The sequence below is a fragment of the Rosa chinensis genome, chromosome 2 (assembly GCF_002994745.2).
Source record: "Rosa chinensis cultivar Old Blush chromosome 2, RchiOBHm-V2, whole genome shotgun sequence".
NCBI lineage: Eukaryota > Viridiplantae > Streptophyta > Magnoliopsida > Rosales > Rosaceae > Rosa > Rosa chinensis.
Genome location: NC_037089.1, coordinates 55,379,549 through 55,496,608, shown reverse-complemented (window position 1 = coordinate 55,496,608; position 117,060 = coordinate 55,379,549). Strand labels below are relative to the sequence as shown.

Below are 117,060 nucleotides of genomic sequence, written 5' to 3'. Positions count from 1 at the left end.
ATCATGTGTTGGATGAGTAGAGATGAGACGACTGATTTAAAAAATCTGTCGTCTGACTAACTCAGACGACAGCAAAAACTCATGTGTCGTCTGATGAGTGTCGTGTGATTGACTTATTCTTGTAGTGTATCCAAGTCGACAATTTTGTATAACCACAGATTACTACATATATAATGGTGTTTTCATCTAGTATGCAAGTTTGCGTTCAGGATTTCAAGAACTGTTTATATCTGGAACTACATGTCACAGGTAAGTCATTACCACTCTCACGTATATGTATTTACTTAACCACTATCAAATCTGTAAGTACTCAATTTGAAATTTTTCATGCATTTAATTGCCTAGCTTAGCTATCCTCCTATGTGAGACTCACCCAATAGTACCAACCTACCTACATTTCATTCTTGTTTATTGTCGTCTGTTATAAAGGTTGCCTCTAGCTACTTTTCTTTTGAAGAAGCATATCTAGCTTGTTCTTAGCATAATCTGTTAAAGTGCTTACAGTAAGGTCAGCAAATTTCGTTGCATATGAAAACTGCATTCTGACCAAACAATTCTTAGGTTCGCCACTTTGCCCTAGCGACTTGTGGGTAACGAATCATCACCTTCCCCAAAGCCAAGTATGCATGCATGCCGAAGAAATTTGATCTGCAAATTTTCTTTTTTCCGTGTCTATCAACAACCAAACCAAGTAATTATGAAAATTGTTAAGTGGTCTCTGCCAGAAGTTTTGGTAACTAGATTAGCACACTCCAGTGAATTAAGTGATAGCTAGAGACCTGCAGAAAATGCATTACCTTTAATGAAAACAATCCTTATTGTTTAAATCAATATCTGAATTAGCATCCATTTTGTGGCAAAAGACATTCTACACTCGATCATCATTAAGAGATAAAATCGATGGGTACTGAGTTGGAGTCAGAGGATCTTTTGGTAGGGTGGACTTTTGAACGTACAACCTGATCAGTCATGGCAAAGAGGAGAATAAATTCCCATTAATCCATTATCAACTAATACAAAAGTTTATGGAAAGTTATTAAAGTTAAAGCAAGCTGAAACCAAGGGAACCCTTTCACTCTTTCATACCTAACGTCTGTGCCCATAAATTAAAGGATTGTAAATGCACAATTTAAGAGTGTCTAAGAATATCAAGAAGAAAAAAGGAAGGTGATAGCGAAATAATGGAAGGTTTAGGAGACTTGTGCAATATGGTCATGATATATGATCATGATTTTTGTGACTGAAGTGCAAACTCAGTACCCTGTGACTGAAGTGCAAACTCAGTACCCTTTCTGCATGATTAAATGCACGCTCAAATGTGCAGGTTCTAAAACCAGCCCCAATCTGTGCTGCAGCATGCTTGAAAGATTGCAAGAAGTCGCTGTCGAAGCCTCTCTACTACTGCAGCCTTAATTGGTTGCGCAATTTCCATGTGCACCAGCCTCAGCTCTGCTATATATATGTGTTACCTACCTATATGCATATCAAAATGTTGACAATAGGTTTTCACATCAGGAGTTAGCTACTACTAATCTAGTCTCCACAGGCCTTTCCAAATTCTAAATGGTATCAGATAAGGCTAGTTGCTACTAATTTTTCCGTAAGTATTGTAATGTAAAGGTGTGCGAGACTATGTCACGGTGAAATTGCTCAACTGGTTCACGACATAGGTCACAAAATTTGCAGCTTCACCAACATATAATGTGACCATACGGTATAGAATCATTAAGTTCCAAATAGTAGTTTAACATGACTTCATCTGCTAGTAAACTAATTGACTGCACAACAGTTTAAGTACTTTGAATGGCCAGAAGCCCAGAACCATGACAGAGGTATATTGTGGCAAATGAGATTTCCGCCACACGAAACTTTCCCTTTGCCTTTATCTGCTTGTATTGGAAGTTAACTTCAGTGAATCAGTGTTCAACTGCAACTTTCTGACCTTGCTCCCATAACCTTAGTATGATAAATTTGAAGAAGCTAGTTCAGAGCAGGTTATTGTGGCAAAGCCTCTTATTGTTGTTTTAACTCCAGCCTATCTGTTTTAAGTAGTCCTACTTGATTGTAAAGAAAACGAGTTCGATAGAACTGTTCATTGTTTCAAAGAATTCTTTGTGCAACATGTTTCGCTGATTCACAGTACGTAGCTACAATGTTAAAGTTGTTCTACAAAGAACAAGAAAGTCCTATTTATATATAGGGCCTGAAAGTGCACTTACTATTGCAGGAACCTTTGTTTGAGCCCAAAAGTAATTTTGGTAAAATCCTTTAGTGGGTTTGAGCTAGTGGGCCGATACCTGCGGCCCAAAAATGGGACTATACGGATTTGGGATGTGGTGTTGCTCATCCCGTGCTTCATAAGAAAGTATCGTCCTTAATTGAGCAATTAATACGTGAGTATCCTAATGCTCGCATCCAGCGATCGTATCAAGGATTTTCACAGAGGCAATTAGTCTTTGCCTACATTCTAGCGACGACAGAGGAGGATAATTATTAATTATCGCTTACGATAATATCAAAACTATTAAGAGTTTTGATTTGATTCAAGGCCAATAACTGTGGCCTAAAATATAGTATTTCATTCCTCTTAGGGAAGTGAATCTGCAGTAGCCTATATATAGAGGCTAAACACGATACAGATAGCTCTCTCTCTTTCAGCAATCAATCCTAGCGATTACAAAGCCTCCCCGGAGCAAACCCTCAACCTTGTTGAAACCCGGTGACCGCCCGCCAGTCCTAGTCTCCCCGCGAGCCGACTGTCAGCCTCACCAGAACAACCCGGCGACCGTACTTCCAGTCCCAGTCTCCCCAGGAGCCGACTGCGAGCACAACCGCCACTGTTACTTCCAGCGAAGCAAGGGTAACGCCCTCGCAACCCAGTGAAGCTAAGGTCACGCTTTAGCAAATCCGTGCTTCTCTCAACTTCCCAGTGATTGCTCTGCTTAGTCTACGACACTAGGTATCGATTCGGTGAACGCAAAGAGACCACAACCAAAGCCCTTACCCGCGTAAGGCAAAGAAGTCCTTTTGCGAAAGGCAAGAAAAGAACCCTGTGACGAGGTTGGTGCTCTCCTCGTCCACAGCGCTTGAAGAAGAAGTCAGGTCACGGGACTACCCCAACGACTGCACCCCGCGGTGCTGGCACGCCTGCGCAACCACTCACCCAAAAGAGACTGTTTGCACACCAGCTGGTTTTGGAGCCAAACAACCTTATCACTGCCTCAGTAAAGCCACATCTGGTCCCATTATGATACTCAGATTCATTCTTTCATTCTGCTTGCATAACTAAACTGGACAATCATCACCAGAAGACAGCCCTTGAACTATCAAAAACCTTTTCTTTTAGATCCATTTTTTTTTCATTAGATTCAGTACAGTGAATGTGTAATGGATAAGGCAAGTTGGAGTAGCACAACATACCAAGATCAGATCACACATACAACACATTCATATAATAAAGACCAATGAAACACCAAAATATTATCATCACAGAGTTTTATATTTCATCAATCAAAGTAATTTACGTACATAAAGATGATCGAACAAGAAAAAATGTGGATTTTTTTTTTCTTGAAATCAACAACAAAAGTTGATCTTTGGATCTTTTACTATCTAAGAAGGAGGATTGAAGCCACCACCAAGATTGATCAATACTTCAAAAGACGTTCATAGCTTGAATAGTCGTTTCTTGGCTTTTTGATGAGACTAGAACACTTGGCACTTCTCTTCAGCTTCATAACTTCAATATTTTTCAGCTCTAGACAGTTGTGATACTCTTTTCTCACTTTTTTCGTCAGTTTGCTGTCTTTGGTGGAACCACTTCTTCTATTGCTTGATGAAGAAGGCGGAAGCTTGTCCAAAACCCTAACTTGCCGGCTTTGTTTCCTGGCAGCTTCTTTCTGATACAGCCTCTTCAATCTTTCTCCCACTTGTTTCTCATCCTCTTCCACTCTCTTCAACTTGGTCTGGTACAATTCCGACCACTTGAAACTCACTTTCTTGATCTTCATCTTTTGTATCACCTCATCTGTGGCTTTGACACCGAGCTCTCTCTCAAAAATCTTCTTCCAGAGCTTATCAGTGATCGGAGTCAGGTCTGTATTTTTGGTGCTCTTCTCGATGTGAATCAACTGGTCTTTGGAGCAGTGGGGTAAGACCTGATCGAGAAACTTGAAGTCTAGGTACCCAACATCCCCGAAAGAGTCTAGATTGTCTATTGCGATGGAGACCCAACGATCATCGAGACGTATCAACTTTCCTTTCTCCATTGTGACGATTGTTTTGCCAGTGAAGTGAGTGAGGGCCTTGGTTTCCTTTCCGCCTTATTTATAGGAAAATGAGGTCCGATTGATTTCCTTTTCCTTGAGGGACAAGGTTCATTAAAGAGTAGTGATCAAGTAACTATCCTTTTCCTTATAGGAGAAGGTTTCTATCCCAACTAAGTGAATTTGCTGTAAAAGATGCGGGCCTAGAATAAAAATAAGTAACTTGGGTCAGCACTCTCAAACCAGATAACAAAGCTTGACAACATAAAATTTGCAAATGTCTAGCTGGTAAATGGAAACTCAAATTAATGAGAGTAAATAGATACATCAATCCAAAATATGGGATAACCGATAATGGAACTCCACATTACTGACATATATATATATGGTTAGTAGTATTCTTTGTATAGGGACCAGAGTTGCTACACTGTTGTATATTCTTTCCCTGATTCTGCACTTGTTAATTTATTGACGACTATGATTTACGTACTAAGAGTCCAAGATCACTTTGTAAATCAATACTCTCAGGCTGTGTTTGTTTCACCGGACTATCACTCCCTACCTTAATTTCTACAAGAGTCCTGGACTCCTTTAACTTGGGTTATGCTATAATAAGCCATGAATCATGTTTGGCACTGTCTAGGACTAAGGAGCAGCAAGAAAGAACACAGAAGCAACTAATGAATCATATGCACAATCATCCATGAATCATATGCACAATCCTCACAATTCACAACAAAATTGGGTTTGTTTCAACAATAGAAGCAAGCAAATCAAACACAAATTGCAAAACCCTCTTCCATACCTGGAATTGAATTGGTTCTATCTCAAACTCTTCAATTCTTGCAGCCAATTTCTGGGCAAAACTCTTCAATTCTTCCTCCGGTTGCAAAACCCTCTTCAAACGTTCTGGGCATTCTCAATTTCTCTTGAAACCATCTAACCATTCCAATTCCTAATCAAATTCGCAAGACGGCCTTTGCTGGAACTCGTCCTTTGCTAGAAATCTGAATCGCAAGACGGAGGTCAATTTCTAGTGTTTCAGCAACTCGTCCTTTGCTGGAAACCAACAAAGCATTGGTACCTCCATGAAATTGCAGATAGAGAGAGAGAGAGAGAGAGAGAGAGAGCAACATCGAAGAACTAGAAACCCAGACAATGATAAGAAATAAAGAATTGATGACAAGAAATTGAAAACCCAAAAGATCCAGATGCTCAGATGGAGAAGAATTGCAAGTAAAGAGGTGAGAATGACGAGGCGAGGTTGAAGCGAAGAAGGAAGCTTCCACAGTCCGATGAGTTTTGGTGTCACTCTGGAAGAAGGGGTTGACTCCGTTTTTGGGACTCTATAGTCTCATTTAAATGAGTCCTGGGTCACACCAAACAAGGGATAATCCTTGTTATATTAGATAAGCCCATCCAATCCCATGTAACAAACATCACCTCAAGTTAATGGCTGACATCAATAAATCCAATATATGCAGTGAAAACTTGTCGATGTTTTTGATATGATCCTTATATGCTCATAGCATGCTTTGCTTAGTGCAGCCATCGGATGTCTTTTCCCCGATCTGATCTTGCGAGTATTCGTTTATGTGCTTAAAAAAGTTCCATGAGATAATTGGTATAGAGAGTAGATTTGGTGCTGTTAAAGGCCTATATGCAGGAGGATTACCTCGAACAAAATGTCAGTGACTGCAGTGCATGTTGTCAATGGCATTCTTAAGGCTATACTGTTAGAACCAATCAACATATGCATGTACAAACGGTATATAATACGAATATATATAAACAAATATATAACAACAAATTAACGAAATTTAAATCAACTAGTTTCGAACATAAATCAAATTTACTAACTTGATCATATAGAGGCCTGCAATGCAGTGACCTAAGACAGAAATTTGCCCCCACTTGTGCTGTAGTTTTAGAACGTCTATCTAGAGGATACAACTATCTGGTCAAGTTCTTGCACAAGAACTTGACCCTGGCGAATTTTACTTTATGCTTCTCTCAGAAACGATTTAGAAGGAAGAAGAAGAAGAAGAAGAGGAGTTTTCGATGATGAATGACGACCTTGAGTCGTCCATATATAGAAGCCAAAGCGAACAGTTGCATCGACAGTTTCATCATTATTTGATTTCATCCAATTGCAACTGTTCGATTTTATCTGAATAATTGAATAAAAAATCCAAAAATAAAATCAGATTTAGTCAAGAGAGCCCAAGAGCCCCGAGGCCTAAGGCCCCATCTTTGACTTTTATATAAATGTTATTCATTCGGGAATCTCAATAGGAAAAAGCCACCAAAGCCCACTTCTAGACTTTATCATCCATTTACTTGTTTGGAATGATGTGGGGTCTTATAAATGCCATAACCCTCAAAAAAATTTTCCATGTGGGACCACAAGTTCCAACATATACATGAAATGGCACTTTGAACAAAATGTCAATGGCACTTCTCAAGGCTATATATGCAGGTATGATTTAAATTATTTTTGTGTTAGGTCTTGCTTTTGCTACTCTTGCAAAATAGTTTCATTTATCCTGCAAAAATCCCGAATTCCTCAATGGCCGGACCTGTAATTGAAGGCAAACAGTCAAATCCTGAGAAGGCAATGGTGCCATCCTCACAAGTCATCCATCATCACTACACCACCCAACAAGACAACTCTGTGTTCCCAACAAGTGTTGTCTTGAATGAATCCAACTACACCATATGGGCTCCTTTCATGTCGATGCGCATTGGAGCACGAGGGAAGGTCGGTTATCTGACCGGAGTGAAAGCTGAACCCACCATAAATTCTGCAGAGTATGAAGCTTGGGCCACAGACAATGAAAAGGTGAAAAGTTGGCTCATTAACTCCATGGAGTCCTCTCTTATGAACCGGTATATTCATCTCCCTACTGCAAAAGATATTTGGGAAGCTGTAGAGAAAACTTTTTATGATGATTCTGATGAAACCCGGATCTTTGAATTGAACAAGAAGTGTTTTGAAGCAAAGCAAAATGGACGGCCTATTCCTACCTACTATAATGAGTTAGTGGCGATGTTCCAGGAGATTGATCAAAGGGTGGCCTCTCAGAATGATAATGTTGCAGCTGTAGTTCAAGAGACCTCAGCGATGTCCCGGATGCGTGTTCACATGTTTTTGAGTGAACTTGACCTAGAGTATGATCAGGTGTGTGGAGAAATCATGCGCAAGGAACCTAAATTCTCTTTGGAGCAGAGTTAGGCTTACATTCGCAAGGTGCAATCAGAGAAACAGGCTATGGGGCATTCGATACCTACAGAATCCTTTGTTATGGCTGTCAACGCAAACCAGGTCCTCCTCCAGGCTTCTCACATCGTCCTTTAGGTAAACCAAATCCATATGCAAATAGAAAGTGCATTGTGTGTGGGGAACTAGGTCATAGCAAAGAGCGGTGCGATGAAGTGATTGGTCACCCTGATTGGTAGGACTTCACCAAGAAACCACGACAGAATCTGGGCAAGGCCGTCATTGCTACTACAGAGGAAAAGCGTCTAGACAATGCCTCCGCTAATGTAGCGCAATCAGGTATGAAGGGTAAGGTTACTTTGAATAATACATGGATAATTGATACAGGTGCATCTGATCATATGACCAATGACCCTAATCTTGTGAAAAACCTTAGACATTCCCCTCAGGTTGTTGTCTCTATTGCTGATGGTACTCCAACTCCGGTCACCGGAGAAGGTTCTATTGTTTTATCTGATACATTAACCCTTGAATCTGTCTTAGTTGTACCATCACTAGCTTATAATCTCCTGTCTGTTAGTCAACTTATTTTAGCTCTTGCATGTATTATGACCTTATATCCATCTTTCTGTGTGTTTCAGGACATTCTGACTCAGCGGATCCTTGGTTATGGTGTTAGAAGGGGGAAATTGTACTACCTGGATCTGACAGAGACTGGAGAGAACCAGAAGCATCTTTTGGGGCACACTAATCAGATCACTGGGGTAGAGAATGCATAGGAAGCTGTATGGTTATGGCCTCGCCGTTTAGGTCATCTATCTTTTAGTTATCTTAAGAAGCTACAACCTCATTTGTTTTCTGTTGTCAGTGATTTGGATTTCCATTGTGACATTTGTGAACTAGCCAAGAGCCACTGTGTTTCCTATTCACCAAGTCTTAATAAAAGTCCTGTTCCTTTTATGAAAATTCACTCTGATGTCTGGGGTCCTGCGAAAATTCCTTCTCTTTCTGGAGCTCGATATTATGTAACGTTTATTGATGATTGTACTCGCATGACATGGGTATCATTACTGAAGAATAAGAGTGATGTATTTGGGATGTTTACCGAATTTCACAAAATGGTGGCAACTCAGTATCAAAAATCCATTAGAGTGTTTCAGTCTGACAATGGTGGAGAGTTTGTGAATGGCCCTATGATTGAGTTTTGCCGGTCACATGGAATTCGTCATCAAACCTCTAATTCTTATACTCCTCAACAGAATGGTTTAGCAGAATGGAAGAACAGGCAATTGATGGAAGTTGTTCGTGCTTCCTTGTTTGGCATTAATGTACCTCGGTCCTATTAGGGAGAAGCAGTAAAATCAGCAACATATCTTATCAACCGTACTCCTTCACGGGTGATTGAGTTTCAGAATCCTTATCAGAAGCTTCATACACTTTTGATCATCCCTTCTATGCCTAATTTGGAGCCCTGGGTGTTTGGATGCACAGCCTATGTTCATATTCCCAAGCCTCAATGCAGCAAGCTTGATCCCCATGCCCGTAAGTGTATCTTTGTTGGTTATGCCGACTTCCAGAAGGGTTATCGATGTTATGATCCTCTTACTGGCACTATACATGTCTCTCTTGATGTTGCTTTTCGTGAATCCGAGCCTTACTACTCAGGGGGAGCTTCTCAGTCTTCCCTTCAGGGGGAGAGAGGTTGTAAAGGGAATCCTCATTCTCGTTCTATTATTGTTTTTTATGTCTTTGAAGACTTGGAAAATTTGGAGGATAGATTTGAAGGTAGAAATTCGGAAATAGAAAATGCAGTTGCCGAACAGAGTATTGTAAATTCTGAAATAGACAATGCGACTGCCGAACAGAGCATTGTAAATTCTGAAATAGACAATGCGACTGCTGAACGAAGTGTTGCGAATTCTGAAACAGAAAATGCGACTGCCGAACAGAATGCGACTACCGAACGAAGTGTCGCGAATTCCGAAATAGAAAATGTAACTGTCGAACAGAGTGTTGTGAATTCCGAGACAGAAGAGACAACTTTTTTGCATAGTTTGAATCAAAATCAAGACATATTTGAAGCTCACACACAAGATATTTCCCCTTCTGCATCACCAACTGAAGATTCCGGTCAGAATGATCCACCTCAGGTACCCCTAAACTGTAATGAGTCTTCTGGGTTAGAAAGTGTCGAACCTAGGAAATCACAAAGGGTTACCAAGGGAATTCTTAAGAAACAATATGAACCAGATATCAAAGCCAAAGCTAAATACCCTATAGCTAATTTTATGTCTAACCATAGGATTTCTGGGTCACATGCACTTGTTGTTGATCAATTATCTACTGTATCTATTCCTAGTAATGTGCAGGATGCATTGACGGATCCAAAATGGACAAAGGCGATGAATGAAGAATTGGAAGCTCTTCAAAAGAATGCAACATGGGAGCTAGTACCTATGCCGGTTGGAAAGAAGACTGTAGGATGTCGTTGGGTATTTACTATGAAGCTTAATGCAGATGGAACTATCGGCCCCGTTCACATGGTCACCTACTGACCAAATATCATTTGGTCAGTCACCGTTCGATTGAGATCAGACGGTTGATAGCTCTCATCTCAGATTTCATCACTTAGCTGTCAACCGTCCGATGTCAATCCAACGGTGACTGACCAAATAATATTTGGTCAGTAGATGACCAGGTGATCATGTTGCTGGAACTATTAATAGATACAAGGCGAGGTTGGTTGCCAAAGGATATACACAACGCTATGGGATTGACTATGAGGAGACTTTTGCACCTGTGGGAAAGATTAATACTGTCTGGATTCTAATCTCACTTGCAGCAAACAAAGATTGGCCCTTGCACCAGTTTGATGTGAAGAATGCATTTCTTAATGGGAATTTGGAAGAAGAAGTGTACATGGATGTGCCCCCAGGTGTTAAGAATTACCCAAGTGATGTTGGCAAGGTGTGTAAATTGAAGAAGTCTTTGTATGGCCTAAAGCAGTCTCCAAGAGCTTGGTTTGGAAGATTTTCAAAGTCCATGAAAGCCTTTGGATACAGACAGAGCAATTCTGACCATACCTTGTTCATCAAGCGCAAGAGTACTGATAAGATTACAGCTCTTATTGTGTATGTTGATGACATGATTGTTACAGGGGATGATCCGAAAGAGATAAATGAATTACAAAAGTATTTGTCAAAGGAGTTTGAAATGAAGGATCTGGGACAACTGAAGTATTTTTTGGGTATTAAAGTTGCAAGGTCTAAGAAGGGGATTTCACTTTCACAGAGGAAATATGTTCTTGATTTACTTGTTGAAACCGGGATGCTGGACTGCAGACCCATCGAGACACCCATTGAGATGAATCACGGACTTGTTATCTATCCTGATCAAGTTCCAATTGATAAAGGGAGGTATCAACGTCTTGTAGGAAGGTTGATTTATCTTTCACATACTATAGACCTGATATTGCTTATGTTGTAAGTGTTGTTAGTCAATTTATGCATTGTCCTAGTGAAGAGCATATGGATGCAGTCTTTCGTATTTTGAAGTACTTAAAGATGGCGCCAGATAAAGGGTTACTATTTCAGAAAAAAGATGAATTGGAAGTTGTTGGGTGCATAGATGCAGATTAGGCTGGTGATAAAACTGACAGACGTTCTACATCTGGGTACTTCACTTTTGTTGGAGGGAACCTTGTCACTTGGCGTAGCAAAAAGCAGAAAGTTGTTGCCAGATCAAGTGCAGAAGCTGAGTTCCGAGGTATGGCACACGGAGTCTGTGAATTGTTGTGGATTCGTAATGTCTTGAAAGACCTGGGATACAAGCTTAAAAAGCCTATGGATTTGCATTGTGATAATACAGCTGCCATTGAGATTGCACATAATCCAGTTCAGCATGATAGAACAAAGCATGTGGAGGTTGACCGTCATTTTATTAAAGAAAATCTTGACAGAAAGGTTATTCGCTTTCCATTTGTAAACTCAGAGGAGCAATTAGCTTATGTTCTTACTAAAGGAGTGTCCAGGAAGGTATTTGACAGCTCAGTTGACAAGTTGGGCATGATAAATATCTATGCACCAACTTGAGGGGGAGTGTAGAATCGCTGTAAATCTGTATGTAATTAGGATTTTATTTAATTAGGATATCCTGTAATTATGGAAAGATTGTTTCCTATTAGAGTTAAACTACTCCTTTGTACTTGTATATATACCCTCATTAATTGTGGGATGAATAGAATAATCAAATTAACCCTGAATTGAAGTATTCTTTTCTACTATGCTTTTATGTGAGGCATTCAAATGATTGGAATCACGGTCACCACTCTTCAATTCTTAGTGTCCGTGATTGGTTTGGCAAGGGATCTCTTCTAGGTAATGCTATGATGCTGGAGGGCTAAAGTTTTTCATTCACGTACTTTCACATTGCAATATCACTGAATGTGTTTCAGGGTCTTTTTAAAGGGTTTTCTAGGGGTACAAAGTACAACTTTGATACCAATAAAATTAGATTAAGAAAAATAATATCACTCTAATTTGATGGGGACCATGCAAAGGGGTGAAAAATGAAAAGAAAAAAAATTAAATTAAGAGACCAAAAGAAATAACTACAAGTCATATGGGTCAATAATTAACATCAACCCGACCCAAACCACCATGTGTAACGTGCTCCTGGATCATGTTATAATTTCCCTTCCAGTACTCTATATAAGGAGCTCTCAACACAGGGTCTAAACCTTGGTTGGTTGAACCAGCCACATATATCTTGTGTGTTCTTTGTTTATTACGAAAGAAAACTTTATATGAAGCGATCACACGAATGCAATTCACTTTCATTTTACTCTTAGCTAGCTGATAGTACGTTCCATATGAGAGGACGATTGTCATTTACCCCGTGCACCTATGAGACTAAGTTAAACTTCCTCATCGTTTTAATGGTACTAATTAATTAGCTTGCTAATACTTATTTACTACTAACTTTCTCTACACGTGCTGTTATATAAATTTCAAAGTTTGAGTCCCTCTTTCCCTACGCTAATATCAAAAATACACTAGATGGCACACAACTGACACGTGGAATGCCGTGAATATAATTGCAGTGAAGTGGGATATATTAAACTGCCTGGAGGATAGTAGGATTGACTGAAAATTATGTAATGTGTAATTACCATATATATTTAGATTACAAAATTTACTATCGAAGTGATTTCAATTAATCCCGTATGGTAGCCTAAAAAAGAGTAGAGTAATTAATTTTCTTATAATACTATAGACCTTATAGATAAGACAATTATATACGTAGTTCTACATTGTTTCCTCCTTCCTTCTTCAAGAAAATGACATGGTAATGTTCGTAATTAGGGGTGAATGAAATGGAAAGCGTCCAAAGCTTGACGACTACGAAGCATCCACCAAAGCAAACAGAGACTTGTGTCCAAAGCTTGACGACTATGAATAAAATTTCTTGTGTTGAAATTTCAAAGAACACGAACGTACAATGAACCTTATTTGCTAGCTGTGATCGATAAACTATGCATTATTTGCTATGTAGTGAAAAATAAGCGCATGCAGGATTGACCCATTAAGATAGGAGGACAAAGTCAAAGTAAATGTTTAGTAATGAAGCTCGATCTTGACCGTCTATATAGTTAACCATGTGAATGGACGGCATCTAACATATTTGATGACAACATAGGGAAGAGTCCTGACTCTTCAACATTGTTGAAATATAATGACATGAAGACTTCCCTTAATCGATAAGCTTCCCATTTCCGATGGGTATAAAAAAGAGGCTATGCCTCATATCTGCAATATCATCCCAACGTCCCCAGCAATTTCATACATTCTATCATCACATAATCTCTGTGCTATTCACTAAAAATGGTAAGTCTATGAGTCTCCATGTTGTCCTCACCTGTGAGAATTCACGTTGTATTCTCAGGGAACTTCTTGTTAATGAGTTTTCTTTTGAGATTTTTATGGGAGGGGCCAACACGAAGATATAAGTATTAGTTATCTTAATATATATACATTGTTAGAATTACCTTGAAGATAGAGTTTTTGGGGTCATTGTTGACTTGTTGTCTAATAGAACGTGATCCACTATTTGCTCTGTATAATGATGCATCTGTGAAGTGGAGCACTTTTTTTTTCCTCCTTTTGGAGTATCGTTGACTAAATTCATATAGTAAAAAAGGCATCTCATAAGGTACACATTAAGACTAATCACAAATAAATAGGGTTACCGGGGATTTATTTAGCTAATTAACTAGTAGTATAAACGCTTTCATTTTGATTTTAATATTGGACTGACAAATTTCTACTTGTTTGCTGGTTTCTGCATTTGGTGTGGGAGCAGGCGCCTTCACTAACTATTGAGGTATGGTTCTTCATCTTGTCTTAGTCTTGTTTCTATGGGAAAAAAGTCTATATATGCTTCAATATTCACTCCAAACTATTAACAGTTTAATTTCTTCTTCAGAAAGAATTTGCTCAAACCTCAGAAAGAGTGAAGTCTGTGGATCTGCATCCAACTGAGCCATGGTACGTAAACACCTATCTGGCCATCTACAGGCAATTCTGTTATGTGATCGATCTTCTGCATCGATCTCCGAAACTTTGATTTTCAAACCTGTGTTTGTCACTGCTGGTTCCTTTTATACTTTAGTGTCGAAAATCAATTTATATTTCCCACTACATATAACCGAAGCATACTGCTTGATAAATTCTATGCAGGATGCTAGCAAGTTTGTATTCAGGAACTATTTGTATCTGGAACTACCAATCACAGGTAAATCCATCTTGCACTTCATTTATTTAACCCAATTTGGATTCTCACGCTTTTATTTATTCTGTCACATGGACTAACTTAATGTAACTGCACAGACCCTGGAGAAGTCCATCAAAGTCACTGAGTCACCAGGTACATAACAGCATTTTGTTTTAGTTAAGTTGCTTTCATTTCTTCTTAGTGGCATGCTGCATTTCTCTCAATGAAAGATCTCTTAATTTTATCATTTGTTTATGTGCTTACAGTCAGATCAGTAAAGTTTGTAGCTCGCAAACACTGGATTATAACTGGGGCTGATGACAAGTTCATTCGCGTATACAACTACAATACCATGGAAAAGATCAAAGAGTATGAAGCACATACTGATTATATCAGGAGTGTCACTGTCCATCCAACTCTACCATATCTACTGTCATGTTCTGATGACAAGGTTATAAAGCTTTGGGACTGGGAGAAGGACTGGGAATGCACTCAGGTCTTTGAGGGGCATTCCCACTATGTGATGCAAGTGGCTTTCAATCCGAAAGACACCAATAGTTTTGCTAGTGCGTCTCTCGATGGAACCATTAAGGTATTGTTGTTGCAAGGCTTATCTTGTTGCAAACTAGTTTATCAAGTACTGCATCTTTGGTCTCAATACCTGTTTACCTGTCACTTACACTTTTACAATGTCTCTTTTCGTAGACATGGAACATTGGCTCATCTGCCCCAAATTTTACATTACAAGGCCACTCAAAAGGAGTGAATTGTGTTGATTATTTCGTTCACAGCGATAAGACTTACCTGTTAAGTGGTTCTGATGACTTCACTGCCAAGGTTTGTGACCTAATTGATAATCTTTTTTTCAGTATCAGCCTTCGATTTGGCTAAACACGAAGTTGTTCTACTGTGTGTCTGTAAGCCCCCCTAAGCTGATTATCTTTTGATAAATTAAATAATAACAGGTATGGGACTATGAAACTACAAGTTGTGTGCAAACTCTAGAAGGTCATGAGAACAATGTAACAACTGTGAGTGTACATCCTGAGCTTCCCATAATAATTACAACTTCTGAGGATGGGACTGTTCATATATGGAATGCAACCACATTTAGGTAAATACTTTTCTATTCAAAATGCTTACATTGCAAAAATTCTATAGTTGTATTATCATATAGTGAAAGCTTTGTGATGCTTGGCTGATTTCGTAAACAATTCTCATTGCTTCACAGTCTAGAGCACAAACTGAACTATGGTCTTGAAAGAGTTTGGGCCATTGGACACAAGAAAGGATCATACAAGTAAGTTTCTTTCTTCTTTCTGTGGGTTTTTGATTTAGGGTTTAGACTATGAAATAGAGGGACTTTTAAGGAGCTGTTTAATATAGAAAACAAGTTAATTAATATGACAGGATTGGCTTAATCGCTTTATTTGTTGCTCTTAGCTTCTCAGAATTTGCTATAAGTGGCTTATTGTTTTATCAGTATATATAAGTCTACATAAATTGAGTAGTTGCTTCTTCAATTCTGCTTACAGGGTTGCATTTGGTTTTGACAATGGAACCACTATAGTCAAAATGAATGCTTCTGCTTGACATTTTGTGGACCTCCAAGCATCATGAGAAGCAAAGTAATGAAATAAAAGACCTCATATGCTGTAATTTATACCGTCGGCTCTGAAGAAATTTAAAGTGAGGTTGTAATGTTGTATGGTATCTATGTAACCCTACTGAAGGAATATTCCTATGTGGCCAATAGAAGTTTCCTTGCAAGGAATATTTATATGTAATTTGGTTGTGCATGCTTTGTAATACTTCCCAGCAGGAACTATCTCCCTGAAGACTAGTTGTACTGTTTCTGCTATTTCTGTTTTATATAAAAGGAATGAACTTTGTTTCTGTTGTGGCATAACTTCCCAAAAGGAAAATTGTAAGGATTAGTGGAAACTGGAAACATTCTAATGCTGGATCATGTGTCCATTTAACAATTCATACTGGTGAAATTGGTAGATTCAGTAAAATGAGTCCATTCATGAACTGCAAATTGCCATGGTGAAAAGTAGTCTTGAATCCATGCATGAGTTGGGATTCAAAGATCTGATGACTAAGGTGGAGTCTTAAATCCAAAATAATTCAGATCAGTACTATTTGAGACAGAAAACAACAGATGGAAAACATTGATCTAATTAACTACTATTAATATAGCTTCATCCATAGGGTCCAGTCATCTTTCTGTAACATTGGTCCAGTTTGCGTTCAGGATTTCAAGAACTGTTTGTATCTGGAACTACATGTCACAAGTAAGTCATTATGTAAGTATGTTGAACAATTACCATTCAACACATGTCTTTCCCAAGGCTACTAGGAAATCAAAAGTTGCAAAGCACTAGGAGAGTATTTCTCCTACTTGTTCGGAGGCTCAAAGGAAATAAAAGAAGATCCCTAATCTTGGAGTCCGGAATATCATGGAGAGGAAATCAAGGAAGATAACTCTCACTGATCTTGAGATGAAGGTGTCTTTTAATCCATATCATTTTGCATGATTCTAAATTGATATGCATTGCTTTTAATTGATTTGAAAATCTCATTTGATTTACAATGCTTTCAAAATGCATATCCGATTGAGATATTGATCATGGTTAGAAAAGATTTGATTGCATATTCAAAACAGTTTAAAACCTTTCCATGTTTATCTTATTCGGTGATTAAGAAGAGATTTGATCAAGGGGGAGTCTTGCTCCTCTATATAAGGTTTTAAAACTGATTTATGAGGGGGGATTTTTCTGACACAAAAATTGTTCTTCTTTGAACTGCACATGTTTGTTCAAACCGTTTACTGAAAAACTCTCATTGCTTGTTTCATGTATTCTCTTGCATAAACTATCGCTTTCATAATTCACTCTCAAAGATCAGTGAGACAATAGAGTGCAAGGAAGATTGAAGATTTATTTGCTAAAATGTTGTGTTGATCTAGTTAGGAGTTAGAACAGTTGTAAAACAAGTTAGCAGTTGGCTAATTGAAAGTGTTTGTTATGAACAGCACTACTTGTATACTGTAAACTCTACTGCTTCATATTGGATTGATTTTTCGTGTTGGCTATGTGAAAAGCCATGCAGTGAAGTTTCCTCAGTAGGGAGGTTTACACTGCATTAGCAATTCCTGTGTACTTCTTGATAAGACCATTACATTATCAAAGCAATTCTATCAAACATATTGCACTAGTGTTCTATTTGGTACTTTCATTTGGTATCAGAGCGGGTTCTAGAAATTTCTAGTGATCCCAGGGAAAATGGAACATTCGCGTGATAGGGCTGCTGGAAGATCTGTCAATAGTCCTCCCTAGTTTGATGGGGGTTGTGGAAAGTACACACAATGGAAGATTTACATGAAATCTTATCTATTTGCACAAGATGAGCATGTTTGGAACATTGTTGAAAATGGCTGGAAAACTCCGATGGTTTCTAGCAAAGGTGAAGGCTCCTCCACAAGTTTCCCAAAACCAAGGAAAGACTAGACAGAAGAAGAGGTGTGAAATCTTCAAGCGGATTTCAAAGCCAAGAATAGCATCTTCACAGCTCAATCTAAACGAGAAAAACTGAGGATCAGTCATTGTGATACTGCTAAGCAAGCTTGGGATCTGCTTCAAACAACCTATGAAGGTAATAAAAAGGTACGGGCTCAAAAGTTGCAAAGTCTGATTTATGAGTTTGAAACTATGGCTATGGGGGATGATGAGATAGTAGATGACTTTCATGGTAGAATTCTGAAAATTGATGGTCAGTGTCGTAGCTTGGGAACACCATTTGATGATGACAAACTTGTCAAGAAAATACTAAGGGCCTTGCCTGAAAAATTTCATTCCAAAGTTACTAGTATTGAGGACTCTTTTGACATTGATGTATATCCACTTGACGAGCTTATCGGAAATCTCAAAACTTATAAGATGAGACTGGAGCCTGAGAAGAAAAATAAGGGTGTGGCTTTCAAGGCAGTTAAAGGAGTAGAAGAGGAAGAGGAGACACTAGATCTTGCCCTATTGACAAAGGAATTTAAAAGATTTCTCAAAAACAAGAACTCATCCAGAAATCCTAATACTCATATGAAAAACTTTTATAATGGCAATAGCAGCAATGACTACAATGGGAAGAGCGGGAAAGGAAGCTTTAAGGGAACTCACTCAGGAAAAACTAAGTGTTATGAGTGTGGTGGCTATGGTCATATCTCTACTGATTGTGGTAATAGGAAAAATGGAAATAGCAACAACAAATCTCTTCTCTCGACCTGGAGTGATGATGAGTCTCAGGAAGTAGAAAATATGGCTTTTGTGTCATCACTTGAACCTGATTCATATAGTGACGAGGCTTTCTCTGATGATGAAACAAATGTCCGCTGCAGAAAACTCTACAAAGCTTCAAAGGCAACTCTGCTTAGAAACTTGAGTTTGGAAAAAGAAGTTGAATTTTTGAGAACTGAAAAAGAAAAAGTGGAGCGCTTATTGGAAACCTCACAGTCTGCATGGAAACTGGAGAAAAGCAAACATGTGAGTGAATTAGCAGACCTACAAGGTGACCAGGAGTCTTTGACATGGAAGGCTGAAAAGACTGAGTGTCTCAACAGGATCAAAATGCTAGAACTGGATGTTAAAGGACAACAAGCATTGAACCTGGAACTGTTGGCTAAAAATGAGTCTTTGCAAGATGAGTTAAAATTGACTCAAGAAAGGTTCACCAAGTTCGATGTCAGCTCTAGTTCCATGTCTAAATTGCTCAGATCAGGAAAAGCTTCTCATGACACTTGTGGGTTAGGATACACTGGAGAGAATTCCAAAAATACTAAGTTTGTAAGAGCATCAAGACCATCTGTGGAAAAGAAAGAAGCCTCCATTGATGATCATGTCACAATTATGAAGAATCAGAAGAAGGTCAACCAACACCAAACTATCAGGTTAAACTTGACCAAGAGTCCCCCCCCTGGTCAAAACAGGTACGCAAACTCTAGAACTTTTATTCCTACTTGTCATCACTGTGGTAAGATAGGTCATATCAGACCTAGGTGTAATGAAAGGTTTTCAAACTCATAGTTTTCTCAAGAAAAATGTATTGTTGAATCCCTACAATGTGAGCTTAAAGAACAAAAGGAACTCATTAACAGACTAGCTGAAATGGTCTCTAAGAAAAACTTTCAAACTGAAAGAAGAAAAGATGTCTGGACCAAGAAAAATGAAAGTAAATGTCTTTTGTCTTATGCTAATGAAATTGATGATACATGTCTTTTCGCTTGTGCAAGAAAAGCTCAACAAAGTTCTCACATTGAAGCAACTTGTTTGGTAGCCTTGATTGCATTAGCAGACAAGCGATGAGATTTTTTTTGGTATGTTGACAGTGGCTGCTCTAGACACATGATTGGAGACAAAACCTGGTTTGCTTCCTTTGAGGATGAAAACACAACTGGATCAGTCACTTTTGGAGATGGAAGGAAAGCAAATATTCTAGCTCGAGGCACAGTAAACAATCCAGGTATACCTAATCTTAAAAATATTTTATTTGTTGAAGGCTTAACTGCTAATCTGATCAGTGTCAGCTATTTGGCTGATGACTATGAAGATGTGTGGTTTAATAAACAGAGATGTTTGGTCTTAAATCAGAAAGGAGTAGGTATCATGGGAGGTAAGAGATCTTTTGATAACTATTATCATATTCGAGCTAATGAATCTTCTAGCTTGCAGTCCTGTCTGTCTGTAAGATCCACAGAGGTGACCCTTAAACTTTGGCACAGAAGGATGAGACATGTAAACTATCAGGACTTCCAGAAGTTATCTTCCAAGCAATGTGTCAGAGGTCTACCTAATTTAAAAGGCAAAACTGACAAGATATGTGGGGATTGCAAGATTGGAAAGCAAACCAAGGCACCTCACAAGGTGGTGAATTTTCCAACAACCACAAAGGTATTGGAGCTATTACACATGGATCTCATGGGACCAGCTCAATCTGAAAGTATTGGAGGTAAGAGCTATATGCTAGTAGTTGTGGATGATTTCTCAAGATACACATGGGTAAATTTCTTAAAAGACAAGACCAAAACATTTGAGTCTTTTAAAAATTTAAGTCAAAAATTGATCATTGAAAAGCAGTCATCCAATACTAACATAGTGAGAGTAAGGTCAGATAATGGTACTGAATTTAAAAATGCTGCTTTTTCTAACTATTTTCATGATCTTGGTGTGTCACATGAGTTCTCAGCTCCAATCACTCTACAACAGAATGACATTGTGGAAAGGAAAAATAGGGTACTGCTGGACATGGCTCAAGTTATGTTACATGCTGCAAGTTTAAGCACAAACTTTTGGGTTGAAGCTATCAGCACTGCATGCTATACAATAAATATAGTCTTCTTCAGACCAGGTACTGATCAAACAGCTTATGAGCTGTGGAAAGGTAAGAAGCCAAATGTTGGACACTTTCATGTTTTTGGTAGTCCTTGCTACATTTTACGAGATAGAGAGCACCTTGGTAAATTTGATGCTAGAAGTGATGATGGTGTTTTCTTCGGATATTCTATGAATAGTAGGGCTTATAGGGTTTATAACAAAAGAACTCGAGTTGTTATGGAATCTATTAATGTCTCTATTGATGATCAATGTATGAAACAGGAAGAATCTTTTGCAGATGCAGCATCCACCTCTTCCTCAGTTCCTCTCATATCAAGCAATGAACTTCCAGCTGGTAAAGAGGAGCTCACTTATAGTATTTTTGAACCAGCTCCAACAATGAGAAGAGGTTTCAAGCAAGTTTAGAAAGATCATTCCAGTCAGGACATTATTGGCAATGTAACTGATGGATTGACAACCAGAAGGCAAGCTGCAACTTAGGCCATCTCCAGCTATGAGGGGCTAAAATAGCCCCCGGGCTAAATTTTAGCCCCCCATAATCACTATTCATATGAATAGTAAGGGCTATAATTTCTACCATCTCCAACCCTTAGGGCTATAATTTTAAATGCCCTATTATTTTATTGTTTTTCATTATGTATTTCTAATATATAGTATTTTATAACTATGCTACTATTTCCACTTATATAATTATTTTTTTTATCAAATATTATTAATTTTTTAGATAAGATTTTATCGTGCCACGTGTCATGTTGTAAGTAATTATTCAGATTCTTGATTAGATTTGTTTGTGTGTTTATCCCGATGTCATCTTGTCAAAATTTTCAGATTGGATTTTACGTGCCACGTATAAAGATATAATTCATTTTCGAGATTTAGCTTAGCTGACATCAGTCATGCAATTGTTAGCCATTCAAATAATCATAATGGGTTTTTTTGTGTACACCGTGGTCCCCACACAGCACAAGCCCAAGGGCTAAAGAAGGGGCCATATATAACCCAGCCCATAGCCCTTTTAGCCCCCCAAACTCATTTTTGTAATAGCATGCCCCTCAATTGGAGATGGTTTTCACAATATTTTGGGCTATATCAACCCCATGGCCCTCAATTGGAGATGGCCTTAGGTAAGTCAAGATGAGGTAAGTCGAGGAAATGCATTATTATGCTTTATCACTAAAAACCTACTTAGTATGAATGTCATATCTCATTTTGGTTTCGTGTCTTTGATTGAACCAAAAAATGTGAAGGAAGGCTTGTTGGATGATCACTGGATTAGTGTTATGCAGGAAGAACTTAATCAATTCACTAGAAATGATGTGTGGTACTTGGTACCTCGACCTAGTAATTGCAATGTCATAGGAACCAAGTCGATCTTTAGAAACAAAAATGATGAAAAGGGAAATGTGGTTAGAAATAAGGCTAGGCTAGTAGCTCAGGGGTACTCACAGGTCGAGGGTCTTGATTTTGATGAAATTTTTGCTCCTGTTGCATGATTAGAGTCTGTGAGATTACTTTTTTCTGTGGCCTGTCATCTCAGGTTCAAACTGTTCCAAATGGATGTCAAAACTGCATTTCTCAATGGCATTTTACAAGAAGAAGTATATGTGGAACAACCTCAGGGTTTTAAAGATCCACATCATTCTGACCATGTGTACAGGCTCAAGAAAGCCTTGTATGGACTGAAGTAGGCTCCACGAGCCTGGTATGAAAGGCTTTCCAGTCATCTTGTGGAAAAGGGTACACGAGAGGATCAATTAATAGAACCTTATTTGTAAAACACGTGAAAAATGATCTTATCATTCTTCAGGTGTATGTTGATGACATTGTTTTTGGTTCTACATCTAAATATATTATCAATGAATTTCAATCAGTCATGGAAAGTGAATTTGAAATGAGCATGTGTGGTGAGCTAACCTTTTTCCTTGGATTGCAAGTAAAGCAACTTGATGCATGTATCTTTCTCTCTCAAACCAAATATGTTGAGAATCTCATCAAAAAATTTGGCCTTGAATCCAAGAAAGTGGTTAACAATCCCATGAGCACCACTACGAAGCTGAGGGAAAATCCGAATGGGAAATCAATTGATTCCACACTCTATAGAAGCATGCTTGGAAGCTTGTTATATCTCACTACCAGTCGACCTGATATTTCCTACAGTGTGGGAGTGTGTGCTTGATTTCAATCAAATCTCAAAGAATCACCCTTGGAAGCTGTCAAAATAATTATCCGATATATTTCAGGTACAATTAACTATGGTATTTTCTATACCTTTGACACTAATGTGGAAATTGCAGGGTACTCTGATGCTGACTGGGAAGGGAACTTGAAGGATAGAAAAAGCACCTCTGGGGAATGCTTCTTCATTGGCAACAATCTGGTTGCTTGGTATAGTAAGAAACAGAATTGTATCTCCCTATCTACTGTTGAGGCTGAGTATGTTGCAGTTGGGAGCTGCTGCACGCAAATGCTTTGGATGAAACAAATGCTCCATGACTACAGTATTCCCCAAGGTAAGTTGTCTATCTTCTATGACAACACAAGTGCTATTAACATCACAAAAAATCCTGTTCAACACTCTAGAACAAAGCACATTGATCTTCGATATCACTTTATTAGGGATCTAGTTGAGCATAATATACTTAAGTTAAGCTTTGTGCCCACTGAAAGTCATTTAGCTGATCTGTTCACAAAGCCACTCGACACTGCAAGGTTTGAATGATTAAGAAATGCTCTGGGGATATGTTCTAAGTATTGAGGCACTATAATGTATGTCCACTGTTGAAAGAGAAAATTGTGATCTTAGTGTACTTTGACCATTGTCCTTAGTGAATTGCCCATATCTTCAGTTAAGTGTCCATTGTTATCATGTCTTATTTTGGAAAAATAATTGTGTGCTCATGTTTAGTCACTTAATCTAGTAACTTTGTTATGCACTTCACTTATAGCTTTATGTGGTGGCATGTTTCTTGTTACTTGTCAAGAGAGAATCAGTAAAGTAGGAGAACTGCTTAAAATGCTCAGATGGTGCATTCCCTCTTCTCAAAGTAATCAGGTCCTAGTTGTGGTGAACTTTCTAGGATTTGTAAGAAACGAGAATGGATCACTTTATCCCCCCACTCAAAGTAATCAGGCCCTGGTTGTGGTGAACTTTCCAAGGTTTGCAAGAAATGACTTGGTTGGTGACCTATGTACGTCTAATGTGAAAATACGAACAACTCGAGACACTCTCCATGGAGCATCCTTGTTATGCTTAGTACCCTAAGATCAGCTGGTCTGGGAGCTACTGGGATGTGTCTTGCTACATGAGTTTGTGTTGTTACAAAGTAAAGTAGTCTATGACTCATCTACATTAATTTATTAGGAACAATGTTTCCTATCTCCCCTAGGAGATCTTCTGAGCCCGGTTCATATGTCAAGTTCTCCTCCTTCACTTCTCCTCTCTTTCACTAAACCTGTTTCTAAGCCCCATGTACTACTTATACTCACTTTTGTCACAGGTTTACTCCTTAAGGTCTAATAATGAGTACCAATTCTATTTGTTGATAGAATACATCATGATTGGTGTTATGCAATATGTTTCTTTCACTAAGTGATTTATGCTCTCTATGCTTCAACTATGCTATCTTTTCTCCTATCAATATGACCACTACATTCATTGCTTAGATACTTAGCAGGGGAATATATTGTGTGTTATATAATTGCATATTACGGGAATCTATGTTTCTCTTGATCTCTCTCTCTCTCTTTGACTACCATCTGGTTGAATTTCCTTTTCTTACTGGTTAAGCATAAGTTGAGGGGGAGAAGTTATTTGCATGCGTGTATCTCGGCATCATAACTTGTAATAATTTCTCTCCTTCTTGAAGATGCTATCTTCAACTGGCCTGTCTCTTCGATTTCTCAAACCCTACTTGTTCGATATAAATACTATCTATCATATCTCTCTCGGATTTCACTCTGGTTTGTCTACATGTGCAGGTTTTTCCCCTTCTTCTTCTCTCAACATGGTTCGCACCAATGGCGTAGCCAAAAATCTTAATTAGGAGGGTCAGAATTTAAATAATAATACTAAACAAACACGCTTTTGTTTTATGACATTTCTTCAAAAAGGCTTTCATAATTTTAAAGACAATTTGCTGTTTCACCGAGAAGGAGAAGAAGAATTCTTCGAGAAAAAAAAATGCAAGAGAAAACGGTGTAGAGAGAACAAACAGGACACAAAATCATAGTGTATACACCTAAATTTATATAGATATAGAACTAAATGATTATTCATTAATTAATTACCTAAACTATTGTGGTATGAATAAAGTGTGTGTGTATATATAGGATTATAGGACTAATTAAATATATTAAAAACCTAGACTATCATGGAATCCGTCAAAACTTGTGGGTGAATGAGCCAAAGCATTTAAAAATAATTTTTTGTTTTTATGTCAGAACTCAGAAGGGTCAAACATGGTATTAAATATAATATATGTATGCAATTGTGTATATATCAGTCAATCATGCTCTAATTTCAAAAACTGAGAAGGGTCATTTGACCCTTCTCGCCCTACTGTAGCTACGTCACTGGTTCGCACTAAGATCACCCAATGCATTGGTGGCCACCGGCTTCTTTCTCCTCCCGAGGAGGGCCCCAGGCTGCTGCCAGAGCCAGGGTCCTACATCCTGGCATGCATTGCGAACGGAGCCGAAGTCCTCCTCCTTCCTCTCGTCCATCTTCTCATCTTCCTACTGAAGCATCTTCCTCTGCCTTGCCTCCTACGGTCTCTCTGAACAGTCTTCGTGACACCATTCTGGTGGCTGAATGGTGGATCACTTGCCTCACTAATGACATGGATGATATGCACTCCCTCCTAGTCTACACTCACCACACTCTGACCAACCTCCTCAAGGAAGTCCGGAACATGCAGCGCCACCCTCCAGGGTTTGGTGCTCCTGGTCCGTCCGCTGACATCAAGGAGGAAGATGCACCGGAGACCAGCACTACTTCCATGGATAGTGAGGAATTTCAGGACATCGTGACCAAGCTGATAGAGGATTTTGACGTGCCTTCCCAGTCAAAGGGGGAGAAGTAAAAAATTTCATTTCTTTTTAGTTTTTCTTTTCTGCATTTTAACTTTTGATGAACAATATTTATTTACTTTGGTTTTGGTTTGTAACTGCATAAGCACATATTATTTGGATGCTTATTTTGATTATTAGGTATTTATATTAGTTGTATTTCTATTAGTGGCTTGGATCTGGAAAAGGATGGAAACTGATTCCTTAATCTAAGTAGCACCTTGTTGTTCATGATTAGTGGCTATATGTGAAATCTAACATGCAGGAGTACAAAGATGAAAAAGTCATGTGTTGAATGGGAATGCCCAAAGGGGGAGATTGTAAGTATGTTGGACAATTACCATTCAACACATGTCTTTCCCAAGGCTACTAGCACTACTAGGATAAAGTTCATAGACATCAGTTCACAACTGATGTTAAAAAAAAAAATCCGATGTCTTAGTGGGCGATGTTAAAGATCGCCAAAACTAAGACATCGGTTCATAACCGATGTCTAGTTTGCAACGAGACATCGGTTTATGGTTCAAAATCGATGTAAAAATGTTAATGTGATCACCATTTTGGTGTGTTTAGGTATTGTCAAACCTTCATATTTTGACATTAGATGCTTAATGAAATATAGGTCTAACAACAAAATTATCCATTTTAACATCATTATTGATTTAGAAACGATGTCTGATAATATTTTACACATCGGTTCCTGAAGAAGAACGATGTCCAATCCTATGTTGGACATCGGTTCCTTGGTCGATATCGATGTCCATATTAATAATTGACATCGGTTTTTGTTGTCGAACTGATGTATTTTCTCTTTGTTGACATCAGTTCTTGTTTAATAACTGATGTATTTTCTATTCTTTGACATCGGTTTTTGTTCTCAAATTGATGTACATTCTCTTTTCTGACATCAGTTTTTATTTAGTAACTGATGTACATTCTCTTTTCTGACATCAGTTCTTGTTTAGTAACTGATGTATTTTCTCTTACTTGACATAGGTTTTCGTTTTTAATCTGATGTAATATCTCTTTTCTGACATCAGTTCTGTCATTTTAAAACAAGTATTTGGCACTAGAAAGCTGATCCACAAATAACATGAAATTCAAATGTAATTTAAATACTAGTAACATTTGCCCGCGCTTTGCTGCGGGAATTACTATTATATGTTACTGGGATAACATTACATAGCAGCATGTTTCTGTTGTACACCTTCATTAAAGGATGATTAAAACATGTTACACGAATTTCTCAGTGGAATCAATAACTTCAAATCAAACTTGGTATGTATCGTCTAATAAAGCAATAGATAAAAGACAATAATGAGAACCGTTTGATGGATGTTGGCTTGAAAATTAGCGGTTTGCCTTGTTGTTATAGAAAGACATGAGCTGCTACTCGGAGAGGTAAGTTGTGTTACTCCTCCCACTGACTATTTTCCAACACAACAATTCCGAAACTATAAACATCTGCTTTATCAGTCAGATAACCTCGCATTGCATATTCATGTGCCATATATCCTCTGCCAAGTCATACAGTCAAATATGATCTAGTGTAAACGTACGCATAGTAATAATACTACAAATCTGATAGAAATTGGGTTTTTCTTTTCTTCATTGAATGATTAAAATGCAACACAGTTGAAATAACAAAGCTGCATTAAGGGTAGAGAAACCTTCCATTTGTTCCAAAGTATAAGAAAATAAAGAAAAGCATAGAGGCTCACAGAGTTCCAGCAATCCGGGTGCTTATGTGGGTATAGAATCTTTGCAGACTCTAAGCATGAACCAAACAAGTTTAGGTATAAGAAAATTATAGACGAGAAACACTTACCAAACAGAGCACGATCAATGCTATTATTTTCCAAGTACTAATAGACAAGCAACAAGTCATTTCCTTCAATACAACATCCATAAAGCTTGACAAGGTAAGGGTGTTGCAGAGCAGAAATCATGCCAATCTCATTCACAAATTCATGATTCCCTTGCTTTGATTTGGCAGAAAGCTTCTTAACAGCAATTGCAGTGTCATCTGATAGAAGGCCATGCATCTATCAAACATAGTCAAAGTTCAACCCCTTCGTAATCCAACAAGAAAATTTTGCTTTTAACAATAAACAGAAATTACTGGTACCTTGTAAACAGGACCAAAACCACCTTCTCCAATCTTATTTGATATGTCAAAGTTGTTAGTGGCAACTTTGATTTGCCTCAAGGTAAATTTGCCTCACTATATATATGTGAGGTCCTGGACATATATATAGTGAGGCAAATTTAGTCAAATATGATTAGTAACTCAAATAAGGCAAAGCCTTCATTCCCAGTGAATAATTCAATAGCGGATGCGTATTAATAGAGTAGCAAACATATGATAAAAGAGGTCCTGGACATATACCTCTAAGGCGTAAGCAAGTGAATTCTCATCAATGATAAAAGCCAATGCTTCGGAGTTCTCATCTAGTGAAGCAAGCAATGCTTTTGCCTTACTTATTTGATGGAGATCGAACATTGTTCTTCTATCACTAAATAATCATCACAAATATCAGTAAAACATCAAACAGTCCCTAATGTAGAGATAAGTGTGTTAAAAAGAAAAGAAAAAAAACATGTACGAATTTTCTTTGTCATAAGAGGGTAGCTTGGAGTTCAAAGCTCACAATTAGATAGGTGATGCTCTTTACTTCAAAAGACACTTTCCTATCAGATCTATCCCTTTCTCGGTTTTGACGCTCTCTATCTCTAAACACATCATCCATATGCAGAACTACCAAATTAGTTAAAACACTGCACAAAAGTTTAATTATAAACTATAGTGAAGTTAGGAGTTTGTGAATACTATATATCTTGGTCCAGAAGTGAATATGAGGTAGGAAATATTGATTTTCCAAAAGCACAATCAAAAAGACTGTGCATGTTTTAAAAAGCTGGAAATTTTCAGTAGACATGTACAGTTCAACGATCATAAGTCAATAACGCAAACACCACAAACACATTAGTTGTATATCAAAATCAGGTAAATAATAATATGGAGTCTATACCTGAATAACACATTTGCTGATGAAAAAAACTCCTCAGACCAAAAGCGAATAATCCAAAACAAATCAAGCACTGACTCAACGCAAGCTGCACCATGAAGCAGTCACAAAATGAAAAACCACAAATTAACTCAACCCTACGATCAGATATCGGAGAAGATGATGAAGAGTCAGCCCTCTGACCCGAAATTAAAGAAGGAAAAGCAGACCTGAATTTACCCCCAAATCTTTGCTGTTCAAAGAAAATCTCAATTCAACAGCACCAAATACCCATCAGCCTCCTCTTCATCTATATCCACAGGTACCACACTACTAATGGATCAGCCACAATGCGTCGTACAACCTGTGAAGTTAGCCTGATGATTAACACATTGAACACAAAAATTTACAATCTACACTATGAAGGTCACTTTCCAATTTCAATTTCAACTTGTTTCAGTAAAACCTAAATCATGAAAACTCGCTGAGGATTATCACTATCTTCTTCAATAGAACTTACAAATGTATCATGGCCATCGTTGAGCTGAAAAGTCGAGGTGGAATTGGGCCCGAGAGCTGATTGTTCCCAAAATGACTGTATTTGAAAAAGATCAGAGGAAAAATATGGACAGAACAAATACAAGGTAAAGAAAACTAGTCAGCTAAGAATTATAACTACTGTTGACATACAAGCGTCTCGCCTTAAGTAACTTATCGAGACCAAGTGTAGTCCCATTAGAGACTGGGATGGATCCCTGAAGCTTGTTGTCAGATAGGTCTATAAAAGTAAGATCGGCCAGATTACCAATGGAAGGCGGAATTGGCCCACTGAAACTATTGTTTTTCAGAGATCTGCAGTAGAAAACAAATGAAGATTGCCATACTTTGCATATTAGCCAAAAAAAAAAAGCACTAGGGAATAGGAAGACCAAACATCTTACAGGTAAGATGGCTTCGTTAGAGATCCTATAGCATCTGGAATAGGACCAAAGAAACTGCAACCAACCAGGTTTCTGATGTGCAAACAAGAAAGCAAGTTAGTTAGATAGGCAATTGCATAAGAAACCAACGAGTGGTGAAACCAGTAATTTTCATTTACAAGTGTACTAGTTTCGTCAATTTTCCAATTAAAGCTCGAAGTTGTCCTGTCAGGCCCTTGTTGAAAGATAAATTCCTATATGAAACATGACCAGAAATGAGTTCCACAAGACTAATTAACATGTATATTAACCATAATTTTAATGCATCAGCTAATTGGGACTGAAATGTAGTAAACAGAATTCTAGTAATGATGATAAATTCTTCAAAGAAGCGAGCGCTTATGAAACATTGAGCACTGAACCGTGTTCCTGGAATTTGGTCTCACATATTATAGTTATTAAGCCCCAGATATAACTAATGTAAGATGCCAATTGATATAACTAATGTAAGATGCCAATTGATATAACTAATGTAAGATGCCAATTGAAAATAGAACACCTACAGAATTTGTAGCTCAGATAACAACTCGATATCAGTGGGTAGCCGGCCTTTCAAACCCATGTCTGCCAACACTCTGCAATTAAAGAAACGAAATATCCTCATAAAATATGAAGCAAGTAACTTCCAGGAGCACTAAAAAGGCTTTGCCTTATTTGAGTTACTGATCATATTTGACTAGATTACTGATCATATTTGACTAGACCACACAAGCTTCATCCAAAAACATCTGCAATCAGTAAAACATCTGCAACCACTATCTTCTTCAATAGAACATACAAACAAGATCGAACCTTTGTGACTTGTCTAGAACTAAATAATTGCAGCCAGTTGCTTACAGTTCAACAATCACAGATAACAAAACCTACACATGTCAAACCCAAATACCCATAGTTTTAAACTCAAAAACCCAGTTAAAAGATTCAAACTTTATCATGAAAAACATAAACACAAACCATTATCAAATCCCATAACACTTCACCCTCAAAACCCAGATAAAAAACCAAACTTTCTTCAATTAGAAAGTAGAGATACATTTTCTTTAGCTAACCTTCCACATGGGCCTCTCCATGTTCGAACTCTCCCACAACTAATTGCTTATCTAAAAAAAATGAAAACCAAATTCAACTCTTTAAAACCGAAACCAAGATGACCCTCCACTATAGTATCTGGAATAATTTTTAAGATCGATGAATTAGCAGAAATTTTTACCTCAATTACAGCTAGAGCTCTAAAGAGGACCACAGTATGGGACTAGAGAAAAGCACAGATGAGAAACAGGAGGAGAGAGAAAGTGAATTTGGAGGACTCTCTTTCTTTTGTCACCGATCTCCGACCATCAGGGTACACTCCCTGGAGCCACCATCTTCTTTGCCTTTCTCCGATGAGTCAATGCTAGGCTGCACGTCCTCTGGCCCCACACAGCTCCGTCCAGTCCACCTCCGAGCTGACCACAAAGAAATCTATTTATTTTCTAGGGTTTTGTGGTTTGGGTCGATTAAGACGGGGAGAGAGTGAGAGAGAGAGTCGTTTTCTATTTTGTTTCGATCAAGAGAGAGAGAGAGGAGGAGAGGGATAGAGAAATAGAGCTTCGGGGAAAAGCAGAGCAAATGAGTGAGGTAAAGTGGGAAACGGACCAACTCTAATTTTGTTCCCGCTTGCACGAAAATTTTTAACTTAGGTTTTCCGCGTTTTTTTTTTATTTTTGAACTAAATTTTAGATATCAGTCAACAGTAAAAACTGATGTTAATTATACTAATAGAAATCGATTTTTCAGAAACCGATGTTAAAATAATTTTTTATATCGCGTGAAATCTTAACCGATTTAAATGACGTGATGTCTATTAGCATATTTCTAGTAGTGTAGGTGTACATACCACCTATATTACATACCGCCAAGCATAAGCAACGACCTCTTAGGTGGGCCCCGTGACATGGCTAGTCTTACGACATGCATCCGGTAGTCCGACACCCGAGCTACCTCGCTATGGTGGAGGTCGGCCGGTACCTCGTAGGGAGGCCACCCTCCCATGCTCTCCAAGACGCTTCAAGAGAAGCAATATGTATGTTGTATCCCACATTGGAAATATAGAATAGAGTGGGACTTCCCTTAGCTATAAATGACAGGACCCGCCCCGGATTTCACCCTGAAATCCGAAGTGGACCTGCGGGGCCCACCTTAGAAGAAATTTCAATACTCGAAAATATAAGACCAGCCCCGCTGGTTAAGAAAACTCAGACTAGTCCCCGCTAGTCAAAAAAAGTATAAGTAGGGGAAGATGATAGCCATACGAGTGAGCCTCCCAGGCTAAAATACTCCCATAACTCCCGTAATATACCCTTACGCCACTAAGTGTAGCGATAGGATACCGGGCTACAGAATTACTGTCACACAGACAGTAACCTGCGCCACAAAGGCAGAGGGCTACGGTGATCCCATCACCGCGCCACAAAGGCGGAAATCAATGCTAGCAATGATAAGTCACCCACAGTATGGCACAGGGAAACATAACCAAAAATCCAGTAAATCCAAAATACATAAGGCTTCCCCCATCTCTCGTAAAAGAATTTCCAACGACGTGTCCCACACGCCAAAAGTATCTCCAAATCAATAGCAAAAAGGCGAGAAATAATAATAAATCGTAATCCCCGTAAACTGAAACAAAACCAATTCTAAAATCATCATCAAGGCATTCCTAATGCCAAAATCGAAAGTCGATAAATAAATAGGAAAGATCAATAAGTCAACGGCGTGTCCCACACGCCAAAATATTCTCGGGTCAATAATGAATAAGCAAGGATGTTCAATAATGAACTAATATTTCATTTTGGAAAATACCATGGAAAATACTTTGTTGAAAAACAACATAATTCAAAGTTTCGAATCCGGGCATGACAAAATTAATATCCAAAAAAACACAACCGGAATAATTCATAATCACTTCATGAAACTCATCAATGAAAGTAATTCCTCGTGATAAATCAAAATCAGGAATCCGAAAACAATTATATGCTCAAAATGTAATATGATAAATAACTAGAGCATGACTTTAAGAAATAAATGCATGCATCATTATTTAAAAACAAAAGTCCACTCACAGTACTATTCAGACGATCACGTATACGAGTTCCTTCATCGATCAAAAGCTCGGTACCTCGTCCTGTACACAATTATTCGTACATAAATAATTACCGGACGGAAAATCATTTTACTATAATCAATAATTAAATCTCAAAACCCATAACCTCAACTTCTCCAATCCTCTTCCACATCCAACCAAACTTCACCAACACTGCCCACCCGTCGATTTCAGACTATATAACAACTATGGAGGAAATCCGACAATCGAATTCACGATTAACATTAACCGAAATCCAAATCTTTAGAAATTTATAACTAATTCAAAACTCCACCAATCCTCACCAAACTTCATATATATAAGTTCTATGATAATTATAACATTTAACCAGCCAGAAATTGAAATTAAAAAGCTACCCTAGCCGCCGCTACCGCCGCCCACAGTGGCGGCGCGGCCGCTACTGCCACCAACTCCAATGGCCACCAAAATTTGGCAGTAGCACCTTCTCAACACACCCATTAATTCTTTCAACTGTGACCAAGTTAGAAAATGAGCAGAAGTACCTCAACAATTAAGGGGAAGGTTGAACCCGAATCGTGAACAGTAACCTCCAACTTCAAACCGTCGATTCTTCCTCCACGCTTCAAATCTCGGCAAAATCTTCGGGGAGCATCATCTACATCCCAAGGTGCTTCCAAAAACCTAACTTGGTCGTCTTGGGTGGCCGGAATCGGAAGATATCAGCTGTTGCAGGGAGGCGATTTCCAGCTCGAGCTATGCGGCTTCTCGGCCTTGCAGCTCCCTCCACAGTTCGTTTTTCACCCCGATGTCTTCAGAGAAATTATAGACGACGTCAAGGTGAGAAAAATTTCTTTTGGAATCAAGTTTATTGGAGGCCTGTGGAGGAAGATATGGTCGGACAAAGAAGACCCCAGAAAGCTCGGTAAGTTTCTAGAAAAATGTCGAAACTTACCACAGTACTTTCCCTATATATAGAAAGTTACCATGAACATTAATTTTAGTATTTTGGCCATAACTTTTGCATACGAACTCCGATTTTTATGTACCACATATGCACACGTTCGGTTTAACGTCCTCTACGACTTTTATGAAGAGCATTTTCTCAAATTTTGACCCGAACAAAAAGTCAACTTTTTGGGCCACTAAAAGTATCGAAACAAAGTAAAAAGTAAAAGTAATTGTCGTTTACCGTCCAAATGACTAGCAAACAGGTAAATTGAGGTACAGGACGTAACAATAAAGGGATGTCCTCCCCTTCTTAGAGAGGATGGATCCATGATCCTCACACTTGTATCACTACAAAGGTCATTTGACCTCACTCATAGTAAAATCTCTAAGTGGATGTAGGGATGGCAATGGGGTGGGTTGGGGATGAGGATCACAATACCATCCCCATCCCCGGGGTCATTTTCTACCCCCATCCCCGCCCCAATCCCCAATAAAAATATATTGGGGATTCCCCGTCCCCATCCCCATTGGGGACTAAACCTCCAAACCCGCCCCAAATCCCCAATAAGAATTTAATAAATAAAATAATTTTTTCTCATATTGCTTTTTATAAAATCAAAATCTACAACAAATAAATTTAAAATATGATTAAATTCATAAATCATAATTCAGTGAGTGCAAAAGTCAAAACACTATTAAAGTAAAAGGGTAACCATTAAAGTAAAATAGTAAATGTATATATTTGTGATTTATATTATAAAAATAAATTAATATATATAAGTTAAATATATGTATATATTATTGGGGCGGGTTTGGGGATGGGGATCACAATACCATCCCCGCCCCATCCCCAATCTTAGATAGCGGGGATTGGGGATCCTCATCCCCATTCCCCATTTGTCCCCGAATTCTCCCCCCATTAGGGGCGGATATCCAATGGAGCTCCGCCCCGCTGGGGATTTTTACCATCCCTAAGTGGATGTAGCCTTGCCTCAAGGGCAAGGTGAACCACTATACATGCTTGTGTGTGTGTGTGTGTGTGTGTGTGTGTGTGTGTGTGTGTGTGTGTGTGTGTGTGTGTCTCTCTCTCTCTCTCTCTCTCTCTCTCTCTCTCTCTCTCCCTTCCATGATCCATGCTTAGTTCCCGTTCCGTATTCTATCACAGAAACATTGGCGCTAGAAGGAAGGTCCCTAAGTTAGGGTATGGACCTCCGACCTTGAGCAAGGGTCATGGACGGGAATCACCAATCATGTAGGCACAAGACACCTCTGACCTGAATGGTCATGTACGAGTACATAAGCTTCCGCGTACAGGGGGGTACATGCAGGACACCCGTACCCTTACTTCTACAACCAAGGTCCACTTTCAAAAGTTCCCGACCGGGACTCTTTGAGAATACCCCGCTCTTGGTCCTCTTCCAATATCCTCATCACTACCTTGGTCAATGAACCATCTATCCGGCACTTTGGATACCCGCACCGTCCGGGACCTCTTTGATTTCTAATCCTCCGGAAGGTCATAAACATCTCGGTGACGGTCACCGTTGCAAATAGCCAAGCTTCTCAACTCGTCCGCGTACCAGTGACCAATCCCGGAGACCGATGCATTTGCCTCTTCACCGCCATCACCCATCCATATATACATGCAACATCTTCCATTCTCGGTGACTTACCAGAATGAAACCAAATTTGAATCCTGGTAACCTCTCTACCTCTCTGTGACCCAACTTGAATGCTTCCAGCACCCCAACTTCCTGGTGCCTCTTTCGAGCAGCGATGATCTTCCGGCGACCCACCACTCGGTCTCGATCTCGGCACTGGTATCAATCTCAGAAGCATCTCTCGGTGACTCACCGGTAACTCCATCACCCCACAGCTAGCTCCCGCCCTGTAACTAACCACGAGTCAGCGGAACAACCATCCCGGCATCAATTTTGCCACTCTGCATCAGTACTTTGTGAGTCTTCAGCGTGGTGGTTTCACCGGTACTTCGCTTAATGCATACTCAGCGGTATCCAAAAAAAAAAAAAATCTTCTCTGGGCACCCATACGTGCTTGAGAAACCATCTCCATGGCCGGGGCTTTTGCTCGACAGGCAAGACCCGGATCCTGTCTGGACCTTGGCCGGCATCGTCAGTTCCCGAACTCAATTACAATTCCGGTACCACTAGCAACACAACTACCTCTGTCTCCGATACCCCCTGCCCTCACCGGTACTACCAGCTGCCCTTATCGGTACCCTTTGCTCCCGGTGCTCTGTCCTGGTCTTGCTCACCCGTCTTGCAGCATTTGAAACTCATGAATCTTGTATTCAATTATGAAAAGTACCGTTCACAAAAAAAAGGGAAATTTTTGGCACCCGAGTATCTACTATGGACACCCAGCCCAAACACCATAAAATTTCTCGCTTCAGCTACGTGAAGATCGGTCTCGCTCGACCTCTAGTCATCACCCTCACCCTTGCCGACTTGAACTGGGTACCTGCAGCTCTTTCCTAGATTCATACCCAGAAGAAGCGTTTCCTACTGATGGCTCCGTCATCCCGGTGTCTCACCTCATCCCACTGCGGTTTCATCTTTTCGGTGACGATCACCAATAGCCCCCCTCACTTCCTGGTCAAACACTGACCGACAAGCATGCTCCGGGTACATACGAAACACCTGCATCAGATTTTCGCAGCTAGGGGCGGAACCAGGATTTGACATCCCGGGGGGGTCCAGACTATATTAGTATATAATATTAAAATTTCGCAAAAAATTAATGTTTTGTATATTTCCCTTATAGAAGATGTTCATCTTCAAATCAAGCAAGATTCTCTTTTATACATCTCCAAAACTCATATAAATATTACAAATGTTCATGTGAAGAAAGTAATAGCTTATTCATCAATTACTTTACATTTTCTTGATAGATTAATTACTTACTATTTTTCAAATAAAACAAATCAATTACTTTACTTATTCAGACATAACGACCAATCAATTTAATAATTATGTTTCTTAATATAATTAATTTATTATTCAAATTGATTGGTTATAGAAGTTTTTGGGGGATCTAATACTTAAATTAAGCCTATTTTTAATATTAATAAGGTAAATAAGTAACTAAAATTGAAGTATACCAAAAAATCTGGGGCCGATTAATAGGTCCGCCACTGTTCGCAGCTCCAACCATGAACGAGCTCCGGGTACATACGGCTTCAACTGAACTGCTATCTCACCGGCCTCGTGCACCCACAACTAAGTATTCATATACACGCTTAATTATAAGTTCAATGGATGCTTAATTATAAGTTCAGTGGATGCATGAGTTTTCTAACGAAATATCCGGCATCTGTCTTCACACATGTGTATACTTCGAGCACACACACATGCTTCAGCAACACCTGTCCACAATTAGCTACATGCATGGGTTATTAGTTTTCAAATAGACACCTCACCATAGCACGCAGTGGACTATGCTTTGCATGAACTTATGACTTTGTAAGTCATGCACGATTACCACCTTCAGGGCACGTGTTTGTCAAAGATTAATTATGGCAAAACTCATACACGCATGGCCACTAACCGGTATACATGTCAAGTGTCAACCATGCCTATTCATTTACATATATGGCACCATCAATCTATACATTAGCTTGCCTATCTTCTTTTCCAAGTGAAAGTTATGTAGAAAAAGCATGTTCCCCTTTTTCCATGGTTTACAAACATTGCAATCGTGATGAACATATGTCTACCTCCTAGGCTAGAATATGATAACATTCCCCACACCTTTTAAAGGGGACGCACTACATGTTATTCTAACATCAAAATCACATATGCCTATTGGTTTCATTCTTAAATGACTTTACTATGTTTGTCTGCCAGTTTGAATTTCAAAAATGTACACGCAATTAAGGTCATCAACCATTGCATACTTCATTCAGTTGGTACATATATTCAAATTCTCCTCTATTCTATCAAAATAGCATACTTATTTGCTAACAGCCCTATATTCATGCTTTCACCTCCATTACTATATACTTATATTCAATCATGTGTTCAATTACATAAGCATGTCTCATGATCACAAAATTAATTAGTCTTCACCAAATTCACACATGCTCACGCTTGTGAAATTCAAACATTGGTTGTCTATTAAATGTCATGTAGTTATAATTACGCTATGTTTCAACATGATTACACAAGGTCTCAACTACATATATTTAGTCAATCTAATTATATGAACAAAGTTGCTAATCCCTTATCTTATACTAAAGACTCATATAAAGGAGCATCGCTTCCATCAACGAAATATTGAAGTACTCATTCAAAACAATGGAGCGTCATGCTTGGACAACTCCAACATGATTTGGTATTTGGGTTAATCCCAATTCTCACCTCCTCCAATTAGCACAAGGTAAGTTCTCATTTACACTTTTCAATTGGTTTCCATGCTTCAAATAATGATTTCTATAATCTAAGCATGCCTACGATATTTGATAATTTTGATATCATATCTATTATGCTTATGTATTAATGTCATACGTTAATTTAATTGCAATCCAATTAAATTGCTACATATGTACATGTGACACACTAAAATAAATGCAACATGCATCTCATAAATCCTCGCCCCGAGCGCGGTACCCCCAAGGGGTAAGCCAAGATCATATCCTTGCATAAATCCTCTCTAATCAGGCGAGGTACCCCAACGGGGTTACATCATTCTACTCGGGGCCATGCCACCGGGTACCGAAGGCCAACGCCGCCGGATACCCCAACAGGGTTACGATGCTCAAAGCCATCATTCTACTCTGGGCCATGCGGCACTTAAAATACCCTCCCCGAGCGAGGTACCCCAACGGGGTCATGAGGCACAAGCCCTCATTATACCCGGGGCCATGTCACCGGATACCCCAACGGGGTTACGATGCTCACAGCCATCATTCTACCCAGGGCCATGCCACCTGGTACCGGGGCCCAAGGCCAACGGGGTTACATCATTCTACCCGGGGCCACGCCACCGGGTAAAGGAGACCTACCGGCCCTCATTCAACCCCATTGGGTTAAGGAGGCTCAAGCCCTCATCAATCCCACCGGGATCACGGGCTCCCTCACCTCATCAGGTACATGAGGTATCGGGCCTATCTACTCTACTAGGTATACGAGTCAGCCCAACCCTCATCGGGTATCAAAGGCCCAAGGCCATAAATACCTTATCGGGTACGAGACTCCATAGCTCTCAATCCCACCGGGATCACGGGCTCCCTTACCTCATCGGGTACATGAGGCCTCGGGCCTATCTACTCCACTAGGTATACGAGTCAGCCCAACCCTCATCGGGTACCAGAGGCCCAATGCCAGACACCCTCATCGGGTACGGGAGGCCCAAGGCCATAATACCCTATTGGGTACGAGACACCTAGCTCTCAATTAAATCCTCTACTCGAGCGAGGTATCCCAATGAGATAACTAAAGGGTAGCTCCCTTACATAAGCCAAAGTCCAATCCTTTGTTTTTGAGTCATCTCACCTCCCGAGCATTCTCTATACTTGGGGGACTTATTCATACCACTTATCACTAGGGGTGGTACCCGCAAGAGACTATCATTGAGCTTCACGCTCATACTTTCCGTGCTACGGTCTATTAATGGAAATATTGAAATTTTTCATCTATTGTTGATCGCAACAATTAAATTTCTTTTACATCCCATTAATAGGACCATAGGACCTAATTCACACAACCTACTGCTCGCTCAATATGAGCGATCGCAATTCTTACATTCATACTTGGGGGACTATCATGTCTTACCGTGTTCATCACGTGCATACAACATTTACATATTATTATGTCTTACTGTGTTCATCACACATATCATGCCTTATCGTGTTCATCACGTGCATACAACATTTACATATCATTATGTCTTACCGTGTTCATCACACATCTTTGCATCATGCATCTCATAAACGTTCATGCACCTTGGTGCATTTAACACAAATGTCACTTCGATTGCCCTAGAGCAATCCATATGCTTTTGTGCACTCATCATATTTGTAGGTACTAGCTTGATGAGGGCCCCGGGGCACCAACATACCCTGTAGAGTCCCTTCTTACTTACGGAGTTGGGGGACTAGTATGGGTATGGCGTTTAACAAGGTCATCAATCATACTTGGAGCATCACATTTAAACTCCCCAACCAAGAAGCGACTCTTACTCGAGGACTTGGGGGACTTGTACATACCACCTATATCACATACCGCCAAGCATAAGCAACGACCTCTCAGGTGGGCCCCGCGACATGGCTAGTCCCGCTTACGACATGTATGTTGTATCCCACATTGGAAATATAGAATAGAGTGGGACTTCCCTTAGCTATAAAGGGAAGTCCTCCCCTTCTTAGAGAGGATGGATCCATGATCCTCACACTTATATCTCTACAAAGGTCACTTGACCTCACTCATAGTAAAATCTCTAAGTGGATGTAGCCTTGCCTCAAGGGCAAGGTGAACCACTATACATGCTTGTATCTCTCTCTCTCTCTCCCTTCCATGATCCATGCTTAGTTCCCGTTCCGTATTCTATCACAGAAACACTAGGAAATCAGAAGTTGCAAAGCACTAGGAGAGTATTTCTCCTACTTGTTCGAAGGCTCAAAGGAAATAAAAGAAGATCGCTAATCTTGGAGTCTGGAATATTATGGAGAGGAAATCAAGGAAGATAACTCTCACTGATCTTGAGATGAAGGTGTCTTTTAATCCATATCATTTTGCATGATTCTAAATTGATATCCATTGCTTTTAATTGATATGAAAATCTCTTTTGATTTACAATGCTTTCAAAATGCATATCCGATTGAGATATTGATCACGGTTAGAAAAGATTTGATTGCATATTCAAAACAGTTTAAAACCTTTCCATGTTTATCTTATTCGGTGATTAAGAAGAGATTTGATCAAGGGGAGTCTTGCTCCTCTATATTATAAGGTTTTAAAACTGATTTATGAGGGGGGGTTTTTCTGACACAAAAATTGTTCTTCTTTGAACTGCACATGTTTGTTCAAACCATTTACTGAAAAACTCTCATTGCTTGTTTCATGTATTCTCTTGCATTAACTATCACTTTCATAATTCACTCTCAAAGATCAGTGAGACAATAGAGTGCAAGGAAGATTGAAGATTTATTTGCTAAAATGTTGTGTTGATCTAGTTAGGAGTTAGAACAGTTGTAAAACAAGTTAGCAGTTGGCTAATTGAAAGTGTTTGTTATGAACAACACTACTTGTATACTGTAAACTCTATTGTTTCATATTGGATTGATTTTTCGTGTTGGCTACGTGAAAAGCCACGCAGTGAAGTATCCTCAGTAGAGAGGTTTACACTGCGTTAGCAATTCCTGTGTACTTCTTGATAAGACCATTACATTATCAAAGCAGTTCTATCAAACATATTGCACTAGTGTTCTATTTGGTACTTTCACATTACCACTCTCACATATATGTATTTACTTAACCACTATCAAATCTGTAAGTACTCAAATTGAAATTTTTCATGCATTAATTAATTGCCTAGCTTAGGTATCCTCCTATGTGAGACGACTCAGCCAATAGTACCAACCTATCGTACATTTCATTCTTGTCTATTGTCATCTGTTATAAAGGTTGCCTCTAGCTAATTTTCTTTTAAAGAAGCATATCTACTATCTAGCTTGTTCTTAGCATAATCTGTTAAAGTGCTTAGAGTAAGGTCAGCAAATTTCGTTGCATATGAAAACTTCATTCTGACCAAACAATTCTTAGGTTCGCCACTTCGTCCTAGCGACTTGTGAGTAACGAATCATCACCTTCCCCAAAGCCTAGTATGCATCTTTGCATGCCAAAGAAATTTGATCTGCAAATTTTCTTTTTCCGTGTCTATCAAGAACCAAACCATGCCAAGTAATTAATGAAAATTGTTAAATGGTCTCTGCCAGAAGTTTTGGTAACTAGATTAGCACACTCCAATGAATTAAATGATAGAGACCTGCATGAACCGAATAAGAATGAACCCCACAGAAGATATAACCATGCACAATCTTCTCCTTGGCACATATAATAGCAGAGAGGATGTTCTCAAGGCCTGCAGAAAATGCATTACCTTTAATGAAAACAATCCTTATTGTTTAAATCAATATCTGAATTAGCATCCCTTGTGTGGCAAAAAGACATTCCACACTTGATCATCATTAAGAGATAAAATAGATGGGAACTGAGTTGGAGTCTGAGTATTTTTTTCAAGGGTGTACTTTTGAATATACAACCAGATCAGTCATGGCAAAGAGGAGAATAAATTCCCATTGTCAACTAATACAAAAGTTTATGGAAAGGTATTTAAGTTAAAGCAAGCTGAATCCAAGGGAACCCTTTCACTCTTTCATACCGAACGTCTGTGCCCATAAATTAAATGATTGTAAATGCACAATTTAAGAGTGTCTAAGAATAAGGAGTGAGGGCCTTGGTTTAATCCCAAGAAAACCCAACAGCAAAAGCCCGAGACGGTAAGGCTGGAGAGTGAGACAAATAGAGTAATAGTTTGTTCACATGAATAGGCTTTTGCTTTCAAAACAAAAGGACCCAACAGCAAAAGCCACCTCTTTATCAGTTTCATTAGCTGGTCCATCTAGAAAGCCAGATGTTATTTCGTGTATAAGCATCAGCAGCCTTCACCCCTCCTCACCCTACAGGATGGTTTGAGATCTGTCTATGAATTTTGGACGGCAACAGGTTTGGACTCCACCACTTCTGGGCATCTTGTTGGCACCCCTCCTTCTGTTCTATAGGTGCCAAAAGGGCCGTCCCGGCCTGGCCCGACCCATTTTAAGCGGACCTAGTCGTTCTTCGTGCCGTGCTTGGGCAGGCCCATTTATTATCGCGTCGGACTCGTGCTGGCCCATTTACTTAAACATTAAGCCCGACCCGGCCCATGGCCCGAGCCCATATCGTGCCGGGCCGTGCTCGTGCCTACCCACTATAAAGCACGATTTTAAAATCTTAATTTGAACAAATAAAAATTAATTTTATTTAATTATTTAGAAAATTAAAATAAATTAAGTTCTACAACGTTTTTCTTAATCTTAGTTTTTTAAGATTAGATTTCTAATAATTTTTTATATTCCACTATAAGAAAGAAAGAAAGAAAAAATCAAAAATATATTTTTTTTAGTATATTATTGTGAGATTAATCTTTATTAATATAATGAAGATTTAGTATCTATTATTCTTTGCTTCATTCTATAGTTGTATTATTGTGAGATTAGTCTTTATTAATAAACAAGGATATAATTTTTTGTTTTATTATTTTGACAATATAGAAGAAAGCATTGGTGGAATTGTCATGAGATTTTAAATAAAAATGTCTCATATTCAAATCTCATCATTGTAGTTTTTTAATATTTTTAAAAACAAAATGAAATTTTCTGTTTGTAACGGGCCGGCCCACAATATGTCGTGCTCGGGCCGTGCCGGGCCCATTACGGGCTCGGGCCGGGCTAATGGACCAATATTCTTAGGCCTAGCCCGACCTGTTAATCTAACGTGCTTGGGTCGTGCCGGGCCACTAACGGGATTGAGCCGTGCCGGGCAGCTTTCAAGCGTGTCGGGCCCGTGCCGTGCTCGTGCTTAGTGGCCCGTTTGCCACCTCTATTCTGTTCCCAGATGGTTTCCTCCGCCTGTGAATTTTTGCAAAGTCAACTGTGACGGGGCATGGAAACCTCCGGCATCCTCTGGACTCGGGGTAGTTATCCAAGATCACAATGGCCTCCTCATTGGAGGCTCGGCCACCAACTCTATTAGCGGTACGGCTGAGATAGCAGAAGCCAAAGCAATACTCTCTGGGGTTAACCTTGCAATAGAATACAATCTTAGGAAAGTCATTGTTGAATCTGACTCCAAATCTGTTATTGCGAATCTAAAGAACCCATCTACTTATAGGAACTGGAGAATTTTCCCAATCATTGATGAAATCAGAAAGAAGAGTTACATGTTTGATGAAATTACCTGGGACTGGGTTCCCCGTGAAGTGAATCGATCTGCACATGCTATAGCCTAGCTTGCCAACAGGATTGTGGGTCTTCACAGATGGGCTGCATAGCCACCACCTTCCTTGACACTAGTTATCCGTAATGATGGTCTCCCCTGCCCCCATGGGTAGTGAAAGGGTCGGTATGGGGTACAGTCCCCAGCTTTTGGGTTTCACCTGTTGTCTTTCCTATTTCATGTCTGTTTTAGGAGGTGATTGTTATTTGCTTTCGTTTTCCTCGATTGTATCTTTTCAGCCTTTTTGGCTCCCCTGGGCTTGTCCTTAATGAAAGTTTCTTTCAACCAAAAAAATTCATAACGGGCCCGCTTTTCCTCTAAATTTCTTACGATTTTGCCCTTTTATAACTAACATCTTTCAAATTCGTAACAGTAACGAGATTTAGGGAGAGAAGCTCTCCGATTTTAGAGAGAGAGAGGATCGGCTTTATTTCCAGAGTGAGGATCGGCTAATTTCCGGAGAGAAAAGCTCGCCTGTTTTGAAAGAATGAAGCTCTCACATTTTAGAAAGAGAAAGGAGCTGTGCGATTTGTAGAGAGAGGAGCCGTGCGTTTTCTAGAGTGAGAAGCTCTGCGATTTCTTTTGGGAGAAGACCTGCGATTCCTAGAGAGAGAAGATTTGTTGCGATTATCACATGGAGAGAGATGGAGCTCCTTTTTTTGTTCCTCCATTGCTGTTAGATTCTTCTTCTATCTGTAATTGTTTTATATTTAGCTCGATTTGAATTTCTAGGTATTTTCTGTGTACAATTTGCTTTGTTAACTACTAACTGATTTTGCTGAACCTGAGCTTCGTGTTAAGTTTGAACTGGTTGTGAAGTTTTATTGCAGTTATGTTTTGAATTTCTAGGCCTTTTTTGTGTGCATTTTGTTAGTTTTGTATTTCAGTGTTATCTTCGTGCTGTTTTTGGCTGATCTGAGTTTCATGTTAGTTTGGAGCTGGTTCTGAGGTGTTTTTGTACTTTTGACTATATTATTGGGGTCCAATAATTTTTCTACTGGGGGCCAATAATGTGTTCTAATTGTTACACAGATTCTAAATTTGTTGGTTAATGATCTTTTCATTTAAGTGCAAAGCTATTTGTTACATTTTCTGAAGAGTTTTGGTAGTTTTTATTACATTATTGGGTCCTAATAATATGCGTAGTGGGGGGGCAGTAATGTGTCTTAACTGTTATGAATTCTCTATATTTGTTGTCTAGTGATCCTTTTCTTTAGTTTAACAGTAATTTGGAACTGCTTCTGAGGTGTTTTGGTAGTTCTGTTTAAATCATTTGGGGGGGGGGGGGGGGGGGGGGGCAATAATAGTTTTGATCTTTTATTTTCTTTTAGGATTATGCCTGATTCCCCGGTTGCTAGGTGCATTTATTCTAGAAAAGGTTATAAGATTCCTCTGAATCAATGTATGAGTTTTTCTAACTTGTATGAAGACGTTTTCCGTACGTTCCAGTTTTTGCCAAGTGATGTTATTGAGCTATTCAGTATCGGGTTGTGAAGTATGTTTTCTTCGTTCTGATCATGATTTCCATATGTTGTTTTGCTGTGCTAGAATACATAAGTTAGAATGTGTCGAGATTTATGTTTTAAAGATTGGTGGAAATTGCAGCAACACGTGGTCAGTGGATAGTCGTTCCGAAGTTGTTGATGAGGACAATTATTGGGGGGGGGGGGCATTTAGGATTGAAGTTCACAAGTCGTATTTGTCTGATGAGTAGAGTTCCTATATTCATCATGTTGGGGAGAAGTTTCACGGTGCTGCTGATCTCCGTGAGAAACTCAGGAAGTATGCAATTGCAGTTGGTTTCGAGTTTGTATTTTTGAGAAACGATTTGGACCGTATTCATGCAGTTTGTTCCAATGTTGGAACCGAAGGTTGTGATTGGCATCTTCACACTCTTTCATCATCTGCCAATGGTTGCCTTTATATAACGGAGTTGAATAATATTCACACTTGTAAGAGTGTAGTTAGGACTCAAAAGCCAAGATTCTGGGATCCAAGGTTGTGAAGACTTGCATTGCTGCGGATCTTAGCTATAATCTTTCACTGAAGCCAAGAGAAATTATGAGTAAATTCAAGTCAACATATGGTTTTGATATTTCCTACAAGGTTGCCTTGAAAACGAAGCAAAGGGCTAAGGAAGCGATTTATGGTTCCGATGCAGATTCATTCAGCAAGTTATCTTGGTATAAGGAAGCCGTTTGGGAGAGTAATCTGGGCTCTTCTTTTGTGTTGGAAGTTGACCAATCCACTAATCGTTTTCATAGGCTTTTCGTAGCTTTTGTATTGAAGGCTTCCAATTCTGTTTACCTGTGTTGTATGTTGATGGAACATTTGGTAAAAGCATTTACAATGGTCAGATTCTTTCTGCAACTGGAAGGAATGGAAATCAAGGTAACTTCATAGTTTACTGCCCCCCAATAATTTGTTTATTGGGTACTAGTAGACTGACGTTTTTGTGTTCTGGTTTGTGCAGGTTTCTACCCTCTAGCCATATGTTTTTGTGATTATGAGACAGAAACAAATTGGACATTCTTTCTCAAGCATTTAAAGAGTTTACTTGAACCTTAAGGAAGAGTCATCACATTTATTAGTGATCAGAGTACTGGACTGTTGAGTGCTTTTGATAAGGTATTTGCTGGTCATCCTCACCTGTTTTGTTACAAGCATTTGGTGGCTAACCTTGCCAGTAAATATAGGGGTAAAGGTAATTCTGTCTTGATAGAAAATGTTAAGCAGAAGTTTTTTAAGGTTGCATATTCCTCTACTGAGAAGGAATACCGTTTCAATTTACATAAACTTAGAGAAGTTTGTGGTGCCGAGATTATTGACCCTTTTCTTGCTGAAATCCCTGTGGAAAATTGGTGCCGTGCATTTTATACTAATTGCCGATATGGAATTATGGCTAATGGGATTGCTGAATCATTTAACTCTTGGATTGCAATTGAGCGTTTGATGCCGGTATATTGTATGTTGGATCAGACCAGAATTAAGCAAATGAAGCAGATAGGTGAGAGGAGGGATGAGGCACAACGTTGGACGACATAACTAAGTCCCAAAATGGAGGAAAGGTTGAAGGTGCAGATGGAGAAATCTCGTCGTTTCAGTGTCCATTACTCTAGCCCTAGTGTTTATGAGGTTCGATCTGACTTTTCATACGTAGTTAACATTTCACAGCATTCATGTTCATGTGTGAAATGGCAGATCAATTATTTTCCTTGTCCTCACAGCCTTGCTGCAATACAAGCTGCTTCTAAAAATATCTATAATTATATTGATAAGTGCTTTCGTGTTGATATGTTCAAGAAGAGCTATAGTTTTCCTATCTGGCCAATAACCAATGTTGATATGTCTTCTTCTGAATCTACTACTGACTTTATATTACCTTCCCTTGCGAAGAGACCACCCGGGAGGTCCAGGGTGAAGCGGTTCAAGTCTATTAGAGAGGTTGAAAAAAAACTGATTCGTTGCGGCCGTGGAACTCATAACAAGTTGAGCTGCACAGAACCTCTTGTTCAGCAGTAGTACATGATTCTGCAAAGGGGTTATAGGTGTTACACGTTTCTATTGGGGGGCAGTAATAGGTTTATTGGGGGCCAGTAATTGTTTATATTTAGGCTCATTGAACCATTATTCTTTTCAGAATTACATATTTTAACTTTTAATTTGATTTCAATTCCTTGTAGAGAAATAAAATGAAGGACTAAATACTTGTAACTCCTCATACTTGTCCCTGAAAAACAGTTTAGTCCCTCGCCTTTTAAATTAAACAGAATAGTCCTTATTCTCTTTAATTCTCACACAACAGGTCCCAAAATGACTATTATACCCCTCACTTTTTTTCCCTCCTTTTTCTTTCCAAGGTCTGCATTCTCTTCATTTTCAGCAATCATGTTCACGATCATATCAAGATGGGCTTCCTCCTCTTGTTCCCCACCTTCTTGTTGTTCAGGTAGTTACATAGTCAGAGGACATACTGCTATCACCCTCTCTGTCTTATGTCCCACAGTGGCTGCATAACTTGTTTCCTCTCCCAGACTTACTCCAAAGTTTGGAGTTTCTTCCTCAACTTCTTCTTTTGCCACTCTAGGTGTAAATGGAACTACCTGAAGCTGTCCTTGTTGTGGAGGCACCTCCCCCTTCTCCTTTCCGAGCCTAATGTATAGAGCCCTGATGAGGTTGTTTTTGGCCCTCTTTTCAACCTCGAGACCTTTAATCCTCTCATCGGCCAACTTTAGCTTTGCCCATAAATCCATGTTCTGTGCATTCAGGTCCTCGTTTGCTTTGGCAAGCCTTCCTAGCTTTTCCTCCATCTCTTTGATATTACCCGTAAGCCTCTCGTTTTGTTCCTCGTCAGCTTGGCTTGCCTGGGGAACTTGGAAATAGTGGCACAAAACCATTTAAGTTATTGGGGCCTCATAATATCGTTATTGGGGGGGGGGGTAGTAACCGAATTATTGCCCCCAGTAGACAACCAGAAAAGCAACAGTTTGAATGTTTCACTGGCCACTGATCTTTAATAAGCACAAAAACAGGTAAAATACTCTTCAAATGACTAATTTATGTAATAACTTCACCAGGGCAAGACATTACTGGGGGGAAATAATCACATTATTATTATTATTATTATTATTATTGGTACAGTGGGGGCACAAGGCCCGAACGCAAGGAAGAAGACAAAAAAACTAGTCTACCTAAGAAGACATAAAGGTTCTAGGCCTAGAAATGTCATCAATATCATCCATCACAGCTTGATAGACAAAAGGAGGAATGGAAGGGCATCTGCAAAGCCCCAACTCTTGATCAATACTTCTCTTGGTTAAACCATCCGCAACCATATTCCGCTCATGATGGATATACTGAATAGAATAAGATTCAAAGGAGGTAAGCATAATCTTACAATTAGAAAGCAGAGTACTCAAGGGATGGAGATCAATGTCAGCACTCATCATTAGGTTCAAAAGGGTAGCAAAATCAGTTTCCACAGTAATATGCTTGATCTTAAGCTCAATGGCAATCTGCAACCCTGTAAACAAACCCCAAGCCTCAGCTTGAAGAACTTCTCCACTACCAATGTTGTGCATAAAGCCATGATGCCAAATTCCTGAGCTGTCCCTTATGACCCCTCCACCACCAATTAAACCACTATTGGTTCTGGATCCATCCACATTTAATTTGAATTGGCCAACAGAAGGTTTTTGCCAACACAACATCTCAGTTCTACTGATAGAGATATTCTTAGAGTTAATGTGACAAGAGCTACATTCTCTAATGTACTGAAATATAATGGAAGCAGTATTATGAGGTCTTTGGAAGCTATCATCAAAAATATACTTGTTGCGCCATTTCCAAATAAACCAACAGGTGTAAATGAACAAATGAGACCAATCAAATCCCAAAAACTTACAGTTTTTTTGCAAGAGGTTAGCTGCTATCCAACTATTCTAGTCAAGATTGAAAGTTCTAATAATGGTAGTAGGCATTCTAATTTCCTTCCAAACAGTAGTAGCCATGGGACAATCCCTGAACAAATGAATCTTAGATTCAGGTTCCTCAGGGCAATGTTTACAGTTTGGGTTCATAGTAAAGTGTCTTTGTGCTCGGTGCATATTATTCAGCAACCTCCCTCGAACAAAGAGCCAAGTGAAGATTTTTAATTTTGGATGAATATTGAAGCTCCAGATACCTTTCCAAAGACCACTAATAGGTTGACCATCATCAACAATGCTATTATAAGCACTTTTCACAGAAAATTTACCATCAGGTGTGGGCTTCCATATCATCTTATCAGAAGTGCACCCAAAGTTATCAATAGGAATGCAAATAATTTTAGCTGCAACTTCAGGAGGTAAACAAGCATAAACCATTGTGATATCCCAATCATAGCCATTCCAGAAGTCCTGAACTAGTAAGTTGGGATCCACCATGGTACCATTAATAGCCAGAGGAGCCAAAATTCCTTGAGGGGACCAATGGTCAGTCCAAAATCGAGCAGTGCCACCATCACTAATTCTCCATATAATTCCTTGTCTTAATAGAGTAGCGCCATAGCAAATACTACGCCAAGTAGTAGAGCACTTATCAGGAGGTTTGTAGAGATTGCTAATCACACTGACATGTTTCAAATACTTAGCTTTGTACAAATTGCACCAGAGACCATCATCATTTTGTAGAATTCTCCAACTAACCTTAGCCAACATGGCTTTATTCATATCAGCTATCCTCTTAATGCCTAAGCCACCCCAATTTTTAGGTTTGCAAACATTGTCCCAATTTACCAAATGTATTTTCCTTTTATCATCACTATCACCCCAAAGAAAATCCCTAATGAGTTTATCTAAAGCATCACAAGTAAATAAGGGGATCTTAGCTGTCTGCATAGTGTAAATAGGTATAGAAGCAGTCACAGAATTAATTAGAGTGAGTCTACCAGCCATGCTCAGAGTTTTACTTTTCCATCCACAGAGCCTACCATGAACCTTGTCAATCATTTCAGAGTAAGTGTGTTTAGTAACTCGAGAATGCAAAAGAGGCACACCAAGATACTTACCAAGATCCTTCGTGAAAGGTGAGCCACAAATACCACTTATAGCTCTGGCAAGGTTAGTCCTAACATTAGGGAAGCAGTAAATTTTGGATTTCTCAAAATTCACAGACTGACCAGAGATACTACAAAACAAATCCATACATTTTTTCAGGACTCTAGCTTGGTTGGTAGAAGCTTCAGCAAACAGGATCAAGTCATCAGCAAAAAACAAGTGTGACACCAATGGACCAGATTGAGAGGATTTGATTGGTTTCCATTGACCAACTTCAATCGCCGATTGAATGAGATGGGAGAGCTTTTCCATGCAAAGTACAAAAATGTAAGGGGATAAGGGATCCCATTGTCTAATTCCTCTACCAGCAGTAAATTTCTCAGACAAATCACCGTTAAGGATTACTTGAAAACTAGTTGAAGTGACACAATGCATTATAAGTTTAATAAGAATAGGAGGAAGCTGAAGTTCATAAAGTACCTGATGGATAAAGCTCCAACTCAACTTGTCATAGGCTTTGGATAAGTCAATTTTCCAAACAAAGAAGCCTCTTTTCCCCTTTGTATTCTTACACTTATGTAGAATCTCCTGTGTAATCATGACATTGTCTGATATGTATCTTCCAGGAACAAAACTCACTTGGTTCGTACTTATCCACTGCTGTAAGAATGGACGAATATGAGCAACAATGATCTTGGTAATTACCTTGTACATCGTACAACATAGGCTAATTGGCCTAAAGAGATGCATATATTTAGGTCCTTGAACTTTAGGAACCAAAGTGATCAAAGTGTGATTTAGACCCTCCGGAATCTGACCTTGAAGAAAGGCATTAGTAACTAAGTTAATGATTTCCACTTTGCAAAGATCCCAATGATTTTGAAAGAAAGCTGCAGGAAAGACATAGCCTGGGGCTTTCAGACCTCCGATAGAGAATAAAGCAGATCTTATTTCTTAGAGACTGACAGGAGCCACTAGATTCTCACTGCAATTGGTATCACCTGTAGGAAAAAGATTAGGAATATCGAATCTCATATTAGGACTTTCTTCATAAGCAAATAGCATCTGGAAAAAGCATTTTGCAATATTTTTCATGTCTTCAGGATTTTCACACCAACCACCACTATCATAAAAAAGGCCATCGATTTTATTTTTCCTTCTCCTGACCATAGTGGTAATGTGAAAATTTTTTGTGTTTCTATCACCATCTTGAATCCACTTTTCTCTTGACTTTTGCTTCCATAACATAGCTTCTTGGTCCCTGACCAATTCATACTGCTTAATAAGCTCTTTCTCAAGGTTGAGCAGGAAAGGGTTGTCATGAACACATAGCTTCTTCTGAATGCCCACAATTCTAGCAAGGAGCCTTCTCTTCTTTTTGAAAATATTCCCAAAGACGTCTTTATTCCATGTATTTAACTCAGAAGCAAGAAGATTAGTTTTGTCAAGCAGATTACCAACAGTATTATTCCAAGCAGTAGTCACAAATCCCTTGTATTCCTCATGTTGCATCCACATGGAATGAAAATGGAAAGGAGGATTAATTCTACAATTCTGGACATGTGGTTGAAGTCTCAGCAATAATGGGCAATGGTCAGACTTCATTTTGGCAAGATGGATAACTCTAACTTCGGCAAATAGCAGCCTCCAATCAGTGTTACAGAAACCTCGATCCAATCTTTCTTTAATTCTTCCACTTGACCAAGGTAAAATTAGCACCTTGATATCCAAGATCAATCATAGCCTCACTTTGCACCCAATCTATTAGACCTCCAAATTTACCTGCGTAAGATCCTCCATTTTTATCAGCATAAGCAACAAGTTCATTAAAATCACCTACAATCATCCAGGGGAGTTGAGTAGAATTTGACATCGCAGTAAGATAGTTCCACAATCTTTGTCTAGTGCTAGGACAGGGGCTAGCATAAAGACCGGTGAGTAACCAATCACCTATGCCATTCCCAGAAACTTTCACAGTGATAGATTGAGAATTAGAGTCAATCTTTTGGAGCTGAACTTTATTTTTATTCCACAATATCCAGATACCACCTGAAAAACCAGTTGATTCTTCAACTACAAAGTCAGTAAAACCAATGCTCAAAAGATGTCTCTTAGCTTTAGAAAATTGAATTCTAGGTTCGCAGATAATTAAAAGATCAACATCATGCATCTTAACAAGGTCCACAATTACAGACCTAAAATCACCACCTCCAACACCTCTAGTATTCCAAAAGAGAATTTTATCCATTAATTAGAGGAAATAAAAAAGGTTAAACAACCCAAAGTTAAGCAACAATCATATCCTCTCCAATTGGAGAGGACATGTTGGACTCCAAAGAAGCCAAGTTTGTCACACTGTGCTGTAAATCAGCATTGCCATCAGCAAAATTTTGCATATCATTTGAACCCACATGGTTCTGGTGATCAATCTCACCACTTATAACTGAACAGCCAACCCCATTTAATACTTTTGACGTCAGCACTTCCTTAGGAGCTGCATTACCAAGAGTAGCAATAAAATTCGTGGCTAGGAGTTTTAGATCACTATTAGATAAAGAGTTACCTCCAGGGGTACCACCCTTAAAGACACCATTCATAAAGGAGAAAGAAGCCAGATTCTTAGAAGCATCAGATTCAAAAGGCTTGTTTCCCTTCACAGCACCCTTTTTTGATTTTGATGTGGATGCATCACTGACAGTAATATTGTCATTAGTTGAAATTTCTTTGAGAGGTACCCTAGTTTTCGGCAAACCTTTCCTAGCATTCATAGGGTAGTTGGGCACAACACTCTTGCCATTCAATTTTGATTCCTTAGCTGCTAACTTTGCAGCCATATCCTGCACCTGCTTCCACACTTTAACAATTTTAGGTTCACTAGCACTATCAACAGAGCCAAAAATAGGCTTGGACACAGGGGTGGCCTTTTCAGCAGTGTCACTTTTCTCTTCAATATCCTCAGTTTGCAAGGGTGTAAATCTCGAACCATTATTGCCTCCCAGTAATTGGCAGCAGTCAAGCTCAATTTGTTATACTCACCCAGTTGTCGAAGCTTGGGGTGTCCTACACCTCATCATCCAGCTCGATGTCGCGTAGTCCTATATCCGTAGTCCACGGTACAGCTTTGATTAGATCCTGTTTCATTTATAAGTCAGTTCTACGTAATAAGCTACATAAAGTGCATGAAAATACAGTTTTCTTGTTTTTCTTGCCACAGCCAGGTTCTCATTCTTGAAAAGCTGCTCCAAGTTGAAAATTTCTTTTATTGACCATCAAAGAAACCTTGGAGTTTCATTCTGCTTGCCCGAGATCCAGCTTTTCGCCTTCGTCTTCTCAAGGAACCAGTAATAAATCAGAAGAAGGCATCCATTCATTGTTGCAGGACTGTTTCTCCTATATGTTTGCAGCCTTTCCATCAAGAAGTCTAGAATCAACCTTGGCCAATTGTACATGTTGATGGTTCCAATGCGTTCGTAAACAGCGACCATATCCTATGTAATCTGAGCCCCGGTTCTGCTGAAGAAGAACTTGCTGAACAAGAGTATGTGATCATCAACACGGCTAACTTCAGTGCATCCTTTAGTTTGGTCGGCTTCTTCAACTCAATTATGAGCTTTTTTTCCACATCAAATCTAAGGATAGCCTGCTTTTTCGAAGGGCTGCCAAATATTGGGGAGTCTTCCATTTCGTCCCTGATTACCCTCTTGTTCACTTTGAACACTTCACCTTCAGCAGGAAGGTGAAACAAAGCCGTGATGTCTGCTTCTGTAATTTTCATAACAACATCACCAAACTTCCACTTGTTGTCCTCGCGGTTGAAGTGCCTCATTATTACCTCCAAGTCCGCTTCATGCTGGTAGAGCTGGTTCTTGGTTATCTTGTCTTCCCAGAATGCTTCGATCATCTCACCAAAATTCGTACCCCTCAAAATTTCCTTTGTTTCTTCTGGTATTCTCTCCTTGTGGGTGTCTACCACTCTCCAGAAGGAACTGAGTGTGCACTTCTACTACCTCCATTCAATCTTAGCGTTTTGGACCTCCTTCTTCAGTTCTTCCTTCTTCTTTGACCCTTTTATTGCATTCTTCCCTTTACTTTTTGGCGGTTGAACATTTATACTCTTCCTTGTTTCTTCTTCGCCTAAATCGTCTTCTTCTTCAACTGTTTTCCTTTTTGGTTGTTGTCTTGTTTTTATGATAAACCTCTTCGTTTGTCTGTTCGCCTTGTGATTCTGATTCGTCTTTGAGTGATTGTTCCGAATCTTGATTGACCCCTTCTTCTGCAGAGGCTTCATCGGTGATCTCCTCTGCCTCTTGTCGCTTCCTCTTTCTAATTTGGTCTAGTTTCTGTTGAAGTGGCTGGTTAAATGTACTCTCAGTTCCCGCATCGAAACTCTCTGAACTTCGGACATATTCTTCAGAATCACTCAACAAGGTGAATTTAGGTCTAGACATTCTGCACACAAAAAACCAAAATGATCATTTTAGTAACAACATTAGAAGATTACTGGCCCTAAATAAATACATTATTGAGGCACAATAATATGTCTATTGTCCCCTAATAGACCCCCAAACAAAACACCACTTTCTATGGTTCACAGAGTGTTGCACATTTTTACATGCAAAACAACAAATGACTTCTCAAATCCACACATTTTTGGGAGGCAATAATGTGTGTATTGCTCCCCCCCCCCCCACTAGACCAGCAATAAACACATCATTTCAATCACTCACATAGTTAAAACAGAAGAACACATTTCAAAGACTTAATTACAAGGGATAAATGAAGGGAACCACAGTTAAGACATTATTGGTTGGCAATAATCTCCCTATTGCCCTCTAGTAGACCACCAGAAATATCTCCTTTTACATTCAAATAGCAGATTAGAGTACTGTAATAAACAGAACAGTGATCATTGGCCCCAATATAAAGTCTACTGGGGGGCAATAGAGTGATATTTTTATGGTTAGGACTTCAAAATAGGCTTTCAATCAGTCTGCATTATCACTCAATTAACAGTTTATAATCAATGAACAACTTCTCGAACAGTATTCCACACATGCAAATCAGAAACCCTAATTTTCACAGATTTTCGCACATGCAAAGTGAATATCACTGATTTCACATATATGAACCAAATTGAAGTCATCAACAAGTATAAATGCAACATTTATGTAATAGTTTCGGCTGAAAACATGAAAATCTGGAAAAATTAGTCGAAAATTGAATTTTTACCTCTTTCGATATTTCCAAAGCCGGAGGAACAAGAAGCATTGCCAGACCGAGAAACTTACTCGACGGTCTTTGGTGAGTATCGAGGTCGTTTACCCTGGATTAGAGAGAGAGAGTCGGCTATGGAGGGAAGGAGTGTTTCAAACCGATTTGACTTGAGAAAGAGAGAGAGAGAGAGAGGGAGAGAGGGAGAGAGAGAGAGAGAGAGAGAGAGAGAGAACTGGCACGTTTTGAGTTGTGTATTTAGTGGTTAGGGGCAGTTTTGTAATTCATGGTATTATCGGAGCCTATATGTGTCGTGTCACTGGTGGTTTGGGTGAGTGGGCACAAACAAAACTAGGTGGAGTGTTTGGGGAAATGTTGGGCCATATTTGGGCAAGTGGTCACGGCCCCATCACCCCCATGTATACGATATTTGATTCACCACAATAAAACTTTTCTCCGGTAGCTTCTGCGTATAAAAACTAGGCTTCTTGACCATTTACCCAATTTAGACCCAATAAATGCCCACTTATTCTACTAAAAGATTTGTGTGCCCACTTACCCCATTTAAATTAAAAAGACAAGTTTGCCCTCCAAATAAATAAAAAGTCGTTGGAGACTTTGCCGGAATCCGGTCACTAGCTGGAGGTTTCGAAAGAACTTGTCGGAGACTTTTATTTACCCCCAATAAAATTTTATTGGGGGCCAATAAATTTTTTGATGGCAATAAAAAATTTGTGGGGGCAATAAAACTGGACGTGGGACTCTGGTGACAGGATTCCAGCGGCCGGTCACCGGATTTCAGAGGTCGCCGAAGTCTCTTTCTAAGTGACAAAGGGAGAGAGGGCAAAATTGTTCCAAAAATAAACAAAAAATAACTTAATTGGGTATTGGTGTCACGCCCCGATTTTTTTAAACAAAATTAAAAATCAAATATATAATCTCAAAATTATACATGTGTGATGGTTCAGTCATCAATACAAAATACTCGGAAAACTTTTTACTTTCAAGTAGAGGTGGCAAACGGGCCGCTAAGCACTAGCACAGCATGGACCCGGCACGCTTAGAAGCGGCCTGGCACGGCCCAAGCCTGTTAGTGACCTGGCACGACTCGAGCACGTTAGAATAACGGATCGGGTTGGGCCTAGAAATATTAGCCCATTGGCCCGACCCGGCACGGCTCGAGCAAGACATATTTGGGCCGGCCCGTTTCAAACACAAAATTTCATTTAAAAAAATATATTAAAAAACCACAATGATGAGATTTGAATATTAGACCTCTTTATTTAAAATCTCATGACAATTCCATCAATGCTATTTCTTTTATGTTGTCAAAATAGTGAAAAAAAAAAACATTATATCTTTGTTTTAACATAAAGTATTTTTTCTAAATATTAAATAGAGATATATGTTTATGAATAAAGACTAATCTCATAATAATACAACTATAGAATGAAGGAAAGAATAATATGATACTAAATCTTCATTATATTAATAAAGATTAATCTCACAATAATATACTAAAAACAATATATTTTGAGTTATTTATTTTTTCTTTCTTTCTCTCTTGTAGTGGAATATAAAAAATTATTAGAAAACTAATCTTAAAAAGCTAAGATTGAGAAAAATATTGTTGAACTTAATTTATTTGAATTTTCTAAATAGTTAAATAAAATTATTTTTTATTTATTCAAATTAAGATTTTAAAATCGTGCTTTATAGTAGGTAAGCAGGAGCACGGCCCGTTTATTGGCCCGGCATGATATGGGCCCGGGTTTAATATTTAAGTAAATGGGTCGGCACGACAATAAATGGGCCGGCCCAAGCACGGCACGAAGCACAACTGGGCCCGGTTAAAATGGGTCGGGTCGGCCCATTTGCCACCTCTACTTTCAAGTTAAGTACATATCGATGCCATGAACCCACTATGTCAATACAGACTCACTCCGCAGAGTCAAATATTACATAAATTTACGAATTAAATTGTCACAACAAAATAATAAGTAAATGCTCCTCAGAGCTCACTACATAGTGGAAGTCTTAACAACTGCAAAGTCACAAAATTGGCTTCTTATCATAAAGTTGCAACTATCATAACCAACTTCAGCCACGATTACCCTGACCTACAAGATTAACCTCTACACCATCGAATAGTGCGCCGGGTTGTCACACAACAAACCTAGTAAGCTTATGAAAGCTCGTATGAGTAACTCAAAACATAACCCACATAACTCTCACCAAAACATGGAAAACCTTTCAACTCAAGTAAAAGGAACACATACCATGCTTCCCAAAACAATATTCTTTTCCCCAAAAGAAAACAACAAAAGTCACCCCGTGACAAAATCATATTAATTGAAACTCTGACAATTAAAATATGTTTTTCTCCAAAGAAACAACAAAATTCACCACATGACAAAATCATATTAATTGAAACTCTGGACAATTAAATATGATAAACAAGTCCACCCTGAACATTTAAAAGAAAGAATCCACGAAACTCTCTTTTAAAACTTGTACTCATGAGCATCAAGTAGCTCCCCGCTACTCCCCATGACTACAATGGCAACATAATAGAGCTCTAACTGATCGTATCCACTTACCCAGCCAAAAGCGTGAAGTCCCGATATATATGTCTGAGGTCATTCCCAGCGACACCGAATCCTCAGGTCCCCAACCTTTAGATCAAAACATTTCAAAACGGTCACTCAGGACCAAAATGTTTCTAAACTCTCAAATGATATGTCACCACCTGTGACCCTCAATCATCAGCTCTCTCCGGTCGTCAGATCAAAACATTAAGCAAGTTACTCTGGACCCAAAATGTTAAACCAAATCAAAAGGAGATGTCACCCTGTGACCTCCGAATCCTCAGACCCCCGGTCATCAGATTCAAAACATTAAGCAAGTCACTCTCGACCCAAAATGTTAATCAAATCAAAAGGAGATGTCACCCCGTGACTCTCAGATATTCAGACCCTTGGTGGTCTGATCAAAATATTTCAAATCTCGTTCAAGCAACTCACACCAAATCTTGATACTTTTCAAACGATATAAATTTCCAATTCCCAAAACATTGTTTCCTGAAAAGTCAAGCCTCAAAACAATATAATGAAACCCATCATACATACTGTTTAATTCACCCATCAACCCATAAGGATATACATATTTCACGTAAATATATATATATATATATATATATATATATATATATATACGTAGTCATTCACTCAGGAATGCTACTAATATCAACTATAGTTTGCAGTTAAATAAATAACTTCCATTCATAAATGAACATTGTGAGACTACGCACCTCTGAATCATGCTGCGTCTTCTGTACAGAATAGAGATAACACAATCACAAAATATCTGTCCAAGAATACTTTGTCAGACACCTGATCACATACGGTCACAACTCAGTACTCGAAACACTAAGCGATTAAAGTTCAAACCCCTGCTTGAACTAAACCCTGAAAATAATGCCAATCGAGGCGGAACTTCATCCGAGACCACCTAAAATCTCCGGAATACTTCTACGATCGATATGACAAAACTTCAAGTCGATTGAAAGGTCGTATCCTTATGGATAGATATAACTGAGACAATCGAAAACGGTAAAAACCCTAACAAATTCATACGATCTCCAAATGCTACATACCATATATCAAAATGCTCGTATCGACGAGCAGATGATAATAGGTGAAAGAAACTACCACTGACATGGCCAAAAACGCCGCCAAATGCTAGCACAGGATGTTGCACATGCATCGCATGCATCACCGGACCAAACTCAAAATCACCTTAATCCAACTGTCCAAAATGCCAAGTATAGCAACTTTAATACCTAGGGTTTAAGCCAACTCGGCCTAGATCGCCGCTAATAGCTGTCACAAGCTAGGAAAACACTGTTCACCTCAAGCTGTAACTCCACACTCAGAATTGCTCGAAACCACCTCCAAGGATCGAATGAGGAGTTGCTGCAAGCTTAAAAAGTTTGGTTTGAATCTCCGCCGTTGCCGGAGGTGAGATTTCCGATTGAGTCCGACTGCCTCTATCTTCGCCACCTTGCAGCACCTTTGTGAGTGCAAATCGTAGCTAGAGGCCACCACAAAGAGGTCTACGAAGTGGCTTTGAATGGTTCTATGTTGGTGGCTTGGCTGGAGGATGTCGGGATTGTGAGTTGCAGTCAGGTCGGGTCGGACAGAAATTTCCGGATCCTAGGGTTTCGAAGAGAGAGAATGGAGAGAAAAGGAAATTCTAAATGGAAACTTTCCAAAAATAACAACTAATAAATTTATTTTCGGAAACTTCTATTTATAGAAATTTCCAAAATGGCATAAACTTCAGCTGACCATAACTTTCTCATACGGACTTCGATTTATGAGTGTCACATGTCCACAAACTCGTATCGACGCACTCTATGACTTTTGTGAAGGAAGTTTTTGGAGAAACCCAACGAATAAAAAGTCAACCTTCGCACCCCCCTAAAATGACGCTTCTTGAATAATTATCCGTCCGAAAATAATTCCTCTCCATTTCCGAGCCACATACCCATACCAACAACCACTGAATTAATTCTGAAAAATCCTTGAAAAATAATAATGAATTTTCGGAGTATTACAATTGGGGTAACAAATATGTAATTTGTTGGGTAAGTGGGCAATCATATAAGATATTTGGTAAATCACTAAACGGGGTTAATGTAGCTCAAATTTGGGTAAATTGACATTTTCTTTAAAAACTATAGCACAGAAAAAGGGAAAAAGAAGAAGCTCAAGATAATAATTAAAAAAAGGTACATCAGTTCTATCTAAATAAATCTATGCCAAATGCTAGCAATATGATTCCCTGTGTTAGGACAATTTCATGACATAAAAATAAATTAGTTTTTTAATTAATACTCGACTTCAACATCGAGTGCTTATAAAAAGCGATGTGCAACATCATTTTTCACATTTTAATTTTTCTCTACAGACATTGGTCGGAATTTAACATGAATTGATGTATATTAGTATTATTCTATAGGTGGCTCATTATGGATAGGCCTCGCAATTCAGAGAAATACTTATATTCAAGAAAAAGGAAACATGGTCGAGTTGAGTCAAATAGAGAAAGGATAGTGTCATGTAATATTGACATTTTTTTTCTTACTCCTCTCATTTTTTTTTTCACTCGGTGGTCGGACGAGTGATTTAGCAATGCATAGCATTAATTTTGGGCAAGACCGTGTAACCCCTATCTCACTAATTATAATTGCGAAACCACATACCCCTGGTACTTCACCCGAAAGCACACTTATTGCCTTTAAAATTGATATGTTTGTTACCTTGTGATCGGAGGATTGAATTAGTTAAATGGCGTGAGAGCCTGATTTGAAATCATTTCCACCGCGGCCTGGTCGAAGAGTTTCTTCAAGTGAGATGTTAACAAAGAAGTGGGTTCAATAGATGGAAGTGGCTTTCTTTTGACTGGAATGAATTCTTCATCATTGTTTGTTGGTACATTTGGAAATGGAGGAACAAAGACATCTTTGATGCTCATTTCACTTTTCCTCATGATTCTAAATAAATTATTATTCAATATGCTACTGAGATTTCTATTGCTTCCAAACCTAGTATTGATAATAGGCCTCATTACACCTTTCAAAAAAAAAAAAAAATGCCTCATTACAATGCTAACCCTCCAATGGATGATACCTGCTGCAAACAATTTCAAATTGAACATTGATGGGTCCAAATCTTATGCAGGAGTTCTGGTATTTGGATTAAGGGGTTCACTGACTTCACTCATAGTATGGGACTCGGTGAGATTGTCGAAGCTGAAGCTTGGGGCCTTTGCATGGCTTAAAGCTTGCCCTTGATCTCCACATTAAAAGATTGGAAGTTGAAAGTGATATGACCATTGTGGTAAATCTCATAAATTCTGGAAAATATTGATAATCACCCTCTTGGGATTCTTATTGCCAATTGCAGAGATATGATACAAGAGTTTGATCTCTATTATATCCACCACATCCATAGGGAACGGAACTTTGTAGCAGATATTTTGGCAAATGATAGTATCAACTTCTTGTTAGAACAAATTTGTGGGTATGGATCATGAGAAAGTTTATGCTTCTAAGGCACGTTGTAGCAACGCTTTCCTTAAGATATTATTTGCCCCACTATCAAGTATGCAAAGGGGATAATCAAATATATATGCCTCTAGGATACAATGAAGCCCATCACAATGCTGTTGTTGATTGGTGTCTTGCACTTACGAAGATCAACCTAAACACTCAAAAAAAGGTTTACAAGATGACTTCAGATTACTCGAAACTAAATGTGCACTATTAGTTTCTAGTAGTTTTGTATGTAATAAAACATGAAAATGGTGAATCAATGGCTTAGATCTTCTTAGGATTCTTTTGGGACTCTCTAGGATTGTCTTGGGATTGTCTCATTCTGTAGAGAATGAACCCTTGCTATAGAAGTATATGTACCCCTTCAAATGGTAAGGTACATTTTCATTTGTATCATTTGAATTTTGGTCATATTACTTCATTCAAACAAATTCAAAAGGTGTAAACATAAATGACACCTTTCATTTATTTAATAAAAATTATATTTTGAACAACTTTTTGGGATCAACCTCCCCTTCATACAATTTAGAAACTCCTTGATGGTATTGTTGGCGATGGCCATACTAGAGTTGTAGGCTCTAACTTTCTGTTCTCTAGTTATCTTAGGCTTTTTGGGCCTCCTTGTAACAGAAAAAAAGAAAAGAAAAAGAAAACGTGAGTCCAATGTGCCAATATGACAGAAACCTCAATGCCACAAAAATATCCTTAATACTTTTGGAATTGGTTCGTGTGTTAACTTGTGATCGGAAGATCGAAGCATTCAGATGGTTTGATGGACTGATCCAAAACCTTTTCCATGACGGCCTGACCGAAGAGTTTCTCCACTGTCGGATCTCAACCGAGAAGGTAGGCCCACAAGTGCCAGCATGGCATCCACGTCAATGCCACTTAATCTATACCAATCACATCACGTTGTTCACATTTCTCACCAAAAAGAGCAACCACTCGGCCAATCTACACCGTTCATCAATCCACGTCCCGAGACGATCACCAAGTTACGTTATGGCACCAAGAACCTGATTGCCTCACTAGTGGCACTTTCGTAAAATCACTGTCTTAACCGCAAAGCTTTGCTGAATCTCGTATTTACAGAGAAAGAGCGCTCTCTCCATATACAAGGCACTAAAACTTCTCTCCCTTCTTCTCTTGCTCTCTTTCTCTGAGCTCGGATCACCTGGATCGCTAGGGTTCTTTCTAACTGTGATCTCGGCCGGAGCTCTGCAAAAATGGTGAGTCTCTGATCGCTTCACTTTTACACGAGCGTTTTCGCATATGCCGCATCTTAGATCTGATTCAAATCCTTTAGTTTCTGGTGCGAATTCCTCATTGTTCGATCAACTGCGTCAATTGTAGTGACAGTGTTGGAATTCATTAGGCTCTGTTTGTTTGCTTTGAATTCTATGGCTGCTTAGATTTTTGATTTGATTTATCGGCAACCAGCAATTGTAACTTGAATTTCGTGTGAGATCTGGTGTTGATTTTCGTCGATTCTGAGTTGTTATATAGATTCTAATCAATCAGAAATGCGAGTTTCTAATTTTATGTAAGATTTGGAGTTTTGAATTGGCACTGATCGGTCGTCCTTTCTTTTGCAATGTGTTTACAGCCTCTCCGACTGGAAATCAAGGTAATGTTGTTAAACTTTCTTTAATATTTTCTTGTTCTCTGCGGGATCAGATCTCAATTCTAATTGTTCTGTTTCGAATTGTGTTTCTAATATATTAATTGGAATCTTCTTGGTTCAGAGGAAACTAGCTCAAAGATCAGAGAGAGTAAAATCTGTGGATCTACATCCAACAGAACCATGGTAATTCATTACTCATTTCACCTTTAATCGTGCCACTCAAATTAGGATAAGATCCTGGTCAATTTGGGGATAAAAATAGAATGTGTGATTGTTGTTAGTAAAAGTAGCCGTGCCAGCCTCAAAGCCTGATGATTTATTTCTCACTGCCTTTTCATTATCAAAGTGTAAGGATGCGGCCTACATTTTATAAGAGGCAGTTCTCCTTGTATGGGGCGTCATGGCAACCCTATGTTTCTTTCTGTTTCTTTTGCTTTCTGTGCCTTTAAACTTCAAATGGTCTCACTTAGATTGGTCATGAGGATTACATTGTAATTTATATTTTTTTCTTCTGAAGCTGGTGAGATGATTTTGGTGGGTGGTAGTCTGAACTGATCTTTCCATTTTAACTTAAGATAGCATCCAAGATAGTTTCATGAAAATGTAGTTTATATGGTTGGCGTGCTTAATTAGTAATAGTGAAGGGGAAGATTTATCGTCTACTAATTTGTCGAAGTATAATTTTTACCGCAGGATATTGGCGAGTCTGTATTCAGGAACAGTGTGTATTTGGAACTACCAGACTCAGGTATGATATAGATATATTGAATACACACACACATAATACAGCATAAGTAACATTTCCAATCAAATTATACATATTTCTGAAAAGAGAGAAAAGAAGTGGTACATTTTCAACAGCATCTTTTTTATATTGTTAATTATGATCTGGGGACAGTTTTAACTTATTGAAATTGTGATCAATTGCTAAAAGTACTTGGAAAGCTTTATCTTAATACAGCAAAATATTTATCTTAAGATGCATACTGAATAAGAGTACTTCTGTGGTCTTGCAATTATAGCAACCTGTTGACACAAATTGTTGGAGGTGAGCATGTGCTAATTTGAATCTTTTGTTACTGTTGCAGACAATGGCCAAGTCATTTGAGGTCACTGAGTTGCCAGGTATATAGTGGGATTATATGTTGTCTGTTTGTATTTGTTATACTTGGTAGACATTTCATTTTGGGATTTTCCCCAATAAGATTATTTTTGGCTAACGTTTAAATCATTTTTCTCCAGTTAGGTCAGCCAAATTTATATCACGCAAGCAATGGGTTGTTGCTGGAGCTGACGATATGTTTATTCGTGTATACAACTACAACACAATGGATAAGGTTAAAGTATTTGAGGCCCATACTGACTACATTAGATGTGTGGCTGTCCATCCTACGCTCCCATATGTGTTATCATCATCTGATGATATGCTCATCAAGCTATGGGATTGGGACAAGGGTTGGATTTGTACTCAAATATTTGAAGGACATTCGCATTATGTGATGCAAGTGACATTTAATCCTAAAGATACCAACACCTTTGCTAGTGCGTCTCTTGATCGCACCATAAAGGTAGACATGGCATTTCCTCGTTGTTTTTGTGCATATTATTCTAAATTTTGGTGTAATGGTGCTAATTATGCTACCTGTTTTCTTCTTTCCCCTCTCCAGATATGGAATCTAGGCTCCCCTGACCCAAATTTTACACTGGATGCCCACCAGAAAGGTGTAAATTGCGTTGATTACTTTACGGGTGGTGATAAACCTTATCTCATTACCGGTTCCGATGATCACACTGCTAAGGTCTCCATTAAGTAACCTTTTCTGCTCAGCGATGTTTTGGTTTTATATCTATTTGATTGTTTGGAAAACTTATGCATAATCCTATGAAAGCAGGTGTGGGACTATCAAACAAAAGGTTGTGTCCAGACACTTGAAGGCCATACACACAATGTTTCTGCTGTATGTTTTCATCCTGAACTCCCTATAATAATAACAGGGTCAGAGGACGGAACAGTACGAATATGGCATTCAACCACTTACAGGTAATCCCTGGCATGTGCATAGTTCTCTATCCCTCATTTTTCAGGATGCCACATCTTTTTTGTGGGTATTCAACTTGTTGGTTTTAAACTTTTAAAGTTGTTTTATTGTTACTTTTTTGAATTTGGCCTCTTGCAAACCATTAAACCACTAAGTCCTAGGATAATATGTGGTTCATTTACAGGCTTGAGAACACATTGAATTATGGGCTTGAAAGAGTTTGGGCGATTGGATACATGAAGGGCTCACGACGGTAAGTTTTGTACTTATTTTCCACGTAGATTTTCTTTGCAGTTTAACTATTTAGTCTGAATCACTTGTTCATAAGAAAATTATGGGTTGATATCAAGTATTCATATGTATTAGAACTATGTGAAGAGGTCGTAGAAGGTGAGTGTACTGTCCAAAAAAGAAACATTATATCTTTACATATGTCTTAAGTTGGTAGTGCTCCTGAGCATATTAATATTATGACAACTTTGCAAAAAAAAAAAAAAAGTAGTTTAGTACAAAAGTGCATCTTGGGTGCCCTAAATGAAACTGCCTAAAATAAGTATATCGATTTGTCCAGGGTTGTGATTGGTTATGATGAAGGAACCATTATGGTAAAACTTGGACGTGAAGTACCTGTTGCTAGTATGGACAATGGTGGAAAGATCATTTGGGCTAAGCACAATGAAATTCAAACAGTGAACATTAAGAGTGTAGGCGCTGATTATGAGGTTTGAGCTCTCCTTCAGATTGGCTCTTTTTCTTTGCTGCTTGATACTCCTCATTTAGTTGACATTGCCTGTTCTATGTTCACATCTCTTATTAGGTTACTGATGGAGAGAGATTGCCATTGGCCGTCAAGGAGTTGGGCACATGTGATCTTTACCCCCAAGTGAGGCTTTTGTTCCATTCTTTTTTTTGTTTTCTTCTGTAGTATTAATCATTTTAATGAAGCTTCTTTTGCTGTTTTCTCTTTTATGGAGTTTTTGGGCTTCAGTCATTTATGCCGCTGTTTCCAATCATGATTATTTCCTTTTGAAGCAAATTTCAAGTCACATATTGCCATGTTGATAGGATTTGCTCGGTACAATGTCATTTTGCCTGGTAGATGGACTGTCTTTTCTGTTTCCAACTTTAAGTGGTGGTAGCTTTTATGCTAGAAATTATATTCTACTAAATCTGTTGGAAATTCCTGTCAAAAGAATAGGATAGAGAAAAAAATATGTATGTGTAATGATGTTCTCTGTTGTTCTTTATTTGCACATTTAAAAACCAAGGTTAAAGCATATATGACTTGTTTGTAATCAGTTCTGTTTTTGTGCCATACATTGATTTCTTCTGCTAAAATTCTATACAGAGCTTAAAGCACAACCCCAACGGGAGGTTTGTTGTAGTTTGTGGAGATGGAGAATACATTATATATACTGCTTTGGCCTGGAGAAATCGGTCGTTTGGTTCTGCTTTGGAATTTGCGTGGTCATCTGAAGGAGAGTATGCTGTTAGAGAGAGTACTTCAAAAATTAAAATTTTCACTAAAAACTTCCAGGTTTGTATTACTTTCAGTTTATTGACTGCATTATTCTTTCTGCTGGAAATTGTTCCATTTTACTTGGTCATTAGTCTGGAGGCAGAAATATGGGTCTGTTACCTTTTTTAGTATATCAAAGTGTTTTGCTTGAACTACTTAATATTAGGTAGCAACCATATCATAAATTTAGAATCTTGGCTGGGATTACTGTAGGCACTTAAGGAACTCCTCAAGGCTTTCATTACCAATATTGTATACGTTAAATCTTCCTCTTAGGAAAAACGAGTTTATTTTAATGTGAGTGGCATATTTCAGGAGAAAAGGAGTATTCGACCAACATTTTCAGCAGAACATATATATGGGGGAACTTTATTGGCGATGTGCTCAAATGATTTTATTTGCTTTTATGATTGGGCTGAGTGCAGATTGATTCGGAGAATTGATGTGAATGTGAAAGTGAGCCCCTACTTACCTCAAAATTTGAAGAAAAATAATTGCTGTTGTCATTTTCTTTTAATTCAGTATTTTGAACATGCCAGAATCTCTATTGGGCTGATAGTGGCGATTTAGTTGCCATTGCCAGTGACGCATCATTCTACATCCTGAAGTACAATGTAAGCTTCTTCTCTATCTGGGTTCTTGGGAAATAGTTTGCCACAAGGTTTTATGAGATTGCATATGATAATGGTGCAGCGAGATGTAGTCTCTTCTTATTTGGATAGCGGAAGACCTGTAGATGAACAAGGTGTAGAAGATGCATTTGAGCTTCTCCATGAAATGAATGAACGGGTCAGGACTGGTTTATGGGTTGGGGATTGCTTCATTTACAACAACTCGTCTTGGAGGCTTAATTATTGTGTTGGTGGAGAGGTAGTGCGTCTGTTTCATTGTGGGCTGCAAATATCATTTGTATCTAGATGGTTGGAAAATTGTTATGCTTGCAATTAACTTGAACATATTATACCTATTGTTTAGGTAACTACAATGTTCCATTTAGACCGGCCAATGTACTTGTTAGGCTATCTTGCCAATCAAAGTCGGGTGTATCTGATAGACAAAGAGTTCAAGTAAGTGCATTCTTGGTTTGTCAAATTTGTTTTGTTGGAAGTCATTGTGATTATTTTTCATATTATGCATCTTTAATGTATATAATTTTTTTTCTCTTTTCCAATTTGCAGTGTGATGGGGTACACACTACTTTTGAGTTTGATTGAGTATAAGACACTTGTTATGCGTGGAGACCTTGAAAGGGCCAATGAACTTTTACCTTCAATTCCTAAAGACCATCATAACAGGTGCCCAGTAGTTCTTGACTTGTAACGATATCAAATTTCCCCTTTATTTCTGCGAAACGATATCTGGCTTGGTTATATATCTGTATTTCAGTTGGTGGAATATTGGTTTAGTACAACATACTGGTCGAACTGTTCCAACTTATCTGGCTTCAGTAGATACTCGTTGTAGTATAACATACTCATCAAAATGATCTAAAATGGATCACCCTGGAAGTCCAGAAAATCATTTGCATTAATTCTTTAGTCTTTTCATTTGTCTGCTTTTAAAGTTAAGTCTCCATGCTCTGATCCCAAAACCATTAGCTTCCACCTGCTAAAATTGTATTTACACTTACATTTTAGCCCTTTTGATGGTTATTTAGTCCCCTTTTATCATACAATTGATTTATATTCAGTTATGTTTGATTGAAAGGTTAAGTTTTTAAATGATTTCTTAAATGGCCATGGACAAATTCCTGTAATTGTAGTGTGGCTCGTTTCTTGGAATCACGTGGTATGATAGAGGATGCACTTGAAGTTGCTACAGATCCTGATTACAGATTTGAGCTAGCCATTCAGCTTGGTAGATTAGAAATTGCAGAGGTAAATCCAAGAAAGCATAACTAGTGTGAGAGGTTCTGTTGACTTGAGCTTTTTATGTTTTTTAGTCACTGAAAATGCAAGGTGAATTTATATGTTCTATTTTGCAGGAAATTGCCAGTGAGGTGCAGAGTGAATCTAAATGGAAACAGCTAGGTGAACTAGCCATGTCTACCGGAAAGGTATGCTAATATTAAGATTCTCTTGATATTGTGTGTATTTATTGCTTTACCGCATATCTATGGAGAGTAGTTATGTTTGTTTTCCTCATAATTGTTCACCTTGTTTTGGTTTCATCTTTTGTTAATGTAATATTCTTGCAGTTGGAAATGGCTGAGCAATGTTTGAAGCATGCCATGGACTTGAGTGGTTTATTACTGCTTTATTCATCTCTTGGAGATGCTGAGGGAATCTCAAGACTTGCATCCCTTGCTAAAGAACAGGGGAAGAACAATGTTGCATTCCTTTGTTTATTCATGTTGGGTCGATTGGAAGAGTGCCTTGAGCTGTTAGTCGAAAGGTAGTTTCTTATTTGTTTGCTAGAAGTGTGAGGACAAAAATCATGCAATTGAAGTTGTTGATTAGTGAAGCATTCTCTTTGCAGCAATCGGATACCTGAGGCTGCTTTGATGGCTCGATCATATCTTCCAAGCAAGGTCTCAGAAATAGTAGCTATTTGGAGAAAAGACCTTAGCAAGGTGACATTTAACAATTGTGCTCGTCTTATTTTGACACTTCAGGATCATATCTGCATATTTAATGTGGCTTCATTTTTTCCAAAGAAAATTAGATATGACAACTCAATGCTCATATAGAGAACTCACACGCCTATAATGTTGAACACAATAGTTATGTTGAGCTGGTGTCCATGTCTTAGTCACCGCGTTTATTTATTTGTTTAAATTTTTTTTTTTTGGAGAAGCAATGATGATGTTGATTGATAAGAAGAAAACATTACAAACAATGAATATGAATTCCAGGGCCTAGAGCTGAGAAATCAGAACATTGACTTATAGTGAGCCTTATTTCTGTTCCAGTTTTTTTATTTTTATTTTAAAATTATTTTTAATTTTTTAATTTTTATTCTCTGTGTAATTCACAATATTTTTCTTGAAACTGTCTAGGCAATGATTACCTTTAGTTCTGTATTCTTTCTCTAGGATATCTAGGTAGCAATTATAGGTTTTGAAGTTTAGGAAAAATAAACATGGGATGGTTTTGAACTTGGTATCCTTATAAGTTAACACCAGAATAGTTGTACAAGTTCCACTAAACTCATATTGACCAAAATAAAGTTCTACTAAATCTCATCAAATCTGTAAATTGAATTCTTCATGGACTTTTGCAGTTTTTGGTTTTTACTAGTTTCTTGATCTTTCCAACTAGCTTCTTGTCGGTGCTGTATCTTTTCACTGTATTCACTAATGGTGGTTGGTAATGATCCATTTTGCCTTTGGAGTTCCATCAATAGACAACAATGGGTATATTACCGGATGCATCTTGGCTTGGGAAAGATCTTATCTGAAACTTCTGGAAATTCTTCTCAGTCTATTCACCTCCATTATTCAATTAACACTTCATTGTGGAGATCACTGTGCATCCATATATGCACATATATCAGCATTGATGTTCAGCCACTTGTGCATTCTTGTTCACTAATATAGTTTTATTGTGATCAAATGTTGCCAGGTTAACCCAAAAGCTGCTGAATCTTTGGCTGATCCTGAAGAGTATCCTAATTTGTTTGAGGATTGGCAAGTTGCTCTGTCGGTTGAATCTAGAGCTGCAGAGACAAGGTACAGTTAATGTGGCTAACATGCTTTGATATACTGATTTCACTTGGTGCAAGTTTATCCACATCTTCTACTGCAAATTCTTTCATCTTAAAGATTTCTCTCAGCATGTTATTTGATCTAGTCATGGATTATCAACTTGTATTGCTATTATTAAGTGATGTCTCTTGATTGTTTATGTAGGGGTGTTTATCCTCCTGCAGAGGAGTACGTGAAACATGTTGATAAAACACACATGACCCTTGTGGAGGCTTTCAGGAACTTGCAAGTGGATGAAGAGAACTTGCAAATGGATGAAGAGCAGCCCCGAGAAAATGGAGACTCAACGCATGAGGTAAGCAACTAACGACTAATGCGAACTACTGCTACTTAGAAATGTTGTTTCTCATAATCAATTAATTCCGGCTGTTAATATGTGCATGATATTAACACAGCAGATATTCTGCTGATCTCAGAATGGATCTTGTTTGCCGTGTTGGTGGTCACTGCTAGACTAGTTTCTGTTAAACTATATGAATGCTTGGTCTATATGATGGGCGCAAGCTCAGTCAATGACCTTGTACACGCATTTGTATGAAGCTGATATGGTTTCATGGACATAAAGTGAATTGATACTTGGTTGGTTTGCTTGTTTTTTTTTTTTTTTTGCTTCTGATTTATGCTGCCTTTGTTTTTCTGTACTATTTTTTACACCAATATGAGTTCACTTCTGAACTTTTATGTTTAATTTTCATTTGATCTGTTTGATCGCAGGTTTCTGAACTGAACGGGGAACAGACTGTAGAGGAACATGCAGCTGACCAGCACGAGGAAGGGAGCCAGGAGGAGGTTGTTGTGGTGGATGCTGATTCTACGGATGGCACTGTACTCATTAATGGTAACGAAGCTGAAGAAGACTGGGGTACGAAAAATGAAGGAACCTCGACAGCCTAAAAAGCTATTGGTTGGGCCAGTGTGAAAATCCAATTTTGTCTCTGGTGATTAATTGATTCTAAAGTGCCATCTCTGACTCCCATTCTGACAACTTTCTGATCTATCTACTTCTACCACTTTCTCCCCTAACTACTATCTAAAGTTTAAAATCTTTTCAATCAATATCATAACTACAACCATATAGTGTCAATGCTGACTAATGGGAAGTGCCTCAGCATAAGTGAGCTCTGCTACTTCTAACTAGTGATGGAATATTGCAGCAATAAGTCATTCTCTGTGGAGTAACTGCAAAATTATCTCAGACATTTGACTTCTAATGGTTCCATAACGGCCCAACAATGATTAGATTATATATTTAACTAAGTTTTAGTGAAGAAAGCTAGTGTTGTCTGTGCTCAAGGGGAATAGACAGAAACAGTAGGAAAAATGGATTTTCTGTCGGTTGGTTTTTCTTCTAGTTACGTTATGGCTTTCTCCTTGTTTGATTTCCGTATTGGCTTGATTGGCTATATGTGCTAATTAACTTGTAAAACCTTGGTGGTTTTGCATTTTGGTTTTGCAATGTAAGAATTTCTTTTTCCTGTCAGCTGTCATTATTCATGTTGTTTAAGTTATCTAAAACTAGTTCATTGTGTATACCTTACTAGTCTGGATTCTTTTGATATCTCATGAGGTTAAGATTGGGAAAGGAAGAGATTTTATTTTTTATTTCTCTATTTAGGTTGTTTACTGCATCCTAATGCTTTCTTATTTTACTGTTTGCAGTGCTTACACCACGTCACTAGGTTCCTATAAAGACTGCTGGTCCAGCTGTATGGATCCTTTATTAAAGGTGAGAAAATATACATATATACCTTATCAAAGTTGGGGCTTCAGCAGAGGTAAATGGCTGTTACTTTTATAGTTGGGAAAGATTAGTTTTCTTGTTCAACTCAGAAAATTGTTTAAAATGATATATACCAAGATTCTATTCCTTCCATTCTTGTTTTTTTTTTTTTTCCAGTGAAAAATTTATACAGTTCCTCAAGTCTCACAGAATTACTTTCAACTGAAAATTAATATGGCAATAGCTTTTATACTGTATGTCATAAACGTAGTGGTACCTGTCAAAACTCTCTTGTTTCAATGGTGGTTTCTTTTCCTGTAACCTGATGTTTTATTTTCACAACAGGTCTCTTGCAAGAGGCTGACAAAGAGGTGATGTAACGGATCGGTTCTCTGTTACCCAGTGATGTGGCTTGTAACCAAATTATAGTTTGTCATGGGGCACAACAGAATTAGTTCCATAGTTTTAGTTAGTTTGCTCTTTGCGTTGCAGATTTAACATATTCTTTGAGGCCTTCTCTTCATAAAATTTATGGTGTCGTGTGAATGTAGAGAGAATTGAGCTAGTAACAAGGTCGACCTTTTACCATTCAAAGTTAGAATTTTGGTTCCCCTTGGCGTTTTGTGTTTTGGGAATTCTTTTATGCGACTCATTGTAAACGTGTACGTGTATTCATTGCAGTATATACATTTTTGAGTATGATACAGCAACTTTTGGACTTGGCTTGTTCAGACCAGACCAATACATCAAGCTCCCCTTGGTGTAAAAATTAGCATAATACACTGGCTAGATCTGTGCCTACAATTTCTGGGACAAGTAGCATAATATGTTGGAAAAGTGAATTTAAAGGCCCTATTCTGTTGGATCGCAGTATTTTTAGTCTCTGCACTAGCTTAGGAAAACCGCTGGTTAATGCAGCATCTAATTCTTTAAAGCTCCAGGCCAAAACAACATGAGCTAAAGCTTCTCCACTCAAGATAAGACTCGAACAATAATGTGACTGCAAAGATGTCAGGCGGAAAACAACATTGTTTTGATATATTGATTCCTCTCCATTTTGAAGAAGCCAAAAAGGCAAAAAGACTAGTCATAAGAACATGGGCAGGTCATGAAGTCTACAAAGTAGTTTAGTCAGTCCTGTCACACCAGGTATTGAAACTTGTATCCAGTCTGATGGTCGCTATTCTTGCTACTGTAGTTTTCATGTTCAGGTTTACGTGTAATGAGACATTTGGCCTTTACTCGTTTGTATTTTCAACTTATTTGAAAATAAAAAGCTGAGGCGGTAGCCGATAAGTCTTTATTAATAATCAAACTGTCGAGTATTAAGTGCATATGGTGCTTAAACTTTATTTTACATGAGTATCGAGAGAAAGTCCCTAATAATAATAAGAGCCTTCAGTAATTCTATGCATTTAAACATGCACCAACTAGTAAAAAATTAGTGGATTTGCGACACCACATCCAGCAAGAAAATTGTATGCGGTCAGTAACCAAAAAATTATGATTTTGATACTCGTACATGATGGATCCATACAAAAAATTCCAGGCCAGAAATGTTTGCCAAGCCCAATTCTAATACCTTGTTCACAGCCTCAACAACACGTGTCAGAAAATGACCTGAATTACATGTAATTCCTATAAAACCCTATGTAAGAAATATAGCCTCGTTCAATCCCTCTTCCTTCTTCTTGTACTCTTCCATGCCCAAATCTTCTCTCAATACAATCAAATCTGGAAAACACAGTAATATAGAAGACGACATTTATTTCTGGATCTCTTCTGCTTCTGCGGCCGCTTCCTCTTTGCTTCTCGGTAAGTCCCTCTCCATTTTCAATTTACTTTTCAGCTTTAGGATTAAATTTAGATACTGACCAGCCAGGGACGGAGCCACTTGAAGGGCTGTCTGGGCTATAGCCCAAGGGAAAAATTGGGCCAAAAACTGCCAAGTATGGGTATAGCCCAAAAAAAAAATATTCATACTTTGCAATTAGGTTGCAGGCTTCCGACTCCATACCCTCCAGTCTCCACTTCTCCAATCTGGCAATCTCCAGTCTCACTCTCCCAGTCCCGGAGTCCCGGTCTCCCCGAGTTCAGACTTCACTCACTTTAGAACTTCAGATCGGTGGTGGACTGGTGGAGGAATCTGCTACTCTGCTCTGCATCTCTGGACTTCAGAACTTCAGATCCACGCCTGAGCCACCTCCTCCGCCACCGAGCCACCTCCACGGCTCCACTCCTAGTCTGCAATAGTCGCAGTGCGACTCCTTCAAGGCTTCAATACCACCATTAAATCTCCTTCAAGGCTATAGAGACATCAAAAAAATTTTTTGGGCTTCGCCCAAAAAAACTGCCCACCCCATTTTGAAATCCTGGCTACGTCCCTATGACCAGCATCGTACGCTTCATTTATGATTTCATAAAATAAAAAATAATAATAAATAAAATATTTAAAAAAAAAATTTTATTCTAGGTTTAGGGTATCTTAGTTATTCTGTGCTAAATTGATAATGATGCTATGTTCAAAATTGAACGACTGAAGATGTTCTCCCAAAATGCCGCCTTTATCTTAAAAAAAAAAAAAATCTACAACTTAAAATACTATTTTAGCTTTCTTTACCCAAACTTGAAAGCACTTTAAGTAAAATAAAGTTCTCCGATATATTAACGTATCAATACATTCTCCTTCTAGAAGTAAACAAGCTTGAGATTAGGCTCAAGATAGAGTAGAGTAATATTGAATTGCTCTATTTGATGTAGCAAAACGTCAAGTAGTCTTAAACAAATCACAAACAGACGGTCCTTCCGGTTATTGTAATTGGGCCTTTGAGAGCATCCCATGCAAAAACAGCCCATCGATCATACCTGTGATCTGGCCCAATCTCTTAACCCACAAAGCCACGCCGGCTCATTCTCGTTGCGGCTCAATTCCCAGCCTTCCTTGCCATTTTAGACTCTCCCTCTCATGACTGTATCTGAAATTTCATAAACCCAGACAGACTACTCTCCAAGTCTCCATACTCCAATCTGAATGCACGGAACAGGTACGATTTCTTCAAACAAGCACTTTAAAAGTTTGAATTTCATCTTGAAATTGAGCAACTGACTCTGTGTTTTTGATTAAATAGCCTGAAATCTTACTCGGGGAGAGCGAATTAGTGGAAGCCGAACTGAGGAAGAGCTGCAGAAGTGCGGCCAGCCGGCGACTGTGAGTCCTCGTTTGAAAATTAATTTTGCTTTGTGGGCTTGTGGCTTGTTTGATTATATGCTGGCTGCTTACGTATTCATTCTGTGATTTCTGTCTTCATAATGAAAGAGACAGCAAGGGTCGAAGGGAATTGGTTGGATGATTATCATATTATGTTTGGTCAATGGTTGTCTTCATATGCTGCTGCTTGCATGCTTGGATAATTATTAGTCTGAGTTTTAGTGAAATGTGTAATGAAATGTGTGTGTGTGTGTGTCTTTGTGGTTTTAGTGAAATGTGCATATTATTGATAGTATTGATAATGATTATGTGATTGCTGAGTTTGAAGTGAGTGGGTCTCGGAGGGTACGATTAAGTTATTTTTAGATTTAAGCTTGTAATTTTTAATTTACGGGGTTTTGAATAATAAAAATAAAGGCATGAGGATGAGCCTCCCACTAAGTTCCAAAGCTCAAAAAAATAGAAGTTCGCAATTTTTTTATGTACTTAAAATTAGCCCACTCCATTTTCCGATCCTGGTTCCGCCACTGGTAGTAGGGTTTAAGGGTTTTAGCATAAACTGGTTCAGACACTTGTTTAAATGGGCATGCACTACTGCTAATCTGTACGACTTTGTTCCTCTTAATTTCGATAAAGTTTCTTGCTTTCATTAGTTTTTAGCAGTAAGATGTTTGATTCACACTGACAATGTAGTACTGCAAGGTAATTTACTCAAAATGGTATCCTTCAGTTAACTTCTTGGACTAGAAAGCATGATAATTTTGAAGTTTAGTGATGATTGTGGTGACTTTGATGGCACTAATACCTTAAAAGTATTTTGATAATACAAATTGTACTTGATGCAGTTTGCACATAGGAGAAAAAAGAGTTATTTAATACATCTATTGAAGGTTTATTTGTCTCTTTTGATAGGCAATCCAAATCTAGTGATGCATAGGATATACTAGGGAATAGCTTAAGAAGAGTTTGAGGGATAAAACAACAAAGACAGATGTGGGTGCAGCGTGCAAAACCGTTTAGGCAGATAAAGGCCTTTAGTCAGTCTTTTAAGTCTCCATGGATTTTTTCAATATCGTCTTCCTACTCAGATACTCCTCACAAGAAGTCGAAGCTTGCCCCTCTACAGGTTGCTACATTTTCCCTCTTTTCAATCCTTACTGTTTCTTGATTTGAGTATCTTTATCTATAGCATTGTATGTTTGTAATTTTGGGACTTAAAATTACTTTTTAGGAAAGGAAAATGATAGACAGGTTTAGGCTATATGCTAAAGGGGGCGGGGGTGGCAGTGGTTGCTCCAGCTCTCGCCGTAGTCGCCATGATCGCCATGGCATACCTGATGGTGGGTTCTCTATAATCACTTTTTCGAATAAGCAGCATCTTATATTTTTATTTTAGTTCAAGCTCTTTCAAGAGTTTTAAGTTTCTTTTGGAAAATGTGAACCTTCCTGTTTTGTATCACTTCTGCATCTAACCCCGGAGCAATGTAGGTGGGAATGGTGGAAGAGGTGGTGATGTGATTCTCGAATGTTCTCCAACAGTTTGGGACTTCAGTGGTTTGCAACCTCACCTTGTATGGAACTCTTCTAATTTCCATGTTTCTGGATAATCTATAGACTTATTGTCCTCCATTGACAAAATTAAGTTTTAGTTGTGTTGTTCTGCAGATAGCACAGAGAGGGGGGCATGGATCCTCGAAGAATAAAATTGGCACTCGAGGAGCGGATAAGGTTATATCTTTTTAGCAGTCCTCAACTCCTCATTATGTTAAAAAATTGTGTCTACCTATTGAAATTAGACTGTAGAAGTTTATTATGAAATATCATTTTTATGTTGGTAGGTTGCGCAAGTGCCCATTGGTACAGTGATTCATCTTATGAAGGGTGAAATTCCTTTGGTTGCTGAAAGCCATGTTTCTAAAGATTTGGACCCATGGGAGCTTCCAGGTACTCCTATTGATGATGTAACTGGCTCTGACCAGCAGTCTGCCCCTAGTGGTCCAAATATGGCAGTGGATACTGGTAGCTCATCATCTCGACCTGAAAGAATTGATGAGGAATCAGCTCAAATGAAGGAAACCAGCCAAGTTGAATCCACTGAGGTTCCTACTCAATCTCCACCTTCTTCCTCTGAGATTTGCACCAATGATGAGACAGAGGAAGAAGAACAAATTCAATACAACGTTGCTGAGTTAACAGTAAGAGGTCAACGATTAGTTATTGCTCGTGGAGCGGAAGGTGGTCTAGGTAGCGTGTCTCTCAAAGTCCCAAAGAAGTTCAAAACTGATTCGTTAGATGCTCAGGTATCTAATGATCAGTTAACCGTTAGTGCTGGTTTACCTGGTTCTGAAGCTGTTCTCATATTAGAACTAAAGAGCATTGCCGATGTGAGCCTAGTGGGAATGCCAAATGCTGGTAAAAGCACTCTATTAGGAGCTATATCTAGGGCTAAGCCTGCAGTGGGCCATTACGCCTTCACCACTCTTAGACCCAATTTGGGGAACCTAAACTTTGATGACTTTTCACTCACAGTTGCTGATGTTCCGGGACTCATAAAGGGTGCCCACGAGAATCGTGGACTTGGACATGCATTCCTCCGCCACATAGAACGCACAAAGGTTATAGCTTATGTGGTGGATTTGGCTGCTGGATTGGATGGACGAAAAGGAACCCCACCTTGGGAACAGCTTAGGGATTTGGTCTTAGAGCTCGAGTACCATCAAGTAGGTTTATCTGATCGACCGTCACTCATAGTGGCAAATAAAATAGATGAGGAAGGGACTGAAGGCGTGCATGAAGAACTGAAAAGAAGGGTACAGCATGTTCCTATATTCCCTGTCTGTGCCATTTTGGGGGAAGGAGTTCAAGAGCTAAAAATTGGTCTTAGGAGACTTGTGAATGGTGAAATGACAGACAGACTCCAGGTCGATAAAATTATGGTTGATTAAAGGTTAGTGATACCTATTCAATGACAACTGTTGTTTTGCCTGAATAGCACAATGATCATATGTTGAGTATTTAGGCCGGTATGCTTAGTATATATTACCGGATGCATCTTGGCTTGGGAAAGATCTTATCTGAAACTTCTGGAAATTCTTCTCAGTCTATTCACCTCCATTATTCAATTAACGCTTCATTGTGGATATCACTGTGCATCCATATATGCACATATATCAGCATTGATGTGCAGCCACTTGTGCATTCTTGTTCACTAATATAGTTTTATTGTGATCAAATGTTGCCAGGTTAATCCAAAAGCTGCTGAGTCTTTGGCTGATCCTGAAGAGTATCCTAATTTGTTTGAGGATTGGCAAGTTGCTCTGTCGGTTGAATCTAGAGCTGCAGAGACAAGGTACAGTTAATGTGGCTAACATGCTTTGATATACTGATTTCACTTGGCGCAAGTTTATCCACATCTTCTACTGCAGTTCTTTCATCTTAAAGATTTCTCTCAGGATGTTATTTGATCTAGTCATGGATTAACAACTTGTATTGCTATTATTAAGTGCTGTCTTTTGTTTGTTTATGTAGGGGTGTTTATCCTCCTGCAGAGGAGTACGTGAAACATGTTGATAAAACACACATGACCCTTGTGGAGGCTTTCAGGAACTTGCAAGTGAATGAAGAGAACTTGCAAATGGATGAAGAGCAGCCCCGTGAAAATGGAGACTCAATGCATGAGGTAAGCAACTAACGACTAACGCAAACTACTGCTACTTAGAAATGTTGTTTCTCATAATCAATTAATTCCGGCTATTAATATGTGCATGATATTAACGCGATCTCAGAATGGATCTTGTTTGTCGTGTTGGTGGTCACCGCTAGACTAGTTTCTGTTAAACTATATGAATGCTTGGTCTATATGATGGGCGCAAGCTCAGTCAATGACCTTGTACACGCATTTGTATGAAGCTGATATGGTTTCATGGACATAAAGTGAATTGATACTTAGTTTGTTTGTTTTTTTTTTTTTTTGCTTCTGATTTATGCCGCCTTTGTTTTTCTTTACTATTTTTTACACCAATATGAGTTCACTTCTGAACTTTTATGTTTAATTTTCATTTGATCTATTTGACGTAGGTTTCTGAACTGAATGGGGAACACTGTAGAGGAACATGCAGCTGACCAGCACGAGGAAGGGAGCCAAGAGGAGGCTGTCGTGGTGGATGCTGATTCTATGGATGGCACTGTACTCATTAATGGTAACGAAGCTGAAGAAGACTGGGGTACGAAAAATGAAGGAACCTTGACAGCCTAAAAAGCTATTGGTTGGGTGGTCAGTGTGAAAATCCAATTTTGTCTGTGTTGATTAATTGATTCTAAAATGCCATTTATGGCTCCCATTCTGACAACTTTCTGATGTATCTACTTCTACCACTTTCTCCCCTAACTACTATCTGAAGTTTAAAATCTTTTCAATCAATATCATAACTACAATCATATAGTGTCAATGCTGACTAATGGGTGTTCCATTTATGGGACGTGCCTCCGCATAAGTGAGCTCTGCTACTTCTAACTAGTGATGGGATATTGCAGTAATGGGTAATTCTCTGTGGAGTAACTGCAAAATTATCTCAGACATTTGACTTCTAATGGTTCCATAATGTCCCAACAATGATTAGTTTATATATTTAACCAAGTTTTAGTGAAGAAAGCTAGTGACGTCTGTGCTCAAGGGGAATACAGACAGAAACAGTAGGGAAAATGGATTTTCTGTCTGTTGGTTTTTCTTCTAGTAACATTATGGCTTTCTCCTTGTTTGATTTCCGTATTGGCTTTATTGGCTCTATGTGCTAATTAACTTGTAAAACCTTGGTGGTTTTGCATTTTGGTTTTGCAATGTGAGAATTTCTCTTTCCTGTCAGCTGTCATTATTCATGTTGTATTAGTTATCTAAAACTGGTTCATTCTGTGTACTTTACTTGTCTGGATTCTTTTGATATCTCAATGAGATTGGGAAAGGAAGAGATTTTTTATTTATATTTATATTTATTTCTCTATTTAGGTTGTTTACTGTGTCCTAAATCCTAATGCTTTCGTATTTTGCTGTTTGCAGTGCTTACACCACGTCACTAGGTTCCTATAAAGACTGCTGGTCCAGCTGTATGGATGCTTTATTAAAGGTGAGAAAATATACATGCATACCTTATCAAAGTTGAGGCTTCAGCAGAGGTAAATGGCTGTGTTACTTTTATAGTTGGGAAAGATCAATTTTCTTGTCCTACTCAGAAAATTGTTTAAAATGATATATACCAAGATTCTATTCCTTTCCATTCTTTTTTTTTTTTTTTCAGCCAAAGAATTTAAACCGTTCCTCAAGTCTCACAGAATTACTTTCAACCGTAAATTAATATGGCAAAAGCTATTATACTGTCTGTTATAAACGTAGTGGTTCCAGTCAATACTCTTGTTGTTTCAATGGTGGTTTCTTTTCCTGTAACCTGATGTTTTATTTTCTCAACAGGTCTCTTGCAAGAGGTGATGTAGCGGATCGGTTCTCTGTTACCCAGTGATGTGGCTTGTAACCAAATTATAGTTTGTCATGGGGCACAACAGAATTAGTTCCATAGTTTAGTTAGTTTGCTCTTTGCATTGCAGATTTAACATATTCTTTGAGGCCTTCTCGTCATAAAATTTATGGTGTCATTGTGAATGTAGAGAGAATTGAGCTTGTAACAAGGTCGACCTTTTACCATTCAAAGTTTAGAATTTTGGTTCCCCTTGGCGTTTTGTGTTTTGGGAATTCTTTTATGTGACTCATTGTAAACGTGTACGTGTATTCATTACAGTATATACAGTTTTGAGTATGATACAGAAACCTTTGCACTTGGCTTGTTCAGACCAGACCAATACATCAAGCTGCCTGGGTGTAAAAATTAGCATAATAAACTGGCTATATCTGTGTCTACAATTTCCCGGATAAGATATGTTGAAAAAGTGAATTTAAAGCCCCCTTTTCTGTTGGATCGTAGTATTTCTAGTCTGCACTAGGGTGGGTAAAATGCTGGTGAATGCAGAGCATCTAATTCCTTAAAGCTCCAGAACAAAACAACATGGTTTAAAAGCTTCCCCACTCAACTTAAGACTTGAACAATAATGTGACGGTAAAGTTGTCAGATTGAAAACAACAATGCTTTGATATATTGATTCCTTTCCATTTCGGAGAAGCCAAATACTAGAATCATAAGTACATAAGCGGGTCATGAAGTCTACAAAGTAGTTTAGTCAGTCCTTATGTCACTTCAAGTATTGAAACTTGTATCCAGGCTGATGGTCGCTGTTCTTGCTACTGTAGTTTACATGTTTTGGTTTACGTGTAATGAGACATTTGGCCCTTACTCGCTTGTATTTTCAACTTATTTGAAAATAAAAGCCAATGCCGTTATCGATTAGTTTTTGAATTAAACCGTCAAGTTGTGCCTAAACTACTTTGATTAATAAGTGGACGTTGTGCTTAAAATTCAATGCATTCAAACATATACCAACTAGTAAAGAGTTAGTGAACTTGCGACACTACATCCAAAGTAAATTGTACGCGGATAGTAACCAAAATTGGTGCAACCAGTAGTTGGTGGTGAGCATAGTGGTATCGAGATCTCCCTTTTTAGGGCTTTGGCGATAGAGTCGTGGGGATATGAAGGGATGTGATGGTCAAGATGCCAACAACAACTATGGCTTCTTGGTGGTGGTGGTGGCAGGTGGTGCGATGGTGCTTGTGTCGCAAGTTCGGTGTTGATGTGGTGCAACGGCAATGTCACAGGTCTACTACTTTGATTAATTTGGCTCGGTAGTTGCCCAATCTTGTTATCGTCATTGGATCCATTAACATGTTAGTCTCTCTTTTCTCTTTTTGAGTAAGAATGTTTAGTGTTAACTTATTGATGTCTATCGTTGATTGTAACCCCCTCACTGATTGTGTGATTGCAACATACGAGAGGGTAAATGCCTCTTATGGTTTCTAATATATCACGATTTGAACAATTTTGTACCTAAAAAAAAATTATTTGGTGATAGGACTTTCAATATAATCAAATGTCTGTATTGCCTTAGAAATGACAATTGGGGACATAGATCTGTCTTTATTTTTAACCGCGCTAACATTTGAAACAAAAAAACAAGTGGGTAAGGACAAAGTGTTTTTGTTTCCTTTTGATTTCATATCCTCTCCAGTCTCCATTGCATAATTTTTTATGATTCGAAACTAATTTAGTTTAACATGAAGTAATGGTGGATCCATGAAAAAGAATTCCAGGGCCAGAAAGCCCAATTCTACTAACACCTTGTTCACAGCCTCAACAACACGTGTCAGAAGATGACCTGAAGTACATGTAATTCCTATAAAACCCTAAATGTAAGAATCTCTCTTCCAAGGGCAAAGAGAGAGAGAGAAGAGAAACCCTTTCTTCTCCAACTCTTCCATACCCAAATCTATCTTCTCCAATCACTCTCTCTCTCTCTCTCTCAAATACAATCGAATCCGGAAAACACAATAATACAAAAAAGACGGCATTTATTTCTGGATCTCTTCTGCTTCTCGGTAAGTCCCTCTCCCTTCATATATGATTTCGTAATTTTTGATTTTTGATTTTTGATTTTTTAATTTTATTCTGGGTTTAGGGTATCTTAGTTGTTTTGTGCTAAATTTGTTGTGTTATTTTGGGCCTTCTTGAATTTTTTTTGTTCTGGAATTGTCACGACCCAGTTCTTCATTCTTTTTTTTTTTTTTTTTTTTTGCTGCTGTTTTTCAGAAAGTAGGGTCTCTTGAGTAGGAGGAGATAACCCAAAAGCTTAATTCAGAGATATTTGTAGTTCTGGTTTCCTGGCATTTGGCAACACAGTCAACTGTGCTATTTTTTTTTTAACTTTCTAGGGTTTGCAGATTTCCTTTTGGGAATGACATTTTGATCAAATCACTTTATCTTTGTTATGAGTTTTGCTCTTTCGGCACCCTATGATTCTAGTAGCATTTTGTCATCCCTATTTCAATTTTTATCTGTTGATTTAACCGTCAGTTATCCTTGTACCAAAGATTTTACCTAGGAGTTAGGCATGGTATCCGTAGTCATCTCCGGATTAATGACCAACATTGTTTTCTTTGAGCTTATGCTTATTGATTTATGTTGCTGGGTTCAGTTATTGACTTGATATTTGTTTCGTCTTCTGTGTCCTTGCATACCTGGTAAAACCACGAGTTCAGTTCTTGTAGTTTAAGCCTGTTTCGCGTGATTAGCGAGGGGCCAGTTTGAAAAAATACCACTAAGTTTCAACTCTTTTCGTATTTGCTCTTTTCAATTATAATTGTATTACTACCAGTCTACAAACCAAATCGATAATGATGCTTTGTTCAAAATTAAGCCATGAAGGTGTTTTCCCAAAATGTCTTTATTATTTCTTTCTTCAAAGATGCGAGTATTAATGTGTGCTTGATGTGTTTGTGGGTTGGACTGATATGACTGCCAACACTGTAACACAACAGGTCTGTATTGGGTATGTACTGTGTGCTTAATGTGTTGGCATGTTAATCCATCAGACATGAGACTCTGTTTGGTCTATGTATGTGTCTGTGTACATGATAAACAGTAGTCATGAGAAATTTGTTAATTAAAAGTGTCACAGCTGAAAATATACGTTTTCCTTGGTTTAAGTTTTTAGAAAACCTAGAAATGTAATATCAGAGTTGTAAGGATCTTGTAGTGGTTAGAATTTCTTATTAGCTAATTACCTTCTATATGTAATCATGGTAACTGGAATTTTATATTGGCCAATCATCTTCTATTTGTATTCACTTTACCTTGGGACTAATAGCAACCAATCTATTTGGTGAACTATGTTCATTTTCTTATCCTTTGTCCTTTTGCATAGTTAGGATTCTTATATTGTAAAGCTAGGGATTGATGTAGTGTATTGCATTTCTTGGCTGGGGTAGTGAATACTGTTTGTTAACTTAAAGTAGATTTGACTGTCTACTCTCTCCCTGCACCTTTTGAGTTTAATGTCTCTATTTGTCTTTTATTTGGGTCCATAAAGAATCATTTCTTATGATCTGCAGAGAGGATATCCGAGACACCAATCCTAAGAATATATTTCCTTGATTCATTTGTCAATGGCGGATTCGGAAAATGCCCTTCCACCTTCTAAGAAACGGGCTGCTGGAAGGGAACTCTCTCGTGATAACCCAGGCCTTGATGATGAGGAGGATAGTTCTGAACTAGAGACTGGAACTTTCAAGAGGGCCAGTGAAGAAGTGCTAGCAACAAGAAAGATTGTTAAGGTTCGTCGCCCTCCGACAAGTTCAGGTCCTTCTTCCAACCCTTTTGCTGGGATACGCTTGGTTCCTCCATCTGAAGCTAGTGCAGACCCTTCTCAAGCTGCCACTGATGTACGACCTGCCAGTGAAGCAAAAGTTTCAGATGATGCTAATCAGCAGTCAGATAGCAAGCCTGAATCTGCTGCAGATAAGGAGAGTGATGTGAAGGAGGAAGACAAAATTCCCAGTGAGGCAACAGAGCCTGGGGTAGCACATGACCAGACTGAGGCTGAATCTGCTGAAGATAAGGAGAACATCGTGAAGGAGAACAGCAATATTTCCAGTGAACCAGCTGTTGGAGAAGATGAGACTAAAAATGATGGTGAGGCTGAAAACGAGGTAAAGACTGTAACTGATGGTGAGACTGGAAATGTTGAGAAGAAGAGTGAAAATGAAGAGAATAGAGAGAAGAAAGATGAAACTGTCGACCCATGTAATGAAGGTGCCACTTTGAACTCATTTCAGCAGCTTTCGAGTAGCCAAAATGCCTTCACAAATCTTTCTGGAACTGGGTTTTCCACTTCCACCTTTTCTTTTGGGCTTATTTCCAAGGGTGGTTCTTCATTGAGTACTGGCACTGGTTCACTTTTTGGGTCAAAAAATGATCTGCCTTCTGGTCTTGGTCTATCTAATAATGGAAGTTCTTCACTCTTTGCCACAGCAGGGCCTTCAATTGTGTCTAGGAGTGACACCCCTTCAATGCAAGAGGTTGCAGTTGAGACTGGAGAAGAAAATGAGAAAGCAGTTTTCACTGCTGATGCGGTGCTGTTTGAATTTATTGATGGAGGCTGGAAAGAGCGTGGAAAGGGAGATCTGAAGGTAAATGTTTCTGAATCTGGGGCTGACAAAGCCAGACTAGTTATGAGAGCCAAGGGAATTAGGAAGGTAATTTTGAATGCAAGTCTTTACCCAGACATGAAGCTTGCAAATATGGAGAAGAAAGGCGTAACGTTTGCCTGCATGAATAGTATCGATGAAAAGAAGGATGGGTTATCCACATTTGCGTTGAAGTTCAAGGATGGGTCCATAGTTGAGGAATTTCGCTCTGCTGTTACAGAACACAAAGGCAAGACAGCTACCGCTATGAAGACTCCTGAAAACTCCCCCAAATGATTGAAAAGTGGCACATGCCAATGCTCAGTGAGTTATATTTCCCGGTCTCGAGTTTGATTTTAAAGTCGTTAAGAAAACAGAGTTCAAGTTATTTAGAGTCTGGCAATTCCAAAGCCCTTTTGTAGCAGAGCTATAGAGTCATGTCCATTTTGTTGTAGTTTAATTTCAGTCTAGTCTTTGAAAGATGGTGTCAACTTTATTCCGGATATATCTAGGTCCAGACTATTTTAAGCTCTTAGGATGCTGAATGCTGGACAAAGTTTCATAGTTGGTCCCTTATCTGCAATATATATTGAACTGTCGTGTCAGATATTGAAAGTTTCGTGTTTGAACTGCTCATCAATATTAGCTGCGTTGCCTCTCGAGAATTATGCCAATTTGGATTGAGTTTCTTGTGGGGGCAGTTTAATAAAATGAAATGAGAGTCCATAATTTGCATTTCTACTCTTTCTTCATAAAATGTAATCTTTCGTTTGTGCACATTATTTTGAACTTGGACTGTTATCTCTACTTGTCTGTGTTTATGTGGAAGTTCGTTTCTTTTGGTCTTGGAAATCCAAAGGTTGATGACTGAAACGCTGTCATTGCTACTAGTTGTGGTTTGATGGCTTTCGTCTTTGATAAACAGTCCTTGGTCATTCTGCTGTGTCACAAGCACTGCAGTGATTAAATGGGTTGGTAGAGTCAAACCTGCATCGGCTGCCATTTTAGTTGGACTACCAGATGACCGATCTTGTTCAGTTAAGACTAATTGGACGTTTACTTACTTGGAATGGAAAATAATCATGAATCGGAGACAAGTGGAATGGGAGAAGAAATGAATCGGTATTGATTTCGGAGGAATGATTCCTAAATCCATCTCCCCAATTCGTAATCGAATTCTTGAGTATTCCGGAATCGATTCCTGATAAATAGGTGGGACCTACACCAATTCCGATTCCTTCATATGTTAGTAAACACAAGAATTCTTTTACTTGAAATCATTCCGATTCATTTATGTGTTAGTAAACACGAGGGTGTTTTTACTCCGTAATCATTCCATTCCATTCCAAGTAAGTAAACGTGCTCTAAATTTGCAACTTCTCTAAGGGCTTTGTTGAAAGCACCCCAAACACAATCCGATTCCAGCAGTTTAAAGGACCAAAAATAGATGGAATTTTGGTGAATGTGAACACATCGGTATCTGTAAGGGAGATTTTCAAAGGTTAGGTCGATCATGTCATGCCTAGGCATTCTTTTGGCTTTCCAAGGCTGTTGCCCTAGTTATGCACGATGAAATGAGAGAGGATATTGTTTTGGTTAAGATGTGTTGAGGAGCGTGTAGGAGTAGGATTTTGGTAGACTCGCAGTTAATAATTTTGAAAAAGAAAACAGCGGCTTTATCTTTCTTTAATTTAGCCTATTCCGCAAATTTGAAATAGGACTTTACAAACATGCTATTTTATGAACCATCATCAGAAAATAAATTATTTCCAGTCGTGTATAATATAATAATAGCATTAATAATGGCGAATTGATGCAGTAAATGCAAGTTTATATACAAAAAAAAATGAGTATAATTTAAGAGCTGATTTTGACTCTTAACAGTCTCTAAATGAAAAGGAAATACATCCAGAATCCATGAGGTTTTAGATGATCGATCGAGATAACAACAATCACACAGGAGAGCAAAAAGGTTTATGGAAGAAGCAGCCATCCATACAATTATTTTATGTACCATCATCAGAAAATAAACTATTTCTAGTCGTGTATAATAATAGCATTAATAATGGCAAATTGCGAATTATTTCTGCAAAGCTGCAACGCACCTTGATTTCCAGGTGGTTGGATATATCTATTGGTGTAATGCCTTTCACTTATTTAGGCGTTCCCATTTTCTCTGGCTGTCCTAAGCGACTTCACTTTCAAGGGCTTGCTGATAAAGTTAAAAGTCGTTTCTCCCAATGACGTGGAACCTCTCTTTCTATGGCTGGATGTTTAACTCTGGTAAATTCAGTGATTAATAGCATGTTTTCTCATAGTTTCTTCATTTATGCTTGGCCTAAAACAGTGTTATTAGACTTGCGGAGATGGGTGAGAAATTTTATCTGGTCAAGTAATGTGCTTACTGGTGGGTTTTCTACTGTTGCTTGGAACAAGTGTTGTGCTCCCAAGAATGAGGGTGGGTTGGGCCTAAAAAATTTTCCAGTTCTTAATCAATCTTTCCTTTTTAAAAAGTTCTGGGATCTTCTAACATCCTCTTCTTTAGCTGCGAATTTTTTTCGCCATCGGTATCTTGACAAGTTTGGGCAACCGTGCAATTATTATAAGCGTTCCTCTATTTGGCCTGGGCTTCGTCCTTTATTTATTGATATCGGGAATGGTTCTCAATGGGTTGTCGGCTCCGGTTCTAAAATTGATTTTTGGCATTATGATTGGTTAGGCTCTCCCATTGTTGAGAGGTTAAGTATTCCGCCTGCAGTAGCTAAGACACTTCAGTCTACGTTATCTTCATTCATTCATAATGGTAGTTGGGTATGTCCAGTGGAGTTACAGGCTATGTGTGCACCTATTTGGAAGGATGTTGCTGAGGTTACCCTCCCACGCAAGGCTGGTTTGGAAGACAGGTTGGTTTGGAAAGCGGCAAATGATGGGAACTTAACAGTTGCTTTAGCTTATGATTTAAAGCACACTCATTTTTCTAATGTTTCTTGGGCTCGGTTTGTTTGGCATTCAAGTTTTTGCCCTAGAAACTCTTTCATCTTATGGAAATTTTTGCATGGACGTTTGCTTACTGATGATATCTTACAACGTCGGGGTTTCCATCTATCATCGATCTGTTCTCTTTGTTGTCTTGGTAATGAGACCTCGCATCATCTCTTTTTTGATTGCTCATTTGCTGCTTCTATTTAGGGGAGTGTATTGGACTTGTTTCAGGTGACTACTCCTTTCGCTGATATTTATTCTTTTTTTTCTTATCCAATTCACCATGGTTTTGGTTCCCAATTGAGTATTTTATGGTGGGGTATGATTGGAGCTGGTTTTTATGCTATTTGGCATGCGAGAAACGCTGTTCGTTTTCAGGATTCCATGTTGTCGGTCAGGTCATTACACCATTCCATTCGGCTTTAACTATTTGAGATTGACTCCCTCAGTAAGGGAACCATGAAGAATTCAGTTGTTGAGCTTTGCATTCTGCATCGGATAGGTATTCTTGGAAGACCCCCTAAAGCTCCAAAAATTATAGAGGTTATGTGGCATACTCCTTCTATTTTACAAGTTAAGGTTAATACTGATGGTGCAGCTAGAGGCACTCCCGGTCCAGCAGGTTTCGGTGGCATTTTTCGTGATCATTTAGGGCGTGTGCTTGGTTGTTTTGCGGGGGCTCTTGGGGTGGCCTATGCTTTGGAGGCTGAGCTTCAGGCAGTGATTGATGCTATTCATATTGCATCTAAGAAAGGTTGGCACTCCCTATGGATTGAAAGTGACTCGGCTTTGGTAATTCATTTTTTGTCTTCTCTTCAGAGTGATGTACTATGGCGATACTCTACCAATTGGTTCAACTGTCGGTTTATGCTTGCCTCTATGTCGGTGAAAGTTTCTCATATCTATCGCGAAGGCAATTAAGTAGCGGATTCTTTAGTTAATTTTGGGATGAATCAGGTTGGTGTTCATTGGTGGGACTCTTGTCCTCCTTGTGCACTTGTGGCATATTCTCGAGATTTGGCAGGCCTTCCTAATTTCTGGTTTGCATAGTAGATGTTGGTTGCTTCTCTTGGGTTGTTCTTTTGGGGGCCCTTATTAGTCCTCAGCTTTTTCTCTTCTTTACAGATATGACGATTTGCTATCCTTAATGTTGGAATTTTCAATCCAGTTGTAATGTTTCTTGGTTTTGGGAGAGGTTTTGGTTTATGTCCCCCTCCTTCCATCTTGTATTTTGTTTTTTTTTTTTCAATAAAATAAAATAGAGGGATGGGGGGTGGGTTCCCAGGTGCAGTGGTCCCTTCTCTATTATGGGGAGGGTAGGCGCTTTGCGCAATGAACGCTAACGAAGGGCTAATATCGCATAATCCTCTATTTTAAAAAAAAAAATTTGATGCAGTAAATGCAAGTTTATATACAAAAAAAAGAGAGTATAATTTAAGAGCTGATTTTGACTCTTAACGGTCTCTAAATGAAAAGGAAATACATCCAGAATCCATGAGGTTTTAGATGATCGATCGAGATAACAACAATCACACAAGAGCGCAAAAAGGTTTATGGAAGAAGCAGTCGTCCATACAATTCATCATACACCAAAAATGTATTCCCAATCTATCACACTCTGAAAATCACTTTTTTGTACAGCACTCTTCTTTACCAATATGGGGTTGACCTGGACGTAAGTTGATAGGAATCTTGTTGAGCTGTGAAGGAGATGACGGAGAGACTAAGAAGGGACTTTTCTTCTAAAATGATCATGATCGAAGTTATGATGAATATTAGTATTGTCTTCGCCCGCAGGCTAATGAGGCTATCCAGCCTTTCCTCCCATCATTTCCTTATTCCATATCTTGGTCATTGGTCGACCTTGAACAATTATGTGCCTACAACCTTTCTGCCATCTCATTTAGGTTTAGTATATTGATTTCTTGGATCTACAATCTCTGTTCTTTGTAAGCGGAGGCCAAAGGATTTTTTTTTTCTTTTTAACTTTTTATATGTTAAAATCAACATCCACTATACCATCTTAAATTTACAGGTTACAGAAGAAGTTCTACATTTGGTGAAAGTCCACGACCATGTAAAATCAGTCATATAAAGCCTGAAAGACTAAATTATTGCAAATTTTTATGGGTGAAACTCGGCAAAACGAGACAAATTTAAATTAAAAAGTACACCTAGTTATGAGACATATAAAAGCCTTACCCTCTTACAAAAAATTGATAGAATAAAAGACAATGGATTTAAAGGAAATATGTGGTGTTTAAGGAAAACTGAATTGGGAGAGAATTGAGTCGCACTTTCATTGATAATAGGGATCTCTTTATATAGAGGATTACAAGCATAGAGATAGAGTTGTACATGGAAACATAACCGTACATTGATTGGATATCTCCTAAGATTCTCCGAGAATATCTCTAATATAAACCCTATTTCAACTAGAGCACGTAACCTCAAGTTTGGGCCAGACACATATTCTGGATTTACTTGAACCCTCCCCCTTGTGTCGCCCAAACATGGTGCTCCTCTCGTTGCCTCATTAAAAAGCTTGTCGAGTAACAAAAACCATGTGGGACACTCGGTCGAAGGGGAAAAAGAGCACAACACACCCTTCACGTTTCGAGACTATACATGTAGGCATCTCTTCCTGATGTCTGCATCTCCCCTTGATGACAACGGTCATGGGAGTTCTGATAACTTCCGCAAAAGATGCTACCATCATGTTTCTCGAAAGTGGAATTTAGGCAATGACTTAGTGAGCAAGTCTGCCACACTGTCCTCAGATCGAACCTAGTTCACTTTGATCTTGAGGAGAGTCTGTTGTTGCTGATTATGCTTGGTGTTGTCGCTTTTGATGTAGCCTTTGCTTCTTTATTCAAAACAAGCAGCATTATCTTAAATGCTCGTAGGCTCATCTGTGGTAGACTTCAAACCACAATTGTTTGAACATGCATAATTATGGATCCAATCCATATACATTCACGAACCACTTTGTGAAGAGCAATAATCTCTATATTGTTAGAAGATATAGTGACTAGGACCTATTTATGTAGACCTCCAAGATATCACGGTCTTTACCCATGGTAAACACTGAACCATTTTGGGAATAACCTTTGTGTGGGTAAGAGAGATACCCAACATCAGCAAAACCTTCCAATTAAAATACATGTCATTTTGGGATGGGGATAGTGGACACAAGCCAGTGTTGGCGGCGTTCCTAGTGTGTGATGGGTCTAAATCCATCATCTCTCTATAGGGGTAGAACGAGCCCATATCAATCGTACATCTCAAATACCGAAAGATATCTTTTACACTAATCAAATGGTGTCACGTTGGAGCAGGGCTATACCTTAGCTAACAAGTTCACTGCAAATGAGATGTCTGGTCTTGTGCATTGAGCTAAGTACAACAATGTGCCTATTGTACTCAAGTAAGGCACGGCACTTCTGCCTCTAGAACATCTTCGTCATCATCCTTCAGATGAAGAGGATCCTTTTCAGGATCAAGACTACGGACGTTCATGGGGGTGCTTGAAGGTTTGATCTTGTCAAAATGCCTAAGCATCTATTGACATGATGCTCAAGTTCCAAACCGAGACATAATCGTGTTCTCCCATAATCCTTCATCTCAAAATCGGATTTCAAGTGTTCAGCGGTTTCCCCTAACACTTTAAGGGCTTCTAATGAAGATCATGTCCAACATGAACCGTGATGGAATCCGAAACTTGTTATGGAAACACGTGGGCATATCCCTTCCCAATCAAGTAGTCATTTTCGCGAGCGTTTCAACCACTTTGTAAACACGCTGCGTGGTCTTGAGCCACTTGACTTGGGTAAATGAAGTTCATCATGAACATTCGTGTATATTCCGTATCTAGATCCCTATAGAGATACGTAGTGACCAAATTTGTAAGTTGCATGTTCAGTTATTCGGAAACTACCAAACTGACAGGGTAGTGGAGTGCAATGACATCTATTACGAGAGAATATGTCTTATTGTAGTCGATTCCAGGGCGTTTTATGAGAAGCCTTGCGCCATAAGGCGAGATTACCATCTCTTTTATTCACTACGCTTTCTAATGAATACCCATTAGTCAACAGGTTTTATGTTAGGAGGTGTTGGCATCACTAGCTCGAAAACCTTCCTCTTCGTTAGAGAATCCATCTTAACCTGAATCGCATCTTTCCATTTAGGCCAAATCTCTCTACGTTGGCATTCATTCATCAACGGAGTGTAGTTCGATATCATCGGACTCAACAAACTCATGTGCAACGAAGTGCGTAACGACATCATCAATTATGATGGAGTTTCTATCCCAAGTCTCATGTACACTAGTGTAATTTTCATAGAGCTCTATATTCTCAGGAATAGGTTATGACGTTGAGGCGTCCCCCAACGATAACCATAACCCAGAAGATTCTCATGAGAAGGATTTTGAGTGTCGATGATCAAAGGATTAGAGTGTGCCAAAGATCCTTCGAACCTACTGGCCTCCCACGCATCCTAGCTGGGGCCATGGCCTGTAACGCTAAAGTGCCACTCTCTTTGGCGTTGGCTCTATGCCTACCTCCGTGTAGGGTGGCGCTACATCTTCTCGTAGGGACGTCCTTCATTGCAGGCATGTTTGCAGCATATTTGTGTGATCTCGTCACTTTAGTAGGGATCGAGCTGAGACATAGTGGGGACAGACCACGACAATTCCTGTCTTTCCTGCTGAACATCCGTGTTCTTATCTCCCCCTAACGATGGGAAGACTGTCTCATCAAAGTGACAACCCGTAAATCTAGTGGTAAGGAGATCGCCTTACAAGGGCATTAAGTGTCGGACGATTGTTGGAGTCTCAAATCCAACGTAGTTGCCCATTCGTTTGTACGGACCCATCATAGAGCACTGTGGGGCTCAATTGGAACATAAATGGCACACTCAAAGATTACTAAGTACGATACTTGTACCTAGTCACTAGCTGTAATGCAGAGGTAGATTGAGTGGTGGTAGGTCGTAGACGAATTAGCATAGCTGCATGCGATATTGCATTACCCCAAGCAGATATAAGGAGATTGGTATGCATTACCAATGTCCAGACTACCATCGTAAACATTTCTACGAGACCATTTGGGTGTGTTCATGGGAATGTGATGTCTAACATCAGTCCCAATGCAATAACCATAAAAAAGTCTTCGATGTAAACTCGCTAGCATCATCAAGTCCAATTGACGGAATAGGATGATCCGGGAAGTGAGCCCGTTGTCATATGATATTTTCTAGGAGTGTAGCATAAGTAGCATTACAAGTGAACAATGGCAAAACACGTGACCAGCGTGTTTGCATATCAACCAATATAATGAGATATTTAAACGTCCGCAAGTTTGTTGAATCAGTCCATAGAATCCCCATGGATTTTATGTAAGAACATAATGAGTATTTTCATATCCTTTGTATAGGACAGTCTCAGTCCTAATTTCCCTAAGGAACTGGCTTTTTAAAACGAGCGAGAGGCTTTAGAAGCAACCAATGAGAATTTTGGTTGGGCCTAAGCATCTGAAACGCTATTTGAAGCAAGTTGGTGATTGCAGCATCACCTAGGGCACCATCACCATAATGGACGCCATCCATGGCATCATGGATAGGGACTGCGCCAGCCCTAGGCTGGTGGTGGAAGGAGGTGATGCCCTAGGCAGCTGCGTCGGTCACACTTAGTCCAGAAATCAACTTTTGATTCATGCTTCTTTTGGCTCAAAAGAAATGATGTCCATGTGAAGTCTTTAGTAGACGGATCATCATATCATGACTAGGATGATCTATCCTGTCGTGACAAAGCCAATATGTGTCTAAATCCAAGAGATCTTCTCTCATAACTTTATTGGATTAATAGCTCGAATAGTGACATAGAATCCACTAGAGAGACACATAAACTTCTCTAAGATGCGCCTTTATTGACAATCATTAGAGGTATTGCAAAGGAACTCATTTCCGTTCTCTACATCCGTTTTTCGCATGGAATACGTTGGCTATTCATAGGTGAGATTAGCCCTAGGAGTGTAGAGAGTTTCTGTGACAGTGATTAAGGTGCCATTTGGCAAGTGGAGCTTGGGCTATTCCATGTCCTTGAATTAATATTGATGGCCCAGCCATCGTAGTCACAAAAGTCATATGCTTAGAAACAAAATGGAGTCATAATGAAAAGAACTCGAAAATTTATTCATAAGCCAATGGAGTTACATCATTGTCTCTTTGACCAAAGAAAATCTAATCCAAAATGATAGCTAATGCAAAACAATGGTAATCGTCTAACTTCTTTCGGTCATTCCAAAATAAATGTGACCAGGTGAGTAGAGAGATGTCGGTGGAGCAAGGCTCGCTTAAGTACCACCACTACTACAAATTTCCCCAAACCCCACTGATTTGAATTAGTCCCTATTGGGGCAAAGCAGACTGATAGCAGTGGTTAATGTCATTAGCCACTATGCAGCAACTAATGAGATATCAGTCCCCTCTATTGCAGGTGGTAATGGGACATTACACACCAATAACTTAACAGTGACATAACTTAAACCAAGGCAAGGCTGCATCAAAATCAGTGCCAAAGCAACCATTATCAGTGTGTAATGGTGGTTTTGGAATGCCACTGATATCAGTGGCAAAATTATGAAGCTGGATTAAAAAAAAAAAGGTGCCAACTAGCACCTCTACATTAATGTACTGTATACTGCATTTTAAAAAGTACCAAACTACACAAACTAAAAATTTACAGATAAACCCATCAAAATTCAAACATCAAGACTGTTCCTCCCCAAAGCTGCAACCCTTTGATGCTGCAACACTTCCTAATGAATAACCTGCAAGATAAAATTTATAATTAGTTCTTATTCTAACAATTATATAGAAAAGTGATGATACATTAATGCTCATAATATTCATTAAGGTAGCAGAGAAGACAAGCATAAACCAGATGCAGATGTTTATCAACCAGACAAGGATAAACCAGATGCAATATAGATGCACACCAAATGATAAAAGTACATATGTTGTTCAAGTACCTCAAGTAGGAGGCTCGTGGCAGTACATAAATCTTAATCTTATACCACAGAAGTCGTCTCCTGTCAGTAGCAGCTGCAACTGCATTATAAATGAAATGGTCAGAAAAAGAGCAAGTATGTCTAGTTATTTAGAATCAAGCTTTCAGGAATAGAATGAGCTAAAAGGCAAGAGGTCTTATATTATGGCACATAAATGTATATTTTTCCCCAACTCTTTAATCTTGATGATTTAGTATACTTTGTCCGAATCACAAAAATGACAACTTCTTTCTGGTCAGATTGAACATAAAAGGTCATTTCTAATACCAAGACCTACCAAAAGTGCCTGACATAATCTAGTCCATTACTCTACAGGTGTTTGGTGTCAAGTTCAGCAGGAATAAAATATTGTGCGAGCTGTTTTAGCAACTTAACTTATTCTCTAGAAGTCAACTTAAATTGACTAAAATTTTAAACTTTTATTGAAACCCAGATAGTATTTGAACCCATAATTGAATGAAATAAAGTAAACAACAGATTTATAATATATATATATATATATATATATATACCTTCTCATTATAATGAAGACTCTTGGTCTAATTAAGCTTTTGCTTTGTACTCTGCAACAGCAACAGTGGAATGAAAAGGTTAGAAAAGCAGCAAAGATTAATTAGAATAAATTTAATAGATTTAAGCAAGAAGCAAATCTTACATGACTCCTCCATCACAGAACAACCCTGAAAATTAAAGCAGGAAGAACTGGACCAAAAATTTCTTCCTGCACAAAAGAAGGTAGAAGATCATGATTATCTCTCCAAGAACAAATTTCTAGTTATTTGCCCTTCATACTATTACACCAACAAACCAAAATGAATATGGATGTCTCTTGCTATCCTACTAACTGAGGCACTGATAAAGATATTGATATCCATGTTCATAGTTATGACAATATGGAAATGTTCGTGTGACAATGTCAAAGGATACTTTTGAAACCTTTACATAAACAACAGAACTCAATTCTAATATTCATGCAACACTAAATCATTCAACAATGGACGAATTATACATGTAGATTTTACCAAAGGTATACCGGATCAGGATATCAAAGTAGCCAACTACCACAATCCATTTTTGATCAGAAAACAAAATGAAGAAAAAGAAAAATGCAAGAAAACAAAAAGAGAGAATAAATACCTTGTAGCACTCCATGTCAGCCGTGACATTTTTTTTTTTTTGGCTGAAGTCAAAGGTTAAGAGAGGCAAGGTGCCACCTTAACCTTTGAGAATGTATTAAAGAAGAAAGAAAAAATACACAAAGGGAGGGGGAACAATAAAATTTGATAAGATGGTCGGACCAATAAAATTTCCATGCTCATATCCTAGGACCTGTTGTCACCGATGAAATAGTATACAAGTGACCAATTTTTCTCCAAATACAGAGTCAGTAAGAGAAAGAAAACACTATATAACAAAAAGATACCACTATATTTCTCCCATCAAGCAATAGCCTAGCACCACTTTCAAAACCAGATTGGATTAATTTGCATATCCGTTCCTTTGCCTGTTAGTGAATCCGGTAAAAAGTCATAACTTAAATCTCAAGTGACCCTAATTTGGTGATGGATTTGTTATCACTGTTTCAACAATCACATGCTATTTGGCTAATATTTATGTAATGAGGACAAAAAGTATACTTTCTTTTGAAAGAAAAAAAATTAACATTACTATAGTCTCATATAGAATCAAAATTTTATCATGGAATTGGTCTTAAGAGGTAAAAATTGGAACTTTCACGCACTTACTTGCTCGCTAATTACAGGGCCAATGTCAGCATCAGGTTCTGTTCCAGCACTGACTTAGATATTTGCCACATTCCACTAGTTTGTTCTCCCTAGTTAACATTAATAGTTCAAATTGAATGTCAGTCATTCACATTTTTTAAGGGCCATCCATGGAAAGAAAATATAAACCAACAAAATAGTAGAATACTAAGCTGAAAATAGTAAGTTAGGTGAGCTGTAGAGAATTCCTTTACATTGATGTAGAGAGCAAAGAACTGGATCATGTCACAGTCTTCTTTAATAGAAAAGAATTCCTATAATCTAGAGTAATATCCATAGCCTAGAATTTCTTTTATTTTCAAGTTTTTTTTTTTTAATTTCCAGAAACCAATATATAGGTAGCTTTCATACAAGACTCAGTAGAATTGGCTAGTAAAAACCTCTAAAACCCCTACTTTCAGACCAAAAACCCTCTAACATAAGTAGTTATCTTTATACTGCTAATGTTTATCAACTACCAAGCACTTCAATGGTCAACAAGAACCTTCACGTAGTTATGCTTTATAGTAAGTATAATAGCTTTCATCCTTCAAAGAAAAAGGATACACTAATGTAGAAGGCATCAACCTTCGATGAATTTCGACAATCCAGAAAAGTGAAAGGAAAAAAAATAAAGAAAAGAGAAGAACAGAAAGCACAATACCATGACTTGGAACCTCCAACAAAAACAACTGTGCTGAGTGCCATGCACCTTTGTCCTGCAGCACCAAAACCAGCGGCAACTAAACCATTCAAAGTGGCATCAGGACTTGCATCAGGCATCACAATTACATGGTTCTTAGCCCCCATATTTGACTGAAGAAAGTAGTTAATCAGGTACCGTATTAGTTCAGCTTCAACTGTTTGATGCTCAAAGAGCACCAGTTAGCACTTAAGGGAAGCAGTCATATACAAAGCTGACTTACCTGAACGCGTTTCCCTTTAGCTGATGCTCTTGAAAATATGTGCAAGCCAGCCTTTTGAAGTAAAGAATGTAGTGTGAGAGTACAATCATAAACTAGAGTAATATCCATAAACTAGAGTAATATTCATGTTTGGACAATGATGAATAATAAAGAATAATTAATAAATAAAGAATATAAACTCCTAACAAATCCTAGCAATAACTCTTTTGAGCAGCTCACTCTTTCAACTCAAAGATCTTTATACTACACAATTATAGGATTCGGCACAAGGGATATTGCATGTCTATTACCCCCCAGAAAGCAATTCATTATTCCATAGTATAAAGGTAAGCATGTTTGGATATTACAAACCTAAATCCCCGGACCACGGAATAACTCTCCTAATCTGAAGCATATAGCTCAACCTAAAAGCTCCTACCCCCGGAAATTTCAATTAAACTTAGGCAAATCAATGTCAACCAAATTCAATGAATAGACATACAAAACACAAGGGATTCGCGTGGGTTGAGATTGTCACCTGGGTTGAGAGAAGATAGTACAAGGGACGACTTCAGACGCGCAACCAGTCACCCAGAAGAGAAAATATTAGAGAGGAGAGAGATCAGGAACGGAGCTAAAATTAGGGAAGAAAAAAGTAGATCTTGTTCAGGTTTGAACTCCGAAGGGGAGAGAGAGAAAGAGAGAGAGAGGACTGGGGGAGGAAAAACTAGATCTGGTTTTAGGTCTGAAGTCTGAACTCGAGTCTCGATAGAGATTAAAGGGAAAGGGGCCTTGTGTCTATTGAGCGTTCGATCAGCTCTTCACTGATCCGACGGCTATCATAGATCACCATAACTGATAAAATGATTAAAAACAAGTGTGTCAGCTCCTCTAGAATAAGTTTGACCCCATTAACAGTGTCATACGGATTAAACAATTAATACTTGGCATCTACTGTGTACTATACACACTGATGATCAGTGAGAGGAAAAAAAACCCACCAATCTTTTATATCAGTGTAATACTATTCATTTTGGCACTGATAACTTTTTAGTGGCTAAAAAAAGGGTGCTAATGGGGAAATTTGTAGTAGTGAACTAATCTCATAACCTTCCTAGACATCACACTTACTTTGAGTGAGCCTACTTTGAAGAAAAACTAAACCATTGGCATTTACTACAAAAATATATGGCAATTGGCTATTACATCTCTTGAAAAAATAAAGACTTAAACAGAATTGGCGATCTATTGATCCCAGCCAGATTTGTAGTCTTCAACCCTCCACTCTAGATCATCTTCTTGATCTTCTTGTTCCACACAGTGAGCTTCTCTTGCTTCACAATATGCTTTGTAGGTGGTGACAATTTCTTCACGAGCTCTACAAATGTGTGCCCAATGATCATACACTCCACATTGAGAACATACATCTCTTTGCTCAAACTCCATCGATTGAGGCGCTTTGAAAACGTCATTTAGATGGCTCTTAGTGTTGGTGGCGCCACCAACATGGGTAGAGGCGTTGCCTCCCTCCCTCTTTCCATGTTGACCTCTTCGGTTCTGTGTTCGCCTATTTTGATGATTACCTTCCCAAGTAGAGCGATTATATGGACCAGAACATCCAAATGTATTCCTAAGGTTAGGGTTTCGCTCTTGGCGCCCTCTCTTTGGGCGCGACTATAATTGGATTCCGGAATATGCTCTGTTCCCACAGATCTTGAATTATAGTTCTTCACAAGGATGTTGTCATGCTTTTCAGCGACATTCATAGCTCTAATGAGCTCATGAAACCTTGTGATTCGTCTTGCAGTGACATCGATTCGATAGTTCTTAGCAACCATCAATGCAGAGATGAGGAAGGTAGAAAGAGTCTTCTCAATTAGTATCACATTTGTGATCTCTTTACCACAGAATTCCATTAAGGATTTAATGCGAAGTGCTTCCGAGTTGTAGTCAAGAAATGACTTGAAATCACATAAGCGGAGGCTATGTCATCTCACTTCTAGGTCAGGAAGTAGGGAGTCACGGACGTTGCCAAATCTTTCATCGAGTGAGACCCACAGCCTTCTGGGGTCTTCTTCATTCATACACTCGTACTGGAGCGGATCATCCATATGACGAGTCATTAGGATGATGGCTTTCGCCTTATTTGCCTCTAAGGCTGCTCTATTGACTTCTAAAGCTTGAGCTTGCTCAACAGTTAGCACGTCCTGGCTAGGCTCAAGAATCTTATCTAGGATTCCATTAGCCACGAGATGCTGGCGGACATCACGAACACACCTGTGATATCCAGAGCCAGTTGTTCCCAATGGAGCAAAGTCCAATTTGTTCAGGTTACTCATCCTGAAAGAGAACAAGAAATTAGGGTTAGTTTTGGAGCGTAAAAGGCTACCACGAAAACATATAAAATTTCCAAGCGTAGTCATTCCCAAGAAATTAGGAATTTCTGAGCGTAATTGCTTCCAAGAAATTCAATTCCAAGAGGTATTGGATTAGATCGAAACAATGACATAAGTGGTCGATCATAAATTCTCTACAAACTTTAAGTTTGGAGATCTCAACAAGCTCTAAGCTTGGAGTGAGCACGAACCCCCACAGTTCGGCTTAATTAGGTCTCCCCTATGATGAAGAAAGGGGAATAGAAGAAGGGATGTTGCAAGTCCCTGAAAAACAAGAGAAATTGAATTAAAAAAAAAAACTCTAAAAAACGGGAACATTTAGTAAAAAATACCTCGAAATAGGTCCCCGGGAAAATTTGACCAGAAAAAGTGGTCAGAAAAAATCCCCTGAAAATGGCCGGAAAAGTTGTTGATCAGGGGTTGACCGGCTGGCTGACGTGGAAGATGACATGGCGGTGGGTCAGGTGTGTCAGTGGGCCGGGTCAGGTCAGTGGGCTTCTGGGCTTTTCTTCTTTGGGCTGGGCTCCTTCTTCTTTCTTTTTGGGCCAAGCTTCTTCTCCATTTTTTTTCTTTTCTTTCTCTTCTGCTGGGTTTTCTGAAGGCCGGTTCAGCAACATTTAGACCGTTTTTTTTTTTTTTTTTTTCCCGCTTCCGGTTCCTAAATTCTGAGGTCGAGTTGCTACTGTGGGAAAAATTTGGTAGCAATAGGAGGTTCAAAAGGTGGTGAACCGATGGAATATATGCTGCGAGTTGTATGGAGCTCTCGGTGGCCGATTCGGTAGGTTTCCAGCCTGTTCTTGGGGTGGGGCCGCCGGTTTTGGACTCCTGGGATCGAGTTCTTCAAGGTGTGAGGTGGAGGCAGAAAATGCTTCATGGTTTTGTATTCGGATTCAAGGTTTTTAGCTTCTTGAATCAGGGTTTGGCTATTTATTTCAGGGTTAGGGCTTCATGCTGATAACGTGTTTAAGGAAAACTGAATTGGGAGAGAATTGAATCGTACTTTCATTGATAATAGAGGCATCTTTATATAGAGGATTACAAGCATAGAGATAGAGTTGTACATGGAAACATAATCGTACATTGATTGGATATCTCCTAAAATTCTCCGAGAATATCTCTAATATAAACTCTATTTCAATTAAAGCAAGTAACCTCGAGTTTGGGCCAGACACATTCTTGATTTACTTGAACATTTTTCCTTTTATTTTATAAAAGAGGTCAGCTGGTTACTTTTTTGTATCATTTAAATAGAACAATCTACATACATTTACGTATCTAAAGTAGAAATAACTGCTGGAGAAGTATTTTAAAACTAGCTAGACAAAATAGATTATTAATATAAGTCAATTACATGTTTTGTAAATTTTATTAATTTTCTTTTTGAGATACAAATATATAAGGTACTGATTTTATTCATTAGCTCTCAATAAATTACTAAAAATTGGTCTTAATATATACTTCAGAGGTGGGTATGTATTAGTGCAGCTCCCAGAGCAAGAATCCACACAACCCTTCACTTCTCCTTCCTGGCTTCATCTGATCAAAAACAAAGAAATACGACCCAAGTTTAATATTACAGATGACAACAAAGATATATATAGAGATAGAAAAGACAGAGATCTGTAATTACTTGGATTGAGATTGGTGCTGATATTGGCACAGGAAGAATTAGCACAACCAAGCGTGCAGAAGTATATAGGGTTTGTAGGCTGATCAGTTGGGTAAGATGCACTTTTTCAAGCAATTCAAGCCGCATTTTAAGGGACTGTGTGGTGGTTCGATCATACAGCGGATAAAGCAAGCACCATAGCACAACTCGAAGACTAAAGCTGTGGATTGTCCTGTGAGTAACCCAAGTAAAAAAAACAAACCAGCAATACGGAACCTACTTTGTGTAATTGGATGCTACTGAATGTGAAGCTTCACATCCTCTTTGAACTGTTTATATAGGCTAGGTGGCTATGGTAAATCTGGTATAGCATTAAAAGAGAATCCAATAGACTTGCCCGTACAGACGTACTTGGTGAATGTTTCAATGAAAATTACCTAATATGATTTCGTATTAATGTCCAGATTTTGATTAACACAGTACTTTATTTTGTCTGTAGTAGTATGATTAATTGACGATGGATTATGTTTATTACAAATGCAAATCCGCTGTGTTAATAAAATGAAGAAGGTAAAGTACGTCTCTTTATGTGTACGTGTTTTGGCTCATGGATAAGATCGATTTACCATGACTTACGTGTAAATATCGCTCTTCTTCCGGCCTGCTTGGGGTACTATTAGTCTGAAACTTGATTTGACTAATAAACGCCTGAATTAATGGTGTAAACTTGTGTCGATTCTTGCTTCTTAAAAGTGTACCAACATTTACTACTCGTCAAGAAAGAACCAAGAGTTCGGCTTAGTAATTTATTGCAAGCTAGTGAAGAACAGCAGATCAAGTACATTTCTCACATGAGAGTTTGTCCGAACCTTCAAACCAGCTCACGGGTAGTCTCCCACCACTCAACTTGTGATTCTTTTTGTCTTTCTGATGATCGAATATGCCAGGCCATGCCATGATCAATTATTTAATATGTCCGTTTTTGGTGTTTTCCTGGATATTCTTGTTTGTACATTTTTAAGAGAACCCGTGAACATTATTATAATTAGAAGCTGATCCAGAACAAAACGTGCAGATACACCTACATTACAGGCCACAAAGAAAATTTCACAACTGGCTCGATCATGTTTAATTACACAATAGCCTTACATAATATAACTTCACTATGAAGAGAATGTGTGATATATAATATATTGCATCATAAACTGATAATTAATAATCAAAACCCTAATTAGGTGTTCTTGGTACTACAGGTCTCTGAGCATGAATCTACGCAGCCACCCACTTTCTCCAACTCTGCAAACGAATAAGAAACTCAAATTAAAGATTTTGAATTAGATAGTTCAACTTCAAGAGGTCGATCTGTTCTGTTATTATTAGTAAGAAAAGAAAAACTTGAGGATTTGAATTGAATTACCTGGGTTTTGCTTGGTACTGAAACTGGAACACAATGAAGAAGCACAACCGAGCGCGCAAAAGTATTGGTTATCTGTGTTGGTACTATAAGACGTCGGTATGATGCAGTCTTTCAAGCATTTGAAGGAGCATGAGCCAACAGATTGGTGGGGAGTGATGACTGAAGGAATGGATGGATTTCAAAACTTTTTAATTAGTGCGGAATTAGTTTAACCATTAAACTACTAACTAAACATAAAATCCATTCCTTTAACCCATGATCTTGGCTTATTGTGATATGTATATAAACATAGCATGCATAGTAAGGAAGAACAAAGAGGGAGTTTATGTTCTACTCACCCTTGGAGCGTGATTTTAATCCGATCCAAGTGAACCACCAAAGTTCCTCTCCTTGATCTCTCCTTGTGTGTGTTTCCTCCACCTTGAAGCACCTTGGATTAAGAACTCCTTCTTGTACTCCTTCTTGTGCTTGTAATCTTCTCTTTGATGTAACAAGTAAAGCCACAAAATGATATGGCCTCTAAGGATCTTCACCAAGTGAATCAAGAGATGAAGAAAGATAAAAGAAAAGAAGAAATTATGCAAGTGTTCTTCTTTCCTTTAATTTGGTAATGGACCAAGGGAGAACTCTTTCTCTCTCTCTCTCTCAAATCTGAAAATAATAGTGTGGAGACACACTTATTGTCTTTGTCCATGCTTTCACTTTTATATAATAGGAAATAACTCCAATTACTAAAAGAAAATATTGACTTTCATAAAGCCAATATTTTGGCTGGTCCATACTTGTTATTGGGCACTAAAAATGTGTCTTGGGCTTTCATTTAAATCTCATTTAGTGAAGCCCAAGTCCACATGAAAAGCCCGACAATCGTTTAGGCCCAATAGGTTCGGTTTTACCCGAAAAACCTAATTATGTCCAAATAATAAATCTAATTAATTATTTGGTCATAACCAACTCTTGTTTAATCTTCTTCATATACAATCTCAATGATCCACTTATATGGTGTGCGATCTCTTAGGTTCTAATTAACAAGGCAGTGAAGTTTATAGAAACCATTCTATTTTGTTTACGAATCAAAAACTCCATTTTTGATTCTCCCTTGTTATTAGGATTATAAATGTTTATTAATCCTCGGGGACTTCACAAGTCATGAGTGACGTCTTGCAACATATCATGACTACCCTAGTTAATGTAGAATGACAAAGAACCTATTCAATTGGAATTACAATACAATACGGTCCTTCTCTAACACTATGTTCTAAATCACATCATCGGGGTATGGAATTGATATGTCAATCCCCTAATGTGATTTTCATTCTTATGTGATTCTTAGAATGTGATTAGAAACTCCTTTTTAATCTCATTCAATGCTTTGGCCAAAGACTTATTGAATCACATCTTTGAACATACACCTTATTTACTTAAGGATAGAGATTCCTTATTGTACACTCACATGTCTCCATGACCGAATTGATTATACCAATGAATGCATCTATTATATCCATTAAGGGACACAATATTATTGCATCATCAAGAGATAATCCATTCACTCATAAGACAACTATGGTGTCTCAGGTCAAAGGACTAATTTGTATTATTGCAATTTAGAGTTCAAGTTTGACATGTAAGTAAGACTCCATACAAGAACTCTAATGATCGCGTTCAGTGTACTCTTTAAATTAAGAGCACCCACATACTTGTATTAGTGTCTCCACACAAATGACAAGAGACATATCATCCTCCATATTGAGCATACATAGTATGTGCTAGTCTTTCCGGATTATCAATGTCCAAGTGATAATCCTATGACTAGGAACCTTTTAGGATAAGAGTGTGAAAGAGTAAAGGTCTCACACATCTAACTCTTTAGATTACTTTCTCTTTAACTCATATTCCTTGGACCTTGTTCAATCAAATATCAAATATAAGCAATGAACAATAAACTTGCCCTTTTGATTAATAATAATTACAATAATAATTACATCAAAATGATTGTTTTAGGACACAATTCCTTCAATCTCCCACTTGTACTAAACCCAATCAGCCATGAAACGTACACCCATCTTCTCAAGATGTTGTTCTAGCTTTGCTTGTGATAAGGGCTTAGTGAATGGATCTGATATGTTATCAACAGATGCTACTTTGAGAATGTTAATGTCTCCACGATTAACAATCTCCCTTATGATATGGAAGCGTCTTTCGATGTGTTTGGATTTTTGATGAGACCTTGGTTCCTTGGCTTGAGCAATTGCCCCATTGTTGTCACAGTAAAGTGGAATCGGTGACTCAATGGTAGGAACAACATCAAGTTCAGTGATGAACTTTTTCATCCAAACTGCTTCCTTTGCAGCCTCTGATGCTGCAATGTATTCTGCCTCAGTAGTGGAATCTGCAGTAACGCTTTGTTTGCAGCTTCTCCAATTTACTGCACCTCCATTCAAGGTGAAGACAAACCCTGATGTGGATTTTCTGTCATTCACATCAGATTGAAAATCTGAGTCTGTGTATGCTTCCACTTGCAACTCTGATTGCAAATCACCACCTCCATAAACGAGGAATAAATCTTTAGTCCTTCTCAAGTACTTAAGGATATTCTTAACAGCATTCCAGTGTTCTAAACCTGGATTGGACTGATATCGACTAGTTATGCTTACGCCATAACTGATATCAGGTCTTGTGCATAGCATCGCATACATGAGGCTCCCTATTGCAGATGCATATGGGATCTTGCTCATCTTTTGCACTTCCTCAATCGTTTGTGGGCACATTTTCTTAGAAAGGTGAATGCCATGTCTGACAGGCAGAAAACCCTTCTTAGATTGTTCCATGTGAAATCTATTCAACACTTTGTCTATGTACAAGGATTGAGATAATCCAATTAATCTCCTTGATCTATCTCTGTAGATTCTTATTCCTAGTACATAGGCAGCTTCTCCAAGATCCTTCATAAGGAAGGTCTTGGACAACCAAACTTTAATTGAAGATAACATTCCTACATCATTCCCAAATAGTAGGATGTCATCTACATAAAGTACAAGGAACACAACAGCACTCCCACTGACCTTCTTGTAAACACAAGGTTCATCCATGTTTTGTGTGAAACCAAAAGATTTGACTGCATCATCAAAACGGATGTTCCAACTCCTTGAAGCTTGCTTGAGTCCATAGATGGACCTATGAAGCTTACACACTTTATGAATGTCATCTTTAGACGTAAAGCCTTCAGGTTGATCCATATAAAGGTCTTCCTCAAGGTTGCCATTCAGAAAGGCAGTCTTTACGTCCATTTGCCATATCTCATAATCATAGTGAGCAGCTATAGCAAATAATATCCGAATAGATTTAACCATGGCAACAGGAGAGAACGTATCTTCATAGTCAATGCCCTCTCTTTGCTTATAGCCCTTTGCCACCAACCTAGCTTTGTAGGTTTCTATTTTACCATCTGAGCCTATCTTTTTCTTGAAGACCCATTTGTTTCCAATTGGTCTAATACCAGGTGGAGGGTCAACGAGAGTCCAGACTTGATTGGTATACATAGAGTCAATCTCGGATTCCATGGCTTCTTGCCATTTATTTGAGTCAACGTTTGACATTGCTTCATTATAACTAGAAGGATCATGCAGGTTTTCATTGTCGCCAAGGAGATTTAACTCCCCAAGGCTTTCATGACACAAACCATACCTCTTGGGAGGTATCCGGATCCTACTAGAAATTCTTGGAGTTTGTGTTATAGTTGGTTCAGGAAGTTGTTCAATGGGAAATGGAGTGTTAGTTTGTGGCTTGTTGGACACTTCCTTGAGTTCTACCATTTGCTCAACATTTCCATCAAGGACGTAGTCCCTTTCAAGGAAAGTGGCATTCCTGCTAACAAACACCTTTTGTTCTTCAGGTTGATAGAAATAATATCCTAAACTATCTTTAGGATATCCCACAAATAAACACTTGCTTGATCTAGCTTCAAGCTTGCCTGCTTCTAGTCTTTTGACATAAGCTGGACAACCCCAAATCTTAATATGATTGAGACTTGGTTTCTTCCCATGCCACATCTCATATGGTGTAAGAGGGACGGACTTGGAAGGCACTTTATTCAACAAATAAATTGCTGTTTGAAGTGCATATCCCCAAAAGGATATAGGCAAATCAGTATAGCTCATCATGGAACGAACCATGTCTAACAAAGTTCGATTTCTCCTTTCAGAGACACCATTGAGTTGTGGTGTTCCAGGAGGAGCTAATGAAGAAACAATGCCTTCTTGTTTGAGATAATCAATAAACTCATTGCTTAAGTATTCGCCTCCTCGATCAGATCTTAGAGCCTTAATACTTCTGTCGGTTTGTTTCTCAACTTCATTCTTAAATTCTTTGAACTTTTCAAAGGCTTCAGATTTGTTCTTCATAAGGTATAAATAACCAAACCGAGAATAATCATCGGTAAAGGTTATGAAGTATGAGAACCCACCTCTACTAATAGTGGACATGGGACCACATACATCGGTATGTATTAGGCCTAGGAGTTCTTTAACTCTTGTTCTTTGTCCACCATAATGTGACTTGGTCATTTTTCCTTTTAGACAAGACTCACAAGTAGGCATAGGATCAGATCCTAATGACTCTAAGTATCCATTTTTGGATAATTTGTGAATTCTATCTTGGCTAATATGACCAAGTTTAAGGTGCCACATCTTAATGGGGTTAACCGTTTCTCGAGATCTCTTAGATCCCAAAGCATTTTCCTTCATACAGTTAATACTACCATCTAAAGCTAGATGAAAGAGACCATCAATAATATTAGCATGACATATCATGCGTTCATTAATAGATACAAAACCACTTAGTTTATCAAAAACTACTCTATAACCATCCTTCAAAAGCATGGAGATGGAGATAAGGTTCTTTATACATATAGGAAGATAAAGACAATTATTTAACTCCAATGTATCTCCTGATGGTAACTTCAACATATAAGTCCCTACGGCTTTGGCGTCAACTCTTGTGCCATTTCCTACACGTAGGGTGATTTCTCCAGCTTTAAGCTTCCTTGCTCCCACTAGGTCCTGCAACGAAGTGCAAACATGGTGGGATGCACCTGAATCAATTATCCAAGTGGAAGTATTATTAACTGTAAATATTGATTCAATCACATTGATCATACCTTCCGTTGAAGACTTGTTCTTCAAGGATGCAAGATAAGCTTTGCAATTCCTCTTCCAGTGCCCATCTTTGTTGCAAAAGAAACAAATACCTTTTGGTTCCTTTTGTTCCTTCTTCTTCTTCTTTTGGACTACTCCCTTAGGCTTTATCACTTGTTTCTTCTTCCCTTTGCCTTTACATTTGGACTTACTGGATGAAGAAGAAGCGATAATAGCCGCACTCCCACTCTCTTTCTTAATTTGCTTCTCAGCTGTTACCAGCATATTGAGAAGATCAGAAAGAGTATGATCCATTTGTTGCATATTATAGTTCATTATGAACTGAGAAAATGAATCATCTAGGGAGGAAAGAAGAAGATCTTGAGCTAGCTCCGCATCAAGTGCAAATCCAAGGTCTTGAATTTGCTCAATAAGGCCTATCATTTTTAGACCATGTTGATGAACAGGTGCACCCCTCACATGCTTTGTCTTAACAAGCTCATTGACTACTGTGAAGCGCACATTTCTATTTCTCTCACCAAACAATTCAGTGAGATGAAGTAATATAGAACTGGCGCTATCCATATTCTCATGTTGCTTCTGAAGTTGTGAGTTCATGGATGCAAGCATAACACATTTAGCTTGAGTGTCATCATCCTTATGCTTTTGATAAGCAACACGTTGCTCATCGGTTGCATCTTGAGCCAAAAGAGTGTGAGGGGGTGCATTTTGTAAGACATAAGCGATCTTATCGAATGTCAATACAATTTTCAAATTGCGGAGCCAGTCATTGAAGTTTGGGCCCTCAAGACGATTTTCATTGAGAATTTTGGTGATAGGGTGTCCTGACATATTGCAATCTACATAACATAAAAAATAAAATAAATAAGATTTATTTTAAAACCAAGTGACTCGGGTCTTAAGAATCAAATGGCACCCTCTCACTATTTTATCAAATTCCAAATCCCTCAAGGAATTCGAGAGTATAAATTAAAACTCTTAGTGAGTATGGAAGACTCATATTCATTAAGCCAACCGCATCATAATAGAACTATAAGTCAACTTAATTTCCATGAGAGGATACTCTTATCCAATCACATCAAATGTGAATATCCATAACTTTGGCCTCTAAAGTAATTAAGTCTCACCATAATAGGATATTGATAAATTACTCTAGTTAAGCTATACCCAACATCTCATGTAAGTATAGAGATCAAAAATTAAATCTCATCATAATAGAATATTGACCAAGATTTGTCCCTACCTTACAACATCAAATGTTGAATAACCTCTCTTTAATGCTCCTAGCAAGAAATACCTCCGTTCGGAATGATATTCACATGCAAGAACATCTACTAGGAGATTACAATGTTGGAAGGCCACAAAGAAGCATTCATAATGACTTCTTCGTTTTTCAACTTAATATCACTTTGAGGGAATTTTAAGGTCTCATCTTTAATAATCTTATTAATGACAATCACATTGCATTTGCTTTGATCCTATTGCAATCACACATTCATTATACTTGATCTATAATAAAATACTCCCACTAATTGTTTTCAGAAAAACAATTTGATTTCATCAAAAACATTTTTCAAATGGAATCATGGGAAATATAAAATTACTTGATCAAGTGCAATGGACATGCAATTATAATAGGTCACATAGGATGATTATGGACATGTTGTTTGATCCAACATGAGCCAATATGTTGGATCAAGGTCATGTTTGGGTGGTTGATTTTAATTACGCGTAACGATTACGAAAATTAAATAACTAAGCTAAGCTATTACACTTTGCACTTGAACTCCTTTCAAGGCTAGATGACTTCAAACTTCTTCTTTGGATCATCCTCATGTGCATCCATCTTCGATTACAAGAGTGGATTAGGGGCATACAAGCTCCCATTTAAATTTAATCAAACTTGAATAAATTAAATAAGCTACTTAGTTACACAACCAAATGAATTAACTACTTTAATTACATAACCCAAATGAATTAACTACTTTAATTACATAACCACATTCATTCAAAATGAATAGTCGGCCAATCACATGCTCAATTATATTTGGCCATAGTCCATAATCATCCTTTAATTAACCAAGATTAATAAGGTTAATTAAACAAGCATAATTAACTCAATCAAAATAAGTTAACCACTAAATTACTTTAATTTAATGTAAGTAAATTAGTTGAGTGATTTAGGGGATGATGTCTTACATCATGCATCACTAACTTTTGGTGAGTAATTTAGGGGATGATGTCTCACATCACTTTTGATGAGTGATTTAGGGGATGATGTTTTACATCATGCATCACCAACTTTTGGTGAGTGATTTAGGGGATGATGTTTTACATCATGATTCACCAACCTTTGGTGAGTAATTTAGGGAGACATGTCTCTTATCTTATTCCAACTTTTGGTGGGTAATTTAGAGAAACTAATAGTAAAGATGACTAACTCTACCAACCTTTTGGTGAGGGAATCATGGAAATGATTTTATGTCATCACTAACTATTGGATAAATTTCAATTCATGAATTTATGGATCAAAAGTGAGAGCAAACACCATGAAAAATTAGCTAGTTCATAACTAGTTTAGACATGTTCCAAAGCTGGAAATAAAATTCCAGTTTTGTGTTCTTCCATTGAACATTTGTTTACTTCATCTTTGAAGCCAAAAATCATGCATACCCTAAGGCATATATAATCTAATATGTTTCTAAGATTAACACCTTAATTAAGAAACATATAGAATCCCTTAATACATATCTCATATGCATCAAAGTTTCATAAAACTTAAACCACTTCTTACATGTAATTTCCAGAAAACTTTTTCTAGCTATCATAAAATCTACCTTACATCACATGCTTCATAACTTTTATGATAAAGCAAATTTTATGATCTAAATTACATATTACTCTAAGCTTAAGAAAATCACATCAACCAACATACTTAGCCATGTTTATAACATACCAAATTAAGCCAATGGCTCTGATACCAATTGAAGGAATGGATGGATTTCAAAACTTTTTAATTAGTGCGGAATTAGTTTAACCATTAAACTACTAACTAAACATAAAATCCATTCCTTTAACCCATGATCTTGGCTTATTGTGATATGTATATAAACATAGCATGCATAGTAAGGAAGAACAAAGAGGGAGTTTATGTTCTACTCACCCTTGGAGCGTGATTTTAATCCGATCCAAGTGAACCACCAAAGTTCCTCTCCTTGATCTCTCCTTGTGTGTGTTTCCTCCACCTTGAAGCACCTTGGATTAAGAACTCCTTCTTGTACTCCTTCTTGTGCTTGTAATCTTCTCTTTGATGTAACAAGTAAAGCCACAAAATGATATGGCCTCTAAGGATCTTCACCAAGTGAATCAAGAGATGAAGAAAGATAAAAGAAAAGAAGAAATTATGCAAGTGTTCTTCTTTCCTTTAATTTGGTAATGGACCAAGGGAGAACTCTTTCTCTCTCTCTCTCTCAAATCTGAAAATAATAGTGTGGAGACACACTTATTGTCTTTGTCCATGCTTTCACTTTTATATAATAGGAAATAACTCCAATTACTAAAAGAAAATATTGACTTTCATAAAGCCAATATTTTGGCTGGTCCATACTTGTTATTGGGCACTAAAAATGTGTCTTGGGCTTTCATTTAAATCTCATTTAGTGAAGCCCAAGTCCACATGAAAAGCCCGACAATCGTTTAGGCCCAATAGGTTCGGTTTTACCCGAAAAACCTAATTATGTCCAAATAATAAATCTAATTAATTATTTGGTCATAACCAACTCTTGTTTAATCTTCTTCATATACAATCTCAATGATCCACTTATATGGTGTGCGATCTCTTAGGTTCTAATTAACAAGGCAGTGAAGTTTATAGAAACCATTCTATTTTGTTTACGAATCAAAAACTCCATTTTTGATTCTCCCTTGTTATTAGGATTATAAATGTTTATTAATCCTCGGGGACTTCACAAGTCATGAGTGACGTCTTGCAACATATCATGACTACCCTAGTTAATGTAGAATGACAAAGAACCTATTCAATTGGAATTACAATACAATACGGTCCTTCTCTAACACTATGTTCTAAATCACATCATCGGGGTATGGAATTGATATGTCAATCCCCTAATGTGATTTTCATTCTTATGTGATTCTTAGAATGTGATTAGAAACTCCTTTTTAATCTCATTCAATGCTTTGGCCAAAGACTTATTGAATCACATCTTTGAACATACACCTTATTTACTTAAGGATAGAGATTCCTTATTGTACACTCACATGTCTCCATGACCGAATTGATTATACCAATGAATGCATCTATTATATCCATTAAGGGACACAATATTATTGCATCATCAAGAGATAATCCATTCACTCATAAGACAACTATGGTGTCTCAGGTCAAAGGACTAATTTGTATTATTGCAATTTAGAGTTCAAGTTTGACATGTAAGTAAGACTCCATACAAGAACTCTAATGATCGCGTTCAGTGTACTCTTTAAATTAAGAGCACCCACATACTTGTATTAGTGTCTCCACACAAATGACAAGAGACATATCATCCTCCATATTGAGCATACATAGTATGTGCTAGTCTTTCCGGATTATCAATGTCCAAGTGATAATCCTATGACTAGGAACCTTTTAGGATAAGAGTGTGAAAGAGTAAAGGTCTCACACATCTAACTCTTTAGATTACTTTCTCTTTAACTCATATTCCTTGGACCTTGTTCAATCAAATATCAAATATAAGCAATGAACAATAAACTTGCCCTTTTGATTAATAATAATTACAATAATAATTACATCAAAATGATTGTTTTAGGACACAATTCCTTCAATGACACAGAGAAGGAAGCAACTCTCGTAGCAGCTTTTGAAAGAAGCAGTGGACTGAACCAATAACATCCCAAATACCACTAGGTGAGTGATGATGGCGAAGGACCTGACTTCCTTGGCATCCATTTTGTGTTCTGTAGCTCTGTCGGTACGTAGCAAATGGAGATATGACAAATAAAAACCAAATTGCAGTGCAACATGTCTTTAGTAGTCCCTCACTCCCTCCCTCTATATATAGACTTGGTAAGTTGGTAGGGACTGAGTGGAAAAAGTTTGTAACTAAATAACTAATTAAGAAACACTACCTCATTCAATATAATCTTTAAGGATTTGAAAAAAAAAAAATTTACAGTTAGAAACATTTAACCGCGTTGAACGTTTTAGTTGTTCGGTTTGCGAAGGTAATCGTCAGAATAAGCGGATTTGGAGCGGAGGAAGCTGTCATGGGAAAATAGAGGTCGCTGCATCTGGCCTTAAGTTGTGTCCTACGCGTGCACAAAACGCACCTCAATCAATGGAGTTTGATCATAAAGATGTTTGTCTTTGATGTGGAGCATCCAATCATTAGGCACACATTTGTAGAGCATCTAAAGGTCTCGCTACAACATACAAAATGTATCATGAAGCAAGAGAAAGCTCACACTGTGGAACATGAAGACCAAGAAGGGTTGAAGACTTCAAATCTAGCAATGATGAAGTGTCATACCCGGACCAGGGGAGGTGAGATTAGGTACCGCACACCTGATCTGAGGAGAGAGCATAGACATGTAAAGCAAAAATTAAAATAACATCAAATACATTTTCAGAAATTGTCGAAAATAAAACATTTGAAATAACGAAACTCTAACAAAAAGAAATTACACCTCGTTTTCTAATCTCACTTGCTCTAGTCTTGTAATCATTTTCAGAGTCTTGCAATCGTAAACGTTATCTCGCTTAATCTTCTCGAAACTTGTGTCACACATGAACAAAAGTCTATAGGGGTTAGCTTACACACAGTAGGACCAAACTTTTTTAAATCATTCTTATCTAGATGTCACAATCAAGTTATCAAACAATTCCTACAAAATGAATAATAGAAACGATGCATGTCAAATGAGCTTCAATTAATTATCCATTAGTCCATATATTAAAACAAGAGCGCCTACACGTCCCATACAGTGTATTTTACCAACCGGGAGTGACTCTAGATGTTTCGAATATATGATCTAACACCCAGTAACAATTCAATTTAACATTCCTTTTTTGCTAGTCATCTCACTTAACCTTGATTACCAAAATCGAACAACTCTATCAGCCCACCTGAAATTTGACCAGACGAGTCAACCTCAAGTACACAAAAGCATTCATTTCACGTAATCCAAATGATATTCCACATATCCTTCCAAACCATCTATATGCACATTCCCCAATGCAGGTGTATCATGAATGACATCAAAATCGTTATAATCCATTCTTTTATACAAAGCGATAACATTAAAAATTTAAATCAACTAATGTCAAACAATTCACTGATTCAATTAATAATGTAAGGTTTGCTCACCTAAGGGACAGTTTTTAAGGGACTGTAAGGGACAAGTGAATCTGATGGCTGAAAATAAATGCACAGTTTTAAGTTGTTATAATTTATGCTTTTATATTTAAGGGTCCTTGACCAAAAGCCCCAAAATGAGCTAAAATTATCCCAGTTACCCCAATCACATATTTTTATTCCCACTAACCCAATTTAAAGAGAAATGACAACTTTGCCCTTCACCTAATTAAAAAACTACATGATGCCACTCTCTCATCTCTCTCCTCCCTCAGATCCGGTCTCTTTCTCTCTCACACCAGACGTCTGCTCTCTCTCTCTCTCTCTCTCTCTCTCTCTCTCTCTCTCTCTCTCCCTCCGAGTCGGAATCGGACAGACGACGTCACTGGCCAGTTTGCCTCCGTCGTCGTCTCCGTAGCTTGCCTCCAACCCGATCAGTTTGGAAATTGGTTTTACGGTGTCAAAGATCCATCTCCAAACGTCGGAGCTCCGTTTGCGTTCGCTCTCCACCAAGCTCAGATCACCATACTCGCTCCTTGAGGTTGCTCACACACGACGACTCAATCGGCACCAACCGAGCCAGTAGCTATAGCAGTAATAACTCCGTCTCTGGCGAAGCTGCACCACCTGGACGCCTAGTCGGAGGCCTTTTCGGAAGGCCTGGATTTCGAGATTCCGGAAGTCAATCTGAGTTCAAGGGAAGCTCCGATTTCAAGGTCGGAGATGATCTGGGTTCGAGATGCGTATGCTCCATGCGCAACTTCGCCGGGCTTTGCTGTCAGGGATTGGTACGCGTCGTTCTCTGGACGGCGTAGTTCATATTTAAAAAAAAAAAAAAAATTTAGTAAATGGGGGTAGAAGGCATATAACGCAAGAAAAGGGGGAAAAATGTTTTATTGGGGGCCACGAGTCAATTTATTTCTTTCCTTTGCTTTTTTTTGGGGTAAAATGGGGGCAGAAGGCCCGAAGGAAAAAAAATGAAAAATAAAGGTTTCTGTTGGGGCAATAGAGGTTTGTTAAAGGTCTATTAGGAGGGCAATAGACGTCTATTGCCCCCCAATAGGCGTCTATTGGGGAGCAATAGACGTTTTGAATTGATGTAATCTGCTCGTTTTTTTCTTTAATCAAAGTTTTATTTGTGTAGTTTTAGGAAGATTAATTACCATTTCGGTAATTTAAACGTCTATTGGGGGGCAATAGACGTCTATTGGGGGGCAATACATGGCTGATAGTCGTTTATTGGGAGGGCAATACATGGTTAATAGACGTCTATTGGGGGCAATACATAGTTGATAGACGTCTATTGCCCCTTTATTGGGGGGCAATAGACGTCTATTGGGGGGCAATACATGGCTGATAGTCGTCTATTGGGGGGCAATAGACGTCTATTGGGGGCAATACATGGCTGATAGTCGTTTATTGGGAGGGCAATACATGGTTAATAGACGTCTATTGGGGGGCAATACATAGTTGATAGACGTCTATTGCCCCTTTATTGGGGGGGCAATAGACGTCTATTGGGGGGCAATACATGGCTGATAGTCGTCTATTGGGGGGCAATAGACGTCTATTAGGGGGCAATAGACGTCTATTGGGGGCAAAAAAACTTTCCGGTGGGTGGTAGCTGGTGATCGGAATCCGGCGGCCGGTTACCGGATTCCGGTGAAAATTGGCCGGATTCCGGCGAAGTTGGCCGGAATCCGGTGGCCGGTGACCGGAATCCGGCGGCCGGTGACCGGAATCCTGCTGCCGGTGATCGGACTCCGGCGAAGTCCCCTATGGTTTCTCTC

The 117,060-nt window shown here is 38.5% G+C and overlaps 8 protein-coding genes and 2 long non-coding RNA genes across 52 annotated transcripts; 4 read left to right on the top strand and 6 right to left on the bottom strand.

Annotated features, from left to right (window-relative positions):
• Positions 1–3,647: 3,647 nt before the first annotated feature.
• On the bottom strand, positions 3,648–4,268 carry LOC112184554. The gene has a single exon (XM_024322819.1). It carries the CDS (start codon positions 4,266–4,268, stop codon positions 3,648–3,650), a length of 621 nt encoding a protein of 206 aa, XP_024178587.1.
• A 9,004-nt stretch (positions 4,269–13,272) lies between these two features.
• LOC112185089 (coatomer subunit beta'-1) lies at positions 13,273–16,162 on the top strand. Its single transcript, XM_024323300.2, has 10 exons — positions 13,273–13,370; positions 13,846–13,866; positions 13,969–14,030; positions 14,223–14,277; positions 14,373–14,409; positions 14,523–14,848; positions 14,962–15,093; positions 15,222–15,370; positions 15,488–15,556; positions 15,792–16,162. Exons 1-10 carry the CDS (start codon positions 13,368–13,370, stop codon positions 15,847–15,849), a joined length of 912 nt encoding a protein of 303 aa, XP_024179068.1. The 5' UTR covers positions 13,273–13,367; the 3' UTR covers positions 15,850–16,162.
• A 10,654-nt stretch (positions 16,163–26,816) lies between these two features.
• LOC112185090 (leucine-rich repeat receptor protein kinase HPCA1) lies at positions 26,817–33,737 on the bottom strand. Of its 28 annotated transcripts, XM_040515421.1 has the most exons (10): positions 32,796–33,037; positions 30,908–31,142; positions 30,747–30,797; positions 30,201–30,272; positions 29,817–29,891; positions 29,659–29,730; positions 29,408–29,569; positions 29,238–29,312; positions 28,948–29,094; positions 26,817–28,826 (listed from the first exon to the last, which is right to left on the bottom strand). In XM_040515421.1, exons 4-9 carry the CDS (start codon positions 30,257–30,259, stop codon positions 29,028–29,030), a joined length of 510 nt encoding a protein of 169 aa, XP_040371355.1. In that variant the 5' UTR covers positions 30,260–30,272; positions 30,747–30,797; positions 30,908–31,142; positions 32,796–33,037; the 3' UTR covers positions 26,817–28,826; positions 28,948–29,027. The 28 variants fall into 28 exon arrangements, 15 of the variants coding, with proteins under 15 accessions (XP_040371355.1, XP_040371347.1, XP_040371348.1 ...); XM_040515413.1 differs by adding an exon at positions 33,340–33,737 and having other exon boundaries at positions 30,201–31,142; positions 32,796–32,857; XM_040515414.1 differs by having other exon boundaries at positions 30,201–30,797.
• An 18,283-nt stretch (positions 33,738–52,020) lies between these two features.
• On the bottom strand, positions 52,021–52,584 carry LOC112184553. Its single transcript, XM_024322817.1, has one exon. The coding sequence runs from the start codon at positions 52,582–52,584 to the stop codon at positions 52,021–52,023; it is 564 nt and encodes a 187-aa protein (XP_024178585.1).
• A 10,166-nt stretch (positions 52,585–62,750) lies between these two features.
• LOC112185084 (coatomer subunit beta'-2) lies at positions 62,751–72,993 on the top strand. 11 transcript variants are annotated; one of them, XR_002930138.2, is made up of 26 exons: positions 62,751–62,894; positions 63,272–63,292; positions 63,411–63,472; positions 63,983–64,037; positions 64,378–64,414; positions 64,532–64,857; positions 64,957–65,088; positions 65,182–65,330; positions 65,513–65,581; positions 65,900–66,050; positions 66,146–66,211; positions 66,677–66,865; positions 67,163–67,303; positions 67,387–67,461; positions 67,541–67,717; positions 67,823–67,914; positions 68,026–68,142; positions 68,610–68,724; positions 68,832–68,903; positions 69,045–69,241; positions 69,326–69,419; positions 70,411–70,517; positions 70,698–70,848; positions 71,268–71,415; positions 72,213–72,328; positions 72,619–72,993. XR_002930138.2 is itself a non-coding variant. In XM_024323288.2 (26 exons), the coding sequence occupies exons 1-25, from the start codon at positions 62,892–62,894 to the stop codon at positions 72,230–72,232; spliced, it is 2,766 nt and encodes a 921-aa protein (XP_024179056.1). In that variant the 5' UTR covers positions 62,751–62,891; the 3' UTR covers positions 72,233–72,279; positions 72,619–72,993. The 11 variants fall into 11 exon arrangements, 2 of the variants coding, with proteins under 2 accessions (XP_024179056.1, XP_040371341.1); XR_002930136.2 differs by having other exon boundaries at positions 71,268–71,457; positions 72,213–72,279; XR_005807290.1 differs by having other exon boundaries at positions 71,268–71,457; positions 72,213–72,279; positions 72,616–72,993.
• Positions 72,994–75,166: 2,173 nt separating this feature from the next.
• On the top strand, positions 75,167–81,317 carry LOC112185086 (probable GTP-binding protein OBGM, mitochondrial). Of its 6 annotated transcripts, XM_040515412.1 has the most exons (13): positions 75,167–75,317; positions 75,402–75,481; positions 76,394–76,607; positions 76,713–76,821; positions 76,970–77,052; positions 77,147–77,209; positions 77,320–77,893; positions 78,011–78,428; positions 78,724–78,830; positions 79,010–79,160; positions 79,559–79,751; positions 80,535–80,601; positions 80,943–81,317. In XM_040515412.1, the coding sequence occupies exons 3-8, from the start codon at positions 76,473–76,475 to the stop codon at positions 78,424–78,426; spliced, it is 1,380 nt and encodes a 459-aa protein (XP_040371346.1). In that variant the 5' UTR covers positions 75,167–75,317; positions 75,402–75,481; positions 76,394–76,472; the 3' UTR covers positions 78,427–78,428; positions 78,724–78,830; positions 79,010–79,160; positions 79,559–79,751; positions 80,535–80,601; positions 80,943–81,317. The 6 variants fall into 6 exon arrangements, with proteins under 6 accessions (XP_040371346.1, XP_040371344.1, XP_040371345.1 ...); XM_040515410.1 differs by having other exon boundaries at positions 75,169–75,317; positions 77,320–78,428; positions 79,559–79,704; XM_040515411.1 differs by having other exon boundaries at positions 75,169–75,317; positions 77,320–78,428; positions 79,559–79,704; positions 80,535–80,650.
• A 1,525-nt stretch (positions 81,318–82,842) lies between these two features.
• LOC112186977 (nuclear pore complex protein NUP50A) lies at positions 82,843–86,342 on the top strand. Its single transcript, XM_024325560.2, has 2 exons — positions 82,843–83,015; positions 84,528–86,342. Exon 2 carries the CDS (start codon positions 84,582–84,584, stop codon positions 85,896–85,898), a length of 1,317 nt encoding a protein of 438 aa, XP_024181328.1. The 5' UTR covers positions 82,843–83,015; positions 84,528–84,581; the 3' UTR covers positions 85,899–86,342.
• Positions 86,343–97,114: 10,772 nt separating this feature from the next.
• LOC112184413 lies at positions 97,115–98,200 on the bottom strand. Its single transcript, XR_002930054.2, has 3 exons — positions 98,084–98,200; positions 97,402–97,490; positions 97,115–97,160 (listed from the first exon to the last, which is right to left on the bottom strand). It is a non-coding gene; the product is annotated as an uncharacterized LOC112184413 (long non-coding RNA).
• Positions 98,201–102,022: 3,822 nt separating this feature from the next.
• Positions 102,023–102,714, bottom strand: LOC121051302. The gene is made up of 2 exons (XR_005805458.1): positions 102,351–102,714; positions 102,023–102,256 (listed from the first exon to the last, which is right to left on the bottom strand). It is a non-coding gene; the product is annotated as an uncharacterized LOC121051302 (long non-coding RNA).
• A 657-nt stretch (positions 102,715–103,371) lies between these two features.
• On the bottom strand, positions 103,372–113,930 carry LOC121051495 (thionin-like protein 2). Its single transcript, XM_040513941.1, has 3 exons — positions 113,746–113,930; positions 103,747–103,906; positions 103,372–103,625 (listed from the first exon to the last, which is right to left on the bottom strand). Exons 1-3 carry the CDS (start codon positions 113,863–113,865, stop codon positions 103,561–103,563), a joined length of 345 nt encoding a protein of 114 aa, XP_040369875.1. The 5' UTR covers positions 113,866–113,930; the 3' UTR covers positions 103,372–103,560.
• Positions 113,931–117,060: the final 3,130 nt, after the last annotated feature.

Excerpts from the sequence above, each read along its gene's own strand:
- LOC112185090 (XM_040515413.1), bottom strand. The coding sequence starts at position 30,301 with ATGAGGATATTTCGTTTCTTTAATTGCAGAGTGTTGGCAGACATGGGT. Across the intron at positions 29,892-30,200 it reads TTATCTGAGCTACAAATTCT|GAATTTATCTTTCAACAAGG; the intron begins GTAGGTGTTCTA and ends TGTTTCATATAG. Across the intron at positions 29,570-29,658 it reads CTAACGAAGCCATCTTACCT|ATCTCTGAAAAACAATAGTT; the intron begins GTAAGATGTTTG and ends TTTCTACTGCAG.
- LOC112186977 (XM_024325560.2), top strand. The coding sequence starts at position 84,582 with ATGGCGGATTCGGAAAATGCCCTTCCACCTTCTAAGAAACGGGCTGCT.
- LOC112185084 (XM_024323288.2), top strand. Across the intron at positions 65,331-65,512 it reads TGGCATTCAACCACTTACAG|GCTTGAGAACACATTGAATT; the intron begins GTAATCCCTGGC and ends GTTCATTTACAG. Across the intron at positions 66,212-66,676 it reads CATGTGATCTTTACCCCCAA|AGCTTAAAGCACAACCCCAA; the intron begins GTGAGGCTTTTG and ends AATTCTATACAG.
- LOC112185086 (XM_040515410.1), top strand. The coding sequence starts at position 76,473 with ATGTGGGTGCAGCGTGCAAAACCGTTTAGGCAGATAAAGGCCTTTAGT. Across the intron at positions 76,608-76,712 it reads CGAAGCTTGCCCCTCTACAG|GAAAGGAAAATGATAGACAG; the intron begins GTTGCTACATTT and ends ATTACTTTTTAG. Across the intron at positions 77,210-77,319 it reads GCACTCGAGGAGCGGATAAG|GTTGCGCAAGTGCCCATTGG; the intron begins GTTATATCTTTT and ends TTATGTTGGTAG.
- LOC121051495 (XM_040513941.1), bottom strand. The coding sequence starts at position 113,865 with ATGGATGCCAAGGAAGTCAGGTCCTTCGCCATCATCACTCACCTAGTG. Across the intron at positions 103,907-113,745 it reads AGAGTTGCTTCCTTCTCTGT|GTCATCACTCCCCACCAATC; the intron begins GTCATTGAAGGA and ends TCCATTCCTTCA. Across the intron at positions 103,626-103,746 it reads CAGTACCAAGCAAAACCCAG|AGTTGGAGAAAGTGGGTGGC; the intron begins GTAATTCAATTC and ends ATTCGTTTGCAG.
- LOC112184554 (XM_024322819.1), bottom strand. The coding sequence starts at position 4,268 with ATGGAGAAAGGAAAGTTGATACGTCTCGATGATCGTTGGGTCTCCATC.
- LOC112184553 (XM_024322817.1), bottom strand. The coding sequence starts at position 52,584 with ATGGATAAAATTCTCTTTTGGAATACTAGAGGTGTTGGAGGTGGTGAT.
- LOC112185089 (XM_024323300.2), top strand. Across the intron at positions 14,031-14,222 it reads CTGCATCCAACTGAGCCATG|GATGCTAGCAAGTTTGTATT; the intron begins GTACGTAAACAC and ends AATTCTATGCAG. Across the intron at positions 14,278-14,372 it reads TCTGGAACTACCAATCACAG|ACCCTGGAGAAGTCCATCAA; the intron begins GTAAATCCATCT and ends GTAACTGCACAG.